Below are 144,179 nucleotides of genomic sequence, written 5' to 3'. Positions count from 1 at the left end.
TTTCCCAGTTTGAACGTTATACATCATATATGGATGCCCTATCATAATCCTGTTATATCCTTATTTTCAGAATACCCAAAGTAACAGGAAAATATATATTTAATTGGTGTGGGGATTATAGTCATATTGAAAATAATAATCAATTTTAAGTTTGCTAAAGTTTTGATGTGGTTCCTTTAGACATCCAACTGCACTAAAGTCTTTAAATATATTTCATTTATGTAAATATAATATGGAATCAAATATTCAAAACACCTGCATTGCATAAAATGAAATTATCTTTACAGAGTAATAATAATAATTTATAGATAATAATAATAACAATGGATAACATCTATTTAAAGCATTGTGCATAAGCCTCTCTTGCAATGTTTTGCAATGCTGGAGGATTCATTGGTTTACTCAAAATACTTTGTTGTTACATTGCCCATTGAGTTTACCTTTTAATGAGGTGAAAGCACATGATACCATGTTGCACTCAGTGGAGGAACACAAATTCTTGCTTAGGTTTCCCTTGCCAGAAGAAAGATCATTGTTAGAAACTATTCAGTCTCTCTGCTTCAGTGAATGAGAGACACTGAAATGGGGGAAAGACACATCTCTTTGGAAGAAGAGGTAATGGAAGAAGTTGGACCATATAAGGCTTCAGAAAGATACTCTGAAATATGGTGTAGCACCAACCTTCAGGTAGTGTGTTCTTCAGTTATAAATGTCATGAGCCCCTAGAGAAGTGACATATACCTCTAGACTGAAATATACACACATACAAGGGGGTAAATAAGTTTAAGGAATACTGGCTGAAATAAATAGATTTATACCGCAGAACTTCTCATAGCTTTTAAGGTAGTATTGTGAATCTTCAAAAAGTTGATAGACAATTAGCTTTTGTTTTATTTTACTTTATTGTTTTTAAAGTTTAATTTTTCTTGGGGTATAGTTGATTTAAAATGTTGTGTTAGTTTCTGCTGTATAGCAAAGCGAAAAAGTTATACATACACATATACACTCTTTTTTAGATTCTTTTCCCATATAGGTCATTACAGAGTATTGAGTAGAGTTCCCTGTGTTATATAGTAGATCTTCATTAGTTATCTATTTTATATATAGTAGTATGTATAGCTTTTGTTTTAAACCAGTCTCTCTCTCCTCTCTCTAGCTCTCTCTCTCTCTCTTTCTCTCTCTCTCTCTTTTTTCTCCTTCTGTCTTTGCAGGGCAGAATGACTAATTTTTTGGAATCTTACTCTGGAAAATAGCATTTTAGAACATTTGAGTGTTATTTACAATTAAACATACAATAGAGCTTATTAAAGACCTGCTGGTTTATTTATTTAGGATGATACTGCACCTTGCTAAAAAATAATAATCAAATAGCTGAAAATAAATGACAGTGTAAAAGAGATTCTTTCTAATGAAATAAGGCACGGGGTCTAGAAAAGCAAAAGAACAATATAAAGCCTACCAACATTTGTTCATAGAAAAAATATCCAACCTATTATCTCAGAGATTGTTATGAAGTTCACATATGATGGATTATATAAAAGAGATTTATCAATTTTTAAACAATAAGAAGATATTACTTATTCTTAGATAGGCAATATCATATTAGCAATACTTGAAGTTGTAAGATCAGAGCTAAAATGCCAGCACTATCAATGATCCTGCAGGTGATCTGGTAAAACAATATTACACATTACACAGGATTGATACAAAAATTAAATGACATGACAGATATGTACTTGATAAACCTTAAAACACCATAACAAAATTTCTCAAATTGAGGTTCATGGACATACACTCAAGGATGCACTCTGAGTTTTGTTTCGTAATTTATTTCAATATATTCTTACAAAATTTACTTCTTATAGAATTTACAGAATTTACTTTTACTTTACAACACTCCTTTACAATGCTAATTTTCTATCAGAAGACAGTTTCAAAGTATAAGTCTTTATTTTGTTAAGTCTGTGTTTTTCATGTTGAAATTCATGGCTGTATTCTTGAAGTGTGTGAAAAATAACTTTCCTTAAAACGGCTCTTGGAACACACAGTTTTGAGACTCTCGGCCCTATAATTAACACATATATAAAGATATCAATTGGATTTTTAAGAGCACCTGATAAAGATGCTTGTAAACAGGGGAAATGGACCAACTTCCTCTATTTCTCTTAAACAACTTCACAAAGACATTACTTAGAAATTTTACTCTAAGAAGTCATGCCTAGGAGTTCACAGGATTGTTAAACCTGCATCAGTAAAGTATTCACTGTTCAGAAGGAAGATGTGTGATAGGTCTGCAACATGGTAAGCTGCGACGCTTAGGATGCTTTTAATTAAAAGTAATTAAATACTTTTAAGCTAGAAAAAGTATTGAAGAAGTTAAGTATATGTTAGGACTTTACATCATCACCAGTGAGACAGCTAACATTTTTTTTTTTACAAATTTTAAATCAACTGCCACATTGTGGCAATGTCATCCTTTGTTGAATGTCTGGGATTTCTCTGCTTTCAAAGCCCTGGCAAACATTTGCAGTTTGCCAGTCCCCAGATGAGACTTCCTCTTCAAAAAGTACACAGGCAGAGTTCCAATTATAGTAGTCACCAAGGTGGTCAGAGTCCCTGGCACTGAGACATTAGTGAAGAAAACTCTCTCCAGGGAAGCTCCTATGTTTCCTCGGCTTTGACATCGCAGGTCTCTCTACAGCAGGTGTGCTCCCTACAGCACACAGGCTAGTCTCAGTAGGAGAGGGAGGATTCGCAGAGGGTCCATGTCAACAACTTGCACAGGTGTGAGTGTCCTTGAGACCAACCAATGGCCTGGAGTATCTTCTAGAAGCTTCCATAATCCTGGCAGTAAAGGTGAGGATTCTGGTACTGTTAATATTTGAAAGTGAAACTATCAGTCACCACTCCTGGTCTGAAGCTTTGGGTATCTTATGAGCAGGCTCTGTGGTTCTGATAGAGAGAGAGATAGATAGATAATCAGAATATATATATATATATTTTCTATCTTTCTTGTTAGCAGTACAGGGCACAGTTCCCCTGAACTGTGTTAGAACAAGTTATGAAAGATTAATAGAGTTAAAGATTTCTAGTTAATGAGAGCTCCTTTCTTTGAAAGTAAAATATATGGGGTTCCTAAGGACAACTTGTACTCAGAGCAGGTAAAACTATCGAATAAATTCAATTATAAACTAGGTTTGGACACTTCTCTTGTTTCCATGCTATTATTGTTATCATTTTTCTGTTACAATTGGTATCATTTTCCTTACAGTTTTTAAAGCCTAATGGGTTTATTTTTTTGTGTGAAGGCATACAGATTAAAGGACCTCAACAGGGGAAGAACAGATGATCCTGTGACTGATTGTAGGCTCAATTTATTTTGAAAAGATCACCTTGAACAAGCATACTACTGCAGGCACAAAACTAATAATTATGGCCAGACATTTATTGAGCACCTTCTACAAGGCTGGTGTTGGTGCAAGTACTTTGAATTTTTCTCATACAATAAGCTTTATTTTTAGATTTAAAAATTCTCATACTGTTAAGTAAGAAGGTGTCAGATCTGGAATTTAAACTCGAGCAATCAGGTTTCCTACAGTTTTAAGGACCAACAGTCTACACATACAAGGATAGATTGAATTTTAAAACCAGCTTATTCCTGCTTTTATTCTAGTATTTTAAAAGGTGGTGGATCAGAGGAGAAGAAGCATTACACTGAGAAACTGAAAGAAAGAGGACATGGATTTGAGTTTTAACATTACCATTAATAACTATATGACCTGGGGAAGTCACTTGACCTTCTGGGCTCCATTTTACTGATTTGAAATGAGATAGTTGGGTTAAATCTGGGATGGCAAATACATAGCAAACAAGATGCTAATCCCCTAGTCTATATTCTTGTTATAAATCATTATCCACCCTTCTACTGACTTTGAGCATAGAATTACAACCTTCTCAGCTCAGCTTTCCACATAATCACTTTTGATTGATTGAGGCTGGTGTGTGAGATAAAACCTAGCTTTCACCCCTAGACAATATGATATATAAGCTCTCTTCTTGTCCTAATATTAAATGGTTCTTTACACTTAATAACATAATTTTACAATGGGGGGAGGATGTATGTGCTTTAAAATGGAGACAAGCAGAGAGCTCTGCTGATGGATTGGGAATACAGGCAAACTAAGCACTGAAAAACATGAAGACACCATCTGAGTCTTGGAAAACATTTTCAAGGCTGACTCATGCCTATGTCTTGAGCAGTAGGAAGCCATCCCCAGTGAGAAAATTTACTCCCCCATCTAGTTCCTACTCACTTTCTCAGCATGAAGCCAGAACAATGAATTTATTACCAGTACAATGAATTATTTCATTTAATCACAGGCTTGGATCTTGCTGTTGCATCTTCTCTCTAATTGTTCCATTTCCTGTGTATGTGAATTGGTCCTTATCCACAATCTCACATTTTCTTTCAGACCACATGCTACCAAAGAGCAGGAATGTTATCCTGTATTATATTTAGACAGCCACATGCATTTGGATTCCTAATAAAGATAATTCAATGATAGTATAAGAAAGAAAGCAAAGGAGTAGGAAGAAGGAGAAGAAAATTTTTGATAGTCACATAATTCAAGACACTTTTTAGTTTAATCCATTGGAGAAAGAATTACATATGATTAGAACTTAATGGCTTTAATTTTTTTTTTCTTTTTTTTGCGGTACACAGGCCTCTCACTGTTGTGGCCTCTCCCGTTGTGGAGCACAGGCTCCGGACATGCAGGCTCAGCGGACATGGCTCACGGGCTCAGCTGCTCCATGGCATGTGGGATCTTCCCGGACCAGGGCATGAACCCATGTCTCCTGCATCAGCAGGCGGACTCTCAACCACTGTGCCACAAGGGAAGCTCTGGCTTTAAAATTTGAAAATGAATTATGTGTGTTCCTACTGTTTTCTCTTTATTAAAACCCTTCTTTCTCGGAATAATCTCTCTATCTAATTTCTTGCAGCTGATTTTTTTTTTAAGTGCCTGTATCTTGTGTAAATCTCTCTCTACTGAAAAAGTCAAGGGATAACCAGGATGAGGCATAGGGAAGAGCAGGGTATGTAAGGCTGCTCAGACATGCCTTGAATCTTATGAAGGCCAGAGGCTTCAGGGGTTTGAAGATAGCTTGTTTCTGAATGTATCATCTTTGAGCTTCCAAGGCAGTAAGCTGGATAAAGATTCAGAAGTTCAAGGTCCTGGCCTAACTCATCATACCAATCAAATAAAAACCAGACAATACATGGTTTCTTTCAGAAAAGCTGAGAAGAGCAAATGTCATTAAAAAGAAAAGATAACACATTTCTATTTTTAGGTATGATGGAGTAGTTTGTATCAGCTAAATCCTTCAGTGGAGATTAAATTTTTTTTAAAAAGCTGGATTGGAAAGACCAGAGAGAGAGGAACATATTGCATTAAGAAAAAAATTCTTCACTGCTTCTTCCATTTGGAGATTTTCCAATGCATAACATGAGACATAAAGGGAAAGCAGGACACAGTAGACAAAGCCTTTTGGAAACAGCATGGGACAGAAAAAAACACACTGTTAAGGATTAGAGCTAACAAATACTTGTGGAGCCAAGAACATGGAGAAAAGGACACTAGAAAGATGTGAGATAAACATTCTGTGTGATTTTTGTTCTCAAAACTTTGCTGTATCCTATGTTACATAGGATAAAGAGAAAACAAAAAAGAAAGTGGTTTCCAAGAAAATAAAACTAAGCAGAGCTTTTGGCAGTGTAATAGAGCAGCGCGATAAAAAAATGTAATTCAGCGTCCTTCAAAGGGAAGATGGTCCCTGGAAATATCTCCAGTTTTTATTTTAGAAGTGTGAAGCATTAGGTCTCAGAATTAAGAGCAAATTAGAAATAAGTACACCATCAAAAGTCTGAAATTCATCACTTTATCATCTCAGTCCCTCGATAAATAAACTTGATGTGCTTCCTCTCAAATTGCTAGTTAGAAGAAAATTAAGTTTTCTCAGGAGGAAGACACATCATCCAAAGACTATACTATTTGCCATACATAATGTTCATTATTCAAATAAAAATTATCAGGAATACTAGGATACAGAACAAGTCACTGAAAAGTGGTAGAAATGAAAAAAATAATATTTGAAGAGAATCATTAGCATTCTATAACACAGGACTTATTTGACACAGTTTAAAATAACTACCTTTAAAATATTCAAATTAATGAAAAGGTATAGAATTTTCCCAGGGAACTATAATCTATAAATGATATAGTGAAATACAAATTAGAAACAAAAATATAATTACTAAAATAATACTTCAATAGATGAATATATTTGTAGGTTAGACAATATAAAAGAGAAGATTGCTAAAGTGGAAGATACATAACTTGAAAATATTCAGACAAAGCATATGAGGTAGAAGAACATTATGAGACACACCAAAAGTTTAACAATGTGTAACTGAAACATCAAAAGGCAATAAAGTTATAATATTTGGAGGTTTCCCTGGTGGCGCATTTGTTGGGAGTCCTCCTGCCGATGCAGGGGACGTGGGTTCGTGCCCTGGTCTGGGAGGGTCCCACATGCCGTGGAGCGGCTGGGCCCGTGTGCCATGGCCACTGGGCCTGCGCGTACGGAGCCTGTGCTCCACAGTGGGAGAGGCCACAACAGTGAGAGACCTGCATACAGCAAATAAATAAATACATAAATAAATATAAAGATACACTATTTGAAGAAATGATTGCTGAGAATTTTCCAAAACTTATAAAAGAAATAAAGACCCATTTTAAGGAGTTCTATAAATTTCATGTATAAAAAGTACAAATAAAAACACACCTAGGCATTTTGTTGTTAGACTGATAAATACCAAAGTCAAATAAAGCATATTGAAAACATTCAGAGAAGAAGACATATATCACCCTCAATATATAATGATAAGACCACAGTTATCATTTAGCCAGAAATAAGTCATAATTATATATTTATAGTATGAAAAATTAATAATGGCTGACCTATAAGTCCACACCCAGGAAGAATATGTTTCAGTAGAAAAGGTGAATTTCTGCTGCTTGATATGATGGAGTAACTGGCATAAAACTGGTTCCCCTGTTGTAAACAATTATAAATTGGACAGAATGCATGAGGACTGTTTAAAATTATTTGACAGAGCAAAGCACTTAATCCTTGAGTAAAAGGAAACTCATGAGTTGAGCTCCATGTTTACAATGACTCTTTAATTGAGCTCCATTTTCCAACTACCGCAAAGTGAGCTGGAATGAATCATGGTGGCCCTTAAGAGTTGAGGAAGAAGAAAACAATATTCATAGCAACTGACAAGTCTGAAATGTCTAACATCTGACTTGTCTGGGATGTTAGCCACCAGGGTGGCCCACTGATGACTAGGGAGCTGTATGAAGAGGAGCTTATTCAAGGAATTAGAGGCATCAAAAATAAATCTATCTAATTCACCACATTAACATAACAAAAATAAAAATTAAATGATCATATCAATAGATACATAAAAGCAACTTGATAAAATTCAACACCTGCACGAACTTTCAGCAAACAAGAATGGAAAAGAACATTCTCAAACTGACAAAGAATTACTCTGATAAACTTTCAGCTAATATTATACATAGCGATGAATGACTAAATGATTTCTAGCTAAGATCTAGCATATAAAACACAAGAATGCCTGCTTCAATACTTCTATTATGTATCATGGTGGAGGTCCTAGATAATGCAATAAAGCAATAAACAAACAAACACCAGAAAAGAAGCAACAATCTAGAATATACAAAACATCTTTGAAAAATAACAAAGTTGGAGCATTTACACTACCTGACTTCAAGACACTATGATACTGGCATATTAGCACAGAATTGAAAGTTCAGAAATAGACCCACACACATATATAATCAATTAATCTTTAAAAAGATGGGAACTTAATTTAGACAAGAAACAGCAGATTTTTCAACAAAAGGTGCTGGAATAATTATATATCCATATGCAAAAATATGAGGTTTGATCCATATCTCACACCATCTATAACAATTAACTCCAAACAGATTATAGACCTAAATGTAAAACGTACATTTTTTAAGCTTCTAGAATAAAAGAAGAAAATCATTATGACTTTAAGGTAGCCAAATAATTCTTATATATAATATAAAAAGCATAATTCATAAAGGAATTTATACATTGGATTTTGTCAAAATTAAGAATTCTCCTCTTTGAGGCACATTGAGAGAGTATGAAAAGAAAAACTACAGATTGGGAGAAAATATTTGCATATCACATAAACAATGAATGCATTGATCCAGATTATGTAAAGAGTTCTTAAAATTCAATAATGAGAAAACAACCCAATACAAATAGCAAAGTATTTGAATGGATACTTTATCAAAGAAGATATATAGATCATAATAGCAAGTGTAAATAATCCCAGTATTCAAGAGAGAAATGTTAATTAAAGCCACAATGACATAACCCTACACATCTGTTAAAGTGTATAAATTTAAAACACTGACCAGGTGTTGGAGAGGAAATGGTGTCACTCTGCCTCTTACACTGCTGATCTAAATGCAAAATGGTACCACCACTTTGGAAAACAGTTTGGTAGTGACTTTAAACAGTTAAACATTCACTTAACATATGATCCAACCATTCAAATCCTAGGTATTTACCCAAGAGAAATAAAATCTTATATCTATGCAAAGACTTGTTGTTCATATCAGCTCTATCTGTAACAGACACAATCTGAATACAAATCAAATATCCAACAAGAAGTGTGTGGGTAAACAAACTGCGGTGTAACCAGGTAATATGTAACTATTCTGCAATAAAACAAATGAACAGGAAGAGTACACAACGTGTAATTTCATTCATGTAAAATAATAGAAAATGTAAACAAATCTGTAGTAGCAGAAAGCAGGTCAGTAATTGGAGATAAGAAGATGAGGAGAAGGGCAGGAGGGAAAGATTGCAATGCGGCTCAAGGAAACTTTGGGGGAGGGTGATGTATATTTCATTACCTTGAAATGATGATGGTTTTGAGGGTGTATGTATATGTTTGTCCCAACTTATCAAATTGTACAGTTTAAGCTCGGGTAATTTTTAATATCAATTATACGTCAACAAAGCTGCTTTAAAAGAAAAAGAAAAACAAAGATGGCAAACATATAGGTTATTAAGATTGCAGGCTGGGAATATTTTGTACCAAGTAAATTCAGGCAACTAAATGAATGTCTCTGAATGATCATAGATTGAAGTATCAGTTTTATGACTTTGATACAAAGGAACAGAAACCATAGCACATCATTTTTATCATTTTTAATGGTCTTTCTAATAACCTTTAATACTAATTTTAAGCCTTTTAGTAAAATTTGGGGGCAGAGTAAAGGGAGGCTGGTGAAAAATGGAACTTTACTTCTAATCTCACATTTTTCTTATTTCTATTGTCAAGCCACCATATTGATTCACAGATCTCATTTTCCAAATTTAATTACACAGAAAATGTGAGAAAATACTCAAGGGATAAAACTTTCCTTCAACTTCAATATCATTTATACATTAGATTAACTTAGTATAAATAAGGAAACTCTAGCTGGTGGATTTGAGAAGAAGACATGAATAAATTTAGGCACTATTGTGAGTGAATCAAAACAAATCAATATTTGACTATGCAGACTTCCTTTGCTCTATGTGCAAATGCACAAATAAAATGATCTTCTGAATTTATAACTCACTGGATTAATGAAACAAAAAGAAACCCTGACAAATTGGAGGGGTGTTGAGGTCTGAGCATACCATGTCAAATGTCTGCTGCATTTGGGGTATATCAACCGGTAACATAATTCTATTAGGAGCAGTTCTCAGCACTCCATGGGGTTGGCTGTTCTAATCCATGGCATTCCTGGATTAGAGAAGGAATAGACTCAGTTGATTTGAAAAACTTCTGGCTCCTCTGGAACATCATCGCTCTTCTAGTTTTCCAGCCCTCAAAGTATCAGCAAAATCTCTACATGTGCAATAGAAATTAATAGGGAGAATGTGTTTTGGTCTCGGTTCATGATAATATGGCCATTTCCAAAGGTGAAGAATTCAGGACACAGGAGATAACTGAGTGCCTTTCTTTTTCTACTGTAGGTTTCATATTAATAAAGAAGCAGGAATACAAGCCACAGAAGAGGAAGCCCCTCCCTGAACCAGGTGTCAGACCTGAAAAGTAATATAAACCTTATTCTGGCCCCTTTCCAATCATTGACCTTTCAGAGTTCTCTCATCCTAAGATGTGGAATATGTCCAACTCTCTCCTAGAGAGAAAAATAATAATCTTCTTTTATTTATTTGTTTTTCGAAGTGTCTTAAGGGAAATGAAAACACATGCAAATGGTTAATCTCCTACTGAGACTAAAATACCACTTCCATAGTTTATTAAGCATGATAATATCACACAGATTTTATTTTCAATTCCCATAAAGACAGATCTTTACCCTTCCCCCCACATTTTCCCTTTATAGTGCACAAATGTCCTTATTATTTCTTTCTTAGGGGAGTAAAATAGCAAAAATATGACTCACAGCCAAGTTAGAGACATATAAAATGCAGAGATAATGAAATTATTATAAGAACAATTTCTTTTAACTGAGATGTCCCCATTTCCTTTTCTACCTCTTACAGAATAGAAGGCTTGTGCAAGTAAATTTAATCTAAACATGTAAAGCTTAAATAAAGTGTTAAACCAACTCTAGCAAGCACATAGGAAACTTGTTTAAAGCCGATATTTCAGTATAACATTTAGGAATGGACTCTAACGGGATAAACTGCCAGTCGAACAAAACCATGATGGTGGATTCTGCTTCACCATATACGAAGCACCATTCAGCTTGGAAGACATCTCCAATCCATACATCACTACCTCTTTACCTTAGAGATGATCTCCGTCTTCTAATATGATTTGTCAGTTAAGTTTAGCAGGTACCAATTTCACTGGTGCTTTCTAAAATATCAAACCATTTTATTTGCTTGTTTTTATTTTGGTTTTGCTTCCCTTGTGCTGAACAAGAAGGCAAATGATCCCCATTTTTGGTACACTATGCTGTTCTAGACTCTGAAGCTTATATTTAAGGTGACCTTCAATTTTTCCAGAAGAAATAATCAAGAGAGCATCCCTGATATTCAACAGGGAGTGTTGAATATGATATAATAACCTCTATATGCCCTCTTCTCCCAAGGGTGGAAAGTGCTTATAGAAGGTCATCATGAGGGTGGTCCCTACATGCCAGCTTATGGGAAGGTTATGTTTGCAAAGTTGGAAGAGTTGTTTTTTCTTTTCTTTCAGGTCCCCTAAGTAATGAGATCATTCATCGCCAGCTGCTCAAGAAACACAGGGGTTATGAAATGTTGGAAATCTAGATACCCAAAGAAGAAACTTATGGAGGGGAAAGAAAAGGAGCCAATTTGCCTGCCTAGGTCTTGATAGTTTATCCCAGCATCAGATGGCCTCTTTTTTATTGCTCCATAGAGAAAGAAAGATACCCGTCCTTGTCCGTGGACCATTGGTTCGGATGCTCCCTAGCTCAGCTGTGCAGCTATAACAGATCACATTGGGACACCAGGTGTTTTCTGCTCAGGGGATTTGGAAGTAGAAGGCAGAGCTCACAGAGGAAGTTGAAACCCAGGGATGCTGTTTTTCAATGAAAGCCCCAAGACAGCGCATCAGCAAAGTGAGGCTGAGAAGGCGTCACATTAAATGCTACAAACCTTCTCTAAAACATAAATGAGGTCCCAACCCTCCAGGTTCTACCATGGAGGTCATACACTTCTTACTCAGAGAAGCCTGATTTCTAAAAAGAAATAAGGTATTGCTCTTAGGGACAACAACTAGTAGCATAAAGTGTTCTTGACTCTAGAGACAGAGATAACTAAATTCCAATTTCACTATGCTTATGCTATATTCCATCTCTGCTCTTGGACTGCTAAATCAATCTCTCTGAGTCTCTCTTTTCTCCTCTGTAACATTGGTAGAGCAATAACTTGGGGGGGGGTAGTAGTTATGAGAAAATGAGGTATTGATAAAAAGGCTCTTCTATAGAGTGTGTCACTTGCAGTAGGGACTCAGTAATTGTTAACTCTACCTTCCTGAATCAGTCACTTTTCCTTTTCTTCTTAAAATTAAAGCTTCTGCTTTAATTATAACTTACAGGCTCTCTGGATTTAAAATTAAGCAAGAGTATAAAACCTTTGTCACCAGTCTCGTTCCCAGAATGCCATGCTCTTCCCAGAGTGCCTAACTATAGCAGAGGTCTGAAGTTAGGACACTCTCCCAAAGAGAGATTAAACACTGCATTCATTATGGCAGCTGGAAGGCTGCACTGTTGCTGTTCCACAAGGGAGAGATTTATGGCCGTACTTAATGAATGCTAATAGTTTTCTTATCAGTGGGTAGCAACACAAACATTTTCGTGTATGGTAAGGTTAAAGTAAACCTTCAGAGTAGCTTTATAAAACTTGAAAGCTAGTGATTAGTTCTTGACAAGCCTGGCTAATAACAGGAGATCCTGGAAGGCTATATAGGTCTAGCTTAGCCAGAATACATTATTCTTCCGTGTTTTACTATTTCACATCTGTCCTCTCAGAACTGGGCTGTCACGTAAATGCATGAGGCTTTTGTGTTTTTCTTAAAACTCAAGGCAGTTGAACTCTAACCAATGTAATCTGGTGGCTGAGTAAAGGAAAGCCATAAAAGTCTTCCTAATCAGTTACAAAAAAAAAATTCACATAACCAAATTTTGCTTTGCACATAGGTCCAATTTCAACTAACAATTACCGGACACCTACTATTTACAGAAATGTTAGACTCTTTCACATATGTATGCCATTTAATCCTTACAGTATTCCTTTAAGGTTTGGGTGCTGAGGAAACTGGGACTTTGAGAGGGTGTATGAGTTGCCCAAGGTCATGTTTTCAAACGTATATCTGACTCCAAGTCCAGTGCACTCAGTCCAGGCTGTACCCAGGATATTTCAAGAGCAGTCAGCCCACTCTTTCAAGCTATCCATGAGCAGGACATGATAAAATGAGGCTGGGGAGCTCAAATTTAAACATTTCCAAGAGGTGATGGTTTATAAGAGCCCATATTCTTTAGGTTTCTCAAGGTGAAAGAGTGTTTTCTCAAAAAGCAAAAACTGAGCGTTTTTATATGGATAAACAATAAAGTCATATCAATTTACACAAATTATATACTGATACAGATTTTAAATACTGTTCTCTAACATGTAGTTAAAATAATAGCAGCTCAACAAACTTACATCTAATAATTAGCCTCGGCCTTGCTCAGTCTCTCTGATGCCTCCTACAGAGGCTATAATTCAACTCAATAAAAGTCAGATATGTCATGTCAAAAAGCCCATTACTCCTAAAATCATCCTGATCCTAATTCACTCCAAATTTTATAGTTTTTTCTTCTCCTCTTTCAAGAAAGAAATTAATAGGGGAAAATTATGTGCTAGTGTGAAAAAGCTTTGGTTTCAAATGGTGTTTCTACCTTCAGGAATGGTCTAACTTTGGGGAAGTTACTCAGTTTTTCTGAACATGGTTCGTGTATTTTTCAAGTCAGAATGAATGATGGCATCTACTTCCTAGGGCTGGATTCTGGAAGAATATTGGTCAAATTTCAGTTTATGAACTGAAAACCCTCTGCCAACACTACACAATTAATGATTGTTCCTTTCTTGTGAAGGGACACATGAAATTAACAAATTGTGACTGTTTTCTATTATATCAAAGTGAGTCACACAGAGAACTGTGTGCAGCTTTCCCAGAAGATAAATTCCACACCATATAACAAATGGACCATGCGGTCCCTACTTAGTGCTTAATGTTGCTACTTACTAACCAGGGAGTCTGCTGACCAACTTCCCTGAGGTAAAGGTAAGGGGGTCAGGTTGGAGCCCTCAAGGCCACCAATCATTTCTGTATCCAGGCAGAGAATATCAGAGGTCAGTCTATCTCAGGGGGAAGCAGTCACCTAGTGTGGACAAAGCTCTGTGTCCCCTTTCCCCGCCCCAAATAGTGGGTGGTCTGGAACTGCTTGGATATTTGAAAAAGAACAAATCTCACAAGCAGAGTGGCTGAAATCAATGTTGGTAAAATCTAAATATTTTTTAATCCTATTTGGTATAGATAAAAAAGGACCCCAAGAAAAACACTTTGGCTTGCCTTGATTCTGAGTCCTGAAATGTCTGCCTTCTTGATTATTTTAACATAGCAAGAATACAAGAACTCTCTCAAATTATGACATAAACTGAGAACAGAAGGTATGTGCAAACCTACTAGCTCAGTGAAAGTCCATAATTGAGCATTAAGTGAAAGGTACATACTTTCTACACCTTGGTTATTACTAAGATGTACTCAGTGACCCTCTCAGCACAGCCAGGTACCATGTAAACAATCAATCATTCTAGTTAAAAGGGGCTGTCACTGTGCCAGCCCTTAGCAGGAAGGGAGTTTACCTTGCACTAACCTAGCCCAGCGGATGATCAGCTAAAGAGCTGGAATCTGTGGGGTCAACTTGCTGTAACTGCATTTACCCTCGTGACCACTAGATGGCTCAGCCATGAACTCAGTAAGTCAAGACATCTAAAAGCACCTTAACCATCTAGGTGGGCAGCACTGGCCCAAAAGGATCTGACAGAACTCTCTGATTTACTTAATTCATTCTCTTCTTGCTATTCTTTCTCATAGATCCAAACATACAGTGGCACATGGCTGTTCATGACCACATGCGACCACATCAGTGTCTATTTACGCAGTAGAACAGAAACCCACAGAGGAAACCTTGCCTTGGGGGATGCCATAGTTATCAACAGCGGCCTCTAACTGACTTTGCCACTTTAAATAGCTCCCTCACCTTTTTAGTGCTGTTGACAAAGGCAGTTTGGTGAAATTCATAGGACTGGTGAGGCTCCCAAGAATATTAGCTGTCCTGCAAACCAGCAGATGTAGAAAAAATGAAATTCTTCGAGTGTATGTCAGAGGCAAGGTGTCAATTCCATCCATTAGAAAAAGTTTCTGTTTTGCAATCCTCCTTTTCTACTTAAATGACATGAAGTCATATCTTGAACTCAACTCCACTCTGTCTTTTCTCTGTTAATGAATCAACCACTGTATTATTCTTGGAGGCGGAGTCACTTTGGAAGGGGAAGAAAATTATTGTTGTGTGTGTCAAAGTTTGTCAAATATCTCTAAGTCTCTGGGAATGAGGAAGGCAGACACCCATTAATTCAAGACAAATATAGAAACTTGAAAATAAAGCCTCTTCAGTTGCAAATCTTTTACCTTCATAATCTGCCAAAGCTCACATTTTGGAATCCTGAAATACTGAGGACATGACAGTGAAAATACACTTCGCTTGCTGCAAAAGAAACTTCAGCTTCACCACCACTGTCTCCTTCCTGTCCTTAACCCCTCTTCTCTTGTCCAACTGAATCCTCAAGAAAACAAAGCAAGGTGAGCAGAATGTACTTGGGGTTAGATTGCCCAATTTGGTGACGCCTCTGAGGTAGAAATTGTGTCCCAATTAAGATCGCCATCCCCGATTCTCCATCTCACTGTCAAGGTGCTTCCTGTCTCTGTCCAGCAGCTCTCACAGAGCCCTTTTGAAGACAGCAGCATTTCCAGGCTGCTGAGAGCAGATAAACGCCTGTTGTTTTACACAGGCTGGGTGGGGGAGCGGGTGTAAACCTCTTTGCTCTGCTCAAAGGCAGCCTGATAATAACAAATTGCCTTGTCAACCACAAGAGATACTTAGTTATTAATGGAAATAATAACAGATTATATCAGCTTTGCACACTATAATCAAAAGGAAGATCAAAGGGAACTAATGTTACAAACAGTTACCAGTGAAGACATGCTAATGAAATAAAATCCACTTTCATCTCCCCCTTCCCGAATGTACCAGTGGAATCATTGCTGATAATAAACAGCATCATTTAAACTTGGACAATATTTTTAATACCCAAAGTCCAGCCACAATAGGGCTGCTTTTTCCTATTAGATAAAATTGTTTTCTATGTTTAAAAAAATACTTAACTGCATTCTGTTTGTGTTATAGGAATACATGATTGTGAACCATCTACCTGATCTCAGCTGGTTCAGGATAAACTCCCATCGCCTTTGGTTGTGACTGCAAACATTTTAGCACAGTGCCATTTCAGTTCTATAATAATCGAGCCAGGATACAGAGCCTGACAAACCCCTCTCTGACTTGTCATTGAAGAGAATATTGCTATCACAGTACTTTTCATATTTACCTTATCTCCCCTACCATTAAGTCAGCCCTTTGTTTCTTTAAAGCACTTTACAAATATTAGTGTGTGTCAAGGCCATTCTCAGAAGGTACACAGATATTTATAGAGAAAATGGCAAAATAGATCATTGACCATGGATCATTTTATTCTTACAAAATCTTGAAGTTTCACATTCAAAGTATTGCAATTGCACCATTCCACTAGCACACAATATTTGGGTGATAATTTATATGTCTTACCAAGGATATTTAATAATTCCTGACTTTCTTAATGAAAAATAAGGGTAAGAATGGCGAACATCAATTGGATTAAATGATGTATTTTTTCTTAGAGAAATAGATTCATGAGTACAAAGACAATGATTGTATATTCATTACTAGAGTCAGGCAATTGGAGCTGGAAGCTTCAGTGATATATTAAAACTGCTTCAGCAGAATGGAAAAAAAATGCCTAACATAGGTGGAAAATAGCCGACTAAGAACTCATTCAGTCATAAAATCTCCTAGTGGGGATTACACACTGAACTTACCTTTCAGCAAATAAAGAAACTGAAGCCCAGAGAGGTCAACATCAAAACCATGTATTTTTGCCCCTGGCTTCATTATTTGCTTATTTTATAATTTGGAAATACAATAAATTCATTTAATATCAAAAATCTTTATTTAAAAAAATTAATGAAAATAATTTTTATCCTTCTCTCATCAGAATATAAAGACAGATTAAAAGATTTCCCCTTGTAAACTGTACAACATGTTATGTACATAAAATGTTATGATGCAATATTGTATACCAATCATAATAAGAGCCATGTTTCAAAAGTAGCTTATTTTTACTTTCAGTAAAAATCGGGATAGAGAACATCCTCAGGAGAAAATCAGAAATATTTTTAAAAGATGGAGGCAAAAAGAGTCTCACTGAGGGACAAAATCAGAGTGGAGGTAAGAAATCTCAGTAGAAAATAAAACAGATGGCTGCAGAGGTGAAAGTTATTCTTCTAGGCAGGGTTCCAGGGATGCTCCAAGATCTACATGGCAGGTTTGGGGAGCATGACTGGGCTCTGGGTCAGAAAAATATTAATTATAAAGATTCCACTATATGAAATATTTGGGCCTCATTTCTTCTCTTCTCCTTCCTCCCCAATTTCTGTTCATGCAATGAGATAAGCAGCAATCTATTGTACTTGCCCCAAAGAATAAAGTAGACATATCAAAAGGATGTGGGAACTTATTCAATAGCCAAATACAGGATAATTTGAGCATCAAAAGAAATAATTAGTGAAACAGATTGTAATCTATTGAATAAAGTAGGAATGCATAAGCACACACTGATACAAATAAATAAATAAATAAGAAAGGAAAAGCCTACTACACTGTAAAATGTCAAGTATTATTAGTTGATAAATAAAAAATTACTAACATTAGGGTAAAAGAACCTTGCAGACACCATCTTGAACGTGTGATTAAACGTAATGTCACCAGTAATGAGATGAGTTGTCATTAAGTATCTTCTGATGAGGGGAACCAGCATCACTGTTGTGATATTTCTACCAAAGTTCCCTAACCAGAAGCTTATCATGAGGAACTTCACACAAATCTTAACTGAGAGACATTCTGCAAAATAACTGCTCTGTAGTTTTCAATGTCAGGGTCATTGAAAACAAGCAAAAGACAAAGTATTTTCCAAATTGAAGGCCATCAAAGACTTTTGACAACTAAATGCTACACAGGATTTCAGATAGAATCATCAATCTATAAAGAATACTTTGGGAACAAATAATAAATTTTGAATGGGTCTTTGAATTAGAAGGTAACGTCTCAGTGTTGATGTTCTGATTTTGAAAGTTATACTGTGGCTTTCTAGAAGTGTATCATTATTTATTCTGTTTTTTATTTTTTATTTTCTATTGGAGAATAGTTGATTAAAATGTGTTAGTTTCAGGTGAACAGCAAAGTGATTCAGTTATACATATATATGTATCTATTATTTCTCAAGTTCTTTTCCCATTTAGGTTATTATAGACTATTGAGCAGAGTTTTAGGAAATAAACACTAAAGTACTGAGGGATAATGAGAACCCACATCTGCAACTTATTCTCAAATGATCAGGAATAAAATAATAGAAATATGTATAAATAGAGTAATAAAATAAATGCTGCATTATATTAACACTGGTGAACATGGGTATTAGGGGCTGAACTGTGCTCCTCTGGAATGGATATGTTGAAGCCCTAACCTCCAGTACCTCAGAATGTGGATGTATTTGGAGATGGGTTCTTTAAAGAAGTGATTAAGATTAAATGAGGTCATATGGGTGGGTTCTTCTCAAATCTGACTGTGTCCTTATAGGAAGAGGAAATTATAATATGTAAAGATACACCAGGGTGGTATTTCATAGAGAAAAGACTATGCGAGGACATCATGGGAAGCTGGCCATCTTCAAGCCAAAGAGAAAAGATTCAGAAGACATTAAACCCGATGACACCTTTATCTTGGACTTGCAGCCTCCAGAACTATGAGAAAATAAATTTCTACTGTTGAAGTCTCTCCTCTTTTTGGTATTTTGTTATAGCAGCACTTTCAGACTAATATAATGTATGCAGAGTATATAGGCATTCTTTGTGCCATTCTTGCAATTTTTATGAGCTTGAAATTAATCTTTTAATTTCAGAATTAAAAAGTAAAGAAAAATGGCACACATCTATCTATTCTAACATAGAAACAAAAATATTGAAAGAGTATTGTTAAATTTTTAAAACCCAAGTCCCAGAAACAATATCCAATTTTTTGTTGAGATATGTGATATGAGTATCTGAATAGAAAATGCCTGAATTGACATATAATACAGTGTAAAACAATGATTACTTCTCTGAAATGAAGTTGATACATGTGAGAGAAAAAGAGGTCATTTAATTTATACCCCATATGATTTTGTGATTTTCAAACATTTTTTAACAAAGAAAATGTATGTTACTTAATGATAATAATAATATTAATAATAATAAATTCAATGAAAAATAATTCCTGCATAAAAGTTAGCATTACAGAATAAAACCCTCCTTATCTTGGTGTTTGAGGCAGAGGTGGGGCAAAACTAGCCTACTTTCCCTCTGTCTACAAACTCTAACACACTAGTGAACATGGCCTGCCCACATTCATGGAGCAATGGAGTTCAGGGAAGAACCTATATTAAGCAAATATGTATATATATACTTCAGAGATATTTTCAAAAATATGGGGTATCCATAAAACAAGAACAGGCTACTATAAAAAAGAAACATTGGAGAAAAATAACAGTGTTGAAAAAGTAAAATATGATTGCTTCAATTAAAAACAGAAAAGAAGGTTTGAAAATGAAAGTAAAGAACAATCTCCAGAATGTAGTCTTTGAGACCCAAAAGTAAAAAGAAGATGGCAATTATGAAATAAAATTTAAGAAATATAGTTGGATCAGTGTAGGATCTTCAAAGTCTAAAAAGAGTTTAAGAAAAAGAGACAATGGGGGGAATAGAGGCAGGGAGGGAAAGAAAGAAAGAGAGAAAAGAATACTGAAAAGTGACTGAAATGCAGGGATGGGATGATGGTAGTCAATGCAAAAATAGAAAACAATTTCCTAGACTAGAGAAAAACATCCATTTTCAATCATTTTTATTACTTTAATTTTTATGCTTAAATATTTTAAAATTAGCTATAGGCATTCTGAAGAACCACCATTGTATATTTCAGTTTTCTTCTCTAAAATAAGAGCATTTTTTAAAGTGGCCAAAAGTCTGTAATAATTTCTTCATGTAATCTAATACCTATCAATATAAAAAGTTTCTGATTGTTCTAACTTGTATGTATCTATATTTATATCTATATCTGTATCTATATCTACATCATCATCTATATCCATATGCAGTGCTCATTTTTCATTGCAGTTTTATTCTATAGAGTCACCACGAACCCTGAATTAACAAATGCTGAACTACTGCTATTTCTGTAGCCTCTGGTCACGACATTTTACCTCAGCTGAAACACGATTTATGTTATGTAGGTTTGTTTGTCAATGCCCTTGTAAAAGAAGCCAGTCTCATTAGCATTAAAAACCTGCTTTTCTACATATCTTTTGTTATTTATAACATTTAGCAGGTATTTTTAAGAATTCTTTTGCAGACTCCTGATCACAGAACCTGCCTCTCCTGCAAGTTTAATATTTTTTATGGTATATTATCTTTTGAAAAGTGCAAGCCAGGCCAAGCTAGTTGAGAAGATTTAACATTTTCCTGACCCAGGGTAACGCGACTGTAAATTACTTTGGCTGCTGGCTTCACCACAATGCATACTACACTTTTTTTTTCAATCTGTCGTCAGCACATGAACACACAAATTTGGCCACTTTTCCATCTTTTCCACAACTTCCTCACACATTACAGATGTTACCTTAGCACTCTTTGGAGCAGCCTCATGTACAGATCTGTGAATTTCCTCTTCCATTTTTGGATGTAGCATATTTTTGATTTATTAACATTGAACTCACAAGAAACAGCATTATAACTTATACCTAAATGAAGCTCATCTAACTTGCATCTTTTTTTTCCTCTGTAAGGCATATCACAGCCTTCTTGCATTTAGGAACATTGGACAGTAAGTACTCTAAGACTGCCCTTGGAAGCCATTTTATGTATGTATGTATGTATTATTGAACTGTAGTTGATTTATAATATTATATTAGCTTAAAGTGCACAACATAGTGATTCAGTACTTTTGCAGATTATACTCCATTAGAGTTTATTACAAGATAATGGCTATAATTCCCTGTATAATGGCTATACAGTATATTCTTATCACTTATCTATTTTATATATAGAAGTTTGTATCCATTAATCCCCAACCCCAAACTTGTCCATCTCCCCTTTAGTAACCACAAATTTGTTTTCTATATGAAAGACATTTAAAACCACAAAATCACTAAAAACCAAAGAGAAAAACAAACAAAAATGTAGCATTAAGTACACAGCAAAAATGATGCTTGTTTACAATAAGAGGGCTTAAACAAGAAGTCAGAGCATTGCCTTGTTTGACTTCAGATAGTAAAATACAAATGCACATAGGGCAACTCAAATTTCTTGTCTCTCTACCTATGTCTATGAATTAATAAAAAAGTTACCTGAGTATTGATTTGGGGGTTACAAATAAATTTGAGCTGAATTTACACATATAGAATCTGCAAATAATGAGGATAAACTCTGTGTGCATGTGAGTGGGGGGATAGAGTAGAGATAGAGATAGTTTTTTTCAAGCTAGTTTGGCTCAAGCTTCAATATAGAATGATATTGAGCATTTGATGAATTATAAGATTTAAGTTATATTGGGCAACATTTACTTTTCTACAGCTCAAATAATGATATTTAATTTTGCAATGAATAACATTTACATAAATATGGTATAAATACTATTTATTGACTTTTAATGTTAAATCATTTTACAGACAAACACAGATACTCTGACTAGAGTATAAATGTTATAGCATATCCAATGTAGGTTCTCTCTCACAGAAATTGGATGATGAGTGAAAGAGGTGAGTTGGAGAAAATGTTAGGGCCTCAACTGTTTTCATTTAGCTTAATTGGGGGTCAAGATAATTTATATCAGTTAAAGATCAAGAAATACAAGATGAATTCCATTACTATTGAGTCTTCCATTTTCATCAAGATCAGTTTAGATAATCTGAGTAATCGTCTATCTGAAACAAACATGTTGATGAAAATATATTTTTAAAAATATTTTTAAATGCATCAATGAATGGACAAGAAAAGAAATATGTGGAGGCCCCAAAATAAGTAAAAGTGAGACTCTAATAGAGGTAATCAGAACACTGAACCTCGCTTTTGCCCTAAGGACACTTGTTAAAAGAGGACTTTTGAGATTTCATATTCAAAACCAGGCAAGCCACAGAAAAAAATATATAGAGATCAGGGCTAAGGAAAGAGAAGAGTAACAAAAAACATTCCCCCAAGGCTGAATCCAGGCAATTCTGGGTTTTACTGAAGCGTGTACAATTTTTAAGGATGTTTTTAAGAAAAATAATACAACATTTCAAACGTGTAATAAGGGCCTCTGAAGCTGTAGCTTTATTAGCTACATAGAAGAGCTTCCTTCAACCATGCTGCAGAATCTGCAGGAATTAATAATGACGTGCTGGGGGACTTCCATGACAAACTGCATTTTCTTGGTAAGTCATAATATCAAATTGGCCTCCTTAAAGCTGTGGTGGTCAAAAAAAAAAAAAGTCAAGCTGAGAATTTAAGAGTCGGATGCTGGCAGTGCTTCTATTCACCTTGCAAAACTACCTTCAGCCAATGTTAGCCACAAGTAGGACATGATATTTAGAGTTCAAAAAAAGTGAAACCAAGATCAGAATATAGAATATATAAATAACTCCTTAAAATGAAAAGAAAAATTTTAAATAGGCAAAAATACTACAGAAAGGACAAATTTCATAGCAAATAAACATAAATCACCATTTTGAACTGTTTGAATTTTTTAATCTATAAAGTGAATGAGTAAAAAATATATTGTTCCAGTCATCTCATTAGCAGAGCTAGTGATTGGCCCAGGAGATTTGATCCGTCTAGCCTGGATAGTGGGAAGGAGCCCTCTGAAGAGCTGTGGGGACTCTGAATTTAGAGAAGTTCATACAGCTGAGATTTGAGGTTTAATCAAAACAGGACAGAGCCAAATTTAAGAGGGCAAAATTATGTGGTGAAAATGAGAATAAGAAAACAGATTATCAGAGGGTTAGGAAAACAAAAAGGGCTTCAATTTGAAAGTAAGTTGGCCTAGTGAGTTGAATTCTGTTTTCTGAGGTTGGTTTCTAGGTGTCAGACTTAAGTTCTAAGAGGGAGGTTTATAGCAATACAATCTTACCTCAAGAAACAAGAAAAATCTCAAATAAACAACCTAAACTTACATCTAAAGCAATTAGAGGAAGAAGAACAAGGAAAACCCAAAGTTAGCTGAAGGAAAGAAATCATTAAGATCAGATCAGAAATAAATAAAAAAGAAATGAAATAAATGATAGCAAAGATCAACAAAACTAAACGCTGGTTCTTTGAGTAGACAAATAAAATTGATAAACCATTAGCCAGACTCATCAAGAAAAATAAGAAGACTCAGATAAACAGAATTAGGAATGAAAAAGAAGTAACAAGAGACACTGCAGAAATACAAAGGATCATGAGAGACTACTACAAGCAACTATATGCCAGTAAAATGGACAACCTGGAAGAAATGGACAAATTCTTAGAAAAGCACAGCCTTCCAAGATTGAACCAGGAAGAAAAGGAAATATAAACAGACCAATCACAATCACTGAAATTGAAACTGTGATTAAAAATCTTCCAACAAACAAAACCCAGAACAAGATGGCTTCACAGGGGAATTCTATCAAACATTTACAGAAGAGGTAACACCTATCCTTCTCAGACTCTTCCAAAATGTAACAGAGGGAGGAACACCACCAAACTCATTCTATGAGGTCACCATCACCCTGATATGAAAGCCAGACAAAGATGTCACAAAAAAAGAAAACTGCAGGCCAGTATCAATGATGAACATAGATGCAAAAATCCACAACAAAATACTAGAAAACAGAATCCAAAAACACATTAAGAGGATCATACACTATGATTAAGTGGGGCTTATCCTAGGAATGCAAGGATTCTTCAATATATGCAAATCAATCATTGTGATAAACCATATTAAATAATTGAAGCAGAAAAACCATATGATCATCTCAATAGATTCAGTAAAAGCTTTTGACAAAATTCAAGACTGATTAATGTTAAAAAACCCTCAAGAAAGTAGGCATAGAGGGAACTTACCTCAATATAATAAATGCCATATATAAAAACCCACAGCCAACATTATTCTCAGTGGTGAAAAACTGAAACCATTTCCACTAAGATCAGGAAAAAGACAAGGTTGCCCACTCTCACCACTATTATTCAACATAGTTTTGGAAGTTTTAGCCACAGCAATCAGAGAAGAAAAAGAAATAAAAGGAATCCAAATTGGAAAATAAGAAGTAAAAGTGTCACTCTTTGCAGATGACATGATACTATACACAGAGAATCCTAAACATGCTACCAGAAACCTACTAGAGTTAATCAATGAATTTGGTAAAGTAGCAGGATACAAAATTAATGCACAAAAATCTCTTGCATTCCTATATACTAATGATGAAAACTCTGAAAGAGAAATTAAGGAAGCACTCCCATTTATGATTGCAACAAGAAGAATAAAATACCTAGGAATAAGCCTACCTAAGGAAACAAAAGACCTGTATGCAGAAAACTATAAGACACTGATGAAGGAAATTAAAGATGATATAAACAGATGGAGAGTTATACCATGTTCTTGGATTGGAAGAATTAACACTGTGAAAATGACTCTACTACCCAAAGAAAACTACAGATTTAGTGCAATCCCTATCAAACTACCAATGACATTTTTCATGGAACTAGAACAAAAAAATTTCACAATTTGTTTGGAAACACAGAAGAGACTGAATAGCCAAAGCAATCTTGAGAAAGAAAAATGCATCTAGAGGAATCATGCTTCCTGACTTCACGATATATGACAAAGCTACAGTAATCAAGACAATATGGTACTGGCACAAAAACAGAAACCTAGATCAATGGAACAGGATAGAAAGCCCAGAGATAAACCCATGCACATATGGTCACCTTACCTTTGATAAAGGAGGCAAGAATACACAATGGAGACAAGACATCCTCTTCAACAAATGGTGCTGGGAAAACTGGACAGCTACATGTAAAAGAATGAAATTAGAACACCCCCTAACACCATACACAGAAATAAACTGTAAAGGCCAGACACTATAAAACTCTTAGAGGAAAACATAGGCAGAACACTCTATGACATAAATCACAGCAAGATGCTTTTTGACCTACCTCCTAGAGAAAGAGAAATAAAAACAAAAATAAACAAATGGGACCTAATGAAACTTAAAAGCTTTTGCACAGCAAAGGAAATCATAAACAAGATGAAAAGACAACCCTCAGAATGGGAGGAAATATTTTCAAATAAAGCAACTGACAAAGGCTTAATCTCCAAAATATACAAGCAGCTCATGCAGTTCAATATCAAAAAAACAATCAACCCAATCCAAAAATGGGCAGAAGAACTAAATAGACATTTCTCCAAAGAATATATACAGATTGCCAACAAACACATGAAAGGATGCTCAACATCACTAATCACTAGAGAAATGCAAATCAAAACTACTATGAGGTATCACCTCACACCAGTCAGAAGGGCCACCATCAAAAAATCTACAAACAATAAAGAGAAGGTGTGGAGAAAAGGAAACCCTCTCACACTATTGGTGGGAATGTAAATTGATACAGCCACTATGGAAAACAGTATGGATCTTCCTTAAGAAACTAAAACTAGAACTACCATACAACTCAGCAATCCTACTACTGGGCATATACCCTGAGAAAACCATAATTCAAAAAGAGTCATGTACCACAATGTTCATTGCAGCACTATTTACAACAGCCAGGACATGGACTCAACCTAAGTGCCCATCGACAGATGAATGGATAAAGAAGATGTGGCACATATGCACAACGGAATACTACTCAGCCATAAAAATTGAGTTATTATTGAAATTGAGTTATTTGTAGTGAGGTGGATGGGCCTCGAACCTGTCATACAGAGTGAAGTAAGTCAGAAAGAGAAAAACAAATACAGTGTGCTAACACATATATATGGAATCTAAAAAAAAAATAATGGTCATGAAGAACCTAAGGGCAAGAGGGGAATAAAGATGCATATGTAGAGAATGGACTTAAGGACACAGGGAGGGTGAAGGGTAAGCTGGGATGAAGTGAGAGAGTGGTATTGACATATACATTCTACCAAATGTAAAATAGATAGCTAGTGGGAAACAGTCACATAGCACAGTGAGGTCAGCTTGGTGCTTTGTGACCATCTAGATGGGTGAGATATGGAGTGTGGGAAGGAGATGTAAGAGGGAGGGGATAAGGGGATATATATATATATATATATATATATATATATATATATATATATATATACCTATAGCTGATTCACTTTGTTATACAGCAGAAACTAACACAACAATGTAAAGCAATTATACTCCAATAAAGATGTTAAAAAATAAATAAATTAAAAATTAAATAGAAGTATGTGTGGAAGAGTCAACTACATTTAGAGGCTCAGAAGTAAGGGCAGACACCAATGATCTTCAAGGTTTTAAACAACCAATGATGATACTTTTATTTTTAAGTTTTTATGAAAAAGAAGACTTAAAAAGCCACATGCAAAAGAATGAAACTGGATCACTATCTTACATGGAAATTAACTCAAAATAGATGAAAGACTTGAATGTAACACCTGAAACCATAAAACTTCCAGAAGAAAATATAGGCTGTATGCTCCTTGACACTGGTCTTAGCAATGACTTTTTTTTTTTTTTTGAGTGAAACTCCCAAAGCAAAGGCAACAAGAAAAAAGAAAAAGACTACATCAAACTAAGAACTTCTGCAGGGCAAAGAAAATCATCCAAATAATGAAAAGGCAACCTGTTAAACTGGAGAAAATATTTGCAAATTATATATCTGATGAGGGGTTGATTTCCAAAGTATGTAAAGAGTGCATACAACTCAATAGAAAGAACAAACAACCAACCTGATTTCAAAATGTTCAGAATATATAAAAAGACATTTAAAAAAAAAAGACATAAAATTGCCAACAGGTACATGAAAAGATGCTCAGCATCACTAACCATCAGAGAAATGCAAATCAAAACCAAAATTAAATACCACTTCACACCTGTAGAATAGCTATTATCAAAAAGACAATAAATAACAAGCGTTGGCAAAGATGTGGAGAAGAGAACACTTGTGTGCTGTTAGTGGTAATGTAAATTCGTGTCCAGCCTTGATGGACAACAATATGTTGTAGTAAAAATAAAACTGCCCCATGATCCAGCAATTCCACTTCTGGGTATTTAGCTGAAGAAAATGAAAACTTTAACTTGAAAAGATATATGCACTCCCATGTTCATTGCAGCACTGTTTATGATAGCCAAGATGTGGAAACAAATTGTGTTCATAGGTGGATGAATGGGGAAAAATGTGGTATGTATATACAATGGAATGCTATTAGTCATAAAAAAGAATGAAATATTGCCATTTGTGACAACATAGGTAAACCTTGAGGGCATTATGCTAAGTAAAATATGTCAGACTAAGAAAGACAAATACTGTATGATTTCACTTATATGTGGAATTTGAAACAGCAAAAGCAAAATACTGAGCTATATACTAGATATAGAAAACAGATTGGTGGTTGCCAGAGGTGGGAGTTGGTGAAATGGATGCAGGGAGCCAAAGGGCACACACTTCCACCAGTTATAAAATAAATAAGCCATGAGAAGCTAATGTACAGCAATAGAGGATATAGTTAATAATACTGAATTGCATATTTGAAGGTTGCTAAGAGAGTAGATATTAAAAGTCTTTGTCATAAAAAAATGTAACTAAAAAAAATATAACTATATAAGGAGAGAGAAGTTAACAAGATTTATTGTTGTGATAATTTTGCAGTGTATACAACTGTTAATCATTATGTTGTACACCTGAAACTAATAGAATATTATATGTCAATTATGCCTCTATTTTAAGAAAATTGAAAAAAAAAAGAATGCTATATTAAGAGGAGGCTAAATTGAATAGTTGTATAATACAAACTGCATGGGATTGAGAGTGGTCACTCAGTACCACAAAAGGCAAAACAAAGGCTGGTGACCCTCCTCATTTCATGTTGACATCTCTGTTTTATGCAGCACCCCAGAGGTGAGCAAAATACTCCGTTAAGGTACAGAAGAAAATATTAGAACTTTCTTTTTATGTTATGACAGCTTTTAAAAAAATTGTATTTTGTCTAAGTTTTGTAATACATGTAATTTGTAACTCAGTTGTACATGTATTCATTCATTTATTCATTCTTCTACTTAACCATATGGAGTAACTTCTACTTCACAGTACTGAGTATCAAACACTAATTTCCTATTGTAGTATTTTACTATTTTAGCACTGAGGATATAGATATGAACAAAAATGGTTGCTCTCATGGAGGTTCCATGGATGAGACAGAAAATAAACAAATGAATATGTAAATATACTTCAAGTGATGATAAATAATATAAAGTAAAAAAAAAAACGGAAACAGTCAATCATACAAATAAACAAACAAAACAGGGCTAGAGCTTGACTGAAGAGGGGGAAGGGAGGTGGGCAATGTCTCTTTGAAGAGGTGGCATTTGGAGAGAATCAGGCAAAGATCTAGGCAGAGAACACAGTGAGTACACAGGCCCTGGGGGAGGACAAGCTTGGGCATTTGCGGAAAAGCAAGGGAACACTTGTCCAGAACAGAGTAATAAGGTGGCAAAGGATAGGAGAAGGGCTCAGAGAGGCAGACAGGAGCCAGATTACATGGAGCCTGGTAGACATCAATAAGGAACTTAAATATATTCTGAATAAAGAGAGGCCATCAGAGGGTTTTGACCACATGATCTGGTTTACAATTTAAAAATGTCCCTCTGGCCTCTGTGTAGAGACTAGTCTGTCAGAGAAAAGAGTAAGGAGATCAGGAAGAAAGGAGTCTATTGAGAGTGTAGGCAAGAGATGGTGGTGGCTTGGACTTCGAATAATAAAGTAATTAAACAAACAAACAGTAAATAACTTGAAGCTGTGTTTGTTGGTTTTGTTTTGTTTTTTCTGGAGAGTTGTACAATCCAAAAGGCTAAGAATCTTCTCTAAAAGAAGATTCTCAGGACAGGAATGTGATTACAACACAGATTGGGGCAATATTTCCTCATATTTTATAGAATGTCTTGGTTCCTCTGGAGCTGTCAATTCATTGTTAGTAGTGATTTTAAGAAAGACATGCCTCTTTCAAAGATATGTAGAAAAATATAAAAATGTGAAGAAAATAATGCAAACATTAGTTGGCAAGTGGAATATATTTTCATCCGAGAAGTTTAGCTTCATTCTGTTTAAATGTATAAGCATTTATTGGGACATTGTCTATGCTCACAAAAGGTTTGTTTGCATTGTATAATATGGAAGGAATAAGATACACATTTTGTTTTTTTAATTAATGGAAATGTGCATGAAAATAATGCACTTTGTCTTTTAAGTATCCATTGCACAAATCAGTTGAAGGTAGCCAGCTGTAAATCCTGGGCTTTGGTCCCAGTCAGATCTGGATTTGTTTCACAGATCAACTACTTACGAGGTATTTGTTCTTGGGCAAGTTATTTAACCTAACTGAGCCTCATGTTTTGTTTTGTTTTACTTTTATTTTAAATACTTTAGTTTTTAGAGCAGTTTTAGATTCACAGCAAAATTGAAGGGGCAGGTACAGAGATTTCTCATACACCCCCTTTTCTCTATTTTCAACATCTGCCACCAGAGTGGGACATTTGTTACACTGATGATCCTACAGTGACATGTCATCATCACCCAAAGTCATTAGTTTACATCATCACCCAAAGTCATTAGTTTACATTAGTTTACATCACCCAAAGTCATTAGTTTACATGAGTGGGACATTTGTTACACTGATGATCCTACAGTGACATGTCATCATCACCCAAAGTCATTAGTTTACATGAGGGTCCACACTTCGTGTTTTACTTTCTATGGGTTTGGACACAGGTATGATGATACATACCCATCATCAAAATAGCATACCACCTATTCATCTCTCCCTCCTCCCTAACCCCACAACCACTGATCATTTTATTTCTCCATACTTTTGCGTTTTTCAGAGTGTTAACAGTTGGAATCACACAGTAGGAAAACTTTTCAGACTGGCTTCTTTATTTTCTTTTTTCTTTATTTTTGAATTTTATTTAATTTATTTTTTTATGCAACAGGTTCTTATTAGTTATCAATTTTGTACACATTAGTGTATATATGTCAATCACAATCTCCCAATTCATCACACCACCAACCACCACCACCCCTACTGCTTTCCCCCTTGGTGTCCATACGTTTGTTCTCTACATCTGTGTCTCAATATCTGCCCTGCAAACTGGTTCATCTGTGCCATTTTCTAGGTTCCACATATATGCGTTAATATACGATATTTGTTTTTCTCTTTCTGACTTACTTCACTCTGTATGACAGTCTCTAGATCCATCGACGTCTCTACAGATGACCCAATTTCGTTCCTTTTTATGGCTGAGTAATATTCCATTGTATATATGTACCACAGCTTCTTTATCCATTCATCTATTGATGGGCATTTAGGTTGCTTCCGTGACTGGGCTATTGTAAATAGTGTCGCAATGAACATTGGGGTGCATGTGTTTTTTGAATTATTGTTTTCTCTGGATATATGCCCAGTAGTGGGATTGCTGGGTCATGTGGTAATTCTATTTTTTGTTTTTTTAAAGAACCTTCATACTGCTCTCCATAGTGGCTGTATCAATTTACATTCCCACCAACAGTGCAAGAGGGTTCCCTTTTCTCCACACACTCTCCAGCATTTGTTGTTTGTAGATTTTCTGATGACACCCATTCTAACTGGTGTGAGGTGATACCTCATTGTAGTTTTGATTTGCATTTCTCTAATAATTAGTGATGTTGAGCAGCTTTTCATGTGCTTTTGGCCACCTGTATGTCTTCTTTGGAGAAATGTCTATCTAGTCTTCTGCGCATTTTTGGATTGGGTGGCTTTTTTTTTTAATATTGAGCTGCATGAGCTGTTTATATATTTTGGAGATTGTCCTTTGTCCATTGATTCATTGGCAAATATGTTCTCCCATTCAGAGCATTCTGTTTTCGTCTTGTTTGTAGTTTCCTTTGCTTTGCAAAAGCTTTTAAGTTCCATTAGGTCCCACTTGTTTATTTTTGTTTTTATTTCCATTACTCTAGGAGGTGGATCAAAAAAGATCTGCTGTGATTTATATCAGAGTGTTCTTCAAATGTTTTCCTCAAAGAGTTTTATAGTGTCCAGTCTTACATATAGGTCTCTAAGCCATTTTGAGTTTATTTTTGTGTATGGTGTTAGGGAGTATTCTAATTTCATTCTTTTACATGTAGCTGTCCAGTTTTCCCAGCACCACTTATTGAAGAGGCTGTCTTTTCTCCATTGTATATTCTTGCCTCCTTTATCAAAGACAAGCTAACCACATATGTGTGGGTTTATCTCTGGACTTTCTATCCTGTTCCATTGATCTATATTTGTTTTTGTGTCAGTACCATATTGTCTTGATTACTGTAGCTCTCTAAAATAGTCTGAAGTCAGGGAGTCTGATTCCGCCAGCTCTGTTTTTCACCCTCAAGACTGCTTCGGCTATATGGGGTCTTTTGTGTCTCCATACAAGTTTTAAAATTTTTTGCTCTAGTTCTGTAAAAAATGCCATTGGTAACTTGATAGGGATTGTATTGAATCTGTAGATCGCTTTGAGTAGTATAGTTATTTTCACAATATTGATTCTACCAATCCAAGAACATGGTATATCTCTCCATCTGTTTATATCATCTTTAGTTTCTTTCATCAGTGTCTTATAGTTTTCTGCACACAGGTCTTTTGTCTCCCTAGGTAGGTTTATTCCTATGTACTTTACTCTTTTTGTTGCAATAGTAAATGGGAGTGTTTCCTTAATTACTCTTTCAGATTTTTCATCATTAGTGTATAGGAATGCAAGAGATTTCTGTGCATTAATTTTGTATCCTGCTACTTTACCAAATTCATTGATTAGCTCTAGTAGTTTTCTGGTGGCATCTTGAGGATTCTCTATGTATAGTATCATGTCATTTGCAAACAGTGACAGTTTTAATTCTTCTTTTCCAATTTGTATTCTTTTTGTTTCTTTTTATTCTCTGATTGCCGTGGCTAAGACTTCCAAAGCTATGTTGAATAATAGTGGCAAGAGTGGACATCCTTGTCTTGTTCCTGATCTTAGAGGAAATGCTTTCAGTTTTTCACCATTAGAAGGATGTTTACTGTGGGTTTGTCATATATGGCCTTTATCATGTTGAGGTAGGTTCCCTCTATGCCCACTTTCTGGAGAGTTTTTATCATAGATGATGTTGAATTTTGTCAAAAGATTTTTCTGCATCTATTGAGATGATTATATGGTATTTATTCTTCAATTTGTTAATATGGGGTATCACAATGATTTATTTGCATATATTGAAGGATCCTTGCATCCCTGGGATAAATCCCACTTGATCCTGGTGTATGATCCTTTTCATGTGTTGTTGGATTCTGCTTGCTAGTATTTTGTTCAGGATTTTTACATCTATATTCATCAGTTACATTAGTCTGTAATTTTCTTTTTTTGTAGTATCTTTGTCTGATTATGGTGTCAGGGTGATGGTGGGCTCATAGAATGAGTTTGTGGGTGTTCCTTCTTCTGAAATGTTTTGGAAGAGTTTGAGAAGGATGGGTGTTATCTCCTCTCTAAATGTTTCATAGAATTCACCTGTGAAGCCATCTGATGCTGGACTTTTGTTTGCCGGAAGATTTTTAATCACAGTTTCAACTTCATTACTTGTAATTGGTCTGTTCATATTTCTCTTTCTTCCTTGTTCAGTCTTGGAAAGTTATACCTTTCTAAGAATTTGTCCATTTCTTCCAGGTTGTCCATTTTATTGGCATAGTGTTTCCTGTAGTAGTCTCTTAGGATGCTTTGCATTTCTGTGGTGTCTGTTGTAACTTCTCTTTTTTCATTTCTAATTTTATTGATTTGAACCCTCTCCCTCTTTTTCTTGATGAGTCTGGCTAATGGTTTATCAATTTTGTTTAACTTCTCAAAGAACCAGCTTTAATTTTATTGATCTTTGCTATTGTTTTCTTTGTTTCTATTTCATTTATTTCTATTTTTTATTGTTAAAAAGGCTATTTTTTCTCCATTGTATTGTCTACACTCCATTGTCAAAGATCAGTTGATTATATTTGTGTGAATTTATTTCTGGGCTCTCTATTCTGTTCCATTGATCAACTTGTTTATTCTGCTACGAATATCACACTGTCTTGATTACTGTAGCTTTATAGTAAGTACTAAAATCAGATAGTGTCAATCTTCCAACTTTGTTTTTCTTATCCTTCAATTTTGTCTTGATTATTCTGGTGTTCTTGTCTCTCTGTAGAAACTTTAGAATCAGTTTGACAAGGTCCACCAAATAACTTACTTGAATTTGGATTGGGCTGGCACTGAATGTATAGATCAAGTTGGGAAGAGCTAATATTTCAACAATATTGAGTTTTCTTGTCCATGAACATGGAGTATCTCTCCACTTATTTAGTTCTTTGATTAATTTCAACAAAATTGTGTAGTTTTTCTATGTCAATATTGTATTCAATTTATACTTAAGTTTTTAATTTTTTAGAGTGTCCATGTAAATATTTTGTTTTTTATTTCAAATTCTACTTATTCATCATTGGCCTCATTTTTTATTATCCATGAAACTGTGTTTTACATAATGCTTTTTAAAGGAATACCATTTTTCTATGAAAATCATGCAAAATAGTGTGTAGCACAAAATAAATTCTCAGTAAGAAATAGTTATATTGTTACCATCATCATGATATTATTATTATTGTTAACATTATGCAGTTTTTGGACTTGTAGTTCTCAGGGAGTTGAAACAAATAAAGAAACCACAGTTTTCTCTGGGTTATACCTGAGAATTTTTAAAAAGTGTAAATATTCTTAGTTCTCTGATTTCTTAAAAAGGGACTTTACCCACTATCTCTTTCATTTGCCCTGGGAAGACATGTTATGGACTAAATATGTCTTGCCCCAAATTCACATGTTACGACCCCAACCCCCAATGTTACTGTATTTAGGGATATGGCCTTTAAGAAGGTAATCAAGGGTAAATGGGATCAGAAGAGTTGGTCCCTAATACAATAAAACTGTTGTCCTTATAGGAAGAGAAATAGATACCAGAAGTGAACACACACAAAGAAAAGGCCTTGTGAGGATAAAGCTGGAAGACAGACATTTGAAAGACAAAGAGGGAAGCTTCACCAGGAAACAACCCTGCTGTCACCTTTATCTGTGAGAAAATAAGAGTTACTTGAGTTTTCTAATTGTACTGGCAGAAATCAGAGAATTTATGTGGAAATGAATATTAAAGGTGTGGGATAATAGTAGAAGGATCTATTGAGTTAGGCTGAACTTATTGATATAGGCCCACAAAGCAGAGATTCTGCATTTAATGCTGCAGCTTGAGGAGTTAGGAAGGACTCTAATGGTTTGGTTGGTTGGCTGAAACAAGGACCAAAATGTGGCCTACAGTAAGTGAGTGAGAAATGCCAGACTGCCTTTGTTCACTGTTGAGGAAGGTATTCAAAGACTTAGGGATGGAATGTGAGAGTGGATTTGCCATTCAGGACCCACTCACCCACCCTGGAAAGGCTCCGAGAAAGACTTTTGCCACCACTATGAGAAGTAAACTTGTGAGGGGAGCCCAGCATATGGCTTTTGACTAGCTAATCATGGTGTTCATATATATATACACACACACACACACACACACACACACACACACACACACAAACATTCTATTCTATTGGTTCTGTTTCTGAACCAAACTTGGGTCTGCTCACCTGCACTCTGTAAAGCCAATCTATTAACACCAGGCTATGGTGAAGGAAAGTACAGCATTTACTGCAGGGCACCAAGCAAGGGGAATGGGCAATTCATGCTCAGAAGACCTAAACTCTCTTGATGGCTCTGAGGGAAGGGGTTTTAAAGACAGTGTAAGGGAGGGGGCTGCACGGTACATGATCAGCTCATGCACAGTTCTCGGACTGGTTGGCATCAAGGTGAAGTTTCACTCATCATCCGCCTCTGGTTTCAAGGGGTCTAGGGTCTATGTACTTGCGGTCAGCAGTTTTCATCTGGTGGGGGTCTGCTTCCTGTAAAAACAACTTAGGAATGTGTGTCAGGCCTTTATCTCTATCTTTCAGGGAACTGGGAGTTCAATGATCCTGTGATGTGACAGATTTATAGTCTAAATTGTTACCAGTTTCCTGGCTCAATAGCTATTCTTTGGGTTTACATCTTTACATTTTCCAATCATTAACTCCTGAGCCACCCTTTTGATTCTTAAGGGAGGCCTAGAAAGCTAAAGCAAAAGCTTTTTACTTCAAAAGACAGGAACATAGGGGCTTGTTTTAATCCCCCATTTTCTTTGATACCCCTCAATCTTGAGTGGAACACGTTCAGGAAAAGAAAGGGAGTAAAGTTTTGGATAGAGAGGTTGATCATAAAGTCAGGAGAGGAGCTCAGTTTCATTTTGCTGGATAATTCTGACTAATACACAATATAATGTATTCCAGGCAAAGGGGCAAACATTTATCTCAGCAAAATTAAATTTCATATATATATATATATATATATATATATAATTTCAAGGTTTTCTTCACACTCTTTAAGATGCTTTTTATGTCTTGAAAGAAAGTAGGATATGAATCCAAATTCTCAATTTTGAAACCCGCTCATTGTTATGTTGGGGAAATCCCTCCACTTCTTTGACTTTTACTTTTTAAAATGAAAATAGTAGTATTTACCTAATAGTGCTCTAGCTCTCTTAAAAGGGCTGAATATACTAGTACTGATATATATATACACACAAATAGTTATATATATATATATATACATATACATCTACATATATATATATACGTATATATAACTATTTGTTGAACCCAATGATATCACTATTTTTATGGTCAGAATGGCTGAACATCAGCAATTTCACATAGTTCAACCTAAATATGTTTAAAATAAACTATTATCCAAACCCCAAATCAAGCAAAACAAATGAGGTATGAAGGTTTTGTTGCTGGCATCAAGTTATGCTCTAATTCTCTCTTATTAATAAGTATGGTTGGAGCATTCATGAGGTGCCATATGCTGAAGCTCACTCTCTCAGTGAATTCCCCGGACAACTGAATACATGGGGGACAATGACACATCTTACATCACAGAAGAGGAAACTGAGGAAGAAAGATATAAAACAGCTTGCCAAAGGACAAAACTTGTAAATGGTCAAGCCAGAATTTTAAAGGTAATCTGACACCACAGTCCAAATTCTTAGTGATTATACCTCACTGCCTCTTCAGCAAGTTGAATTACAAGGACAAAGAGAACTTATTTTTAGATGCTTAGAGTCCAAGTCTTTCATCCAGTTCCCTGCTGCTTTTTCTGAACTGTGCCTAGAATTGAATTAAACCCAACTCATCTCACTTCTGCCTCTCTCAATATACAAAACAGCATCACCTGCCATCCATCTCCACCCCTCCTCCTGTCAGCACTGAAGAAGGGCTTTGGTATTCTTCACACAAATGCAAAACAGCATTTTCGTTCCTTAACTACAATAGAACTGCCTGTCCACTTTAAAATTTCATTAGGAAATACACCCTGAGGCTCAGATGTGATGAACTCAGGTGATGCAAAAATCCGGGGAGGCAGAGAAGTGTGCAGAAGAGGATGGACATTGCTTGCTCTAGAAATGTGAGGAACAGGGTTTAGTGAGAATGGATGTCTGAAAAGCAGCATAAAGAGACACTCATGAAGACCTAAAGCTCCCATTGCTTCAGAAGGCTGTAATTCACAAGTTCAATAACAAAGGCCACAAGGCTGAAGCTTAAAAATAAGAGGAGAAAAAGTAAAGTTCGCTGAGGAAAATTAACTCAAGTTCAAGGATATTGTTTGTCAGGGAGTGGATGGGTGGAGAGTAAGGAAGGAGAAATATATTTTCTCATGTTTCTTGGTAACCTGAATCATTAGTGTAACCAGAGAATGGGAGAGATAATGTATTTGTATTTCACAACTCCCTTCGTGATTGGTACTGAACAGAATTAGAGAGGCTAAATTGAGACTAATTTGTCATCTCTAGTCTAAACCAACTCAAAGTCAATGGTCTACTGCAGACTACCCCATGGGGAAAGCAGAGGCAAGAGAGACTTGTGTGACAAAGTAGGTCATGGGTGTCTGTGCTCCCCAGCCTGCTCCTCTATCCATCAAGCTGATAGGCACACATAAACAAATAGCAGAAGGAACAGCTCTGTGAATGGCTCATGATTACAGCAGAAAGTGTTGTTGAGAAAGGAAATGAGGTCTGAATATGAAAAGATTACATTTTGTCTACCAGATGCACTATAGGGATTTGTATGTTCTGTAGCCACTTTCCTAAGGGTTTCTTTACTTCAGCAAATAGAACAATTCTATTGATGAGCTTATCCATCCTCCTCTACCCTATCCCACAGGTGGTTTTCAAATGTTATTGCACATAAGAAACACCTGGAACAATTATCTAAATACATATTTCCTGGCCTCAGGCTCAGAGATTCTGACTAGGTACATTGCGGGTGGAACATTTATCAAACATTCCAGCTATTTTGATACAAGTCATTTGTGGAGCACACTTGGAAACATTACTAAGGGTAATAGATGTGCATACATATACATGTATAGAATTTATATTATTTATATTTGTTCTCATGAGTTAGTGACTGTTTAGTATTCTGTTTAGTATGTTTAGTATAACATAAATAATATCACAAGAAAGTTTATCTAAGACTCCCTACCACCACCTCCACACCTGATTTCCGCTGTCCCCAGAGATAGGATTGACTATGTCAATCACAAATGATAAATCTACTTTATCAAAGGTAATTTGCTTCTTACTTAAGTAATTGAATTTTAAGTGTTCTATTGAGAAATAATTGACATACAGCACTGTTAATGTGTACAGCATGATGGTTTGATTTATAGAAATTATGAAATTTATATATATATATGTATACTGAATATACATTTATATATATGGAAAACTAAACCACAATAACTTTATTTAACTTCCATCATCTCATATAGATACAGTAAAAAAAAAAGAAAAAATATTCTCCTTGCAATGATTCTTAGGATGCACTCTCTTAACAACCTTCCTACATATCATACAGCAGTGTTAACTATAGTCATTGTATTGTACATTACATCCATTATAGTACTTATTTATCTTATAACTGGAAGTTTGTAATTTTTGAAGTTTGTACCTCCAATTCCTCCTCCCCCCAGATTCTTTGAATGTAATTTATAACTGAAAATTTACCATTCCCTCTAGATTAACTTGTATATTAGCCAATTTCTGAATATTAATTGCTGGTATAATTACTGGCAGTCAAATGTAATACAATTTTTAGCTTGATACAATAGATTTATATAGTTAACTGGCATAATAAGGTGAAAGTTTTGTATGATTACTAGTCACTATTCTCTGTGTATTTTTTAAAAGCAATTAATCTTTCATTGCAGAAATACTTTTAATTAAAATGCTTCCTCACTCCCAACCTCAGAAATATATGAAAAACAAACAAAAGAAATTGAAGATGAAAACCTAAAGTTCTGACAATTCAAGTAGGTATCACTCATGTTCTGTGTTATTTTATGAATCACTGCATGAAAATAAACCTAGATGAGTAATGAATACGGACTAATTTAATAAATTGAACAATCCTATAATCTCCTTAGGAAAGCCAGTTCTCATTTGTTTTGTTTGAAAATTTAGGGGGAAAAAATAGTGTTTCAATTCACACTTAAAATCCATAATAAATGTTTTTAAAACTCCACCAGTGTCCCTCAACATGATGGCAACAATCATGCCTTTTAAAAAATTCTTTATATATCCAATGCCCACCACATGGAAAGTGCACAATAAATACATATGGTTTTTGAAGAAATTTTGAATCTATAAAGAAATTTTTAAGTATGATAATCTTATCTTTTATCGTATTTAGTATCATAAATTAGTAGATACCAAGTACGAGTTCTACTGGTCATGGCCAGTAATATAATTAAAATTAATATAATTAATATAGCTAAAATTTTGATATTTGTAGATTTACATTTATAGAGTCTCCAACCTGCAAGTGTTCTCATTCTTCCTAATATGAAACGACAAGTTCAGGCCCACCTCCATCCCCTATCTGGCTGAAATCTTTGCTCAAGAACAAAAAATATGGTGCCCAGAACTAGACCGAAGGTAGCACTGGGAAAGCTGGGGAACAGTCAGGAATGACCTAGAGAGGCGAGCCCTGTGACATGTGTGGAGCTGGAGTGGGTTTAGCATTATCACCTTAAATGGGCCTTGCTCCAGTTAGACTATAGGAAAGCAATATCTCTAAGGACCTTGGTTCTAAATATTTAGAATTTCTTGCACTTCCTATTACTGTGTTCTGTACAGAGGGAAGAATGATAAATGACTTAGGACAGTGGAGAAAGATCAAACCAAAGTGCCCACAAAGACATATACTAACAACAGCAAGTTGATTTGCCCTAGAACTCTATATGGGATCAAGAATTAGAGGCATCATTTACCAAGGAAAGTGGGAGTGAAACAAAGTAGGGTGGAAAGGGGACTTAAAATTCTACAGAAGGTGCTCCAAAGCTCCCAGGTCCCTGTCTGCACCCAGCAAAGAGACAACTGCTCTTTTATAAATCATATACGAGTTGCAAAGTATTCATGGAGACCAGTTAAAGCAGAATGACTCTGGGTCTAAGGACAGTAAACACAAAACACTGCTGTGGGCTTCTGGGAAGAAAAAAGTCATTGCATTAAGATTATATTCTAAATGGAAATAATGCCAGTCCCCTCCCTAAACCAGCTTCATAATACTAATCACAAGGTATGTATATCCTCCCTCCCTAGGCAAGAGAAGAAAAAATATATTTTCAGGAAAACTGAAAATTTCTAAGAAATGAGCTATAGAGACTGATATGTAGGAGACTTTGATTAAAAAAAAAAAGTGGACACTGAGTTACCATTCCACAATGATACATACAAGTTCACAAGACATGTCCCTATATTTTCTGTTTCTAATTTACATTTTAGTGTCTCATTCTTAAACATATATGTATCTATCTATCCAACCATCCATCCACAAAGAGTCACTCATTAGTTGGCAAAAGCTTCTAAGAAAAAAGAGAAAAATAAGCAATTAGGAAACACATAGAAAAAAAAATAAATTTGAAGGGAAGAGAGATGAGACATGGAGGAGAAGAATGCCACCAAAATATAGGAATATTAATTCTCAGGGAGATAACAGAATAAATTACTTCATTTTTAAAAAAGAATAAAAAAGAAAAATAGAAAAGAAAGTAACAAATACAGAAAAGAGTATAAAAGTCAAATGAAAAAAAAAGTCTTCACGTGTAATGTGGATATGAGAATGAAAAGAAAGAGTAAAAAGAGAGGAGACAATATTTTCAGAGAGTCTGGCCAAAACGTTTTCAAATGTGATTTCTAAAATATCAAGTGACAGATTCGAGAAAATTTATAAAGCCCCAGATGTATAAATACAAAGAATACTGCAGGTAGCCATATTAGAGTAAAACTTTTGAAAACCAAGGAAAAAAGAGAAAATCTTAAAAACAGCCAGAGGAAAAGGATACATGAGCTTCTAAAGAGAAACAGTAAGACTGACAGTTCTTTCTTCAACAGAAAAAATGGAAATCAAAGGACAATGTAATAACATTAAAAATGCTAACTAATATAATTCTCAGTGTGGAATTCTATACCCAGTGAATATAAACTTCAAAAAGAAAGACAAAATAGATTTCTATAAAATTTAAAAATTAGGTATTTAATCACCAGCATATCTACAGAGAAATAAATTCTAATAAGGGGTTTTCATGAAGAAGAAAATATAATCTCGGATAGCATTAATGAAAAAGGGAAAAATTGTTACAATTTAGGTAAAAAAAAATGGTTATTAACTGTTTAAAACCATAACAAGAAACATCCTATGAAGTTTAGCATATGTAAGAATTAAAACACATGAAAACATAGCATAAAAGTCAATAGGGAAATAAAGTATTTGCATTATGAACAGTAAAAAATAAATATTAGACTTTAATATGTAAAGGATGGATGTTATAATCTTTGAAGTAATCAATATAAGAAAAATTTAAAAACTAAAATGAGGTAAATAGAATAACAAAAAGTTTACTTGATAATTCTAAAAGAAAGAAATTATAGAGGGAAAAGACCAGAAGAAAATTTGTTAAATATAAAACAAAAAAATCTACTGTAGGTATAAAATCAACATATCAGAAATGACATTAAATGTCATGGACAAAATACTTTAATATATAAAAATTATTACACTGGATAATGTAATAAAATGCAACTATTTTCTGCAAATGACATGCTAAAGTGTGTAATTTTAATAATTATTTTTAAATTATTAATTTTTAAATTATTTTATTTAATAATACAAACACAAAACTATTTTAAATAAAAGGATGGAAAAATATTTCATGCAAACACTAAAAACAACGATAAAAAAACAGGTATAACTTATTTAGTATCAGAAAATTAGAATGTAAGGAAAGAAGTATTACTAAACAGAGAGACATTTCATAACAAGAAAGGATCCACTCTACCTGAAAACATAACAATTGTAAACTTGTATGTACCTAAGAATGTAGCCTGAAAATGTATAAATTAAAAGTGAATGTACAGAAAGAAGAAATAAACAAATCAAAAGCAATAGTTGGAGATTTTAGCACATTTGTCTTAATACCTAGTAAAAAAACAGATATAAAAATTAGTAAGCATATAAGAGGTTTGCACACATTATTAACAAAATTACTTTAATTGATATGCATAGAATATTGCACCCAACAACTGAAAAATTTGTATTTTTAAAGAGCATATGAGATGTGTTCCAAAATAGATCAGATACTGAGCCATAAAGCACATCTGAAAAAATTTCAAAGGATTGATATCATCCAAAGCATATTGTTATCAGTGTAGAATTAAGCTATAAATTACTAGCAAAAAGTTTGTCAGAAAATTCCCAAATGCTTAGATGTTAAATAATTTATTTCCAAATCATAATGGAAATTAGGATGTATTTTGAACTAAATGATAATGAAAATAAATATAGCAAAACTTTTGGAATGAAGCTAAAGCTGTACTTAGAAATATATAGCCTTAAATGTATTTATTAGAAAATAGAAAATACTGAAAATCAATAATGTAAACATCATGTAAAGAAAATGGAAATCAAAGAGCAAATTAAACCAAATGAAGTAGAAGAAAGTAATAAAGTTAAGAGCAAAAATCTATAAAATAAAAAACAGATATAGAATAAAAATGCTATGAAAATTAAAAGTTAATTCTCTAAAAAGGGCAATAAAAAATAAAAAAATTAGTGAAATTGAACAAGAAAAAGAAATAAAACACATATTACTGACATGAGGTCACTATTGATTTACAGGCATTACAAAGTAAATAAGAAGATAACCTGAATTTGTGTAAATAAATTTGAAAATTTAAAAGAAATAAATTCCTGATAAAGAGCAACTTGCTGAAAGTAATGTAAGAAATAGAAATAGAAAAATTGAATATCCCTTGCTGCACATAGAAATTGATCTCTAATTTAGTAATTTCCTACATAAATTTCAGGCTCAGATGGCTTCACTAGTAAATTTTTCCAAATTTTAATGGAAGAACTAACACTCATCTTTCATAAAGTCTTCCAGAGAACAGATAGAGAACACTTCCTAATACAATTTTTAAAAGTCACTTTAGAGGACATCAAAGGACTTTCAAGGGCACTAAAATTGGCAGAAATATTTTTAAAAGGAAAAAATAGAGGCAATTTATCTTATGAATATAGTTTAAAAATTCTGAACATAATATTAACAAATCAAATTCAAAACTAAAGCATTATATCCAAGTAAAGTTTATTCCAAAGATGCAAAAATTGTTTCAACATTAAAAAAATCAATCAGTGTAACTCATCACATTAATAGAATATAAAAAGAAAACCACAGGATCATCTTAATGAAAGCAAAGAAAGTATTTAATAGAATTCAATGTAAATTAATGATTACAAAAAACTATAATTATTCTCAGCATTCTTAGGAAAATAGGAAGAGAAGTTTCTTTGTATGATAAAGATTATATTTTTAAAAACCCTACAACAAATACTAGACTTAAGAATTATTTTTAAAAATATTTCTCTCCAAGACTGGAAGAAGATAAGGATGCCTGCAATCCCAATTCAATTTACTATTGTAATGATGGTTCTAGCCAGTACAAGGCACAAAAAATAAATAAAATGTCTAAGCATTAGGAAAAAAAGTCCAACAATTGTCATTACAGGCAGATAATATAATTATGCATTGGACATTCACAAATAATCTGAAGATTTCCTTTGGAATTAAAACTTAAATTAAACAAAGTAACAAGATAAAAGGTCAAAATATAAAATACCAATTGTATTTTTTCCATATCAGTGAAAATCAATTAGAACATAAAAGAGAAGCCATTCTATTTAAAGCATGAAAGAAACATCAAAAGGTTAGTAATAAATGTAGTGAAAGGTACTGAAAGCCTCTATACCTAAGAATAAAAACATTACAGAAGGAAATTAAAGATGACCTAAGTGAACACAGGAATAAAGTGCTTATAGATTAGAAGAAACAGTATTGTAAAGATGTCAGTTCTTCCCAAATTCATCTCTATATTCAAAGACATTCTCATTAAAATCCCAGCAACAATTTTTTAAGGAAGAGTAGTAATCTCTTTCTAAAATTTAAGTGGGTGATATATGAAATTTATAGAGATTCTTAAAGAGGAAAAACAAAGTTGAAATTCTGGTACTAACAGATATTGCGATACTATTTTTTAATAGAGCTACAGTATTGGCACAAAACATTTCTCCAAAGAATAAATACAAATGACCATAGGTACATCAGAAAATGTTCAGTGCACTTATTATCAGGGAAAAGCAAATTAAAGCCACAATAAGATATTGTCTAACACCTTTAGTGATGGTTAGTATATATTAAAAAAAAAAAGACAAGAAGTGTTAGTGAGGATGTGGAGAAAAAAGAACACTTGCTCACTGTTGGTGAGAAAGCACAATGGTGTAGCTGCTACAAAAAACAGTATGAATGTTCCTCAAAAAATTAAAAATAGAACTACCATATGATCCAGCAATTCCACTTCCAGTATTTATTCAAAATAGTTAAAAACAGGATCACAAAGAGATATTACCACTCCTATGTTTATCACAGCAGTTATCACAATAACCAATTTGTAGAAACAATCTAAATGTTCATTTACAGATGAATGGATAAAGAAAATATGGTATATACATGCACAATGGAATACTATTCAGCCTTTAAAAAGAAGGAAATTCTGAGTGACTTCCCTGGTGGTCCAGTGGTTAAGACTCTGTGCTTCCACTGCAGGGGGCATGGGTTCAATCCCTGGTCCAGGAACTAGGATCCCACATGCTGTGCAGCACAGCCAAAAAAAAGAAAAGAAAAAGAAAAAAAAAGGAAGGAAGTTCTGGAATATGGGACAACATGGCTGAACCTTGAGGATAATATAATAAATGAAATAAGCCAGTCACAGAAAGAGAAATACTGCATGATTCCACTTAGGTGAGGTATCTAAAATATCCAATTCACAGACTCAGAGAATGGAGTGATGGTTGCCAGCGGTTGGGGGAAGAGGGAAATGGAGAGTTACTAATCAATGGGCATGTTTCACTTAAGCAAGATGAAGAAGCTCTAGAGCTCTGCTGAACAATTAAAAACGGAAGAGAGTAGATGTCATGGTAAGTGTTTTTGCCATAATAAAATTAAATTTAAAAGAAGAAATGTAAATTTCAGTTAAAAAATAGAACTTCACACTACAAAGAATGGGCCTATATGCATGTAAATCAAAAAAAAAAAGATACAACCAGGAGGGTGGAGAATCCCAGGATATAACACACATTATGACAAAATAATCTAATTGGATTACAAAGTTATGATACAATGCCACTGAAGGGAGTTAAAAAGAAGAGCTGCTGATCTAAATAACTGTAGAAATCCCTGGAAACTATAAGACTAAAGACAAAGCATTGTAGTCTAGCTAATATATTTCTCACAGAGGTATAGGTAAGCAGTTCTTAAACCCTGTAAAATTATACTGGAATAAACAAATAAGTAAATGAATGGCAGAAGGTGAGTCTGATTTCTCAATGTTGAAGCTGGAATTTACAGATAAGGAAGGAGAGGAGGAGTCTAGAACAAACCATGCAGTACTGGATAAGAGTTGGAGCTATCAGTGGGGTCACATGTTTAGGTTAAAATGGACACTGATGGACAGACATAGAAATAATTATGTGTGTATACATGGTCAGTATACATACATATACTTCCTAGCTCTGTCCACTGAGAGGACCTAGAAGCCATGACACCTCAGTAGCAAAGAACATAACCAGATCTTGTTTTCTAGTACTATTCTCTGGTAAAAGGGATAAAGGCTTCTTGGAGAAATTGGAGATTCTAGGACAGGAGAAGCAACATACATGATGAGCCTAGAGCATCTTATAGTGCCAGAAAGTAAGGAAGTGCTAAAATTAAAAAAAACACGCAAAAAGCAAACAAACAAAAATATAATGATGGGGTATGTTAAAGCTAACTGAAAGAGCTCCTTTTGCTCAAAGTTGGAATAATTTGAGTAACAAAATAAATAGCATAGAATTTGATAATAACTCAAGTGTAAAATAAATATCCATGTGTCCATAGTGACATAAATAATTGAACACAACAAAATGGGAGACAAGAAACACATCTCTAAAGCAGAATTCTATACAATGTATATAGATACTACTCCCTCAAAGAGGTGAAACATAATTCCCACACTTTGAGTGATGTTTTGCTTAGGGATTTGCTTTCAAAGATTAAAATATGGAAAGAAGAAAAAGTAGCTCTAAAGTAGAGAAATCTTGCAATGTACCTTAGTCAGGTGCTCAAGGTTAACATCATCAGTGATAAGTCATTAATTACATATACCCTTGATATGATGTGTGGGAAACAGTACTTTACCTCTGTGATCCTCCTCTCAAAAACCTAGTTTAACTACGAGATAAAACACCAGACAAACCCAAATGGAGGGATATTCTGCAGAATACCTGAATAGTATCCCTCAAGGTCATTACCAGTGCTTTCAAGGTCATCAAAAACAAAGAAAACCTGAGAAACGGTCACAGCCCAGAAAAGCTTAAAGGCACATGATAATTAAATGTAATATGGTATCCTAGCTAAAATCTTGGCACACAAACATGAGATTATGGCAGAAACTAATGAAATATGAATAAAACATGGGGCTTATTTAATAATAATATCAATATTGGTTCATTACTTATAATAAATATAGCCTACTAATATAAGATGTTAACAATAAAAGCAATTGTATATGGTGCATTCAAGAATTCTCTGTACTATCATTGAATGTTTTTTTCTTGTAAGTCTAAAAATATTCCAAAATAAAAAGTTTATTTCAATTAAAAAAAAAAATCACTAAGGCATTTGATAAGTAACAAAAATCCCCAAGGAAGTATAATTGCTTACACAATAAAAGAAAAAAATAAGAAAACTACAGGGAAAATTCAGATTTCCACCCACTGAAAAAAGAAAATTATGGGAGGAAACTATCAAATAATTCATTCAATGTAAAAATTCCTAGAACTGAAGAACATTACTTGAGATTTAAAGAGACAAGTGAAAAGAAGAATGAAAGGGGAAAAAAGAGAACCCCTCTAGAGAAAAGTCAAAATACACAATGGAACAGAAATAAGAATGGCATCACATTTCTACCACTGGCAGATAGACAGCAGTGAAAGAATATCTTCAAAGTGCTGAGGAGACTAATGTCCAGCCTTGAATTCTATACCCAACCAAACTAAGAATCTAATTTGAGGGCAATAAAAACATTTTCTTGAATATGACTCAGCATATTTACCTCTCAGAACTCTGTTTCTGGGCTCCACTAAAGCCAGGGGGGTGAAACAAGGGATCCAGCATTGGAAGAGAATGAAGAAAATTCTCAAGATAATTGTCAAGATAATTATCTCAAGATAATTGTAGATGGAAGGGCAACCAGTGCAGAAGGAAGCAGTAGACGGAAGGTTCCAGGGGAATGTTTCAAGAGAATATAGGAATGGTAAATGAGCTAACAAGTTTGGATAAGTGGGAAATTTTATCAATTGACATTTTACAAAGCTATTGTTGGGGATGAAAAGTTTAATCAAACATTCAAAGAAAACTAAGAGGGGGAAGAAACAAGAGGTGGGAATTCTCTGGAAGTCCAGTGGTTAGGACTCTACATTTCCACTGCAGGGGGCCCAGGTTCCATCCCTGGTTGGGGAACTAAAATCCCTCAAGTTGCACAGTGCAGCCAAACAAAACAAAACAAAACAAACAAAAAACTCCACAACAACAAGAGGTAACTCCTTTGAAGGTGGGGAGGGTGAGTTGTTGCATAAGAAAGGGATTGTAGCAATAATGTTAAACGAGATTCCATGGTAAATACCATTTTTATGGTCATAAAAACCAATATAATGAATATGGAATTAACCAAAAGTCAAATAATATTATGCTTCCAGCATGGGGGAAATGGAAGAAATATTTAATAGAACTACCACAATAGGTAGTGCATTGACAATGTCTTCATTTGCTGAATAAAGAGTTTGAGTTGTAGACATAATAAACACACATATTAGGGTAAAAACAAGAAAACAGCCTAAAGGGTTGAAATTAGTTTCCTGTAGGGCACAAGAAATGCATGATGAGTGATAAGGACAGACAACTGCTGTTTTATTTTGGTTGCTGTTATTGTTATAAGACTTTTGCAGCTTTTTATTTTTTATAAAACTATGTCCATGTATTTACTTAGACACAAAAATAATTAACATTAAAATTAATTAAAAAACAAAATAATAATACATTTAGTGATTTATCTAGGAAAGGTTTATGTACAAATGTGTCATGGCATATCAGTTGAAAAACAAGTGGAACTGTTTAATTTTTATTCACAATAATCCAGAATGTTTCCTCATGGTTCAGATGGACATAATTTCATATGATCACTCCCGCTAATGAACCAGTATACCTTCAATGATCACATGGAAACCATATTTGTTACTTTATAAATGGCGAGACTGCCAGGTGATATGTAAGTATGAATAATTTTTTGTACTTCTGAACATTCATTTACCTAACCTTTTTAAAAATTAGCCTGAGCATTTCTGCAGAGTAATGGTAAGAAGCCCTTTTCTTGAACACAATACTGTGCATGAAACTTTTTATAAGGATTATAGGCATTTCTATGCCTAATAGGGATGAACTTTTTTTTTTTTTTTTTTGCGGTACGCGGGCCTCTCACTGTTGTGGCCTCTCCCGCTGCAGAGCACAGGCTCTGGACGCGCAGGCTCAGTGGCCATGGCCCACGGGCCCAGCCACTCCACGGCATGTGGGATCTTCCCGGACCGGGGCACGAACCCATGTCCCCTTCATCGGCAGGCGGACTCTCAACCACTGCACCACCAGGGAAGCCCCAGGAATGAACTTTTGATAAAATTTACTTATTCTCTCTGAAACCTGTATTTAATCATGGAGATTCTATTTTGTCCTTAAGAATCAGATAATCGGACTCATTAAATGGTGTATCATAGAAGAACAAGATTTCTAATTATGTTTAAATGAAATATATGAGTTAATAAATAAAATGTGATAGCAGTCTATTAAAATGATTAAGAACTTCTAGAATAGTGTACGCTACATCAGGTATATATTAGAATGCGTTTGTACACATCAACATCTCTACATGTATTGTGTTAAAGCCAGTCTTTGGGATTCAAACCAATAGCCAATGGGCCTAGTGAAATGTAAATGTTAGAATATATGAAAGACAGAAAAGCCCAAAGATTGCTTGATGCTAACTTTCAGATGTAACATATTCTCAACTCTGAGCTTTTGACGTTCATGCAGACCAGACTTTCATGCAATGATTTTTAATACCACATGACACCTTACATATGCAGAGTCACAGTTGAGGGATAATGTATGTGATCTCTTAGTGGAACTGCCTGCCAGGAGAAGGGGTCAGGCCATAGCCAAGGGGGAGAGTTTCTGTTTCCATGTGTGATCAGTGAGGAAGACGCATTGTCCTTTTCCTTCTAAGTTGTTGAAACTTGTTTCAAGGTCACGCTTTTTCCAGAAATATGGTGTCCCAGATTTGGAGGCTTTGGGTTCAATGTGTTTGTAGGTTACATAAATCAGATAAAGTGGTTATCATCTGGGCATGGAGTTTCTTTCTTTATCTATTAGTACTTTACATAACTTACCTGGACAACTTAAAAAAAATCTTAATGACACTGAACTTACTTTATATTTAGCAGTGTCTATTGGCACCATTGAAGATATGTTCTTGTTGAAATACTCTGAATTTCATCTTTAAATGTATTCATACTATGTTATGTTTACACACATATGTTAGAAAAGAGTATGAGAATTACAGTCAGAAGACTTGAGCTTAAAACCCAACTCTACCATTTTTTGACAATATGGTCTTGGGCAAATTGCTTAACTCTTTAAATATCTATAAAAAAGATACATTAGGTTTGCCTAATGGCACAAGAGAGTTTCCAAAGAGAAAATATATTTTAGAACATTTATAAACTATGAAACCCTTTTAAATAGTAGTTATTTTTCATCTTTCACTGGGTAGTTCATTTTCAGCTCCGTTTACCTTCCCTCCTTCTCAGGAGGAATTCATATTCTTTAGAACTATCCCCTAAGGCTCATTACTGTGGGAGGCCATGTCCACACAGTTCCAGCTATGGGACTCCCAACAATGCTTCCTACTTCCCATTTGTCTCTTCTCATATTTTCTTGAGAAAATATGCTTTCTTTTTCTCCTGATGGACTTCTTTTCATCTACTTCTTGTCTCCTATTCACTGCTAAAAATACTCACTATTCCACCTAGATCTGTGACACATTTGTCTTATTTCCCCCTACATTTTCCCAGCAGCACAATGAACAGACACTTTGAAAACCTAACTTGTAAAGGAATGGCTTGTGTTGAGTTAAAAGTTTTGCAGCATGGTACTTGAAAAGAGTTCCACATCTTTCCTGGGGACTCTAAAATGTCTAACCTGCTCTGCTCATGTATCATTGCCCCATTGCTCACTCATGGAGGTCACCCAAGACTGCCCTTAGCTCTTAAGGTGCTCACATTCTGTCTGGGCTTTGTCTGTGTATTCCAGTTCCTCTAATATCTTTTGGACTGGATTAGTTCTATTAGTTACCAGTCAAACATCAATGCTAAAGGTTCTGGAAGTCTCCTTTTCTGGCTCTTCCTGATCTTGATCACCTTTCACAGACTACCCATGCTAACTCCAGCTTATTGGAATTCAAGCTCTGACGGTCATCTTCATTAGTAGAACACCCTGTTCACAGACACACACGCATATATATATATATATATATATATATATATATATATATATAATGGAATTTGTGTTAAATGGCCAAGATATTATCAAATTTAACAAGTAAATAGCCAAAGGGACCTGAAAAGTTCTCTATTCCAGCCTCCTAAATCACATTGCAAATTTGCAAGGACAGTGAGAATTCACCCATGCCTACTGGCCTCCTGAAGGGATTCCGAAGCCACTTCTATAATCTGTTACAATCTTTAACAACTTTCATTCCCTAGACATTTTATTTTTTTAAAGGAAACCTGCAGAGTGTGTGAATAATTCATTTGCTTTTGCTTTTACATACCATCCCATTTGGTTGGATTTCCTGTTTTTGACTTTTCAGCATTTTCAGCTTTGGTTGTTCTTGAATTAATGATAAAATGAATATGGGTACTGATACGCTAAGAAAAAAAGCAGGGGATCCTTACTCCTGCATAAGGTTTTTAATACTGGAAGTTCAGTCAGGGATATTTCTCCCATTATGTAGATAAAATATGCAGTGGTGAGACTTATTAGCTTAGCACTGAGTTGGCCAATAGCCACACAAGAGTACTCATATTTTATTTCTTTTTTCATCCAAATTTTTCACCTTTACAAACCAATTTAAGGTGTGCAATACTGTGTGCAAACTTCTCTCCTTGCAGCAGGGAAAACTTTAACAATGGAAATACAAATACCAATAGGAAACAGGAGAAATTGGTCTCCCAGTTCTGCTTCTTCTCTGCCTTCTAATTTGTATTAGGTGGAACTAAAAAACTAAAAGTTGGTTGGCATGGGCAGAGGGACTCATCTGGTCTGCCATGACAATAATAAAATCCATGTTGTAGAATACCCATTTTATAGAAAGAATCAGACATTAATAATCCTAGATATTCAAGACAAATATCTATCAAGTAAATTTCATCAGGTTTCCTGTTCTTCTTGCCTTGATAGAGGATTCCCTGATGAAAAGAGATATAAACTTTATCCCAGAATATCAGGCACTTTGAAACAAGGGCAGACTCTCCCTTTCAAGGGAAAGGATGGTGTGGAAAATGGTAGAAAACTTGAATGGATAAAATATTCTCTCCTATAAGCCAACCTACCACGTATTTCTGATCTTACTCTTTGCCTATGCTTTCTGAGTCAAGCAGAGTCTATCCAAACTAGAAAGTTCTGAGCACTCACCTACATGGACCTTGGAGAGATAACTGCTGTTTTGTTTTCACCTTCAAGAAAAAAAAACTTCCTAATTCCTTTGAGCAAATCAACAATAGATGGGAAATTTAGGACACAGTTTGTGACATTTACATGCTGAGGTGGCTCTAAATATTGCTATGATAATGACTTAACTGAGTCAAATAATAAACACAGTTTCCACCAAAGGAGCACAAGAATTTTTTCTCCAAATAAAAATCAGTTTAGCTTTATCAGTTTTTGATTATCGTGTGGTAGGTTTTCTATATTGTATATTATCACATAATTTTAATACTGAACTACTTTTCTTCTTGACACCCAAGGAGCATGTCTTCCTGGGAACTCAAATTCATTTTAATATTAGGCTAAGTAAAACCACATGAAAAAGGAGAAGAGAACTGAAAAAGTATCATTGTACTTGAAAGCCAAATATAAATGACGTTGGGATTTATCTGCATCACTACTCCCTTCAGTTAGGGCAGATAATCAAATATTGGCACCAATTTCAGAGGAAAGTTGGAAATGCTATAAAAATGTGTTGCTTTCTTAGAGTTTCCTGGTTGATTAATTGCCACAGAATTAGAAACGGCCATGGTATAAATCCCTCTGGATGAAAATGTCTGACAGTTACTAAGCTAGCAAGAGACTTCCCAATTACCCCTGAGAAAGAACCCAGCATGGAAAAGAGGAAAGATTAGCATGGAAAACCATATTTGGAGTTATGGTGTCATTATAAATTGTCCATTCTTTTTATCATCCTTTTTACTATTACCACATAAGTGACTGATTTAGAAATTGGAACAATAAACAGTGATGCCATTAGATGCCCAATACATCATTATTTTTCAGTGTTATTAGCTTGTCTCTCTGTGTGTCTGTGTGTGCAAGACTGTGTATGTGTGTGAGGTTGTGTGTCGTGTTTTAATACAAATTTGAAAAGTGATTTGGTGTAATGGAGTATTTCTCCTTGTAGTCTGGGGACTTACTGGTTTCCTTGTTGCATTCACATTTCAAATATCAAAATACCCAGATTTTTATCTCTGGCATTAAATTATAAGTAGTGTGGTGTTAAATTTTTTTAAAAGTCATTCTACTTCTAAAATACCCACCTTAAAATAATTCATTATTGCTATGGATCAGTGACTGCTCTGTATGTACTATTCCTTCCTTTAAAAAGGGAATTTTGATTTTATTGTATTAGTCCTGCTCCATCTTTTTATATTAGGAGGTATTTAGGGAACAGATAATATACTTTGGTTGATAAGTTACTAGATCAGAAAAGCCATATATAGACCTAATAGAGAGATCCTGGACTTTGAACAGGAAGTAGAAATTGGGTTTGATTTTGGGTTGTCCCACTTTGTGGATCATATATTCTATATGTGGAAAAAAATGGTACACATGCTTATTTGTTGGTCAAAAGAATGAATTGTGGCAGAGAAAAATAACTGTCAAACAAAGATTCAAGTTTTCAAAAAAAATTGTTGGGAAGAGGCTGCCCATTTAGGGAACATATTTCCCAGCCTCTTTTGCATGATTTGGGGTAACTAGTTCTTGCTGGTGGGATATGAGAAGAAGTGAAGTATGCCACTTATAAGTTGAGGCAACCATGCAGGTTTGACTTCTGTACTCTCTCTTCTCCCATCAGCCACCTGGATAGGGAAGACTCAGCAAGGCTTTAAGAGACATCAAGTCCAAAAGGTCAAAGAAGCCCAGGTCTGTGAATAACGACCACAAGGAAAGCTGCCCATCAATTAGAAACACCTATTTTAGACTCAAAGTCTTATGAGTTTGGCCATATTTAATTTAGGGGTTTTGTTGGTATACCAGCTAATATTACTTTAACTAATGCATCATACTACTTGACTTACAAAAGTCATTCTGATTACTTTCTGTAATTTCTTCTAACACTAAGTAAAACTCTAGATATAGTCTATAAATCTTGTCCAATCAACAATGTTGACTGGCTGCTAAATATGGGCCAGACTACTAATACATCTATTTTTTCTTTAGGAAAAGAGATTTAAAATATCAGATCATATTATAATCCTAAAAATACATATCTATTTTGAAGAGTCAAGAGAAAGTAATTTTGAATCTACAATATAAATTGTTTTCTATTTTTCAAGTTTGACCCTTACCTTTACTTCTCTCTTCCCATCCATCTACCACTGGAATGACATTTTCATGTCTTCTTGAACTAGAAACTAATTTTTCCATTTGATGAAACTGGGAAGGGGCGACATCTGTTCCTTGATACTTACCATTTCTAATCTGCACAAATCCTACTAAATCCTTTCAATGTCAGTGGGATGGGGTTGATCCTCCATGTCATTTTCCATTATTAGCAAATCAAGATACCCTTTGGGATCTGATTTCATCACATAAGTCATTTAAATACTGTATAGAGAACAGGTTTAACCTCAATACTAATCTCTTTGTGTCTGTGTTGAAAATCACCAATGTGTATGCTCAATCTCCTGAAATTCTCTGCAGTCCTGATTTCCAAAAGGAAAAATATGTTTCTTGATAAGGTCATACTCAAATCCAATTAGATAAAGTCTCACCACCTCATGAGGGTAATATCTTTCACTCTCAAATAAAAAAACTCAAGTCAATTTAGGAAACAGAAAATTTAAAAAAAAATGTTTTTATACTCCGTTTCCAGTTTGGGTAATTAGTGACAGACTTGCCGTGCCCCAAGTCTCCTATGCTAGCTATAAAAATAATTTCTAAAGTTTCTAAGACAACAATTTGAAATTAACTGAACTGTTACTAATTCTCTTCATCTTAAGAAGGCTGAAATTAAGACTAAGCCTCCTCATATTTTATTACAATAATGCTATTACTAAGGGTTTGCAATTTCCAAAGCTCTGTTTAAACACATGTTTCCCACAGAATTGCAAAATACCTAACAAATCTATTTTGTCACATTCCTGCCAGATGGAGAATAGTTATCTTCAGAATAAGTCTCTCAGTCAGAGAATTGAATAAAAGACATATAGCCAAGTAAATCTCTTCCATTTTCCTCTCTCCTCTGCCAGTACCTTGCTGTCTCCTTCAACATTGCTGCAGGTGATTTGTGCCTCAGAGGTTCTGGTCCAGTAGAATTGCAAAATGGGTTTTGCCAGGAGCATTTTTCCCCACTCATTTAAAAGGAAATTGCAACCACACATTTCTGAGTCATTTATGCTTAAATCATCAATATTTTGGCTTCTGGGAGCTTTCCGATGTCCAGCTAGACTAGGTTACCTTTTAATGAGCTTTTAAAATACATTTTCCCTAAAAAACAGGAAATCAGAGTGCTTACCATCTCATTTATTATGCAAAGTAAGCAAAGTTCAAATGTGTAGTAATAATTTTAAATCATATTCAAGGTCTATTTTTTTTCCCATAAAATCTATTCCCTCAAATTTATAAAGCATATGCTGTTACGGTTTCCCTCATGATTTTCATCTATCTTCCCCTTCTTTGGGCATTTCTGACAAATATGGAACTCACCCTTTATGATTCATGTCAGATATTTCAGTTGTCTCAATATCAGGTACAACATATCATGGTTCCTTCAAACCATGAGTTCATATTTGAGTAATATTGTCCAGGACCTTCACATGTTTTAGGTCAAGTCACTGGGCTTCATTCAACTCTCCCCTTTTTTTCATTCTTTACCTCATCTGAGGTTCCACACTTGGCCGCTGGCAAGATGGTTGCCCTTTCAGTATCACTGTGTCTGAGCCACCATGTCCTTGATGAGGCAAGTAAGGGATGACAGAAAGGAAATGAGAGAAAATTAAATTGACCCAAAGTCATCACAGACATTTATAGGTGGTAGAATTCCAATTCAATGAACAGTTGCATTCCCTGGTTATCAAAGGGGAACTGTTCACTGTTTTAATCCATCTCAAAAGATAACTGATCAACCCAATGGAAATTTTTTTTCTCATGAAGAAACAGTTTTCCATATCTATTTGAATGAATCTGAACTGGGAATTAGAAGACCTGGATTCCAGTTCAATTCCTGCTATTGATTGTCATTGGGACTTATTAGTAATAGGTAACATTTAATGAGTAATCACTATACTCTAGGCACTGCATAAGGGCTCATACAATTTTACTAAAAGAGATGCTATTATTATACTCAGGTTACAGATTTAAAAGCTGAGGTTCAGAGAGGTTAGGTAAGTGGTGAAGTTGTGATTTTGAATACAAGCATTCTAACTTTAGAGGACTTGAACTAACCATTCTGCTCTAATCTCCCATAATCTCACTTATGTTACAACATTAGCATAATCACAGATAAAATGAGGGCATTAATTAGGTTACATTCATTCTTTCAATCAGCAAGTATTTATTACACACCTACCATGTCAAGGTATAGTTCTGGAAAATGGGAATAAAATAGAGGATTCCCTGGCTGTCCAGTGGTTAGTACTCTGTGCTCTCACTGCCGAGGGCCCGGGTTCGATCCCTGGTCGGGCTACTAAAATCCAACAAGGCATGCGGTGCAGCCAAAAACAAAATAATATGGGAAAAAAATAACAAACACTGTAGACAGAGTTTCTGTGGTTATGGAGCTTACATTTCAGAGGATCATTGAAGATTTTTCCAACTTTAATATCATCTATTTAATGATTCTATATAAATGCCACTTGCCCCTCCATGTATAACTCAAGTCCTACCCCCTTGATGAAAACCTATTCTGAATATGCTCACTCTTCCTGATCTGTTTTGAACAATTATCATCTGTTTTCCATTATATTTCCATTTAACAGTTGTATTTAAACCAGATCACCATAATAACATTTTAAAGTTATCAGAGAATGAACACTTTGGGCAAATAAAAGTGCCCTGCACATGGCAGGTTTCAATAACTACCGTTTTGGATTCATTTGATGAGAAGATTTTCTAGGATATTTAACCTCATCCTTTGATCTCTTTTCCCTGGATCTCCCTCTGTTTCAGTTCGATGTGGTTAGCCATGCCCCTTGATTCCTTTCCAAAACACTGCATACTTCACAAATTCTTAAATTCATTCACTCATTCATTTAGCAAATCCTTTTCAAGTCTATCTTAAGAGAAAGATATCACGCAGGGTGATGCAAAGACAAAAAAAATTCTGCAGCCATTAAGGAAATCACAACTTAGTGGAAGACAGATATGTATATAAATAAATAAATAAATTGCAGTATAATGCAGTACAGACCATATAAAACACAAGTAAAGTTCTAAATTAGAACCTAATAATAACTGGAAAGGGAGGGATGGCTTCACTCAAGAGGTGCTCTTTATCTTCTGAATAATAAATAGAAATTGTCTTGGTAGAGAAATGAGGTCATGAGAATTCTAAGTAGTGAGAATAAAATGTGAAGGAGACTGATATAGCAAGGAAACTGTTTGGCAGGGGTGTAACATTTGTGGGTGGCTGGAGAAGACACTGGGAATTACATGTTGGAGTAGAGTTATCAGATTTTGTGAGATAAATTGAAGGCAGGAAGCAGTGGGAAGCTAACAGAGGTTATTAAAGAGAAAAGTGCCACTGAAAAGGGTGCCAGAATTTTCTGGTTTGGAGCATTATGTAAATGGTAATGTTGCTAATCATCCAAATGGGTCCTTGCCACAAACCACAGCATCATATCCTGCTTTTGTACCTCAACACCAAACACCCTGGCAACGAGGTCCACAGAGAGTGCTGGAGGATCAGAGAAAAGAGCTGAGAACGGTGGGACTCATTCTGGACTAGAGTTAGGAAAGGAAACACTTGACAAAATTCTCATGTCTTCTAACCAAAATTATTTACCCATATATCACATGGGATTTTGAAAGAGTGATGCAAATTTTAAAGATAGATTTTTTTTTAATTTTTAAATTTTATTTATTTTGTATACAGCAGGTTCTTATTAGTTATCCATTTTATACATATTAGTGTATATATGTCAATCCCAATTTCCCAATTCATCCCAGCACCACCACCCCCCGCCACTTTCCCCCCTTGGTATCCATACGTTTGTTCTCTACATCTGTGTAAAGACAGAATTTTAGAGATTATCTTATCTTACTCAGATAAGGAATAGAGTACCTCAAAAGATTCCTTTCTGATTAATCCAAATTCCAGTTTATAGGTACATGTAACAGAGGCAGCTGAATATTTGGTGTAACCAATGTTTTATCTTTATAATCATGTTCTGTGATTTCTGAGCAGGTGTTTGATCTAATCTCTGATCTACAAAGTTAGCTTTTGTGTAGGGATCAGATCCACAATTTGCTTCTCAGATATATATTAGATTCCAGAGAAAGCAGCTTTCTCTGACCTGCCTTTTTTATTCCTTCTTTGAAGATTCATATTTAAAGATATTTATGTGCTCAAGTTTACCAGTGGAGGAATTTGGGACTATAAATAGCTGACAGAGGGAAAAATACTTCTCTTTGGGTTTCTGTAGTTTTCTGCGATGGGTGTGCGTTGAATTTGGCTTTTCTGTGAAACAGAGCGCCAAGATCAGATGCTTATGTTTGATAGTGGGAGATAAGACAGATGAAGTCAGTTTTTATCTGATTATCAGAGAAAACATGGTCCTCCATTTAATACAGTCCAGGTTACTAAAGTTATTGACTGGAGTTGAGTTCGGGGGATGAAATCCCAGACAATAAAACATTATTTGCTCTTCCATTTAAAATTATGTCATTATTTTGACATTGTTCCCCATGTATTTTACTCAGGTGTTATACTAGTCAAAATTCTGTTTTTGTTTTTTAAGTTAAATAAAGAAGTACTTTAGGACAAACAGTGAATTTATCGTACCATATAATTATAAAGTTAAAAACCATTAGGCAGGGGTGGATACAGGAGCTCAAATGATGTCATGATGTTTATTTCTCTTTCTCTTTTGGCTCTGCTTCTTTCTATATGTTGGGTTTATTCTCAGACTGGTTCTTTCCATATGGCAGAAAAGATGGCTGTTAAAAACAACAAGGCTATACCCATATTGCCTGGCAATCTAAATGAATAGAACTTCTCCCTTCAAATGTCTTTATCTTCTCAAGTAAGAACTATGATTGGACCTGTTTCGGATACCTCGCTAGCCCTACCCCTCTCTCCATTCATGGAAAACTGTATGGTACACTTCATCTAGGTACAATGGTTGGTCTAGCTTAGGCTGCATATCTGTGCTTGGGGTGCTGGGAGTTAAGGAGTAGGGCTGAAATAGATGGTCCTGCAGTGAGGGAGTGGTGGTTTCGCTCAGAATAAAGTCTGGCAGACTATAATGGCATCTACATAGAATCTAATTCCAAATAGTTCGTCTTCTAACTATCTCTCATAGCATAAACAACCACCAGCACACAAAAACATTTGCTTCCTTTCCTTTCCAAACAGAAATCAAAGACACAATTATTTTATTCCATTTTGTTTCATATCCAGAATCTCAGGGTGTGGTACATTTTACTTGTGAAGGCTAGCTGTAGTTCCTTAGCATCTAGCTATCTATGGATGGATAAATGAAAACATTATTTACTCCTATACTTTACAATAAATAATTATGGAGGGAAAATAATTACTGTTAAACTATTGTATAGGACAGTGGCTGCAGGTTATAGAATCTATTGCCCCTAACTAGATTGGGAAAACAAGGATCTCTCCCTTGGAAGTGGAGTGGATTCCTTGATAGTTTATCAGGTAGGAAGATTTCAGCAGTAAATGAAAGAAAACCCTAACTGAAATTGGTTTAAACAAGGGAATTTATTATTTAATAAAGCAAGAAATCTATAAGTAGTCATAATATGTTAGGAATCCAGATGCCTTTGCCTTGGCTTTGCCTTCCTCAATGTAATGGTTTGATCCTCAGGTTTGTAGAAAAGTGGTTCCTATAATACCAGGTGTCATATTTAGGTATGTATATGTTGAGATTTTATCTTGCTGGAAGTACAGAGGACCTGTACTCCATAACTCATTTTTAATAAGAGGATTTTTTCCCCCAGAATTTCCTAAACACAACTCCCACCCTTCCCCAACCCCCCCACCCCAAATTCTGAAGTCAGCTTCAGGAATTTAACACCTAAATATATCACATTCAGTGCTATTAATTGCTATGGTTGGTTCAGACTGCTGGAGCTGGAAGGATGTTTGACATCCTCTGAATTATATACTAGAGAAACCAGGACTGCTTGAACAAAACTAAAATTCTGTTAGGAAGAAGACAGGGGAGTGGAAGGGATGCTGTACACACAATCTAGAGTGTCAGCCAGTTAGCGAAGCTGGCTGACTCCAGTTCTACGCTTTAAGAGGCTCCCCAGAGTCTACTGCTCTTCATAACAATACCTGGGGATGAGGTGGTGATTCATGGGTTTTCAGATGACAGTCACAAATCCTTGTTTACCAGACTTAGGAAGAAATCTAGCAATATTCCTGCCTGAAAACTGCAAGCAAAAATACTTCACCAGATTTCTGGTGATGAGGTATTTACCCTGACAGTTTCTACCTTTTGGCTTTGGCCACTGCCTAAACCTTCCATGAATAGTTTCCATCTTGGAATCACCTATAGTGTTTAAGGCTGACATCATTTGTTCTCTGACACCAGATTGGATTACAGTGGAGGATGCTTTGCAAGGGAATATTATCTATGAGACTATAAGCTTGTACACAGAGGTAGTTTGGGGAGGGTACTGCATAATTCGGCCTGTCCTATTTCTTTATCTTCTGGTTCTAAACCTTATCTCCTGGTTTGTTTTCCATCTTCCCACCTTTGCTCGAGTCAACTACAGTACACTACAGAGAATTTGGTGCTTGCCAATTACCATCTGTCCTTTAGTAGTAATATGCCATTAGCTATAAAAGGAAAGGGCCATTCTGATACATATCACTACTTTTTAAACAAGCTAATTGAGACCAACAATTATCTGTTTTTGTTTTTTTTTCTTTTTGCAGCTTACCAAAGCCATAACAGACTCAATATTTTTACCAAATATCTCAGCGATCTAGCTAAAGGAGCACTTAGTATAAGTTAGGGAAAATAGTGAGACGTGTAACCAATTGCTTCACTCCTACATGACAAAGATTCTATTTTCCACTCAACTTCACCTCACCTTAACCTGGTCTAGTTCCTGCTTTAGACTATACCACTTGACCTACCTTATATGGAAGTACCAATTTCTATATTAATGAGACCGCTTTTGACTGTAATTTTTTAAAGTTTTATTAAAACTGGTTTCCCAAAAATCAACATTTATTGTCCAACCTAACCAGAATGTCTAAGGATTATTCAGGCTTTGGGCACAGTTGGATCCATGGATGCAAAAGCTATCACTGGATGCTGATTTCCTCTATCTCTTGGCCCTGCCCCTCTCTCTATGTTGGAGTCATTCTCAGTCAGGTTCTTCCCCTGTGTCAGGAAGGAGGGTTTCTGGCAGCCCCATGTCTACATTTTTATGACTTGCTATCCAACAGGAAGAGAGACCATCTGCCTTCCATATCCATATATCAAATCTATCCAAAACTCCCTTCTAGTGGAATTGCTGGGGTCACATTCTTCCACTTGCATAACTCATGTTATTCAAGGGAAGGACCACTTGTGATTAAATAAGTCCCCCTCCTGTGGCCAGGGTGGCAGGGTGTCTTGGCAGACCCATCAATATCACGTGGAGGTTGAAAGTAGTTTCACAAGGTAGAAGCCGTGGGATGACAAAAGAATGTTCTCACTGCAGGTAGGAAAGAAGGGAAGTTTGGCCAAGGCCAGGTTTGGCTACTGCATTGTCCCCTATTCATAGTATCATTTAAGCAGCTAACCTCATCTTGCTCTCAAATTCTCAACAGCCAATTTATGTTATGTGGGAAGATGCATTTGCCCAGTAAGTGAAAACAATCATATGGATGTATCTTAAAGAGTTTTTCAGATGAATATTGCTTTCCAAGTGTGAAATGTTGTTATGAGAAATCTCTGCAACTTGAAGTTAATTTATGCAAAGGGTAGGTGGGGGTTAAAGCAGCAGTACACAGCTATTTCCCAAGCTGTCTTTTTCACAGCTTACATCAAAAGACCTTCCCTAACTCCCCCAAAAGGGAAAAAAAAACCTCCACCACAGAATAAACCTCACTACTATTTTCTTTCCCAACAATAATGCTTTCCATCTTCCTGATTTTTCTAGTGAACAGATCATGTGAAAGCATTAATGATTACACAATGCATGGGGTTAGTAAGGTAAGTGGAGCTCATAATTACCTCATTTACATTCTTTTATTCGCTGAAACAGAATTCTTAATGACTTTTATGTGAAATGCAGGGTAATCAGCACAAATGAAGCTCTCTGGTGCAGGATGGAGAAGTGAGCCAATTCTCTGGCTCTCAGCAGAAAATGCCTGATGAATGGTCTAACCAAAGAGCCCAGATGGAGGTCTGGGAAGTTATGTTTTAAGAGACCAAACAAAGATGTTCTACTTTAAGAGACCAGCGCAACCAGGTTGAAATCTAAGGAGCAGGGCTTAAAGGCTGAGAGAACCAGTGCATTCTTACTATTCTCTGACTTTCTGAAGGAGAAATAACTAGCTTCCTTTGTTCAAGATATGTGGGATAAAGGAAACTCATCTGTGAATGGAGAGACCTGTGTTCCAGTCCCAGCCTGTACACAAGCTAGTGGTGAAATGTTAATTAAATCACTTCACCTCTCCACATTGAAAATTGTCCACTTATCAGACAAAAGGTATGCACTTCAGAATAACCTAGGAGAACTTCCTTAAAACAGCTTCATTTGGCATTTTGTAGACCTAGTAGTTCAGTATTTCCTGGGAAACAGTTACAATCGCATTTTGAACAAAATCCCCACCTGATCCTTAAATAACCAGTATGCAAAATGAAAACCTTAAAAAAATCAATTCATGTGAGCAAGAAGCTCTTTAGGTGAAACATTCTTGATATTCAGAAAAAAAAAATCTCAAAATATAGGAAGGATATAAAGAGTGACCAATTAACAAGTGTACCTATGACAACATGGGTATTAAAAAACAAAATGAAATATCTCAAATATGCAGCAGTCACACTGAATTATAGTGACAGTATGAGCCAGCCAGTGTGGAAGACAAGATCATTTCCTGTCATTAAGGAACCCTAACACTGGAGGAATCTCCTATAAGAAGCTGTAATCTGGGTGGGCTAAGATGGGTAATCATCTGTATTGACACTTCACCCCAATTTCTGTACCTCTCTTATGGTTCTTAGAGCAATCGGCTTTGTATTCCAGATTTTAATACCACTGAGGGCTTGGATCTCAACCTACCCACCTTCTGCCAATGTTTAGAGACTGTATAAGTAAATTTATGTGATTTCTATATCCTTTCCACCTCTAATATATCATTTTAATGTTGGAACATGTGTTCAGGGCTGACAGATATTCCAGTTGTTCTGGAGATATTCTAGGTGTTTCATGAACGTAATGCCGATTTTTAAATGTTGGGAAGTAACTTAAGATCATTTTAGGACACTCAAACTTGTGGGGCCCCAAACATTGTGAGCCAAATTTTATTCTATGCATCTCTGCAGTAATAATATGCATTAAGAAAACCTATCCTGACATTTTAATAAATAATCTCTGACAGTTAATTTTGTCTACATATCTTTAAGAGCTCTGAGAGGTAGTGTGTGACTAGTGTCTCTTCTTAATACCCCTAGCCTCCATGATTTTATCTGAACTGTTCATGGGCTAAATTATGAGCATTTATTTTCATTGAGGCAAGTGGTATCATCCATGTGCAGAGGAAAATGCACTACTATAGCATAGTAACCCAAGAAGTTAATAGCTCAGTTTTTCTCTAACTACGTAAGTGTCCACATTGCAGTTTGAATACCAAGGTTAGGATCACATTCACCACATGTCAAATCAGTGTGTTCTCCTCCCAGGACACTGTTGGAGAATTTCTACTTTATAATCAAGTTTGTGTGAGTGACTGTTGTATTTCTATCTTTTCCTCTGATCATTATTTCCCTCCTATTTAACATACCCCATTATATCTGCAGGGGTACATAATTTAACTGTACATTGTACATAGCCTGATACTCCCTAACTTCCTATGTCTACGAGGACTACAATGCAATCGCTTTGGTGCCCTAAAGCAGATAGATATGAGACTAGGGTGGTGGGCTTGCCAAAGGTTAGGCAACAGTCAGAGGACCTGCTCAGGGACTGCCTGCAGCACTGACACACCAATCAACCTGTGCCAATTTAGTCTTGCTGGATGCTGAGTCAGACATGCAGAACGTGGCTGGTTCTTGCAGTTGATTATAGGAAGAAAGTCTCTGTCCTTCTTTAATGGTCGCAAGACTTTTTGAAGGCAAATACATGTACTCCCTCTCTGCAGAGAATGCGTGTTCTCCAAGTGGGGCAAACATGAGTAGGAACTTTCTTTGTAGCAGCAACAACTTAAGGTGCCACGTTCAGATGCAAACCACCTCCCCTTACAAATCTGGGGCTTGTTGGCACATGGATTACAGGGGATGGTATAGGTACATAGACTGTGTCTACTCTGCAGTCCAAATACCTCAAGTGTCATGTAGCACAAATTCTCTATGACCTTGCCTAACTGCGTAAGTATTTTGTGAATATCTATAGAAGTTGATAGGTTACTGTTCACATTTGTTTAGATAAAAACCTACTTCCATGGCATCCGTACCACTTTGCCAGGTATTGTTTCTGCTCTGAACTGCAGTTTGGGACACCATAGTTTCCTTGGGCTCTTGTGTCAGAATCACCTGTTTCCACCAGTATTCACCACTACTCCACTAGGCATGGCTGTTGTCAGCTGCTACTGCATCTCCTCCCATTGTCCGTAAAGTCCCTTAGTCTCTATACCTTACCCACCCCCATTCCTAAATCACAGCAGCTTCCTGGAGATTCTAGGTCACCGCATTTCAAGTTGGATTCTATGTCCAATTGAGGAGAATGTTCCTTCCTATTTGTGGTCCACTTTTTTTTAAAAAGGTCCTAAACAACAGTTGTTTTGGCTTCATTGGGTCATAGAATTCAGTGAAACAGATCTTCAAGATTTTAAAATCTTCTTTCCTCCTAGGGCTTAGACATAAACTTAGTGCAATGAGCTGCTGTTGGATTCAAGTAGCAGCTGCTCTTTGGTTATAAGAACCCCTGCTCTCCAACCTATGGGTTTGGGATTTCTATGTCAAGTTCCTTGTGTTTAGCTCTGTATTCCTTTAGGCTTATTTTTTCAAAGGATTTTCTCTCAGACTCTATACAAATAGACATTCCACTTGTCTTGTACATTTCTTTTTTAGCTGAGCATATCGAGGTACATTCTGAACGCAACCTGCAGAACAGCAGAAAGTCTCAGGAATTGGAGGCATTAAGCATCTTCAAAAATGGGAATAAAGTATGGGCTGAATAAAGAAGGATTTGTTTTAAGCCTTTAGAGGAAAGCAGGAGATTCCTAGATGCACTTAATTTCCTAAGCTGCCAGTAACTACTCCTCCCTTGGCAGTAGACAAGAGATTTATCCTCAGTAGAAACAAACAAGAAGGTTCACTGACAGCGGGCATAGCAGAGGAAGTAGTCTCCTTAATAGAAATAAAAGGATTAAGTGAACATCTGTATAACAGGTCATGAGAATCTCCTTCCAGCCTGCCACTGCCTGTCCCTTCCTTTTTAGCCCTGGATAAATAAATGATAACCAGGTACAATATTTACTCCCACCTTCAGCAGCACTTGTAGGATTTTCTAATTAACTTTTTAAGGGCTTACTTTTAAATAAACACCACCTGTAGTTAACACATATTTCAGGAAAACTCTAACAGAAAAAAACAAGCCAAAATACCAGAGGAAAAAATCTTTGAAATCATAGAGACACTACTTGCAGCCAAAGGAAAAAAAAAAATCACAGAAGACATTATTATCATTAGTGCAGTCAGATAATTTATGGCAACTCTGAAGAAAGAATAAGATGCTATAAAAAAAGAAACAGAAAGTAAGCTTTTAAAAAATGATCACAAGAATAAAATATTTAATAGAAGGGTTAGATGATAACTGTGAGGCTATATCAAAAGACAGCAAATAAAGAGACTAAAGAAAATAAATGAGAAAGGACATAGAAATCAGGAATTGATGAAGCAATTCATACATATGCGATTTAAAGGAGTTTCCAATAAAGAGCAAACAAAACAGTAGGGAAGAAATTTATAAAGTAATATTAAAAAATTAAGAATTGAAGAACATGAGTTGAGGTTTGAAATGAACCACTGAATCATTTAATTCAGCACTTTGGGTTTTAATATGTTCTACTCCAAGCCACATCATCCAAAAATTTCAAGGAAAGGGGATAAATGAAAATACTAAAGCTTTTCAGAGAGAGTGGGTAAAAAGGTCATCACATACAAAAAGTGGGGGAAAAAAAAAAGGCAATAGATTTTCAGTAGCAACAATGAAAGTGAAAGAGCAATGGAAAAATGCCTTCAAAATCCAAAACGAAATTCTATCCCAACCAAACTGCCAGTGAAAGGGAAATAAAGATATTTTAGACTTGAAAAATCTTTGAAAATATCCCAAACACCCTTTACTCAAAAATTCCTTGAGTTTGTGTGTGCAGTTAAAACTGAGGAGTAAATCAGGTAGAGGTAGAGATTAGATCAAGAGATGACCTGATTTTGTTCACCTGAAACTAACACAACATTGTAAATAAACTTTACTTCAATTTAAAAAAGAATATTAAAAAAATAGTCTCAGACTGACATTTGATCCAGGCCACGAGTCTGAGTTTGGCAATAACACCAGGAAACAATCAGGTGAAGAGTATGGAGTTTTCAATGAAAATGTCTAAATCTCTTCAACTTTTCTATGAAATTAGTACAATACGCACATATCATTTCTTTCTTGCTTTGTGTTGTTACTGTATTTATAATAAGAATATATGAAATGCTTATAAATAAATGACTGATTAATTTGAGGAAAAAAAGAAATGACCTGTTTAAGGTGATTGGGATGGGAGATCCTAAATTGACAGCTGTGCAGCAACCATCATATGGAGGAAATTGAAAAAGAGGGAAATTTCTTATCATTTGCAGAGTATGATTATTGTAAAACTGAAAAATTTAAGAAAGCCAACTAAATAATTATTAGGAATCTTAAGGAAATACAGGAAGTAACTATAGTGTTATTCTATAAGACACAAAACAGTTGTCTTGAGTTCAAAGAAAAATTGCTTAGGAAATAAATGCAAAATGAGATACCATGAACAAAGTCAGAAAAGACAAACTACTTAGCAAAATAACTGTAAATTTGCATGATTAAAACTACTCTACTGAAGGTAATAAATCAAACTTTGGTAAAGAGGAATATATATCCTCTTACTGCATAGGAAGAATCAATATTCAGAAGATTTTAATTCTAAGTTTCATAATTTTAATGGAATCCATTAAAAATGCTGACTGTTAATATATTTGTGAAAGTTGATTAAAATTAAATAGAAAAATAAACAAGTGAGAATAGCCAAGGAATTTCTTGAAAACAATAATAATCAGAAGAAACTCACAAATTACTAGATATTAAAATTATTATTAAACTGTAATAAGCAAACAGTTGTTACTGAGACATAAATTGATCAATAGAAAAGAGCAGATCCACACAAACATAAAAACATAGGGGATTTAAAGAATTATAAGGGCCATATTTCAGAGAAATAGAGAAAGATGGAATATTATTTTAGTAGGAGTGCATCGGGGTGTTCACATTCCTCACCACTAGTTTCCTCAGTTATTAACATCTTACAGTTGTATGGTACATTTGTCACAATTAATGAACCAATATCAGTACATTATTATTGAAGTCCATATTTTATTCTGATTTCCTTAATTTTTACCTAATGACTCTTCTGTTCTAGGATATCACATTTCAATTAGTCATCAGATCTCTAGCTCCTCTGGGCTGTGACAGTTTCACATACTTTCATTGATTGTAATGTTCTTGACAGCTTTGAAGAGTATTAGTCAGATATTTTCTAGAATATTCCTCAAATTGGGTTTTTCTGATGATTTTCTCATGATTAGACTGGTTTTATGGATTTTAGGGAGGAATACTGCAGAAGTAAAGAGCAGTCTTTACTTCTTTACTTCCCATCACAGCAAATTAAGGACCATACTATGAACATGATTCACACCGTTGATGTGAACATTGAAAAAGTGGTTGGTGTAGTACCAGCCAGGTTCTCCACAGTGAAGTTATTCCTCCCCCCCGTTTTCACTCTGTATTCTTTGAAACAGAATCATTCTGTGCTGCCCATGTTACCCAATCAGGTTCATTTTGCCAACATACTAGCAAGACAAAACACTGAGCTGCCAAGGTTTGTAGCAAAGAGGGTTTATTTGTAAGTCAACCAATAGAGGAGACAGGAGAACTAGTCTCAGATCTGTCTCCCCAAAGGCAAGGGGATTGGGCTATATGGGATAACAAATAAAGAAGCAGGATGGTCCAGAGAGTGGGAAGTGTTGGGAACATGGAGAGCTGTGATTGGAAAAAGGCACACTAATCATTGTTCTGCCAAGGCTTAACTAAGCTACAGGCCTCTGCAGGTGCCCAGTTGAAGGGTTGGTGCTCCTATCTAGTCTTAACCAGCTCAGCTTGAACTAGACACAACTACTCCAAGTTCCTGGAAAATAACTCGGGCAAACATCCTATTGTTTAGGCCACATTCTGCTTGGAGAATATGCAAGTCTTAAAAAGACCTTGATTAGTGATGGCACGTGAAATAGATTTCACCCACAGTTTCTGTTCCCCACTATCTTTTGATCATTCCTCAATCTTGAGGAAAGAGGGATGATGACTGCTCTGGCACATTCCTGCTGATGGAGTGGGGGAATGTAGGCCTAACAAAGGCTTGAGGAATGAAACTGCTTAGCACTCATTTGAAATATTCCCTTGTTCCCATTTAACATTTTGATCCCAACAAACAAATACCATCTATGCATCAGCTGCCAAGACATTCATAAACCCAAGATTGGTAACTAAACTACAGACAAAGGAGGTACCTTGAGTGGGCACACCGAACACCAGACATGTTATTAAACTTTAGGCTCTTATTTTTAAGGATTTTATCTAGAACATGGTCAAGCCAGGGATTAGTGCCTTACCTTTCTACATGTTGGAGTGTCTCAATCGTTAAGTTTGGCTAAAACACTTAGATATTAAATATGGAAGGGACATAAGCTGGGAAACATAAGTATAATTTCTATAATGTCCTGACCAAGTAGAACCTTGACAGAGGTAGACAAGGTCATATTAGGTAAGGTTGAAAAAAAACTGATTACAGGCACAACCAAAGGGTCAACATGATCAAATACAGAAAAATGTTTTGGAAGACATATTTAACAGCTGGAAAGATTACCTGCTTTTGCCAAAGTTTGAGAAATCATAATCACTGAATTGTCCTTCCAAGCCTTAATTTTTTTCTTGCAGGTTCCTCCTGAAAAACAATTTAATATCTGTTAGGATTTCACTTGTCCACTCGGGGAAGTCAGTTTCCCTTCAACTTCACTGAGAGATGGGTCACGATTAGCACCACAAAATGTCCAGTCCAGTGGGGATGGACCTGATCATCTGGATGTTTATTATTCCAAGATTTCAGTCTAGAGGTTTACTGTCTCCTCATTTAGGAGTTTCATAAAAGGGTTTTGCTATGAATCCAAAGTTGGGAATCCAAATGCAGCAGAACCCAGCTATTCCCAGGAATCCCTGCAATTGCCTCTTGGTGTGAACTGCAACCCTGGCTAGAGCTTCCCTTCTGTAAGGGAGCAAGTCTCTGTCCTTGTGAGAGTTCAAAACCCAAGTATTTAACAGAGAGCTGAGAACCTTGTGCCTTTTACTTAGACACTTTACAGCCTTGTTCCACCAAAAAAAGTTCGAAGCCAAAACCGTATTCAGGTCTGAGGTGTCCTTTATTTTACTAGCAATCAGAATATCATCCGCAAACTGGATCAGGGCTCCCTCATTGAGTTGAGTATCCCTCACATGGTTTTCCAGGGTTTCTCCAAACACTGTGGGGGAATTTTTAAATTCCTGAGAAAGAACTGTCCAACAGTACTGTTTAACAGTTGTATCTAACTCTTCCCATTTGAAACCAGACAACACTTGATATTTAAAATTCAAAGATATGCAAGAAAAGGCATTCTTCAATTCCAATACAATAAACCAACAAAAATCTCCAGACAGAGTAGTGAACAGAGTGTATGGGTTAGGGACTACTAGATGAATATCTTCTACAATTTGATTAATTGCTCTTAAGTCATGTATAAACTGATGTTCATTTCTGCCAGGTTTCTGGACTGGTAAAATTGGAGTATTATAAGGTGACCGGTAGGGCCACATTAAATCATATGGATCCAGATCAATTCCGTCAGCTGCCCAGTCTCAGCATTTATACCTCCAATGGGGACTTGCTGTAATGGATATTGCCCCACTTGAGTTTGGGTAGTTCTCTGCCAAATTGAATACTCTGACAGGCATGAGAGAGAGACAATTCCGATTTCTCCATCCTCAGAGACCAGAGCAGGTGGTGGGAGGGCCCAAACCTGAAGCTGTGGCAAGGAAAGAGCGGCAGCACTATCATATGGGGTGAAGGAGGAACAGTCAGAGGGTTTGGATCAACAACAAGTCATCCTCCTTCTCATTAGGATCAAGCAAAACTGGTTTCTTGGCCTTCCCTTCCTGTTGGGCCATAACCTTATCTCTTCCTTGCACAGGTTTATTCTGGTACAATAACATAAAAGACTGTACATAAGGTATTTCATCCCATTTACAAAATAAATCTAGCTGCAGGATATAGTTGTAGTTTAAAGATCCATTTTTCAGGCCATTTTGCTCAGGGGCCTAAATGATATTGTGGCCACACAGTGTTACCAAAAAAATACCATCTTTTTCTTTTTCTGTGGATTCATAACTGAAAGCCACCCAATTTTGAAGAATGCAGCCTAAAGGGCTACAAGAGGGAATTGAATTAACATATCCCATTTTTGAATGGGGTTTTGTTTCCAGGTGTTTGCAACAACAAAATCTGTCTACATGTCCATGCTATGGGCAGCAAGAAGCTCAATCTCCAATAAACAATTCTTATCAATTGAGACAATCAGACATAGAGAAACATAGATAAACAAGATAAAAGCAAACAAGACCAAAATCCAAAGCCCCAGGCCTCTAACCCAAGTATGGAGTACCTTAGCAGCTATAACCTTTTATATTGTCTGCTAAAATCCCACCAGGTGTGTTTCCAAGCCAGGATATGGACAGAATTGACAGACAATTTAGGCACAATTGCATTTCTTTTTCCTTTTTTATTTTAAACATTTACATTAACTTTATTTAAAAATTTTTATTGGAGTATTGTTGATTTACAATGTTGCATTAGTTTCAGCTGTACAGCAAAGTGAATCAGTTATACATATACCCACTCTTTTTAAGATTCTTTTCCCACATAGGCCATTACAGATTATAGAGCAGAGTTCCCTGTGCTATACAGTATGTCCTTATTATTTATCTATTTTATATATAGTAGTGTGTATATGTCAATCCCAATCTCCTAATTTATCCCTCCTCTCCATTAGCCCCTGGTAACCATAAGTTTGTTTTCTACATCTGTGACTCTGTTTCTGTTTTGTAGATACGTTCACTTGTACGCCATTCTTTTTTAATATTTTTATTGGAGTATAATTGCTTTACAATGGTGTGTTAGTTTCTGCTTTATAACAAGGTGAATCAACTATACATATACATATATCCTCATCTCTCCTCCCTCTTGCGTCTTACTCCCACCCTCCCTAACCCAACCCCTCTAGGTGGTCACAAAGCACTGAGCTGATCTCCCTGTGCTATGTAGCTGCTTCCCACTAGCTATCTATTTTACATTTGGTAGTATGTATACATCCATGCCACTCTCTCACTTCATTCCAGCTTACACTTCCCACTCCCCGTGTCCTCAAGTCCATTCTCCACCTCTGCGTCTTTATTCCTGTCCTGCCCCTAGATGCTTCAGAACCATCTTTTTCTTTTCTTTATTTTAGATTCCATATATATGTGTTAGCATATGGTATATGTTTTTCTCTTTCTGACTTATTTCACTCTGTATGACAGACTCTTATGTCCATCCACCTCACTACAAATAATTCAATTTCATTTCTTTTTATGGCTGAGTAATATTCCATTGTATATATGTGCCACATCTTCTTTATCCATTCATCTGTCAATGGATACTTCGGTTGCTTCCATGTCCTGGCTATGGTAAATAGAGCTGCAATGAACATTGTGGTACATGACACTTTTTGAATTATGGTTTTCTCAGGGTATATGCCCAGTAGTGAGATTGCTGGATCATATGGTAGTTCTATTTTTAGTTATTTAAGGAACCTCCATACTGTTTTCCATAGTGGCTGTATCAATTTACATTCCCACCAAGAGTGCAAGAGGGTTACCTTTTCTCCACATCTTCTCCAGCATTTATTGTTTGAAGATTTTTTGATGATGGCCATTCTGACAGATATGAGGTGATACCTCATTGTAGTTTTGATTTACATTTCTCTAATGATTAGTGATGTTGAGCATCCTTTCAGATTGTTGGCAATCTGTCTATCTTCTTTGGAGAAATGTCTATTTAGGTCTTCTGCCCATTTTTGGATTGGGTTGGGTTTTTTTTTTTTTTTGATATTGAGCTGCATGAGCTGCTTGTAAATTTTGGAGATTAATCCTGTGTCAGCTCTTTCATTTGCAAATATTTTCTCCCATTCTGAGCGTTGTCTTTTTGTCTTGTTTATGGTGTCCTTTGTTGTGCAAAAGCTTTTAAGTTTCATTAGGTCCCATCTGTTTATTTTTGCTTTTATTTCCATTTCTCTAGGAGGTAGGTCAAAAAACATCTTGCTATGATTTATGTCATAGAGTGTTCTGCCTATGTTTTCCTCTAAGAGTTTTATAGCACTTGCACACTTTCTTTTTGGATTCCACATATAAGGGATATCACATAATATTTATCTCTGTCTGACTTACTTCACTCAGTATGACAGTCTCTAGGGATGTAAGGATTTTTCAATATTCACAGAACAAGTTCATTTCTTTAATGAGGTTACTCACCCAAAAGACATCTTCCAAACCCAAAACCACCTCTTTGTTGCAAAAGGAAACTAAGCACCCAGGGTCTGTAGCACCTCATCGGGGAAATCCTGGGGACAATCCCTGGAACAAATGAGACAGGCAGCTGATTGGGCTTGTCTACAGTCTCTCAATACTGGCAATGGGCTGATGAGCCACAGGCAAAAGATCCGTCTGGACTTAACTCCTGGCTGGCTGGTCAAATTTGCTACCAAACCAGGTTCCTTCTGCCTGATGCACAGCAAGACAAAAATGCTGAGATAATGAGGTCTGCAGCAAAGAGGAGGTTTATTCAGGAGTAAGCCAAGGAAGAAACAGGAGAACTAGTCTCAGATCCGCATCCCCAAAGGCAAGGAGCTCAAGTTATTTGTGGGATAGCAAAAAAAGAAGCAGGGTGGTCTGAAGCACGGGGAGCATGGGGAGTGTGGGGAAGGGTGACGGGGAAAAGGGCAATAATCATCATTCTTCATAGGTGTAACTAAGCTACAGGCCTCTGCAAATTGCAAAAGTCACCAAGTGGACACTCACGCATGGCCAGTTGGGAGAAGGTTGGTGTTTCTATACAATCTTAACCAGCTCAGCTCAAACTAGATGCAGGTGACTCCAAGTTCCTGGAAAATAACTGGGACAAACATCTTATTGTTTAGGGTGTGAGCCACTTGGAAAACATGCAAGTCTTAAAAGGACCTTGACAAGTGATGGCAGGTGAATGGATTTAAACCACAGTTTGACCCACACTTAAAGTTGAGAATTACATTCCACTGTATTTGAGAATATATACACATATTATTTAGAATTCCACATGGGACCTTTATTTCTTTTCCTCATTTATTTAGTAAATTTTAATTATTTTTGCATTTATTTTTCTTGAGATAAAATTGACATATAACTTTGTGTAACTTTGTTTAAGTGGTATAATATGTTGATTTAATACATTTATATATTTCAACATGATTACTATCAAACTGTTAGCTAACACCTTTATGGTGTCACCTAATTACAGTTTCTTTTTTGTGATGGAAAGGTCTAGTCTCTTAGCAACTCTGAAGTTTATAACACAATATTGTTGCCTATAATCACTGTGCTGGGCCCTAGATCTCCAGAACTTATTGATTTACTAGGTGTAAGTCTGCAACCTTAAAGAACATCTTCCCAATTCCTTCACCCGCTACCCAGTGGTAACCACAATTTTACTTTCTGTTTTTATGGTTTGGATTTTTTAGATTCCACTTATGAGTGATATCATACAGTATTTGTCTTTCTCTGTCTCACTTATCTCACTTATTATAAAACTCTCAAGTTCCATCCGTGTTATCACAAATGACAGGATTTTTTGTTTGTTCGTTTCTTATGGTTAAATAATATTCCACTGTATATATGTGATGTGTATATATGTGTTTATATATACACTATATATCACACTTTTTTTAATCCATTCACACATTGAAAAATGCCTAGGTTGTTTCTATATCTTTTCTATTGTAAATAATGCTGCAATGAACATGGGAGTACATATATCTTTTTGATATCCTGGTTTCATTTTCCTTAGATATATACCCTAGAGTGGAATTCCTGGATCATATGGTAGTTGTATTTAAAATTTTTTTTTAAAACTGCCATATTTTCCATAGTGGCTGTATAGATTTGCATTTCCACCAACAGTGCACAAAGCTTTCCTTTTCACCACATCCTCACCAACTCTAGTTATCTCTTGTCTCTCTGGTGATAATCATTTCTAACAAGTATGAAGTGATATCTTACTGTAGTTTTGATTTGAATTTCTCTGATGATTAGTGATATTGAGCATCTTTTCATGTAACTATTGGTCATTTGGATTTCTTCTTTGAAAAAAGAAGAAATTTAGTTTAGTTCCTTGGCATATTTTTAATCAGATTGTTTGTTTTATTGTCATTGAGTTGTATGAGTATTTTTAAATATATTTTGGGTATTAACTTCTTAACCAATATATGGTTTGCAAATAATTTCCCATTCCATAGGTTGCCTTTTTCTTTTGTTAATTGTTTCTTTTCCTGTGCAGAAGCTTTTTACTTTGATGCAATCCCTCTTGCTGTTTTTTGCTTTTGTTACTTGTGCTTTGGTATCATATCTAAAAAATAATTGCCAAGACTGACATTAAGGAGCTTCTTCGTTATGTTTTCTTCTAGGAGATTTACAATATCGGGTCTTAAGTTTAAGTCTTCAATCCATTTCAAATTAATTTTTGTGAGTATTGTAAGAAAGGGTCTAATTTTATGTTACTGTATATGTTTATCCAGCATCATTTGTTGAAGAGATTATCCTTTCCTCATTGAGTTGTCTCGGCTCCCTTGTCAACTATCATGCATGGGTTTATTTCTGGGCTCTCTATTCTGTTCCAATGGATTATGTGTCTATTTTCATGCCAGTAACATACTGTTTTAATTACTATAACTTTGTAGTGTAGTTTAAAATCAGGAAGTGTGATGCCTCCAGCTTTGTTTTTCTTTCTCATATTCCTTTGTCTCTTTGGGGTCTTTTGTGATTCCACACAAATTTTAGGATTTTTTTCTTCTATTTCTGTGAAAAATGCCATTGGAATTTTGACAGGGATTATGCTGAATCTATAGATAGCTTTAGATAATATGAACATTTTAACAGTATTAACTGTTCTGATCTATGAACATGGGCTATCTTTCCATTTCTTTCTATCTTCTTCAATTTCTTTCATCAAGGTCTTATAGTTTTCACTGTATGGATTTTTTACTCTCTTGGTAACATTTATTTCTAAGTGTTTTATTGTTTGTGATGCTATTGTGAATGGGATAGTTTTCTTTTTCAGATGTTTTCTTATTAGTGTATAGAAATGCAACTGATTTCTGTATGTTGATTTTATATCCTTTAACTTTACTGAATTTTTAAATTATTTCCAACAGTTTTTTGTTTGAGTCTTTAGGATTTTCTATACACATATAAGATTATATTAGCTGCAAGTAACAACAGTTTTTCTTCCTTCATGATTTGAATGTCTTTTATTTCTTTGTTTTGTCTAATTTCTCTAGCTGGGACTTCCAATAGTATGTTGAATAAGAATGGTGAGAGTGGACACCTTTGTCTTGTTTGTGATCTTGGAGGAAAATCTTTCAATATTTTCCCATATGTATAATGTTAGCTGTATATGTCTTGTATATGGCCTTTATTATGTTCAGATAAATTACTTCTATGCCCAATTTGTTAAGGATTTTTATCAAGAATGGATGTTTTATTTTGTGAAATGCTTTTTCTACATCTATTAAGATGATCATATGATTTTTACCTTTTGTTCTGTTTTTGTGGTGTATCACCCTATTGATTTGCATATGTTAAACCATCTTTGAATTCCAGTGATAAATCACACTTGGTCATGGTGTATCATCATTTTAGTATGTTGTTGAATTTGGTTTGCTAATATTTTGTTGAGAATGTCTGCATTATATTCACCAGGGATATTGGTCTATAGTTTTCTTTTCTCAGTGTCCTTATCTGGCTTTTGTATTAGGGTAATACTGACCTTACAAAATTAGTTTGGAAGCATTTCCTTCTCTTCAAATTTTTGTAAGAGATTGAGAAGGATTGATGTTAATTCTTCTTAAGTGGTTAGTAGTATTCATCAGTGCAGCCATCTAATCTTAGGCGTTTTTCTGTTTTGGGAGATTTTTTATTACTGATTCAATCATTTTACTCATTATTGATCTGCTCAGATTCTCTGTTTCTTCCTGATTTAGAGTTGGTAGGTTGTACATAGCTAGGAACTTATCAATTTCTTTAGATTTTCCAATTTGTTGGCATATACTTATTCATAGTAGTGTATTATGATCCTTTGATTTCTATAGTATCAGTTTTAATGTCTCTGCTTTCATTTCTAATTTTATTTATTTACTTTTCTCTTTTTTTATTAGTTTAACTAAACTTTTGCCTATTTTATCTTTATGAAAACCAACTTAGTGTTGTTGATATTTTTTATAATTTCTGGTCCCTATTTTATTTATTTCTATTTTAATTTTTGTCATTTCCTCTTTTTGATAACTTTGGGCTTAGTTTGTTCTTTTTCTTGTTCCTTGAGGTGTAAATTTAAGTTGCTTATTTGAGATCTTTCTCTTTTCTATACGCATTTATTGCCATAAACTTCTCTCTCAGTCCTGCTTTTTCAGCCTCCAGTAAGTTTTGGTATGCTGTGTTTCCATTTTCATTTGTTTTGAGACTTTAAAAAATTTTTCCTTTTGATTTCTTCTTTGAGCCATTGGTTGTTCAGGACTATGTTGTTTAATTTCCACATGTTTAGATTTTCCAACTTTACTCTTTTTTTTTTTTTTCTGTGGTACATGGGCCTCTCACTGTTGTGGTCTCTCCTGTTGCAGAGCACAGGCTCCAGGCACACAGGCTCAGTGGCCATGGCTCACAGGCCTAGCCACTCCACGGCATGTGGGATCTTCCTGGACCAGGGCATGAACCCATGTCCCCTGCATCAGCAGGTGGACTCTCATCCACTGCACCACCAGGGAAGCCCCAACTTTACTCTTGATATTGATTTCTAGTTTCATACCACTGTGGTCAGAAAAGATACTTACTATAATTTTGGCCTTCTTAAATTTGCTAAGAGTTGTTTAGTGCCCTGGTTTATCTAAATATATGGTTTATTCTGGAAAAAGTTTCCTGTGCACTTGAAAAGAATGTGAATTCTACTTCTGTTGGATGGAATGTTCCATAAATGCCTATTAGTTCCATTCGATCTAATGTATGGTTCAAGTACAATATTTCCCTGTGAATTTTCTGTCTGATGAGTTATCCATTGTTAAATGTGGGGTATTGAACTCTCCTAATATTGTGTTGTTGTCTATTTCTCCCTTCAGATATGTTAGTATTTGTTTCATGTATGTAAGTGGTACTCTCATATTTGGTGCATACATATATTTATAATTGTATATTTTCTCAATCTACTGACCTCTTTATCTTTTTTTTTTTGCTTTCTTTTTTTTAATTTGGCTTGAATTCTTTATCATTATATAATAAGCTTCTTTGTCTCTTGTCATCATTTTTTCACTTAAACTCTGTTTTTCTGGTATAAGTATATTTATCCTTGGTTCCCCCCCCCTCAATTTGCATGGCATATCTTTTTCTATCACTTCACCTTGAACCTACTTAAAGCTGAAATGAGTCTCTTGTACACAGAACATAGTTGGGTTTTGTGTTTTTATCCATTTAGCCACTCTGTGCCTTTACAGTGTGAATTCAATCCCTTTGACTTAGAGTTAGTATCAACATGTAAGGCCTTACTAATGTCATCTTATTAATTGCTTTCTGGTTGCTTTGTTCTTTCATTGTTTCTTTTTCCCTGAGCTTCTGCCTTCCTTTATAAATTGGTGATTTTCTATGGTGGTATGCTCTGCTTCTCCTTTCTTTATCTTTGTGCATTTACTCTAACCTTTTGCTTTGTGATTATCATACAGCTAACATAAGACATTGTATAGATAAAACAGTCCTTTATTTTTTTGTTTAGCCAAGCCCTACCTCCTCTATGAAGACTTCTTCAGTTGCTTTAACCCATTCAGCTCATTCTCCTCTCTAAATTCTTATTCTACTCACCATAACTAGCAATTAATTTTCTAAATCTTCTTAAAGGAGATTTTAGAATGTTAGTCTCCAACTAAAAATTCCTCAAATAGCACAATGTTTTCAATAATGAATATATTCTGAGCATCCCACCTAGATGCTGGGGATACACAGATGAATAAAACACAGCCCCTGTCCCACAGGCATTATAGACTGATGGATTATTCACACCTGGGGCTCACTAGGATTCTCAAGTTGTCTACAGAGTAAATTGCTGCTTTGCATTTAAAGTAGTGACACCTCCTTAAATATTTTCTGTTTAACTATTGGGCATTCTACTTGTTGATACTTTTATTATCTGGGGTTTTCTCCACCTTTATATGGGTACAACTGCTCCACTCTTCTTTAACCCTCTTGTGGTAGAATTCTTAAGGTTTCATGTCATCTCTGATTCTTACAATACACCAGGCTGGCTACTGGAAACCTTGTTTTTATTTTCCAGAAGGTGGCACTATAGCTAAAGTTTGTGGTTTCCCCTCTGCCCACAGAACCTGTCTTGTTTTCTAAGCTCACTCCCTGTCGACTGGAGCTCACACTCACCTCCATACTCAGGAGCAGGCACAAGGCGTCAGCTGCAGATTGGAGGTGGTGTTGTTTTATCGTTTAGGGCATTAGGGGTGCCCATAGACCTCATAAGGAGATCCCCAGGTGTGGGACTCCCAGAGGCTCATGGGTGGAACCATGTCCCTTTAATACCCTTTGATACTCTTATCTGCTGTTTTCCTGATCTCCTCCCTTCTCCCAGCCAAAGAGATCCTCTCTATTACTCCATGTGCTGCTAGAGAGAAATGTGTTTCTCCAGCTGCATCCACACCACTGGGGTATTTGGGTACACAGCCACACTTTCCCTTGTGGGAGAAGTCACCCAGCCTGACAGTGCAGCCCAGTGCAGTGTTGCCTTCAGGAGAGGGGGTGGATAGTGCTGGTAAATTTCTTCTTACCATTTCTGCTGCATCCAAATGCACTTGTTTGCCTGCTTGGTTTATTTGTTGTTGTTGTTCCAAAGTTGTTCTGGGATCTCCCCTGGGGAAGGCTGGACATCTACAATTTTTCTCTTATCTGTGGGTATCTGCCCAGGTCAGTACCACAAGTTTTTTTCCAACCACAATAAAAGGAGTTGGGGCAGGTTTGCTGCCTCATTGATTCCAGAGTCTGTACTGAGGTCTGTCTGTCTATTATCAGTGGCACACATGGGTGAGACTCCTTCTGGGGTTCTTCATGTATGGTGCTGGATTCCACGACTACTGCAAAGGTGGTTTTGTTCCTGGATGAATGTCTAATTCTTAAGTGATAAGGGAGGACAAAATGGAGAAATAGCTTAGATCACCATGTTGCTGTTGTTACTCTTTCTTTTCCCATGTATTTTTTTATTCAATTATTTATATTACTATGGATTCACGGACAATTATTTTATGCTTAAGTTATAATACAATCATATATTATTTATTTTGTTACTCAACTTGTTCCAGCATTGGCCTTTGAGAACTCTTTTATTTGGCTTTTGTGTCCCTGTGACATTCCCCTATTACTGTGTTATTTTTGTTTTTGTTGTTTGCTTATTTGTTTTGAGCACTTCCTTACTGAAACTGCAACATGCACCAGGCTAACCTTGCATGTTTCCTGCCCAGTTCTAGAATCAGCCATTTATCCAAAAGCTCTGTCCCTTTTAGTGGAAAATGGTATTAGAAAAAAAGATTTAGGCACTGAGTTTACTCTTTGTTACTGGGACACCATTATTTTTAGACCAAGTCAGCTGCCAAAGAAGGGAGAAGTATGTATGTATATTAAGCCCTCCATATATACATATTTATAAATATTTCCATATGCGTTTTCATATGTATCCATCTCTATCTATGTTAAGTTAGACATTAGTTGACATGAATGTCTTCAACAGTAATCCATAAAAACATGGATTATTCTAGTAGCCTTCTCTCTTTACATATCTGTAACCTCCAACTCCAACAGTAAGAAATCTGGATTCCATCAACCTGTATCCACATACTTAATTGTTCAATTATAGTATATTTTTTCAGAATTGTTAACCTGTACCCTCATGAGGAAAACAAACAAACAAACAAAAAACAAAAAACAAAAATCCCAAACCTTTACCAACATTGCTGTAAACAGTCCTTTTAGTCATGTGTATTACAGGCTCCACTTGTGTCCAGTCACTTCGGTCAGCCCCTTTCCCCACCACTCCCTTCAGTATGGTTGCTTCATACCTTTGTAATACAGTTAGTTTTTTTTTTTTTTTAAATCACAGTCTGCATTACATCCTGGGATTCTCTAATCTTCTAAGTGATTTTTTAAAAAAAATTTTGTACATTAAGGTTCATTCTTTGTAGAATAAAGTTCAATAGTTTGAATAAACACAAAGTGTCATGTATCCACCATTAGAGTATCAGGCAGAGCGGTTTCCCCACCCTACAAAAATCTCCTATGCTTCACTTAATTAACTCTAACATTACCCTAAACTCTTAGCAACCACTATTTTGTTTACCATTTCAATATTTTTGCCTATTCCAGATTGTCGTATAAATGGAGCCATACAGTATGTACACTTCTTAAACTGACATTTTACATAGTAACATGCACCTAAGATTTATTTTTGTCTTTACATTCTTTACATGGCTTGATAGTTCTTTCTTTTATCACTGAATAATATTTCATTATAAAGTGTATCGCAGTGTGTTTATCCATTCACCTATTCAAGGACATCTTGGTTGCTTCCAGTTTGCAGAAATTATGGGGAAAAAATGCTATAAACATTAATATGCAGGTTTTTATATGGATACATGTTTTCAAATCAGTTGGATAAATACCTGGCAGAGCAAATGCTGGGTTGTGTAGTAACATTATGTTTAGGTTTGTAAGAAACTTCTAGTCTTTCATGGTGCTGTACCAATTTGTATTTCCTTCAGCAATGAATGAGCATTCCTATTGCTTTATATCCTTTGCAGCAATTGGTATTTTCAGTTTTTTGTGTTATGGTATCTCGCTGTGGTTTTAATTTGCACTTCTCTAGTGACAAATGATGTTGGTCACCTTTTCATTCATATACTTGTTTGCTTTCTGTATATCTTATTTGATGAGGTGTCTATTCAGATTCTCTGCCCATTTTTTAAATTGGATTGTTTGACTTCTTACTGAGTGTTAAACCCAATGGCGTGAAGTTTGGTTTTATGTTTTCTTCTAAGAGTTTTGTTGTTTTAGATATTACATTAAGTCCTTGTTTGATTCTGAGTTACTTTTTATACGTGGTATTATGTAAGGGTCCACTTCATTCTTTTGCATGTATATATTAAGTTTTCCCTCATAATCTGTTGAAAAGATTCTTCTTTCCCCCATTGAATGGCATTGACACCTTTGTCAAAAATCATTGGATTGCATATACAAGGATTTATTTCTGGTCTCTCCATTCTATTCCATTGGTTTGTATGTCTATCTTTATGCCAAAATCACATGTTTTGATTACTGTAGCATTGTAGTAGATTTTGAAATCTGGAAGTGAGAGTCCTCTAGGTTTGTTCTTTTTCAAGATTGTTTTGGCTATTCAGGGTCCCTTGAGGTTCCATATGAATTTTAGGATAATTTTTTTTTTATATCTGCAAAACATATCATTGGGATTTTCATGGGACTGGATTGAATCTGTAGGCTGTTTGGGATAGTATTGGCTTTTTAACAATATTCATTCTTCCAATCCATGAGTATATCTTTTCATTTATTTGTATCTTCAATGTCTTTCATCAGTGTCTTATGGTTTTATTGTACAAGTCTTTCACCTTCTTAAGTTAATTCTGAAGTATTTTATTCTTTTTGGTGTTATTGTAAAAGGAATTGTTTTTGTAATTTCCCTTTCAGATTGTTTATTGTGTACATAAATGCAACTTATTTTTTTTATGTTGGTGTGTATCCTGCTACTTTGCTGAATTCATTTATTATTTCTAACAGTCCTTTTGTGGAATCTTTATGATTTTCTACTTACAGGATTATACCATGTGCAAAGAGAGGTAGTTTTACTTCTTCTTTTTAAATTTAGATAAGTTTTTAAAATTTGGATAATTTTAATTCCTTTTTCTTGAATAATTGTTCTGGCTAGAACTTTTGGTACTGTATTGAATAGGAGAGGTGAGAGCAGACATCTTTACTTTTGTACTGCCCTTAGAGGAAAGCTTTCAATCTTTCACCACTGAGTATGATGTTCACTGTGGGTTTTTCATATATGGCTTTTATGTTGAAGCAGCTTCCTTCTACCTCTAGGTCGAGTGCTTTTATCATGAAAGGGTGTTGAATTTTGTCAAATGTTTTCCTGCATTAATTGAGGTGATCATGTGTTTTTTTTTTCTTCTTTTGCTGTGGTGTATTACATTAATCAATGTTCATATGTTGAACTCTTCTTGCATTCCAGAAGTAAATCCCACTTGATCATGGTGCTTAACACTTTTAATATCTGGCTGAATTCTCCTTGTAAGTATTTTGTTGAGAATTTTTGCATCAGTGTTCATAAGGGATATTTGTCTGTAGTTTTCTTTTCTTGTAGTGTCTTAGGACTTGGTATCAGAATAAAACTGGTCTCAGAGAATAAGTTAGGAAGTGATCCCTCCTTTTCAATGTTTTGGAAAAGTTTAAGAAGGATTTGGTATTAATTCTTCTTTAAATGTTTGATATATTTGTCAGTGAAGCCATCAGGTTCAGGGCTTCATTTTGTTGGGAGATTTTGATTACTGATTCAACCCCCTTATTAGTTATAGGTTATGATATTGTGATTTATAATAAGAAGTATGTGTTTAGTTTTGTTCATGTTCCTGGCACAGAACTCCTAAAACCCTCAGCATTTACTAAGTGTTAAAAGCAATAAATGTATCTTGTCATGTTAGTGAGGTGACTTTTGGAAAAGCTGTTAGATGTCCAAAGGATGGGGGCTGGTTGTCAAGGGAAACAACCATGTGATTAGAGGGTTGGAACTTTCCATCCCACCTCTCAACCTCTGGGTTGTAGGGTGGGGCTGGAGATTGAGTTCAGTCACGAATGACCAATTATTTAATCAATCATGCTTATGTATGGAGCCTCCATAGCCACTCCACGCCCCTCCAGAAGATAGGGTTCTAAAAGCTTGCAGGTTGGTGAACATGTGGAGATTCAGGGAGAATGGTGTGCTTAAAGAGCATGGAAGCTCCATAAACATTCCCACACATTTCTTTCATCTAGATGTTTATCTGTATCATTTATCATATCCTTTTATAATAAATTGGAAACAGTAATTAAACTGTTTTCCTGAGCTCTGTGAGCAACTCTAGTAAATTAATCCATCCCAAAGTGGGGGTGGTGGTGGTCATTGGAACCTCTGGTCTACAGCCAGAAGCACAGGGGATGAGACTAACATCCAAAGTCAGGGGGGCAGTCTTGTAGCACTGAGACTGTGGGATCTGATGTTGTCTCCAGGTAGATAGTGTCAGAATTGAGTTAATTGCTTGATGGTGTAGAAACACACATGCACACACACACACACACACTGGATAGGTCAATTCAGATTTTCTATTTCTTCATGACTTAGTCTTGGTAGGTTTTGTGTTTCTTGGAATTTGTCTATTTCATCTACGTTATCCAATTTATTGGCTTATAATTATTCATAGTGCTCTCTTATAATCATTTTCAGTTCTGTAGAATTGGTAGTAATGCCCCTACTTCCATTTCTGACTTTAGTAATTTGAGCCTTTTCTCTTTCTTTCTTAGTTCATCTAACTAAAGGTTTATGTTTTTGAAAACCAACTTTTGTTTCCAGCTGTCTTTTAGATCAATAAAGATTAAGAAAATCAAAAGATTTTATTTTGCCTTCATTTATTATTTTTCTGGCAACATTTTCTATCTTTAGCTCTATGTCTCTGACTTATATCATTTATCTTATGCCTAAATAATTCTTTTCATCATTTCTTGCAGGGAAGTTCTGCTAGTATTGAATTTCCCTCATTTTTTGTTTGATTAATTATTTCTCTTTCACTTTTGAAGGATAATTTTATTGTATACAGAATAATTTAACATTGGTGGTTTATTCTTTTAATATTTTAAAAGTTTCACTACACTCTATATATATTTTGCCTGCATGGTTTGTTGATAAGTACACGATAATTCATGGCCTTTTTCTTCCATAAGTAAAGTATTTTTTAACTCAGGCAGCTTTCAAGATTTTCTCTTTATTTGATTTTCTGAAATTCATATATGATATGCTTAGGGATATAAGTGTATATGTGTTTACATGTTTATATTTATTCTATGTAATTTTCTCTGAACTTCCTGAGTCTATGGTTTTGTGTCTGTCATTACTTTTGGAAGTTTCTCTGCTATATATATATATATATATATATATATATATATATATATATATATTTCTGCTCTGTCCTCTCTTCTCCTTCTCGAATTCTTATTATTTACATTTTTTATATTGTTTCACAGTTCTTAGATGTTCTGTTTTGCTTTGTTTGTTTGTTGTTGTTGTTTTTATTATATTTTTCTCCTTGCATTTCAGTTTGGGTAGCTTCTATTGACCTATATTCAATATTACTGATTATTTTCCTAAATATATCATCTACCAATGAGCCCATCATTGTTCATTTCTACTATATTATTTCTGATTACAAGAATTTCCTCTTGGTTATTTCTTAGATTTTTCTTTCTCTTTGTTTATATTGCCTGACTCTTCTTGCATGCTGTGTACTTTTTCCTTTAGAAACCTTAGAATACAAATTATAGTATATGTGATCATTCCAACATCTGTGTCATAACCTTAGTATGGTTCTGCTGATTACTTTGCCTCTTCAGAATTGTATTTTCTTGATTTTCGACATGCCTTGTAAATTTTTGCTGAAATCTGAACATACCGTATGGGGTAGTAGGAACAGAGGTAACTAGGCCTTTAGTTCTACTGTAAATAGTTACCATTTTATTAAAATGATATTTCTAATTGGTTGCTTTCAATGAATAGGAATGTTATCAGCTTTTGAGATTAATATAGCAGTCTTAATAAATTCTCTTACTTTAAATATTTTATGAATTATCTTGGATACTTAGGGATTAGAATACTATCCATTAAAAATGATAATTCAGTTTCTTCCCTTCTTTACACAGTTTGCTTTCATCTTATTGAATTGTATATGATTTCCAGCATAATGTTGGAGAGAAGTGAATAGATGATAGTAGTAGGTATCTCTGACTTTTCCTGACTTTGGCAGAAATGCTTCTACTTTTTGAAAATGTAATATGGTGCTTGTGGTAAGTCTTAGTGTAGTCACTTTTTTAAGTAAAATATATTTTCCTCTTTTCCTAATTTTTAGAAACCATTTTTATGAATAGGTATTATATTTTATCAAATTATTTTTCTGTTTAATATAATCATATGATTTTTTTCTCCTTTAATCTTTAGTGTGATGCATTAAAAAGGGTATTGTAGAAGTTATATGCACTATAGACATAAGGAAATGACAATATATGAAAATCAACAACTTCCTGTCTGTAAGTAGTCATACTTAAGCTCCATTAGCTGATATCATCACAGAATGTTTTCTATGTAATGAAACTACCAGGGGAAGCCTAGTTTTAAGGTCATTGTCCAGATCAGGTGACCTGAGTGTAGTGGATTCTATAATGAGTGGACTCTGTAACTCCTTCCTGTAGTTCCAAGAAAAAAACATGCTGTTTTTTTTGACCTTCCTCTTTCAAGTATAAGTTGAATTGAGGAATAATTTTCCTGAGTCATGGGATCAAACAAAGCAATTTAGAACAAATAGCATTCACTTCATACTTTTACATTAAACTTTTGAACAATGGACGGCTATGAACCGAGCTGTGTGGTTGCATCCCAGGAACCTACATCCATTTCTATGCAAGCTCAGACCTCCTGTTAACCTAACCTGTTGGGTTCCATTTGTAGATGACCATCCTCATTCCTCATACTCACTCACTTATGTCAACTTCTTTATCAGCCTTGAGATAAGTTTATGGAGCATTCTCTTGAAGACTGAAGCCTAAACTTAAGGTGACCAGGCAGATGCAAGAACTGTCCTGTGAAAGCTTACTTGCTCTGCAGGTCCGGTTTACTCACAGGGAGAGAAACAGGGCTGAATTCTACCCCACTGTGGGGAGTCTGCAGGCTCTTGGCAGATACAATTATGCCTTTACAACAAAAATAAATCCAACAAAGAGGAGGGTATGATGAGTAGCTTGGTGCACAGCTTTCTTGGCAGCCTTCATCAAAATGCAGCTGACTTTCATATGGTTTTCATTGTGCCTACAAACAGGACGGGCAGGACTCACAGCCTGCCAAAGAGTCACACCACCCTTTTGAAGCAACCTTATCAGAGTTGCACAATCGCTGGTCCCTTTCAAATTAGCCTATGAAAGGAAAAGAAGAGGCAGTGCTTAATCTGCCTCAGCCTTACATCGGTCCCCCAAGCCACCACCCACACCACGAACATGCCACTAAACACTACTTTGCATGTAACCTGTGTCTCTGGTCTATTGAAAGAGGATCGCACATGTTTTAAATTTTGTTTAGTTTTTGTCAAAAGGATATAAGTTTAATGTCAGTGGGATTTTTTGGTGCTGTTTTGTTACCAGCTTTATCCTTAGAACCTAGAATAGTGTGTGGCATATAGTAAGTGCTCCATGGATATTTGTTGAATGAAGACTGAATAAAATAATGTTTCTTCCACAGTATCCAGTGTTAGTCAAATACTTTCTCAAGAGAATTATGTAAATAAGGGCTAATTCATGAAAGTTGATTGTCTCCTAGCCTATGTCTGTGCTAGAGACTTATCTAATAGTGTAATAATTTAAGCTAGAGAATTTGGTGGCTGGCAGTACTTCAAATTTGTAATACTGAAGTGGGATGAAGTCATTCCTGGATAGGTGTGAGGGACAGAGCATTTATGTTCTACTTAACTCTCTTTCTTTTCCACACTATTTCCCTATGGTCTTATATCCAGAAATACCTCTAAATCCAGAATTGTGAGGACAGGTGAGTTTTGTGTCTGGTTGACCTGAGGCTCTTGGAAAACAAGGTTGGAGACTTGCTAGAGATCATCCTTTAGCTAAGAAAAACCTAACAGGATCAAATGTATCCCAGACCTAATTTCTCAGAGAGGTTCTTGGGCCATAATAATTTTCTCAAGATTTAGGATTGTTAAATAATAACTAGTGCAAACATTTAGGGGATTAAGTTAAAGTTTCCTAAATAAATGGATCCATCAACCTGACAATTGATCAGATTCATAATTTTGTGAGAAAGAAAAAGGAACTGGCATTATTTTGTCCCCTTGCTGGTATCTTTCAGAAAAGCAAAGTATACACAGTGAGTGGTAAGCATGACATATAAAAATGTTTGTTCCCCAAATCTCAAAAAATGATTTTGTCTCCATGTTAACTATGTGTGCCTATCTTTGTATGTCTGTGCAGTGAATGTGTATGATTGTGTCTGCATACATGGGACGTGAGTGTGTGCGCAATGTGTGTGTATGTGCAAATATTCACTCATTTATACATTCAACAATTAACTTCCTATTATCTGCCTCACATCTTTTCAATGGACCACTGAGTATGTGTGGACCCAGTATCTCTTGTTCACTTAAATTGGTTTTATTGTCATCATAATGAGCTGTAGTTACTGCTCTTGTTTTCCTCTAAATATCTTAAGGCAGTCAAGCTTGACTCAAACCAAAATGTTACTGCAGACAATAAAATTATAGAAAAGCATTTAGAATATAATCTGTGGTTCTGAGTTTCAAATTTGGTTTCTCGTGGCTTTGGGAAAGCATGACATTTTGCAGCCTCCTAATGACTTATTGCTACGGGTAAAAGAAATGGCTATGCCATCAAGACAAACAGGACCCACACAACGTGAGCTGAGGGGCACTGGGAAAAGGGTCAATTCTAAAAGTATTTCAACTCATAAGCTTTCACTTCATACTAAGATTTCTTCTGCCAGAGTTTTAGTTTTTAAGTTATCAGTTCTCCTGTTAAAACATGTAATCTGGAAAGAGTAAGATTTTAAGCTGCTGTAAATTAATATCTTAATGTGATTTATTTATCAAAATATTTCCAAGAGACAGCTCACTGTGTGCTGAGCTTGGCAGGGAAGAGAAGGGAGCATTCTACAGGGCAACGTGCTGTGCTGGGGTCTGTTTGGCCAAAAGGCTGACCCAGGAAGGAGAGGTGGCAGGGAGAGGGGAGAGAGGGAATGGAATGAGGGAAATGTGGAATTTGCTGTGATGCAAAACAAGGCTCATTAGCTATATAAGGAACAAATTTCTTGTTTTTACAATCATGAGCCCACAAACAGCATGGTAAACATGATAATTAAATCATGTACATTTGTAATTATCATATTATACTAACAGAATCAGAAGGTACCATATGTTAAGTAACAGATGAAGAAAATTCACAGTCCTTTAAGTCTTCATATTAAAGTGATTACAGAATGCTAGGTGAGAATTTATATTTTTTGGAGTGTTTTAAGGTTATGGTACGTATGAAAGTCAAGCATAAAAGTCCCTTCTGTGTGTCAAACGAAAGGGACTCTGGAGGAAAGAACTGGGTTAATTAGAAATTAAATTTTATTTTAAAATCAGAATGCCAGTCTGTTGATTGACAAGGTTAAAAGCAACTTCCAGGATACAAGGTACATGGATACCAGGCTGTCTGCTCACTGTAAGGTAGTCACAAGAAGCAGAACGATCTGGACATGAAAGAATGGGCTTTCCAGTACTTTCTTACTCCAGGAAATAAATTTCTGTCTGAGATAATATGTATGTATATATATTTGAAATATATATATACATCATTATATTGCATGTATAATTTATATCCTGTTTTCTTAAAAAGGCTACATCGATAGTGTTTTTCCATTTAAAATTCTTCAAAACATTTATTTTAATGATTATATTTAATTATTTGGATATACTATAATGTACCTAACTATTCATCAACGATTATGTATTAGGTTGTGGCCCATAGTTAATTCCACCACTCAACTGATTTTTTTGAAGCTACTACTTAGTGTAAAGCCCTATTCTTGGCAATAAGAATTATGACTACGATAGGTAGGATTTCTCCTTTAATGTGTTTTCTTAAATAAGGTTGTAATTGATACTTTATGTATATATCTTTGTTTACATTTAATTACTTTTGGGATAAATTCCAGAAAGCAGCATTATTAGGTTAAAGATATGAATATTGTCCTGTTCTATATATATGCTGCTCAATCATATTCTTAAAGGGCTGTATTAACTTATGTATGTGTATGTGAATTAAACTGTTTATTTATCTCACTGGACCTTTTCAAACATTGTATACCTAATTTTTAAAAGTAACTTCTTTCTTTGATTTCATATTTTTGATTAATAGTTTAACAGATTTTCACATATTGATATTCCTCCTTTATTATCTCTTCTTAACTGTTTTAATGATTTCTCATTGATTGATATGGGCTTTTCATATACTAAGGGTGTTAAGCTTTTTCTGCCATACATGTTCCAAATGTTTTCTACTATTATTACTGGTTGTTTAAGGTTTTGACATAAAGAGGTTTAAAATGTTATCTAGTCAAATATATTGATTGCTTCCTTTGAGGTCTCTCTCAAAGTTTAAGTGCTCAAAGTTTAAGTACTTAGTTTTAAGTATGGAAATGTTGCCTTAACAAGGATTGGGCAATTATTCATTTATATTTTCTTCCAATTTATTTCTTTTTTTAATGGGAGTCTTTAATTCATCTAGATTTTATTTTGATATTTAGTTTTATAGGAAGATCTAAACTGATTTCCTTTTTACTCATAAGCCTAGCCTATTTTCCCAGTACCATTTATTGAATAATTGACCCCTTCATCTTTGATTTGTGATGCTCTCTCTGTCACATACTCACTATGAACATACATACAAGGATCTGCCTGAGGACTCTGTTTTTTGGTGGATTTTAGCTCTTATTGGATATTCGGTGGCAGTACAGAATTGCTGCATATAGTTTACTTTCAGAATGCAGAGTCATATATATATATATGTATATATATATATATATATATATATGTCTTCTGGGTTTAAAACAAAAAATCGGGGCTTACAGCCTGGTTCAAACTTAGATCCATTCAAACTTTCTGAACCTCAGTTTCCCCATCCATAATATAGTGACAATAATATCCTGTTGATGTGTTGTTGTGTGAAGTAAGTAAGATAATACATGTGCAAGAAGTTTGTGAAATGTAAAAGGAATTGCCGATGTCGGTTTTTACAATTAGTATATAGACATAACCTGGGCTGTGACTTTATATGAAGCCCTATTGGACATGGTTGGTTTTGTGCTCATATAAATTCAGAAAAACAAATGTGAAGAAAGTAAATTACCAGCCAGAACCCTGATCCATTGTGCAATAGAGTCCTATGTCATCTTTTGACGAGCATTTCCCTTTTTTGTTCTATGTAACTGGAAATCATTGTTGTAAATACCAAGCAGTATGGGTATTAATTAATGGGTCATGTGTAAATGCCATTAGATATGGCAGAGAGACAGTAAAGAAATTAATAGAAACTGAATAAAAAAATGGCTTAAATAATAGCACAGGAGACTGTAAATACACAAATCTAGTTAGAGAAAATATTTCACTACAAAGAAAGAAGAAAGTTGGCAAAGCAACTTCCCCTTCAAACCTGTGAACTCAGTTTTAGCTAGATACACAAGGATACCCAGCAAAATACTGCTTCACGACAAAAACACTTACTCAAAAACTTAAACCAGAGCTAATGACTTCAGGGAGTCAAATAAAAATAAGGTTCATTTACATTTCCTTGCAGATCCAGCTTGAGAAAGAAAGAAGTGTCTTCTGGTGTCCAGAATTCTCTCTAAGGTCTAAACTTAAAAAAAAAACTTGGGGCTTCCCTGGTGGCGCAGTGGTTGAGAGTCCGCCTGCCGGCCGATGCAGGGGACACGGGTTCGTGCCCTGGTACGGGAAGATCCCATATGCCGCGGAGTGGCTGGGCCCGTGAGCCATGGCTGCTGAGCCTGTGCGTCCGGAGCCTGTGCTCTACAAGGGGAGAGGCCACGATAGTGAGAGGCCCGCATACTGCAAAAAAAACAAAAACAAAAAAACTCAGTGATCTGCTTGATGGAGACACCACTGCTCCCACAATTCCCCCAGAGTCCTCTCAGGTTCCCTGATGGTTTAGCCCCTGAGTCAAGTCAGAAGGAGCAATCACATCCACAAGCTCAAGGTTGAATCTGTTTAATGATCAATAAAAAAATGAATATTTACTCACTACAGCAGGCTTAGAGTAAATATTCAACTCATGAGCATTGAATTAAATAAATTATGTAATTCTAGATTCATTTACATGATTATGTGGTGAGACTTTACTCTGTGTGATGACTCTTCTAAGGATGGTAAGAATATAGGGGTAAGTCAGACTTACATTTTTGCCCCAAGGCTCTAAAGCTTAGTGAAGGAGATGATGCATATATCCATAAGTATAATAGAATGTAAAAAGTTATAGATGACATGAACATGATGTAGACAGGGTATGGTGTGAACTCAGTGGAAAGAAACATATCTGGGTATGAGGAAAGCATGGAAGAGTTTATGGAGGAACACATTTTTCATGAAATGAGAGAGAGGGAGAGAATGTGTGATAGCAAATACGTCATAAGCAATGTGATACAAAGAAGGGGATGTAAAGAGAAAACCAAGTAGATAAAATAAAATGTTAGTTGGTGATGACCAGTGAGTATCATGACTGGCAAGTAATGGAGTACAGCTGGGAGCTGAAACCACTCCCAGGAGAAATTGCAGAAATAGGAGAAATTGCAAAGTCTAGAAACCGTGGGCATCAAGTAGAGTCTGAGCCATCTCTCCCTTAGATTTGTTTGCTCTTTGAGTGTGCATACTGTGTCTTACGTCTTTGTGCCTAGCACAGTGCTTGGTAAAATGTAGAGACTCAATAAATGTGTTGAATTTAGCTCCCACCCCAGAGGAAGGCTGACACACAATGTATATCCAATGTTCACCTCTGAGCAAGGAAGAACGGGTAGAATAGTGGATAGAGTGCTAGATTTCAGTCCCAGACTTCCCACTATCTAGCTGAGTGACCTTTGGTGAGTCAAGTAACCTCTTTAATTTTCAATGAACTGATTTATGAAAAAAAAAGAGGTTGAATAAACCTCCTTTCCTGTGGGGATAGTTGATGATTCATGAGATCAGTGTTTATAGCCTGGGGATCACATGAGTTCTTACATGCAACAAAATTTGTGTGATTTTTTTTTTTCCAAATGTGATGTATTGTCATCAAAGGGTCTTAAATTTTAAATATATTAGGACCCATCAGAAGAGACAGCAGAGACTTATTCCCCGGAAAGGATTCCCTCTGCAGATCACGTCAGTGCCTTAGTGCCAGCTGTAGAGGTTGCTTCAGTTATGGAGATATTTATTCCATTGACCCCTATTCCTGATCCCACCAGTGAATCTTCAGCACCCGTTTAATAGCATCTGCTAACCATATGGTCTTTCTAGATGCTTTCTATTTTAAGTCCAAATATAACTAGTAAAAAATATTTAATGATACTCCTCCTTTCTTTCTTCCCGCTTTTTTGCTTTTAGCCTGATTGTTGAGTGATTTGTGATTGTACCATAGCATGATAAGTTAAAATTGAGTATTAATCACAATAAGAGCTAGTATTTATAAAATGTTTTCCTACAGTTTATTTCCTTTTACTGTCAAGCCTACTGTGTTTAGCCAACTAAGGTCAAGGGTACTGTCTCGTTTGCTCATGTTCATTACTGACTTATACTAAAACAGAGAATTTCAGGGATTCCAAAATGTACCTAGTTGGGATTTCAAAATATAAGTAAGTTAGAAATATAGTTTAGCTAGCAGCTTTTTATAGTTTAGTAAGTCTGGATGTTGCACTCATAGGCCTGGATTTCAGCCCTGAGACTGACCTTTTTCTTCTGTGTAACATTGGGTAAATCATAGAGTCACCCTGGACTTCATTTCCCTTATCGGCAAGAAAGGAGAATAAAAATAACAATCTACCTATCACATCATTAATATGATTAAATAAACAATGTGGTTATATTGTTTCATAGTCTGAAAAGCATCAGACATATGGAAGAGATCACAAATGGCAATAATACCAAACATTCCAAAACACACTGTTTCTATTTCCTTTCAATTATTTTTTCCAGTTTTATTGAGACATAATTGACACACAACATTAAACTTAAGGAATACAACATAAAGCTTTGATATAGGTACATATTGGGACGTGATCACCACAATAAGTCTAGTTAACATCCATCACCTTACAAAGTTACAATTTTTTTTCTTGAGATGAAACCTTTTCAGATCTTCCCTTAGCAACTATGTTTCAGCAATTCCACTTCTGAGTATATATCTGAAGGAAATGAACAATCCCAAAGAGATATCTACACCCTTATCTTCATTGAAGCAGCATTATTTGCAATAGTCAAGACATGGAAACAACCTAATTGTCCATCAATGAATGAATGGAAAAAGAAAATATGAGATACACACACACACACACACACACACTCAGGAATACTATTTAGCCATAAAAAGAAGGAAAGTCTGCCATTTGCAACAATATTGATGATGGATCTTGAGGACATTATGCTAAATAAAATGTCAGAGAAAGACAAATACTGTATGAACTCAGTTATAGCTAAGGAAATCAAATTCACAGAAGAGATGAGATTAGTGATTGCCAGAAGGTGAGGGGTAAGGGATGGGGAAATTGGATGAAGGGGGTCAAAAGGTACAAACTTTCAGTTATACAATAAATAGGTTCTGGGAATGAAATGTACAACTTAACAACTGTAGTTAACAATACTGTATTGCATATTTAAAAGTTCCTTCAATTATTTCTGCTATTTATGTTTGGATAATTTCTATCTATCCTGCCTTACATCCATTTTCCTGTCCTGGGCTAAAACCACATCTTTAGACTTCATTTTAGAATCTCGGAAATAAAATGTTATTTTTAATTGGGAATCAAAGAATATCTCTTCTGGCTTTTGGCTGAAACTGTAGTAAATATTGGCAGCATTCTTGCCAGTTTAACGGTGTACTGTTTGTCCTTCGCTTCCCCACATGCCATCCTTTGCCATACACTCCGTTAAGGTATGTATATTCCTAAGCCATTGTATATTCGGATCAGTGGATGATGGTCTTTCTGCCCAAATTTGTGCTCACTTGTGTCTATTCACTTTCAGGTTTCTACACAAACCTCTGTTCTCTCTAAGCTCACCACCCTGTCTACCCACTGCTCCCTGAAGCCTGATCATCATTTCCTTATAAGGATAGCATCACACAGGATACATAATAATATTAATATCCATAATTACAATTCACATGGATTAAGCATACTTCACAAGCCTGGGTTTTATACATTATTATATTAGCCAATACATTTTTAGTTAGTATTCATTGGGAGCTTACTATGTATCAGTAACTGTGACCAGTCTTGTTTCATTTGTTATTCACAACTTTGAAAACCAGGTATTATTAACACTATTTGATAGATGAGAAATTTGAAACAAAGTGAAGTGACGTGACACGTTTAATATGAGAAAATGCTATATGAAAAAGCTGGGATTTGAACTCTCCTCTGATTCCAAAGCCTAAACCCTCCCTATGGCACCATAGTGCATTAGGCAAAGGCTTTGTGGGTTTGAGAAGATACTACATTTCCCACCCATGATACACTGGATGGGCTAATTATTTTTGAGGGGTTGCTACTGTGCCATTTGGGGCCAGAAGGAATAGAAATGGAAATGGGCAGATGCTAATCATCCTCTCCTAAGAGCAAGGAGAAGAAACTTAGCAGCTTAGGACGAAGCAATCCTGAACAAGGAATGGAGTCAAGGCCCATTGGGCTTATCCACACAACTGTCACACATCCAGCCATAGCTTCCAGGGTCTGTGGCTTCTGGAAGGGAAGGTTTCTTACACAGCTCAGCACTTAAGCGTCAAGTGTCATCCAGTGCTCAGAAATTAACCAGCTGTGGTGTCAAGGGCTCACCTTAATCAAGGCCTACTTACACTGATTAGTGCCCTAATGGGGGCCAGCTGTTTCCTGGATAACTCAGGCAGGGCTCTGCTAGGTCACATGCAAAGCAGACCCTACTTTCTGTCAGGAAAGGCCCACTTCCACACCCACAAAGAACACAGGCTAGAATGGAGCACCTGTGGTGCTCCTTGCAGGGGGTGAAGAGAGATAGCTCAGAAGCAGACTCACTTTGTCACCTCTCCATCCTTTTGAGCTCTCCAGTGACTGTCCACATCCTGAGGACATTTGTTGTCATCACACTGCCTGGATAAAAGGGAAACATGATTAGAAAGGTTGTAACAGAACAAAATAAACAGGCAAATCCAATCTCAATAAATAGCAGTTAGAAAACAAGTGACCTTAGTCAACAAGGGCAAGGGCAAAACTGTAAGCATCTGAGTTTGCTGGGTGTCTGGGGTAGCTCATATTTGCTGTAAACCTATTGAGCAGCTGTGGGATAAAGTCTTACTGCCATCCAGATAATTTCATTCTGCTAATTCTCTGGTGATAAATGAAAGAGCCCTTGGATTATAAACTTTTTGGAAATGATTCTCTTGTAAGCCTAGGTCAATAAGAGCAATGATACACATCAAAGTGGTCTGCATGTGATGTTTATCCTTCTCATCTTGCACAAAATTTGCCATCAAATGAACATGGCAGACTTCCCAGAACTTCTGCTGCCAGTGTCATTGTCCCTGCAGTAAGCCCCAGCTCTGCCCAACTCTGCAGGAGCCCTCCAATACTAGCAGATAAGAAAGAGAAAACCAAGAGAAACTGTGTGGTTGACAGGATCTTGGTGCTCCAGCTAGGTGTCAGGCCTGAGCTTCTGAGGTGGGACTGCTGAGTTCAAGACATTGGTCCACCAGAGACTTCCCAGTCCCATGTAATATCAAATGGTAAAAGCTCTCCCAGAGATCTTCACCTCAACACTAAACCCAGCTCCACTCAATGACCAACAAGCTACAGTGCTAGAGACTCTATGCCGAACAACTAGAAAGACAGGAACTCAACCCCACTCATTAGCAGAGAGGCTGCCTAAAATCATAATAAGTCCACAGACACCCCAAAACACACCACCAGACGTGGACCTGCCCACCAGAAAGACAAAATCCAGCCTCATCCACCAGAACACAGGCACCAGTCACCTACACCAAGAAGCCTACACAAACCACTGCAACAACCTTACCTACTAGGGCAGACACAGAAATCAACGGGAACTATGAACCTGCAGCCTGCAAAAAGGAGATCCCAAACACAGTAAGTTAAGCAAAGTGAGAAGACAGAGAAATATGCAGCAGATGATGGAGCAAGGTAAAAGCCCACCACACCAAACAAATGAAGAGGAAATAGGCAGTCTACCTGAAAAAGAATTCAGAGTAATGATAGTAAAGATGATCCAAATCTTGGAAATAGAGTGGAGAAAATACAAGAAACTTTAACAAGGACCTAGAAGAACTAAAGAACAAACAAACAATGATAAGAAACAGAATAAATAAAATTAAAAATTATCTAGAAGGAATCAGTAGCAGAATAACTGAGGCAGAAGAACAGACAAGTGACCTGAAAGATAAAATAGTGGAAATAAATGCCACAGAGCAGAATAAAGAAAATAGAATGAGAAGAATTGAGGACAGCCTGAGAGACCTCTGGGACAATATTAAATGCACCAATATTCGAATTATATGGGTCCCAGAAGGAGAAGAGAGAAAAAAAAAAAGGGACTGAGAAAATATTTGAAGAGATTATAGTTGAAAACTACCCTAATATGGGGAAGAAAATAGTCAATCAAGTCCAGGAGCGCAGAGACTCCCATGCAGGATAAATCCAATGAGAAACACTCCAAGACACATGTTAAATAAGCTATCAAAAATTAAATACAAAGAAAAAATATTAGAAGCAGCAAGGGAAAAGCAACAAAAAACATACAAGGGAATCCCCATAAGGTTAACAGCTGATCTTCCAGCAGAAACTCTCCAAGCCAGAGAGGGGTGGTAGGACATATTTAAAGTGATGAAACGGAAAAACCTACAACCAAGATTGCTCTACCCAGAAAGGATCTCATTCAAATTCAACAGAGAAATTAAAAACTTTACAGACAAGCAAAAGCTAAGAGAATTCAGCACCACCAAACCAGATTTACAACAAATGTAAAGGAACTTCTCTAGGCAGGAAACACAAGAGAAGGAAAAACCTACAATAACAAAGCCCCAAAATTAAGAAAATTGTAATAGGAATATACATATCAAAAACTACCTTAAATGTAAATGGATTAAATACTACAACCAAAAGACATAGACTGGCAGAAAGGATACAGAAACAAGACCCATATATATGCTGTATACAAGAGAACCACTTCAGACCTAGGGACACATACAGACTGAAAGTGAGCAGACGGAAAAAGATATTCCATGCAAATGGAAATCAAAAGAAAGCTGGAATAGCAATTGTCATATCAGACAAAATAGACATTAAAATAAACCCTACTACAAGAGACAAAGAAGGACACTACATTATGATCAAAGGATCAATCCAAGAAGAAGATATAACAATCGTAAATATTTATCCACCAAACATAGGAGTACCTCAATATATAAGACAAATCCTAACAGCCATAAAAGGGGAAATCAACAGTAACACAATCATAGTAGGGGAATTTAACACCCCACTTTCACCAATGGACAGATCATCCAAAAAGAAAATAAATAAGGAAACACAAGCTTTAAATGATACATTAAACAAGATGGACTTAATAGGTATTTATAGCACATAACATTTAAAACAACAGAATACACTTTCTTCTCAAGTCCACATGGAACATTCTCCAGGATAGATCATATCTGGGGTCACAAATCAAGCCTTATTAAATTTAAGAAAATTGAAATCATATCAAGTATCTTTTCCAACCACAATGCTATAAGACTACATATCAATTACAGGAAAAAAAAACTGTAAAAAATACAAACACAGTGAGGCTAAACAATACACTACTAAATAACCAAGTGATCACTGAAAAAAATCAAAGAGGAAATAAAAAAAATACCTAGAAACAAATAACAGTGAAAACATGATGACCAAAAACCTATGGGATGCAGCAAAAGCAGTTTTAAGAGGGAAGTTTATAGCAATACAATCCTACCTCAAGAAACAAGAAAAATCTCAAAGAAAAAACCTAAACTTACACCTAGAGAAGAACAAAACAAACACCAAATTTAGCAGAAGGAAATAAATCATAAAGATCAGATCAGAAGAGTCTGTAATACAGAGTGAAGTAAGTCAGAAAGAGAGAGACAAATACCATATGCTAACACATATATATGGAATTTAAGGAAAAAAAATGTCATGAAGAACCTAGGGGTAAGACAGGAATAAAGACACAGACCTACTAGAGAATGGACTTGAGGATATGGGGAGGGGGAAGGGTAAGCTGTGACAAAGCAAGAAAGAGGCATGGACATATATACACTACCAAACGTAAGGTAGATAGCTAGTGGGAAGCAGCCGCATAGCATAGGGAGATCAGGTCGGTGCTTTGTGACCACCTGGAGGGGTGGGATAGGGAGGGTGGGAGGGAGGGAGATGCAAGAGGAAAGAGATATGGGAACATATGTATATATATAACTGATTCATTTTGTTGTAAAGCAGAAACTAACATACCATTGTAAAGCAATTATACTCAAAAAAAAATTCAGATCAGAAATAAATGAAAAAGAAATGAAGGAAACAATAGCAAAGATCAATAAAACTAAAAGGTGGTTCTTTGAGAAGATAAACAAAATTGATAAACCATTAGCCAAACTCATCAAGAAGAAAAGGGAGAAGATTCAAATCAACAGAATTAGAAATGAAAAAGAAGTAACAACACTGCAGAAATACAAAGGATCAAGAGGGATTACTACAAGTAACTATATGCCAATAAAATGGACACCCTGGAAGAAATGGACAAACTCTTAGAAAAGCTCAATCTTCTGAGACTGAACCAGGAAGAAATAGAAAATATGAACACACCAACCACAAGCACTGAAATTGAAACTGTGATTAAAAATCTTCAAACAAACAAAACCCCAGGAGCACATAGCTTCACAGTCAAATTTTATTAAACATTTAGAGAAGAGCTAACACCTATCTTTCTCAAACTCTTCCAAAATATAGCAGAGGGAAGAAAACTCCCAAACTCATTATACAAGGCCACAATCACCCTGATACCAAAACCAGACAAAGATGGCACAAATAAAGAAAACTACAGGCCAATATCACTGATGAACATAAATGCAGAAATCCTCAACAAAATACTAGCAAACAGAATGCAACAGCACATTAAAAGGGTCATACACTATGATAAAGTGGGGTTTATCCCAGGGATACAAGGATTCTTCAATATACGCAAATCAACCAATGTGACACACCACATTAACAAACTGAAGGATAAAAATCATATGATAATTTCAACAGATGCAGAAAAACCTTTTGACAAAATTCAACACCAATTTATGATAAAAATTCTCCAGAAAGTAGGCATAGAGGGAACTTACCTTAACATAATAAAGGCCATATATGACGAACCCACAGCCAACACCAATCTCAGTGGTGAAAATTGAAACGATTTCCACTAAGATCAGGAACAAGACAAGGTTTCCCACTCTCACCACTATTATCCAACATAGTTTTGGAAGCTTTAGCCACAGCAATCAGAGAAGAAAAAGAAACAAAAGGAATTCAAATAAGAAAAGAAGAAGTAAGACTGTCACTGTTTGCAAATGACATGATACTATACATACAGAATCCTAAAGATGCTACCAGTAAACTACTAGAGCTAATCAATGAATTTGGTAAAGTAGCAGGACACAAAATTAATGCACAGAAATCTCTTGAATTTCTATACACTAATGATGAAAAATCTGAAAGAGAAATTAAGGAAACACTCCCATTTACCATTGCAACAAAAAGAATAAAATAGCTAGGAATAAACCTACCTAAGGATACAAAAGACCTGTATGCAGAAAACTATAAGACACTGATGAAAGAAATAAAAGATGATATAAACAGATGGAGAGATATACCATGTTCTTGGATTGGACAAATCAACATTGTGAAAATGACTATATACTACCCAAAGTAATCTACAGGTTCAATGCAATCCCTATCAAACTACCAATGGCATTTTTCACAGAAGTAGAACAAAAATTTCACAATTTGCATGGAAACACAAAAGACCCCGAATAGCCAAAGCAATCTTGAGAAAGAAAAATGGAGCTGGAGGAACCTGGCTCCCTGACTTTAGACTATACTACAAAGCTATAGTAATCAAGACAGTATGATACTGGCACAAGAATAGAAACATAGATCAGTGGAACAGGATAGAAAGCCCAGAGATAAATCCATGCACAGATGGTCACCTTATTTTTGATAAAGGAGGCAAGAATATATAATGGATAAAAGACAGCCTCTTCAGTAAGTGATGCTGGGAAAACTGGACAGCTACATGTAAAAGAATGAAATTAGAACACTCCCTAACACTATACACAGAAATAAACTCAAAATGGATTAAAGACCTAAATGTAAGGCCAGACACTATAAAACTCTAGAGGAGGGCTCCCCTGGTGGCACAGTGGTTGAGAGTCCACCTGCCGATGCAGGGAACACAGGTTCATGCCCTGGACCGGGAAGATCCCACATGCCGTGGAGCGGCTGGGCCCGTGAGCCATGGCCGCTGAGCCTGCACGTCCTGAGCCTGTGCTCTGCAACAAGAGAAGCCACAACAGTGAGAGGCCCACGAACAGCAAAACAAACAAACAAAAAAACCCAAACCAAAACAAACAAAAAAACCCAAAACAAAACAAACAAACAAAAAACCCAAAACGAAACAAACAATAACAAACCAAAATGAAACAAACAAAAAAACCAAAATGAAACAAAGAAAAAAAACCCAAAACCAAACAAACAATAACAAACCAAAATGAAACAAACAAAAAAACCAAAATGAAACAAAGAAAAAAACCCCAAAGCGAAACAAAGAAAAAAAACCAAAACGAAATGAACAATAAAAAACCCAAAATGAAACAAACAAAAAAAAAAGGAAACAAAAAAACCCAAAATGAAACCAACAAAAAAAAACCAAACCAAAACAAACAAAAACCAAACTAAACAAAACAAACAAAAACCAAACCAAACAAAACCAAACAAAACAAACAAAAACACAACAAAACAAAACAAAACAAACAAAAACAAAACAAAACAATCAAAAAAAATCCAAAACGAAACAAAGAAACAAAAAAACCAAAACGAAACAAATAAAACAAAAATACCAAAACAAAACAAAGAAAAAAAAACCAAAAAGAAACAAAGAAAAAAAACAAAACAAAACGAACAATAAAGAAACCAAAAGGAAACAAATAAAAAAAGCAAAATGAAACAAAAAAATCCAAAATGAAACAAAGAAAAAAAAACCAAAACAAACCAAACAAAACAAAACAAACAAAAACACAACAAAACAAAACACAAAAAAACCTAAACATAACAAACAAAAAGAACGCAAAACAAAACAAACAGAAAAAACCCAAAACGAAACAAAGAAACAGAAAAAAGCAAAATGAAACAAAAAAAGAAAAACAAACAAAACAAAACAAAACAAAATAAAACAAATTTAAAAAACAAAATAAACAAAACAAAGAAACAAAAACAAAATGAAAAACGAAAGCAAAACAAAACAAAGAAACAAACAAAACAAAACAAAAGTCAAACAAACAAAACAAAACAAACAAAAACAAAGCAAAACAAACATAAAAAAACAAACCAAAACAAAAAAAACCCCAAAACAAAACAAACAAAAAAAACCCCAAAATGAAACAAAAAAAATACCCAAAATGAGACAAACAAAATAAAAACCAAAATGAAACAAAAAACCAAAACGAAAGAAACAAAAAAAAACAAAACGAAACAAACAAAAACAAACCAAACTGAAACAAAACAAAAAAACCCAAAACAAACCAAACCAAAACAAAACAAACAAAAAAACTAAACAAAACAAAACAAAAAACAGAACAAACAAAAACAAAGCAAAATAAAACCAAACAAAGAAACAAAACAAACAAAAAAACTCAAAACAAACAAAAACAAAACAAAACAAAGCAAACAAAAAACAAGACAAACAAACAAAACAAACAAACAAAAGCAAAACAAAACAAACAACAAAACAAAACAAAAAACGAAACGAAAGAAAACAAGCAAACAAAAAACCCAATATAAAACAAAAAAAAACCCAAAACGAAACAAAAAACACCTTAAATGAAACAAAGAAAACAACCAAAACGAAACAAACAAAAAAAAGCCAAAACAAACAACAAGCAAAACAAAACAAACAAAAACAAAACACAACAAATTAAAACAAACAAAACAATACAAAACAAAACAAATAAAAAACAAAACAAAACAAAAAACAAAACAAAACAAACAACAAAACCAAACAAAAAAACAAAATCAAAACAAAGAAAACAAAACAGAAAAAAATACAAAACGAAACAAAACAAACAAACATAACAAAACAAAGAAACAAAAAAACAAACCAATACAATTAACAAAACAAAAAAAGAAAACAAAACAAACAATAGCAAAACAAAAGAAACAAACAATATAACCCAAAACAAACAAACAAAACAAAACAAAACAAAGCAAACAAACAAAACAATACAAAACAAAACAAACAAAACAAAACAAAACAAAACAAAAAATAACAAAACAAACAGAAAAAGCTCTTAGAGGAAAACATAGGCAGAACACTCTATGACATAAATCACAGCAAGATCCTTTTTGGCCCACGTCATAGAGAAAGGGAAATAAAACAAAAATAAACAAATGGGACCTCATGAAACTTAAAATTTTTTGTACAACAAAGCAAACCATAAAAAAGATGAAAAGACCACCCTTAGGAAGGGAGAAAATATTTGTAAATGAAGCAACTGACAAAGGATTAATCTACAAAATATACAGGCAGCTCATGCAGCTCAGTATCAAATAAACAAACAATCCAATCCAAAAATGGGCAGTAGACTTAAATAGACATTTCTCCAAAAGAGATATACAGATTGCCAACAAACACATGAAACGATGCTCAACATCTTTTATCATTAGAACAATGCAAATCAAAAGTATAATGAGGTATCTCCTCACACTTGTCAGAATTTCTATCATCAAAAAATCTACAAAAATAAATGCTGGGGAGGGTGTGGAGAAAAGGGAGCCCTCTTGCACTGTTAGGGGGAATGTAAATTGATACAGCCACTATGGAGAACAGTGTGGATGTTCCTTAAAAATCTAAAAATAGAACTACCATACGACCCATTAATCCCACTACTGGGCATATACCGTGAGAAAACCAGAATTTAAAAAGAGTCATGTACCACAATGTTCATTACAGCTCTATTTTCAATAGCTAGGACATGGAAGCAACCTAAGTGTCCATCGACAGATGAATGCATAGAGAAGATGTGGCACATATATACAATGGAATATTACTCAGCCATAAAAAGAAATGAAATTGAGTTATTTGTAGTGAGGTGGATGGATCTAGAGTCTGTCATACAGAGTGAAGTAAGTCAGAAAGAGAAAAACAAATACTGTATGCTAACACCTATATATGGAATCTAAAAAAAAAAAATGGTTCTGACGAACCTAAGGGCAGGACAGGGATCAAGACGCAGACATAGTGAATGGACATTAGGACACGGGGAGGGGGAAGGTTAAGCTGGGACGAAGTGAGAGAGTGGCATGGACATATATACACTACCAAATGTAAAATAGATAGCTATTGGGAAGCAGCCACATAGCACAGGAAGATCAGCTCCTTACTCTGTGTCCACCTAGAGGGGTGGGTAGGGAGCGAAGGAGGGAGACGCAAGAGAGAGGAGATATGGGGATATATGTGTATGTATCGCTGATTCACTTTTGTATACAGCAGGAACTAACACACCATATTAAAGCAATTATACTCCAATAAAGATGTTAAAAAAGAAAGAAAATTAACATGGCAAACTTGTAGGAGTGAATGATGATGCCTGGCTTTTCCTCCCATATAATGCACCACTTATTTCTTCTAATTAGAATTAGACTAACTGAAGCCTTTGCTTTCCAAATTTTTAGGAGTATATGATGCACTTCTATATATGGCAAACAGAGCTAAAAATGTATAGATTTCTTATCAAATTAATGAAATTTAGGTGTGACATTATGCTAACATGTGTGATCAATGACTCAAAGGTGCACTTATTTGCAAAGTGAATCAACCATAAATGCCTTGTTTGAAAAGAAAAAGATGTGTGTGTGTGTGTATATTTATATGTATATACACATATAGAGAGAAAGATAGAAATTGAAACCTTATCTTAATTTCTATAGAATTAATATGTTTTCATTTGTATAGAGTCAATATGTACAGTTTTTGACATATTCCAAACAGAAATTTATTAGAAAATTGTCATTTGGTCTGAAGTCATTTTATTCTTTGCCATATGTTCTGCATGTGTTACATAGAGGAGATTAGAGGTAGAACATGATAAAGGGGGACCGCTAAAGCACCCTTCAAAATGTTTATGAAATAATATTAATTTTTACAACGGCAGAGCAAAAGCCACAGGGAGACTATAATTGTAAATATATGAAATAGTTATGGATGTATAAAACATGAAATAATTAACATAGCTGTTTTCAGATGATGGGATTACGAGAGTCTCACTATGAATATTACCTTTAACGTTTTTATGCTTTTCATTTAATAAAAATAAAGCACAAAGATCATTCAGAGTTGTTCCTCTGATCGCTTTCCAAATTAGGTATTGATTCTAAAGCTTGCTCCCATGACCGGTATTCTGCTGTCCACTCTTCTCCCTCTGTTGGTTCTAAACCTTGGGAGCTTCCCAGGTGAAATCTGAAATCAGTCCCCCTACAGGCAGAGCAAGGAGAGACCGGAGGGAGAGACTGGAGAAAGAGACAGCTACTCCAGATTCGTTGGTGGCAATTTTAACAAGAAGGGATCTTACTACGAGGTTTGTCTTGGGTGGCCTCAGGACAAGTGATGTCTGCACCTGCCTACCAGAGTCTTAAAAGTTCATAAAGAAGCCTTAACTGGGCTCAGTCATGTACACTGTCCAGATGGTTTCAATTACACCTTGCTCTCTCCAGGCTGCGTCCTTGAAACAGGCTCCCACTCTGGGAAGAGTGGGCAGATCATACATCCCAAGGACGGGGAGGGGTGTGGAGCCTCCTATTGCCTGGGTCCAGCTCACGGGTCAACTGGTGGTCAAGTCCTCTCCATGCTCTCCTGCAACACCCTCAGATCAGAGGGTTCTGCAGGAGACGAGATGGCACAGGCCATACACTGGGGAGTGGGCAGCAGGGTACTGACAAAGCAGAATTAGAAGTGGCTGAACGTGGGAGTCAAAGAAAGTTGTGCTCCTTCTCTGATTCTGCAGCATGCTGGCTTGAAGACACTGGCCACTTATCTATCTCTGACCTATTTCTTCATCTTATATTGGGAGTGAGACTTTTTTTTACCCCATAGTTAGGGATTAAAGGATATCACATAGATGCAGTGCTCAACCTGGTGCTCAGCACCCTATAAGCCCTTGCCAAATTTTACCTTCCCCCACCTCCTCTTATTAACTTCTACGTGTATCATTATCCTCACTGTGCAGGGCCAACCATAAATAAAGCATTGAACTGTAAAGTGGTAGAACAAACTTAGATGACATCTATAAAGTCCATCCCTCTTATTTTAAGAAAGGAAACAGAGAGCCAGAAATGTCAAGGGCACACAGAGAGAATGTGGCATAACCCAGGAGCCTGGAACTATGAGAAAATCACCCTCAGCTTCCTTCTGAGGATTCAGGCCAGTGATGAGTTTTTCCAGCATGACAATACCCTTCTATAAGTAAATCAGGTATGCCAGGGACACAGAAGGCATCAAGAAAAGAGCGGGCTCACTCTTTCATTTTTCCTCTCACTCCAACCCGTCAATTTGAAGAGCAAAAATTGAGTTTGAGTTTACTGAGGTCTAAGCCACCAAGGCAAAAGGTGAGTTAAATCCACAGTGCTTTCCCTGTAACATCAGCTGCATGATAAACCTAGATCTCTCCCCTTCCGAGAGCCATATCCTAAGAAAAAAAACCCAAGCATGGCAGAAGAGTAGAAAAGAGGTAGAAAGGGTGTCTTCTTTGTACCCCTTGAACAGATGGAGAGCATGCACACACAGAATGCATGTGTGTTTGCTATGTTACTATGCCAGGTAGCAGTGCCCCTTCACAAAGACAGGATATTTCAGAAGCTGCATGGCTCAGACAGCTGCAGAAAATGCAGACACTTTTTTGCAAGGTCAAGGCAAGGACGATGTCTGACTAGGGCAGGGATGGGTGGGCTCTGCCACAAAAGCCTTCAGCTGTGCAGGACAAAATCTGCACTTTCCCCTCCAATGCAGTGTGAGTGGCATGTCCCTTCTTTCCCAGACCAAGAGGGCACTCTTTTGCAAATATACGAACTCACTTAGCTAACCACCTTTACCACATATTCTTGCGAAAAAGAACAGATTCCTCCAGACACCACTATCCTTTACATCTTCCTTTCCCACACTTGAAAGATCTCCAGTTCCTTAAATTGCTTTCAGTAATTTGTGTGGTTTTCATCCTAGCCTCTCTAAAGATGTCTTGTCAGACAATAGCACTTGGCAACTCTGTTGTCTTCTTCCCTCACAGGGTTACATTATTTTTTTTTTATTTCTTACCTCCTACAGGGTGTCATTGGAGCCTGACAGAAGCCTGGAATGATTTGATGGGATTGCCTAGGCAGTAAATGTCTCTTCAAACTACTGCAGAGTGATACTAGAGTTATCGCTTTCCAAAACTGAATTTTTTTAATGTTTGAAATGTAATCTTAAGAGAGAGAGAAAACAAACAAATGCAAAGTAGTATGTAAACTACAATCGATAAGATGTGTATACATGTAGACAGATGCTGGAAAATTATAGACACAAACAAAAACAGTGTTTTGGGGGTGGTAGGACGAAGGTTGTTTTTTCTTTTCCCCTGTGCTATTGTTAACTAATTTTCTCCTTATAAAATTCCCAGTTGCTAGGATTGGCTGTCTTTAGATTAACTCAACTAATGGTATGAGTAGTAGCTTGGTCATATTGCCAAATGGTTATATTCAGAATTGTAAACACAATATGGTCTGGGTTTTTTTGTTTTTGTTTTGTTTTATTTTTTTTAACTAAACAAATTTCCATCCAAAGTCAATGGAGGAAGAAGAACAGAGAAAGTGGGGACCAACAATTAAATCATATAAATCCAGCTGAATCTGCCAATAATTATGAGTCATTTAAAAGTAGGACTTACTCCTAGGTTTATTTCAAACTTTGGAAGCTACACCAATTACCACTGGCTACCTAGAATGAAGGTTTGAGAGAGCCAATACAACTTAGAAGCATATCCAACTTGAAAAGGATGAAAATGGGATCACTGAATACTTTCCATAAACTAAGTGTAGAATTAGGAGACGGTATAGTGCAGTTGCATTCAGAAAACAAAACAGAAGCAACAACCAAAAACAACTTCCTTTTATTCTTTCATGTTTCCTTCTTTTCAGGATCAGCCTCTTTTTTATATAAAACAGGTTTGAGGGCCCAAAGCCTCACTTATTTTTCTGGAGAATAGATTTTCCTTGCTCATTACACTTGATCCTCCTAGATCTGGGCATTGCTTCTGATCATCTTATAATCCTAGAGAACAGTCCATGCTTAAAGAAACATCTTTAAACTAGCTAATTGCATGGTCGACGGCTGGTGAATAGCTTAAATCATCCCAATTTCTCCTCTTACCACTTTAAGCTGAACATTCACTCCCCTTAGCAATTAAAACTAAATATTTAGGCTACCATTAGTATTGTCTTTAAACAAAAAGTGACATGGTCTAGGGAACTTTATTTGTAGGAGAAACAATAGAGCCTGTTTCTGTAAGCAATATTTGTACCTGCTATCATTTATCACACCCAATTCAGAAAAAAAAGTCAAATGAATGGTTTCCCAGAATGAGACTCCAAACTTATACTGTCTTCCTTCCTAGTAATGAGACAGGATGGAAGTTTGATCCTTTCCAGAGCTTAAGACAAGAGATATACCAGGGGCACTACCCTTCTTTTCTTCTCTAACTTTTTATTCTGCCTGTCCAGAATCCCCTTTGGTCAAAATGTGCTTTGTTAGATCAAAATAAAAAGATTTTGATTGCTTATATGAAGTAACAGAACAGATATGAAACTCAGGTATTAATAATTTACTATTTTTTTTCAGCAAATATCTACTGTGGAAACACATGACCCCGAGATGTTCAAACCAAAGAGGAAGGTAACAGCATTGTCCAATAGAACTTTCTGCAATGGTGAAAAGGTTTTACAATTCTGATGTTTAATTTGGTGACCCCTAATCACACATTCTATTAAGCATTTAAAATGGCACTAGTGTGACTGAGAAACAAAATCTGTATTTAACTTTGATTATTGCAATTTAGTTTTCAGGTTTATTGAGATGTAATTGACAAAAATATTGTAAGATATTTAAAGTATACAACGTGATGATTTAACATACATATATACTGTGAAAGGTTTCCCTCCATTGAGTTAATTACCACATCCATCACCTCCCATATTTACTTTTTCTTTTTTGATGAGAACGTTTAAGTTCTACTCTCTTAGCAAATTTCAATTATATGTACAGTATTATCAACTATAGTCATCATGTTATACGTTAGATCCTCAGACCTTAATCATCTTATAACTGAATGTTCGTATCCTTTTACCATCTTCTCCCTATTTTCCCCAAACCCCTTTCCCTGACAACTACTTTTCTACTCTCCATTTCTATAAATTTGACTTGTTTTTAATGATTTTACATATAAGTGATACCATGTAGTATTTGTCTTTCTCTGTCTGGCTTATGTCACTTAGTATAATGCCCTGCAGGTTTATCCATGTTGTTGCAAATGACAGGGTTTTCTTCTTTTATAAGGTTGAACAATATTCCATTATATATATTTCATCTGTTGGCTGACACTGAGGTTGTTTCCAAACCTTGACTGTTGTGAGCGATACTGAAGTACAGATATTTCTTTGAGGTAATAACTTTGTATCTTTGGGATGTGTACCCAGAAGTAGGATTTCTGGGGCTTCCCTGGTGGCGCAGTGGTTGGGAGTCCGTGCCGCGGTCTGGGAGGATCCCACCTGCTGCGGAGCGGCTGGGCCCATGAGCCATGGCTGCTGAGCCTGCGTGTCTGGAGCCTGCGCTCCACAGCGGGAGGGGCTGCAGCAGTGAGAGGCTCACGTACCGCAAAAAAAAAAAAAAAGAAGTAGGATTTCTGGATCATATGATAGTTCTATTTTTAGTTTCTTGAGGAACCTCCATACTGTTTTCCATAGTAGCTGTGCCAGTTTACATCGTAAATTTAAATATCCACACACGGCTAGCGGCATCAATTTGATGGTGTGAGATAAGTCTATGAGGGAGAAACATGCCAGGTGCAATGAGAATGCATAAGACAGACAGATATCTCACTGGTACTGGGGCAGTAAGAATGATTTCCTAAAGAAACTGAAGCTAGACCTGAGTATTTAAGAATAAGTAAGGGTTAACAAGGTAGAGGTTGAAGGCTGAGAAAAGTACTTCAGGTGGATGAGACAGTCAATGTAAAGGCACTGGAGTGTGGGAGAGTGTGATCTGCTCTAGCAACTGTTCACAGTCGCTACGGCTAGAGGGTGTTTTGTTTGTTTGGTACGCCGGCCTCTCACTGTTGTGGCCTCTCCCGTTGAGGGCCACAGGCTCTGGACGCGCAGGCTCAGCGGCCGTGGCTCACGGGCCCAGCCGCTCCACGGCATGTGGGATCTTCCCGGACCGGGCCACGAACCCGTGTCCCCTTCATCGGCAGGCGGACTCTCAACCAGGGAAGCCCTTGAGGGTGTTTTGAACTGACTGGGAGGACAAGGTAGGGGAAAGAGGCTGATCATGAAGGGCTTGTGTTGTGGCTTAAGAAACAATATCATCATCAAATGTGCCATCATCAGATTTGCTTTTCAGGGAGTTATAACCCCAGTAGCAGCATGGAGAGTGGATTCACTAGGGAAGAGACAGGAGTTAGGGAGACCACCTGGAGTCTAGGAGCTCATCCTGGAGGGAGGTCAGGGGCCTAAAGGAGAGTGAAGGTAGACCTGGTGTCTATAGGAACACCAGCAAACTTCCAGCCTCTTTCTGAAACCAATGCTACCAAAATGCCACTAACTGGGAACTTCATATTCCACTTTGAAGAGGAGATGGGTGACTTCCGCCTATTCTCCTTTGGATGGGAGTGAACAGAGGCAGAGCTGGGGAAAAATCTAAACATACCTTCCACTATAATATATGGTGAACGCTTACTTTGCTTCCAATAACTATTATCAATTTTTAGCCAAAATCATATTGCATCCAGCTTGACTTTAAAAATATTAATTTTGAGGGTAGGCATAAAAGAGACTTCAGATTCCTGGAATTTTCTTACTTTGATCAACATATGATAAAGAATAAGCCAACCTCAAGCATCTATCCAAGTGTCAGCCCAAATATCACTTCCTCAAGGAAGACTTCTCTATCAGACACCATTAGGTCCTTCTATTAAACACTCTCATAACCACCTGGACTTCTGTGTAATTTGTATAATTCTGTGTACACATGGCCTGCAATTATAGAAGCTCTGTGAGGCCAGAATCTGGTCAGTCTTTCATACCACAGTCCCAACACATAGTGCAGTGGCACATGCTCGATAAATAACCCTTGGCTGATAAATGCAGCATGCAAAAATTCAGGGAAGTAGCTTCAACCCGAATTATTTGCTTCTTTTTTCATTTTCCTCTCTAGAAGGTATCAGAAATTTCTAAAATCTCTGCAGATGAGTATGATGAGTAGCCAGGGTTGAGAATCTTACGCCTGGTCCTACACAATTTCCCTAGAAGATTTCTTTGTTAGGAGAGACTGCATTGCATACCACTGTGACTGCCATCTTTGTCTCTGCAGTCTTAGTGCCTAGGTTTGAATCCTAGAGCCACCACTAGCCAACTGTGTGAACTCAAGCAGATTACTTAAACTCTCTGTTTTAGTTTCTGTTGGATGACGTCTTCAAGAGGACATGACTTCCTCTGGTTGACCCACAAGCTGGACCCAAGCAATTGGAGGCTCCTCACCCCTCCTGTTTTTGGAATGTATGCTCTGCCTACCATTCACACAGGGGAAGTTTGTTCCAAGGAGGCAGACTTGAGAGAGCAAGGGGTTACTGAGAGCATTTGGACTGAATACATGACTGAACCCAGTTAAGGTCTCTACAGGAACATTTAAGATTCTGGAGGGCAAATATGGTGATCTACCCATCTTGTGGGGACTCAAAACAAGTCTCATAAGTAAGTTCTCTTGCTTATTAAAAACTGCTACCTCCCCTCCCACCTCTAAATTTCCTTTCTAGAAAGGAGTAATGATCATTGTACATTCAAAGATTTCCTGTGACTTCCTTGTTTTCAGTCCCACATACAGTTTTGTTCTTTGCATCACAATGGCTGAAACTTGACTCAGAATTTCTCCAAAAGATACTCAGGCCTCAAAATCTAGAGAGCCAACCTTCTCCCTTCAATGTACCTGGAATTGAGGTAAGTTTTTAAAAGAACTGCATACACCCCATATTTAGCACTATGACTATTATTCATGTACCTGTACAAGACATGGTCTTTTTTGTCAAAAAAGCCAGGAATGGCAGTAATACAGCTACAAGATTCCCATATGCCACATTAAGTGGACTGTAGGGACATGCTTTGATACACTACTGATCCAGGAAAGTGTACAGATAAATCAAAAACTCAATAAGAGAAAACCCAGCTCTACCTTCCCATTTGCCTTCAGGCTATAAAGGATTTAAGTCCAGGAAAAGAACATATTTTGGGCAGATTTTTTCTTTTTTCTTTGAAGGCATAGTAGCAAATGCTGATGCTTTCAGCAAGGACTCAAGAAGGATCTTCATTTTTGCAAGAAAATTTCACCTGCTGGTAAGATCAGAAGATATGGCAAAGCACTGGGACCATGACTATGAGGTCAATAATATTAGAGGCATTTGGTACTGAGCCAATCCACTTTTCTTTATGTAGAAACATGATTTGGTTAAAGAGAAGGAGGTAACTTCTGCAAGAGCACAGATCTGGGTTCTGAATAAACACCTATAGCATTCCAAGCCTTTGCATTCAGGTATGTGAATTCAAAATGGCTAATAACCCAACTCCCAGGACTCCACACAGCAAGCCAAGCTTTCCCCTACAGTAAAGCTGGCACATTTTAATTTATATGGATCATTCCTCATCAACTCTATAAGACTGAGATTTGTCCTGTCTATTATAATGTATTGAGTATAAACTTGGAATAAAAAGCTATGAGGTCAAGTGCAAAGTCCATATTCTTTCTCAATGCCTGACACCCAAGGATTCAAATTTTAAATTTATTTAGAGCTGGTACTGAGAGAGATCTAGAGGTCATGGCGGTAATAAGCCAAACAGAAGGCAATAGCGCAGCACTGTCTGCTCAGTTCAACCGCTGTGGACTCTGGGAATATGAAGCTGGAAATGGAGAAAGTCCCTAACTAAGCTCAATGGGTCCAAATGCGATGGGCTGATTCTTGGGATTCAGCCAGTGATAAGCAAAACAATAGTGAGCATCTGAATATAAAATATATGTATGTTACTGGAAAACTGTTCCATCCAGAAATTTGTGAATACTTACTAGACTACCACTACTTATTAATCTAAACTTAGCCTAGGAATTGTTTAACAATGAATGACTAATACTGATTTTCTTTTCCAAAGAATATAAGCCCCATGACAGCCAACATTTTTGTTTGTTTTGTTCACTACTCTATCTGTGCTGCCTATAAGAAGGCCTGAAATGTAGTGGGCCATCAAAAACACTTATTGCATGAATGAACAAATTAAGGAATAAGAAAACACAGCCCACAATTTATTTGTACAATCATTTGTCACACTTGTATTTTTAAAAGCAATTTTCCAACAGGTTTATAATAATCCACCAAACTCTCAAATTCTTTTTTTTTTTTTATTCCTAGGCCTAACTACCCTGTATCAAGATTATAGCAAAACACTTGAAATTCAATAGGATTAATACTCTTAATCGTGTATTTCATTCATATGCCTTACCTGGCACCTCTGTTTTCTTTGAAGAGAAGCCTAATGTTTTTCAAGTCCTACAGAGTGGATCCATAGTAATAAATCCCATCAATATTCACATCCAATCATTTTGCTTGGGTATACACACACACACACACACACACACACACACACACATACACACACACACACACATGTACAAAGAGTGCAGAAACGACATTAGTAATTGCAACCCCGATTAATTCTTACTTGCAAGGCCACTGTGGAGGCAAGGCTAGTATACAAATCCAGACATGCCTATTTGTTCCCAGCAGACAGTGAATGCCACCTCTCCTCCCCAATAAACGATTCACATTTTGTGGTAAATAAAAGAAGACACAATCTCCCACAGTTTCACCCCAATTCTTAGTATTCTTGATAGAAATAGAAGTCACAGAGGTTAAGGTATCACAGGGAAAAGTAGAAGATAACTTCTTTCCAGTCATTTCCATTGTGTCCCCGTGACTAAGGCACAAATATATTCAAATGTCAGGTTCAGCTGGATCTTGTAAGACTTTCCCTGGACTGGAGTGTGGAAAAGGGCGTAAAAAAAGAGAAGCAAGACAAAGAAATCATTCCTTAATGAAATTCTGCAGTTAACATAAATAATGTGAACTGTCCCTTCCTTTACCCACTAATTTCAGTAAGGTATTATCTTCACACCTACAGAGGTCATCTAAATAGGAATGTGATTAAGTAGTTAAAATAATTTTACCTTTTTTCAACGGATATTAAACCCTGGAAATTTATTTTAACACCAATGTACATTGGCAAATTAAAACACACAATTTAGTAAATGTGACAAGGTCTGTGAAATAGTCAGGGTCATAAATAAGTCTATTAAACTCACAGTGTTTTGAATCTTAAATGTTGCATGTTTTGACACGAGCTTGTTCTGATTTGTAATGCATCATAACAATAGGGAGGTTGTTTTGCATTTGAGATGTAGGAAGACAAATACAAACTGATACAAAATATTATAATGTATCAGGACCATGAATAATGTAATTACCAAAGGCCTCAATACAGCATATGCTTCATTTTTTCAATATGATAAATACAAGTAACTGAGGTTTGTTAAATATACGTGAGTACATAATTATATCAATGATGTTAATTAAAACACATCTCAAGTTAGCCCAAGAAAATGTTAATGTGAGCCCCAAAATTTCAACTTACCATTTTTAGCATTATATATATATATATATATATATATATATATATATATATACACTTAATATATGATCACCCTCCTTTTTCTTAGGTTTGTATTAATCATTTTCCATTTCAAATACAAAATTACCTCAAGCTGTTTGGTTGTGGAAATGTAATTGCTATTATTCTGATTGTTATTGATAACAAATGACTAATCATGAAACTTCTTCCCAGGGAGTTAGGATACTTGGTTTCTAGGAACAGCTCTGTCACCAGCTAGAGTTGTTACCTGGGGCAAATAATTTAACCTGTGTATATTTCTTCATTTGTAAAACAAAGGAGTTAGCTCAGCTGTCTCTAAGGCCCCTGCCAGACCGAATATTCCAAATACCTAAGATCTATGACTTTCACTAGTTATTCTAATTTAAAAAGGCAATGCCAATTTATGACCTGTTCTCTTCTCTACTCTTGCAATTATCATTGATCTTTCAGAAATACTCTCTGTCCAAAGCCTCTGGGGTTATTTGTAAAATGGAAATTCAAGTGTTATGAGAAAACAAAATGGACAGAAGTTTCTAATAAATATTTCATGCCATTCTCTGGCCAAAGCATTGAAATTGCATTCCCCTCATCTCAGGAGAGTCAAGGTTAGGGCCTCACCCACAGACTTGGGGTGCTCCAACCCTACAAGATTCAGAAGTTAAATCTTCACACTCAAGCATTATAAATTGCAGGTTGCTTCCCAGTGACAAAGCTCAGCTCTGTGAAGGAATGGTGTGGGAAGAAATGCTGTATTTTTGAACTGGTCTGAGAGGTTCCCTGTGCTGACCTCATTTTCTGATCTGCTGTTCAGCTTTGCCTCCATTTTCCCTGGCATGAAAGTGAGACCTGCTTGAACTGGCCATGGGAGTAGGAAGGATGTGGCTTAGAGAGATTTTGGCTCTCACTACCTTATAGCTCTTCTCAGCTTGATTGGCAAAGCTCTAGATAGCAACACCACCCACTTCTTTCTCTTTTTGCCTCCTGTTCCTATCAACCCTCCTTCAGTTTCCCTTGCTGAGATACAGAGAGGTAACATCTGACACCATGGCCAGCAATTCTGAACACATGCAAATGGAAGTCCCAGCCATGTTTGGCTTCTTTGAGGCAGCTCATGCAGTGTCCTTTTTACAATGATCAGAGGCCCCTCTTTAACAAGGAATGGCACACCCTCTCCACCTCCGCTCATAAAAGGATGACAAAGTGATTCAGCCTCTAATTGTTCCTCATGAGTTCTAAGGGACCCATGAGGTGTTACAGCTGACTGTTTAACTGATCATTATAGAGTGACTAAATGTGACATTTCCAAAGAATTAGGTGAAAAACCTACCAGACTCTGGTAGGGTCAAAAGACTAGGCACCTTTATGGATTTCAATATGACAACACTCACCTGGTTTGGGGAATGAGGCATGTTAGAAAATATTCCCAAATTTTAAGATAGATTTTATGCTAATGGACTCTTAAACATTTAATGCTCCGTTAACAAATGGTTATTCCTCCATTAAGCACCATCATGACCTATGCATAGTTTATGAACATTCCTGTTGTCCTTGAGAGAAATCACACACTGTAAGGGCTAAAAATAGCAACCACGTGAGCAGCGGAGTATAATTTGCGTCTCAAGTTCAGCTGACATCATCTAACTCAGAAGCTTATTTCCAGGGATCAGACTCAGGAAAAGGCTCCAGTAGCCTTTCAGCAAACATGAATATTCTGGAAGTGACTAAGTCCCATGCCTTAGAGAGAGCTGGTTTTGAATGGTGTAACTTTTCCTTTTAATGGTGAAATACACAGAATGACTCTTCCAGTCTTTCATATGCAGCCCAATCAACTTTGTCTACACTCGCATGGTTCCACGGCACATTTCTTTCTCCATCCAGCAAGAACCAACCTCCCCACACTCCTTTCACCTTAAGAGCCACATAAACCAGCCATAGTTATCTAACTTGACTCTCTACCTCTATCTTCCAGTGGTATTGAAGTTCTTGCTCATCTCCCTGCTCATTTCCTGAAGTTGTTGCAGTCCTCCCTGTCTTTGTTCATCCTATTCTCTTAATCTCATCACACACTCCATCTTTCTTTCCCACGTTAACTCTTATGTATCCTTCAGACTCCGCAGACACATCTTCAATCTCTGGAATCTTTCCCTTAATCTCCAGGTTGAGCCGCCCCACTGTCCTTCCAAATGTCCCCCAAACATCCTTCTCTTTGGACAGACCACCCCGATCATGAGTTCCTCAAAAACAAGGGCTGCCTCTTTGTCATCTCCTAGCCTACCACTAAATGCACATTAGCTATCCTGTGAAGGTTGTTGGCTGGGAGGCCCATCCTGGGTGAATTGATTTTTCCGTATATCAACTGTGTAGCAATAACTGAATCAGTAGATGTGATGGTATGAAATTTATCTCAAAAAGCTTGTGTTTAGGTTGCTCACGGTGAATCAGAGGATGGGGAGATTTTCCCATTATGTTTTCTATCCAACCCTCACAGACCATTGCGATTTCGTAATAATCCCAATTCCATATGCTTTATAAACTATAGATTGTTATATAGTTTACAATATGTTTACTCTCATTATAAATGTTAAAAGTTTAATCTAGAAATCAAGACTAAATTTTAAATGATAAGCAACTAGGTGACAACATCTAATGTAATATTACAGCAAAGAATTGAAATAAGAGGGTTTCTCTTCAGAGTCCTAGTGTAGACAATTTTCCCAGTGTGGATAAGCACAATGCTTTTCACTAATTTATCAAGCTTCTCCATGTCAGACTGTTTATAATTTGTAATTAATAAATCTCTTGGCAAGTTGAAAAGTCTTCATTTGTCTTGGATATCAAGATGTTATCGGGACTTTCAATATTTGTTGATTTTCCTCTTCAGCATGTGAAGACTCTGAATAATTTTCTCCATGTCACAACTGCTCCTCCCCAGCACTACTTTGTGTCCCATTTCTGACACTTGGAGTTACTCCAGGCTAGTATTAAACAGAGCAAAGTTCTTCACCTTCTTGGTTTGTTGGTCCCTTTTCTGGACAGGATTCTAAACACTTATACCCATCTTGATTTTATCTTTTGAGAGAAACATATTTATTTATCATATCCTCTGTGTCAGATGCTGTGCCAAGCATTTCACTGTATCATCTGAGCCACCACATAATTCTTCACAATACTATTTATTGCATTCAGAAGTGCATATTAAGTACAGTCTGTTCTCTCTATCTTATTTTTGTAATGCAAATTAGCTCACTCACATAAGGGAATGCCATCAATAAAATGCAGAAATCCCGTGGGTTAATAAGTGATTTTTTTCCCAGCCCATTAAATTTTGTGCCACCAAGGAGCAACATCTGAACACAAAGTATGTCAATGCGGCTGAATGCAGCAAGCTGGAAAAAAAATTGCAATGTTGTACATAATGTCCATTTATCCCATTTTCTTTCTTTTGGCTCATTCTAACCAAATGCTCTCTTTTGGAAATGCATATTGGTGGCTTTCCTGATCTTTATGCATTTGACCTGGCCTCCATGCTCAGTGTTGCCATCCTTCCTTATGCTCCCTTGGGTCAAGCTACCTGAATCTTTTTGTTTGTTTGTTTGATATTTACCTTTTATTTATTAGGACTTTTACCTTTTTTGTTTAATTGCTAGTTTAGGGGTTTTCCTTTTTGTTTTGTTTTTTTATTTTTTACAATTTTTATTAGTGCTTGGTTACCAAACTGTATATATTTTTAATAGAGTGTGCTTAACTCTATTTTTCCTTTATCTTGTTATATGTAAAGAAGGATTTTTCAGAATGTCAGAAATATATCTAACATATTATAGCAGAAATACTTATACTCACTAAGTGTTAGACACAAAGATGGGTATTATTTTCAAACCTGTACTAATAGATAGGTTCACAAGGGTCAGATTAAGTAACTTGACTCTGGTCACTTAACTACAAAGTGGCACAGCTGGAATATGAATCCAGGCCTGTCTCATTCTAAGTGGCTTGCTTTTTCCATCATATTACGTTGCTTCCCAACTCTCCTTTCTTTCCACCACCTCCTGATTCCCAAAGCTAACAATAGTGCATAGAGAAGAATATGGACACCCTGTGTGCATGTGAGCATGCATCTACATGTGTGACTAAGTGTGCACATGTATGCATATGCATGTGTTTATTCCACATCCCACCTCCAGGCAATCAGAAGGTATCAGCACTTAGGTGAATGCACAGATCTCACTGAACACTGTGCCTTGTGGGAGAGGGAACACCTGGCTGAAATCACAATGCTGCACTTGGCTCTCAGAACAGCCTTGTGATCAGTTACAGCAATTACCATGACCCGTAGGGATGACTCGAGCCTAGCCAGCGTGAATGGACTAAAGGAGGACAGAATCCAGGCGGGAGTAAAACATCTCCATCATAAACTGAAACGTTTTGCTGTTTGAACTGATTTCCATCTTAAGCTGGCTCAATACATATTTAATGAATTCTTCTATAAAACCTTTAACAGCCCTCAATTCATTTCAAGTGGCAAATGACTCAGCAATCTGAAATGATGAGCTGAATGCTGCCTCTATATTCATTACCTAAGAAGAAAAAGTGATTTTTAAAAAAAAATGTTCTTTCCTCCCTGTGCTCACATTCATCTGATGTGAAAACACTTATGTGTGCCAGTCCTCTCTGGCTCAAAGATGTGATCTTACAAGAGACATGTTGTAATATTTTTTACCATGAAGAGTTGTGATATATATTAGGATTACACATTAGGTAACATTTTTGTTATTATATATCATCACACCCTCATGACCTCTAATTACACATTTCACTTGTGCATTCAACAAGTGTTTTTGGCTATTTACTTTTCGGAAAGTTTCTTTAGGTCCTGTGGAAAATACAAAGGTAAATCAGGCAAGGACACTCGTCTCAAGATGCTTTGACACACAGGCAGTCCTATAAGGTATTAAACAGGTGCATGAGATCAAAGAAATGCCTTTTGACTTATGCCTGGTGCAGTGTGCATCATGCTGTACCAGATAAACCTCTGCAAACTTGGAAAACTTAAAATACTAGGATATACACTGACATTTGGCCTGAAGTATCTCTGATCTTGAGGTCCCTTTGCAACTGCAAATGCCTTACATCAGCAATCCTAAATGGGTATAGGGCAGTGCCCCCCCGCCTCACCCATACATACTAAACATGCCCAAGCCCATCTCCAAAGCCTTTTGCTACCTCTCCAGTTTCATCCTGTACTATGTTTCTCTTTCCTTGATTGCCTTCTGCCAGTGGGTCTAGGATGCTTTTCCTTCGGGGCCCGTTCACTGGCTGTTCCTTCTACCTGGAATGTCCCCCCTTAAATAGTTGGTGACTCAGGATTTTATCAGCTTTTTGGTTCAAAAGTTAACTTATCAGTAACTGCTCTATTAAAATAGCCCTCCTAACATTCCCTTTTTTCTTTCATTGCTCCATTTTTTCTACCTAGAACTTACCACATTCTGTCTTACTGTATATTTTACTTGTAATTTGATACTTCTGCTCTTATATAAATAATACCTAAAATCCATAAAGCAGGAATTGCTGCTGTATTTCCAGGGCCTAGGAACAGTACCTACCATACGGCAGGCTCTCCCTAACAATTTGCTATATGACTGCAAGAATGAATGAGTGAATGAATGAATGAATGAATGTGTCTATACACCTACAGGCATAGGGGTTTTGCTTACTACCCAAAACCATACGTACCACAAGTTTACCACCACTTGTGCAGAGAAGTAGAGGGAATTCTTAGTGTGGGAGTGATAGTTAAACAATTGTGAAACAAAGTAAGCCCTGGAATCCACCTTATATTCCACTTTAGGAATCATAGTCACCCTTGGAGCCCATCCTTTCCAACCTGCCTAAGACTAGGTAAAATGAAGTTTTTCTACAAAAATCCAGACAGTATTTTCACAGCATATTTTATAAACATGGCTTCCAGTTTATATATATTTGCATATTATATCCAGAAAGTCCCTAAATTTCAATGACTTTATGTAAAATAAATGAACTCAAAGAGGTCAATCGATGGCAATTATACAATATACTCTAATCAAGCCCTCCTGGAGTTGAAACATCTTCCTAAGGGGTAAAGGAATTACTTTATTCCTTTACAGCTCATCCTCCAAACTCATGGCACCATTGCTTGCTTTGGGAAGTGACTCAGAGGTGCCATTCACAGGTCATCATAAAAGTTTAATAACCACCTTTGGCTTGTTCCACTTAATGACACCATGTCCTCTTATGTCATATATATTCCTAAGTTTTATAGATTGAGAAACAAAGGTACCCCTGTTAACTCAGGTTACAAAAGAGAAAATGAAAAACTTAATCCTAACCTAGCAAGTAATAGCCTCTCTTTCTGCACTACGTATTGTTATTATCTTAATTAGTGGAGAAAAGACCCTAACCAATAATGTCAAGTGGTACTCTGCATTCTTTGAGGAGATTTACACTGGCGTGGTCTTCTTAATGAGTCCCCTTCAAAAAGAAATTTTCTGAAATTATTTTCTCATCAATCTGGAACCACACCTCTACTAGTTAATGTGTGGCTCACCCAACGAAGAGGACATAGTATCCAGTAAGTTATATTCCACTTGTGTCATAGCTGCCCAAGACAATGTCTGATAGGAAATTAGGTATTCAAGTACTACGGATGGTTTCTTGTTTTCCAGGGAAAGCGATTGTAATTTTTTTTTAATTCTCTCTTCTCCAGTGCAGTGGCCAGGGTGTCCTGTGTCCCTGAACACCTGCTGGATTGCCACTTTCATTTATCAAAAACAAAGTTGGTTTTGTAATGAACTATCAGATCTTTTACTGGAATCAGAACTTCCGAATCACCCTTGTGATGTGCTCCTTTATAAACTTCACAAGGCTTGCAAAGTATTTCTGCTTCAAGGCTCACAGAAATACCTGGACCCATGCCAGAGATGAAGCAGACATTTCTGAGCACAGTTGGTTCAACGAAGGAGTGAGTGCACAACATTCAAACTAAGACCAACTGCGGTGGGTGTTTATTTGAGACCTTTTCCAGAATCACACCCACAGATCTCTCCTGCCTAATCAGAATGACATAAGTCATGGGCTGTTGCCTTGCTTGTGATTGAAATCGGGGGAAGGAAGAGAAGGTGAAAGGGACTTGGTTCCTACCTAGGATTCTGCTTCCTTGTCACTGGCCTCGCCCCACAGACTAAAGCTGATGAATGGTCAGCCCCTTGCACTTGTTCACACCTTCTCTTCTGGGAAGGTACCAGTTACATGTCCTCCAGGTCATCAAGGAAAAGAAATGACCTCTGCTGAGGCACTAGTGTGCTCTTTTATAGAGGCTTTCCCTTCCACATCATGCCCTGTGCCTTTGATCACGCTGCCCTCTCAGCTTATAAACTGGGAAACATTGATCCTCAGGGTCCACTCCAAGCCCTTTCTCCTATAGTAAGCGTTCCCTGCTTCCCTCCCCAATGAAACATTGGTGTTTCTTTTCCTGTGCTTCTACTATAAATTTATGCAGACCTCCAAGATAGAGGCAGATTTCTTTTATTTTCCTTTCTGTATCTATCTCCTTTCCTAAATGATGGGCTTCTCAAGAAGAGAATTATGCTTTTTAAATTTTGATTTCCTAATGCTCACAGAAGTGACAGAGTACACACACTCGAGAAACTTCACTGAATGGATGTTAGAATAAGTAAATAATTCTTTGGATTTTCTGGAACTCCTGGAATGATTATTGTTTTGTTTATGTCTAACCTTTCTTCCCTCCAGTGTCCAAGGAGTTATTGATGAGCATTCTAAATTAGAATGAGTAGAGACACTAGAATTTAAGACCATGGTAGCAGTACAGCAACAAGCAGGGGTAGAGACCCATTTAGAAGAAGCACAGCTTCTGGTCTCTTCAAACCTAGAAACTGCATTCTTTGGCTCCAGAGATGAATAAGGCTAAAGTTGTAGAGCTCTGTGTGGTTTCAATCTCTAGTTAGTCTCACTTCTCCTTATGCCACCTGTAAATGAGTAAAGGAATCAACAGATGGCTGAGCTCTATATTTGTAGACTAGAATTAGAGAGTGAAAAAATAAATTCTTGTAGCCAGCTCCTAAACTTAGAGAAACTATATTTTTGCCTGCTTATAGATACGACCTTGAGAGAGAACTGGGGTCAGTGGCAATCAACCTTGAAGAAAAGGTGAACTAATTGTCTCAAGAGGTGAAGTGAGCTGTGTTCCATCTATGGCTCCCTGACATGGTTTAGCAGTATTTGTAGGACCATGACCAATCAGTGGCCATTGGTGAGGCAAAGGGGACCATGCTTGTGATATCATGAATGCTAACAATAGAAGACATCATCATTTATGGACCACATAGAATTGTTTTGGGTAGTGTTCTGAATGCGCAGGCCATACCGGTTACATGGGGATTCTGCACAGGAGGTCATGTTATCATGAAGCACTTTGCCATTCAAGGATGATTAGGTTTTAGAATTCATTTCAGAATGTTTAAAATAGTACCTCTAAATAGTGTCTTAAAAATAACTGTAAACTACTACTCTTAGCCTTCTAGGCAATATATATTTCAATATATATTTGCTTAGTCCAATATGGGTAACTTCTATAAGGTGAGATGAAAGTAAGTGATTCCTAAATGGAGAAAAACATTTCAGTTTATAGGTATCATATACATTTTCTCTCTTGATGGCAGATCATATTTTATTGATTAGGAGCCACTGATTTGATACACGTAAGGTTGAATAATGCCACAGACAATACCACTAAGGAAGGAGTTCATACTGTATTTTTAGGTATTACCTTTAAAGAAATTCAAAATGAGAAGTAAGAGAAGTTTCTTTGGCTTCCTTAAAAACTTCCTCCTAGTCATTACGAACTGAACTGAATACAGAAGAGCAATTAAGAGAATTGGATTTTCAGCTCATTGAAACCACAGCTTTATAAAGACAAGATAGGTCTCTTATATATCCTTAATTTTCCACCAAACAAGTGAAGTTGAAGTCAGTTGACTTCCAAACTTTTGTGCTTATTTTTCATGGGGAATGGGGTCAAGACGTGGAGAAATTAGCCATGTTGAATTAGGCCATGTCACATTCAAGAGGCTGTGGGAGAAGCAAAACACATTTAGCTGAGCAAACACCAGTGTAAGTTGTCATAGTATATATATTTCTCTTGGGTTGTATGGCACTTAAAGAGCTAATGAATGACTGGGAGCAATGTAAAAGAAAAGTTCATTACAACTCGTTAAAAATGAATACAATTCTAAATCAATTCCCATTAGTTACAGTGTAGATATCTCACATGTCTTGGAAAAGTTTATTATAAATTCATGCTAACCCTGTAAGTAATAGTGGTTAGTCCGTATTTCCTTCCCTAATAAAAAAGGAACAGGAGAGACTGCATCCAGTACTCTCTTATTAAATGAAATATTTAAAAGACATCATCTTGCTTCTCATGGCCGTGTTCCGATTACGTCAAGTCAAATTAGCTAAGTATATAAATTACAGTAAACATAAGTGACATATAAATGAAATGCATGGCGACACCCTCATGAAAACCAACTATGGACTCCATACTAGGTGCCAATTTCACATGCCGCCATCTGGGGATCCAAAAGGAGAAGAAGCCAATCTTCAAAAGGTATTACGTCAGTGCCAACTTTGTGCTTTTCTCTCTCCCCTCTCCTGTGTGTTTGATTTTTTTCGCCCACAGCTCTATGACTTGTTCTTTGAAGATAAATGGAAGAGTAAAAGAGCTCTTCCATTTGTCCTTTTTGCCTTAATCAATCTATTCTAGTCCTACACTCTTATTTTTAACTAAAGCTACTTCATGGAATGTATGGAATACTATACTGGTAATAAATGTTCTCAGATTTCAACATGTGGATTGCCTTTCCTTCACTTACAAACACCTACCAAAATACAGACAATTGTCAACCATTTAGAAGCCTGACTCACAGTTTCTGGGAGCTTACTATGTTCTAAATATTGTGTTAGGCATTAGCAGTAAGACTATGAGCAGTACAGAGGAGGACTCTTCCCTCAATAACTTATGAGTGAAAGAGAAAGGCACCTATACATACAATGACAATAAAGAATGATAAATTCCATGACAAGGGAATTCAAGGTGCTCTGGAAACATACAAAGAGGTTTTTTAACTGCTTTAGGGGTCCAGAGAATGTCCCCAGGGAAGGAACTGATAATTAATTAAGAATTAAGGGATAACTAGAAGTTACCTATGTAAATATAGGGCTTTCTTCAATCAGCAGGAACAGGTGAGCAGAAAGGGCAGATGCAAAAGGCCACACAATACTAAAAAAAAAAAAAAAGATATGACTAGAGCATTGGCAAGAAATTGGTCCTGATGACTCTGAGGAGGGGGCAAAGGTGAGATGAAGAAAGGCCTTGTAGGCAAGATCAAGATCGCATATTCTACGTGAAGCAAGGGAACAGTATTGTACATTTACATATTAGAAAGAGTACTCCGGCAGCAGTGTGGAGAATGGATTATAAGGGAGCAAGCCTAGGGGCAGGGAGGTGAGTTACAATGGTGGATGTAGCCATAATAGGAGAATAACTCAAATATACTGAGAGCTTATAATGTGTCAGACACTATTTTAACATGTGTGTTAATTCTTTAATTCTAACTACAACCCCATAAGGTCATATAACTATTATTCCTATTTTCTGAATGAGGAAGTTAAGACAGAAAAGACTGAGTAGTTTGCCCAAGCTTACATAGCTAGTGAATAACATAGCCAAAGTTTTAATCCAGAGAGTCTTAGCCCAGAGTCTTAGCTCCTTAAAAATCACTGCCTTATTAATACTTAGAACAGGGTAATGTCAGTGAAAACAGAAGTTAGATCCTAAGGACTGAGAAATAAGCCATTTCCAGGTCAGAGTGAAGTTTCTGATGTTCAAGGCTGAACAGAGCAGCGAATCAGGTAAGCAATTCTTAGTGGAAATGCACCCAAAATAAAGAGGTCGAGAAAAGGGTGCAGGTCAAAATGAGGGGTCACAACACAGATCATTAGAGAAGGTCGGAACAGCCCAAAGTAGAGACCGAATATTTCAAAAGAGAAAAGGAAACAAAAAGTGGAGCAAAGAAGGTCGTCTAAAGACAAAAATATTCAGGAACCGAGTATTCACAGCAACTAAAGGTAGAGACACAAGACGCAGGAAAACAGATGTGAAGTAACAAAACAAGACAGAGTAGGTTATGTGAGACAGGTTTTTGCCTCAGGCCTGGAGCTTTGTTATAGTTCTTGTTGAGTCTAAACCAAAGCCTTTGTGGCTTCTGGACTATGCCCTGCTGGGGTCAAGGGAAGGGAGTAAGTGATTGAGAACATGTGATTGAATTGACGTCTGTTGGGTGATAAGGAGTAGCAACTGATAGAAGATTCTTCTTGAGCAGAACATGGATGATCTACTATAAATACCTGGTATTAAAAGATTAGTGGGTTCCTCTGCATTGCAGAAACTCAGTAAAGATTTGTTGTATGGCTAAGTAAATGAATAAGTGAAGTTCCTGTTTCTTACGTTAAATTATCAATGGCTAAAATAAAGGGGTGGCTGTACACCTAAATTATCTAATATTGAAAAATAATGGGCATTCTTTTCAATAAGACCATTATTAAAGATTAACCTCAGATTCCTGATCCCTTTGTCAATTTTATGAAAGTATAAAATAACAGTTTTCTATATTGTGGAGTCTTTAAAAAAAAAAAAAAGAGTGTGGCTATTAGAGAGAGGAATACTTAAATTTGGGAGCTTGTTCTATCACTGACCAGCCTCTGCTTCATCATCTGGAAAACTGGGATAGTAATACTTAAATCTCTAGCTAATTATAAACAGAATTGGGAGTACAGAAATACACCCTTATATTTATAGTCAACTGATTGTTTTACCAAGGTGCCAAGACAGTTAGTGAAAGTATAGTCTTCATCAAATGCATATCCATACACAGAATGATGAACTTAGACTCAACTCACACCATACACAAAAATCACCTCATGATTTTAGCTGTAAATGTAAAAGCTGAAACAATTTTTATGACACCATAACATAAAATCTTAGAGACATTTTCTTAAACAAAGATTTCCTAGATAGGACTCCCAAAAAGAAAAAATATATAAATAAATAAATTGGCCCTCATCAAAGTTCAAAACTTTTGCACTTCATGACATTATAAAGAAAACGAAAAGACAAACAACAGAATGGGAGAAACATATCTGCAAAGCACAAATGTGGTAAAGTCCCAGCATCCAGAATTTACAAAGAATACTTCTAACTCAAATATTGCAAATCAATTAAAAAAAAAAGGGGGTGGGAGTGTAAAGAGTATGAACAGATATTGTCCCAAGAGGATACGGTTGGCAAATAAGTATATGAAAAGATGTTCAACGCATTATTCATTAGGAAAATGCAAATTAAAATCACGACAAAATGTCATATTTCACTCACGAGAATGGCTAAAATAAATGACAGACAATAACAAACGTTGGTGAGGCTATGAAGAAACAGGAAACCTCATACATTGCTGGTGAAAATGTAACAAGTTGCAGCCACTTTGGAAAACAGTTTGGGAGTTTCTCAAATGGTTAAACATAAAAATACCATATGACCCAGAAATTCCACTCCCAGGTATATATGCAAAAGAATTGAAAACATATTTCCCCACAAAACATGCACATGGATGTTCATAGTAATATTATTTATAATAGCCCAAGGCTAAAAATAACCTATATGTTCATCAGCTGGTGAATGGATAGATAAAATAAGGTATATCCTGTGTGGAATAATGTTCAGCAGTAAAAATGAAGGAATTACAGGCACATGCTAAGGCATGGAAGAACCTCAAATGTTACATTAAATGACAGACACCACATATTTTATAGTTTCTTTACAGGAGATGTCTCAAAAAGCAAATTTAAAGAGATAGAAAGTAGACAGGGTCTGCCAGGGGCTAGTGGGTCTGAGTGGATTAGGATTAGCTGTAAATGGGCAAAAGGCATCTTACTGGAGGGATGAAAGTGTTCTAAAATGAGTTTACTGTATTAATTGCCCTACTTGGTAAAGTAAGTGAAAATTAGTGCATTTTACATTGGAAATAGGTGAATTTTATGACATGTTAAAGATTTTTCAATAACGTTGATTATAAAAAAAAAACTGAAGAAAAATCTAAATGATCAGTCAGTTTTTACTCTTAGAAAACTGTTTTTGCTACATATTTGAGAGAGAGAGCTCTGAATAAGCAAATCTGAAAAACGACTGCTGCCTAAACAGCCCTTCTTCCCACCTCCCCTCCTGGGCTCACGACAGCACAGATGCTCAGCACAGGGCCCAGCTGGTAGAGTCCAATGTCGCTGGCTTTGCTGCTTGCCTGGGTGAGGACGCTGGCCTCAGCATGTTAGCAATCCATATTTGCTGGCTCTAATAGATACATTTTGCCTCCAGCAAAAAGTCTGCAAATAGTTAATAAGAATAATGAGCAGTAGCAGAGAATTAATGGCCACTTTATTATGAGAGATGGAGTCCAGTGTTCAGTGTTCTTGAACAGGAAAACCGTTTTATAGGCAAAATTAACTGGAGAGACCTTATTTAGCCAATTTTAAGGTAATAGGTTTTGGATCCTAAATGTTAGTAAATGCAGAAGGGAAGAGTCCAAGTAAGGTCTGAGCCACTTACCTGGGATTTCCTCAGTTATGAAAGGAAGATGAGGTTTGACTCCTCTGTAGCAGGTGGAAGGGTGACTACCTGCAACTCCTGCAAGAGGAAAACAAAGGAGAACAGTCTCTTGGGTGCACGTGAGCTTTATCTTGGGTAACCTTCGGCTTGTGCATTATGTCTATTTTTTTCCAGGGATGCCAAAACCAACAGGATGTCTATGTTATCACCATCTGGGGCCACACTATACTCATTTGGGTGAGAGGCTCTTGCCTATCTCACTGTCAACATGACTTGTGTTCATTAATGTATGTATCAGACTGGGCCAGACCCCAGCTGGCCAGGTCTTGGGTGAATCAGATCTGGGACTCCTTGTGGATGGTAGCTCTGGACACCTGGCTACCAGGGATCATCAATAGAGATGGAATAGTCCAATTGACAGGTATATTGGGTTGCACTATAAGAAAGCAGCCTTTTGTCTGTCATATATTTATTTAAGCTGTTTAAAAACAAGCAAACAAACAACCAAAATTAAAAACAACACAATGACAAAGCTCAGAGCAAAAGTTGTTGACATAATTGTAAGCAATGTCAGAGTACTAGTGTCAGATTGCTAAAGCTGGCCAGGCAGGGTTGGGACCAATATACATAGAAAGAAGGGCCACCAAGACAAAGGGACCTATGATAGACCATCCTCACTCTACCCTTCAAAATTGTCATTATTCAGGCAGTATTCACATCCATGTCATAGGACAAGTCTTGTTGAAGAACTAAGGCAAGTTTTAACAACTGCACTACTTTAAAAACTTAAAAAACTTTTTTTTATACCATCAACTTACTTTTTTTACTTCTTCAAAAATAAAATGATAAGGTGCCAGGCACTGTGATGGGTTTGGTAAGGATGAGAAGGTGCTATCACAGCCCTCTCAGGTCTTAGAGTGTCAAGGGTAAAGGAGAGATGTGCAGAGGGTTTCAAGGGAGAATATGCAAAGGGCCTTCTGAATGGTTAAAGGGGTGGGAGTGTCAGGTAAACGGGACATATCAATTCATAAAACAGGTGCAGAAAGACTGCACAGAGGAGGTACTAACTGAGATGTGCTTTAAAAAAATGATTAGAGGCATGAGAGGAAGTATTTTTCAGGGATTATTCCAGAGAAAGAACACAACACAAGCAAGCCCCAAAGACAGGAAAGCCAGAGGGCTTTAGGGACGAATCAGAAGTCCAGATTGATTGGCATGCAATATACTTTTACGGGGGAGCAGAACAACTAGGGACAAAGGCACTGTGGAGAGTCTGTGATGGTAGACAGAGTAGTCAATCATGATAGTCCTTTGGTTAAAGACCTTAGTATGGATAACATGAATGCACAATAGTATGGTTAATCTGGTGATCATGTATGGAATGGGTTTCAATGAAGAGAGTTGAAAGGCAGGGAGTTCAGTTGGAAAGTTATTGGTTCCTCAAAGGTCCTGCTGAAGGTATACCTGAACTGAAGGTATTCTGGAATGAGCCTGGAATCCAGGAGATCTCTTTAGAAGCTACTGCAATCCAGGTAAAAGATAATAGCTTGACTTATGTTGGTTGTGCTAGAAAAGAGAGAACGGGAATGAAAATTTGGGAGGTAGGATACGCTTCCAACTAATGATGTCGATACTATTAACAGACACAGATCTGTGGCACAGAACAGGGGCCCTTCCTCACTTCTCCATGTCGATCTGCTTTCCTCATTCCCCCCTTAAATGTCCCTTAGCTTCTAATGTATTCTTTTCTGAGCAAAATTGATAGCAAGCTTCCAGCCTCTTCTTCTCCTTGCCAAAGACTAGGAAATGCAGAAGAAATCCTTTGGAACAAGCTTTAGGCAAACTGCCTATAACCTGAGGGGTAACCATCCTTAGCATCCTCAGTGTTTAGCACCGGGCCTGAGACCCAGTAAAGTTTCAATAAACATTTCTTGAATGAATGAATGAAGACACGGTTTCTTTATACCTCAGTTCAACTCAAGGTCAATTAATTCTAGTGGTTCTATCTTCTTTAAAGGGTTCTATTAGTATTGAAATACCTCCCATCTCCCCATCACTGTCCTCCTCCAAACACCACCACCACCTACTAAATTTGCTAGACATTTTCTGTGTTCTAGTCAATGCAATCAGCAGATGCATTCATCCCAAGGAACTATGTTTTCCTCTACTTCCACAGCTGTCTTTAATATGACAGAGCTCAACACAGCCAGGGCAACTCACCTGGATAGTCTTCTCAGTGAAATTTTCAAGAAGGAAGGGAATTCATTATCTTGAGCTCCCTCTCACAAAGCTTTCTTCCCTCAACAAAACTCAGCAATTAAGCATATTTATCTCACCCTCAAGACAGCTCCCACTGCATTCCTTGAACTGCTTTTCTTTGGAGAGATGAGAATAATGGAACAAAGTGGCAAAGGATTCTGGGATGAAAACAGCATACTGGAATCAAGCCCCAGTGTTTTATAGAACCAAGTGGAAGGTGCCACAGAGGTGAGTGGCTTTTAAGGAAACTCACAGAGATCATCAATTTGATCACACAGGCAGACACTGAGGTATTTGTCAAAATGTCAAGGTTATGGATAGTGCCAATATATTTGCTTTTCAATGCATTAGTCTTTTTAAAAGCCTGTATCTAATGCGACATTGGACACAGCTCTGTTTTTTTTTCTTTTTTCTCCTTCCATCACAATGTTCTGTTAGGAAATACAATATGCTAGTTTTCTTTTGGGTCTGAATTTTATACATGGAGATTTCCTGCCATACAGAGGAAGAATAGAAAGTTATTTGTGTGTGTGTTTGTTTATTTTTGGAAGGTTTGAGAAATATATAACAATAAGTGACTATCAGGTCCATTCTTTCTCTGTGTTAAACCTAAAAGCCAGCTGGGAGGGGGATCTTTAAGGAGAATAGAAGACTTGGCACACGGCAGAGGCTTGGACCACAGCCCTAACACATGCCAAGCTACATCCCACACCTCCCGTTGATGTTAACAAAGACAGCCTGCTCCTTGCTCTCCTGATGCCCACAGAAAATGACTGAAGTCCATATTAGCCAACTGGCTCCCGTGACATGCCTGGTTGCCCCACAGAAGAGCTTGACCCTGTGTTACCAGGAGTGGCTTATTTAATGCCAAAAGATCTGCATCGTTGGTCACCCTAACTCAGAGGTTATTTAATTTTAAATGGTAAAAGTAAAAATAATCTACTCCTACTGAAATGACAGAGTATGCATAAACTACTGTAGCATTAAAATGATATTTTTTCATATAAGAAATAGTAAAAAGGAACAATCTGTTGCTCCTCGAGTGAATTATTGGGACAGCGAGATAAATTTTTTTTTTAAATACTATGTAGGAAACATCTTAAAACACATGGGTCAGCTGTAAAAAATGCTACATGAAAGACTCTCACATATACTGGGCCATTAATAATTTTAGTTTCTGTAGATTTCAAGGAAGATGTCTTATTTTCTTAGGAGGAGGAGTGGTACTAGGTAGGTTATCTCTCTCCCAGCTTTCTGCTCTTTCATTAATTTACTTTATTTCTGGCCAATAATAAAGAATCCTCCCTCAACCTCCCTCCTTCTCTACCCACATGTAGCTGGATCTGCCTATTCTGCCTTGGAATATTTGTCTTGTGTAAGGATTTAAGGTCTTTTCAGCTAATAACATAAAAATAGTTCATATATGTCACTAGGGTTTTTCCACAATGACTTGGACCTGAGTTTCTGTCCTAGTTTCTAATCAGCTGAGAACTTGGCTGGATGTATTTAAAATTCTGTCGCATTTTCTTTGTACGTAGGTAATTGTAACAATTACAACTGCAAATATTTAATACATGCTGGGTACTTTTAAAAATGCTTTATGTGCATCAAACCATGTTGTCCACTCTGGAGCTCCAAGGTAGGTATCATAGCTCTACTTTACAGATGAGAAAATTGAGGCCCAGTGAGGTCAAATGATCTTCCTAAAGTGAGGATGAATTGAGATAAATGGAAAAGATTATCAGCGCTGATCGTGGGGACAGTGCTCAAGAAATGTCTTCCCTCCCTCCTTCCTTCATACTTCTCTTCTTCCCTAACATTCAAATCCTTAAAAAAACTTCTTTACAAGTCTTAAAATCCACCATAGATATGAAGAATGAAGCACAATGCACTACATTCAAAATTCTGTCACTTTTGCTAAAGACACAAAATATGCAATGAGTGTTAAAGACTGGTCATTTTACAACTGTGCAATGATTGTTTCGTTCGTACTCTGAGAGTCTAGCCAAGTGTCCTATCTGCATTGAAAAATTTGTATGTATGTTTGGTATAGCACGTATGCTCTGATATAAGAGCATTGGCTGGGGTCAAGAAGCTGGAGCTCTGCAACTCTGTAGCTCTGATTTTGACAAACAGATCCCTGTTTGTTCCTTGGGCAAAGTGCAATCATTTGGCCTCAGTTTACCTATCTATATAGTGGGATTTACAATAACTTTCATCTGACTCATGGTAAGGATAAAATTATACAATGGATATGAAAGTAAATTCCAACTAGAAGCACCTTTTAACATAAAGCAACTGACCTCACAATCCTGAAGGAAGGATGTGTTCTCAAGCTGCACAGCTGCATCCGTATCTGCTGGGGATGGGAAAATGCAGTGATAAAACTCTTTCACCATTAGCAACTTCGTTCTGAGCGCCAGCCACTCAGAGTGTCCAAGCCAACTGAGATTTCTGGCCACACTTCTGGGGAATATTTATATATCTCAGCTCAGTTTGCAATCTCTACTGAGCCCGCTGGATAAACTGTGTTAGAGAGCCATTGGCTATTATTGGATTTAGCCCAAAAGGTAGGAACAGGAGACTACCTGGGATTTCTATGGACACTAGTCTTGCAGAGTAGTTTTGCTAAAAGGTACACAACAGGGTAGTGACAGCTATACCATACCCATCTTAAACCACAGGATCTTTTTCTCTCTCTCTTTAGATGGTCTGTCTATGAGAGAGAGAGGAGAGAGGGGGAGAGAGAGAGAGAGAGAATAACTAAAGGCATAAACCAGAGTACATGCTGGAGAGCCAAGGCAAACTTTCTCACCACACTGAGCACAAGAATATTGAGCTAGCTGAGGACAGAGATCAGATGAGATTCCAGTCTCAAGTTATCATGGCAGAAATAAAAAGAAAATAGCCATTAGTCTTCCAGAAGACAAAGTGCAGAGATTTGTGCAATTACAAAAGGTACAATTGATTGACTATTACTTCCTTCTTCCCTCCCTCTGATATTCACAGAGCAAAAGTCTAATGAATCAGAAGCCCTCCAATGGCAAATATATATATTTTTTCACATCTTTATTGAAGCATAATGGTTTACAATGTTGTGTTAGTTTCTGCTGTATAACAAAGTGAATCAGCTATACATATACATATATCTCCATAACACCTCCCTCTTGCACCTCCCTCCCACCCTCCCTATCATACCCCTCCAGGTCGTCACAAAGCACTGAGCTGATCTCCCTGTGCTATGTGGCTGCTTCCCACTAGCTATCTATTTTACATTTGGTAGCGTATTTATGTCAATGCCACTCTCTCACTTCGACCCAGCTTACCCTTCCCCCTCCCTGTGTCCTCAAGCCCATTCTTTATGTCTGCGTCTTTATTCCTGTCCTACTCCTAGGTTCTTTAGAACATTTTTTTTTTAGATTGCATACATATGTGTTAGCACACGGTATTTGTTTTTTCTCTTTCTGACATACTTCACTCTGTATGACAGTCTCTAGGTCCCTCCGCCTCACTACAAATAACTCAATTTCATTTCTTTTCATGGCTGAGTAATATTCCATTGTATAAATGTGCCACATCTTCTTTATCCATTCATCTGTTGATGGACACTTAGCTTGATTCCATGTCCTGGATATTGTAAATAGTGCTGCAATGAACATTGTGGTACATGACTCTTTTTGAATTATGGTTTTCTCAGGTTATATGCCCAGTAGTGGGGTTGCTGGGATATATGGTAATTCTATTCTTAGTTTTTTAAGGAACCTCCATAATGTTTTCCATAGTTGCTGTATCAATTTACATTCCCAACAATAATGCAAGAGGGTTCCCTTTTCTCCACACTTTCTCCAAAACGTATTGTTTGTAGATTTTTTGATGATGGCCATTCTGACAGGTGTGAGGTGATACCTCACTGTAGTTTTGATTTGCATTTCTCTAATGGTTAGTGATGTTGAGCACCTTTCATGTGTTCGTGGGCAATCTGTATATCTACTTTGGAGAAATGTCTATTTAGGTCTTCTGCCCATTTTTGGATTGGGTTGATTGTTTTCTTGATATTGAGCTGCATGAGCTGCTTGTATATTTTGGAGATTAATCCTTTGTCTGTTGATTCATTTGCAAATATTGTCTCCCATTCTGAGGGTTGTCTTTTCGTCTTGTTTATGGTTTCCTTTGCTGTGTAAAAGCTTTTAAGTTTCATTAGGTCCCATTTGTTTATCTTTGTTTTAATTTTCTTTACTCTAGGAGGTGGGTCAAAAACGATATTGCTGTGGTTTATGTCAGAGAGTGTTCTGCCTATGTTTTCCTCTAAGAGTTTTATAGTGTCTGGCCTTACATTTAGGTCATTAATCCATTTTGAGTTTATTTTTGTGTATGGTGTTAGGGAGTGTTCTAATTTCATTTTTTTACATGTAGCTGTCCAGTTTTCCCAGCACCACTTATTGCAGAGGCTGTCTTTTCTCCATTGTATATTCTCGCCTCCTTTATCAAAGACAAGCTAACCACATGTGCGTGGGTTTACCTCTTGGCTTTCTATCCTGTTCCATTGATCTATATTTCTGTTTTTGTGCCAGTACCATACTGTCTTGATTACTGTAACTTTGTAGTCTAGTGCGAAGTCTGGGAGCCTGATTCCTCCAGCTCCGTTTTTCTTTCTCAAGATTGCTTTGGGTATACAGAGTCTTTTCTGTTTCCATACAAATTGCGAAATATTTTGTTCTAGTTCTGTGAGAAATGCCATTGGTAGTTTGATAGGGATTGCACTGAATCTGTAGATTGCTTGGGTAATATAGTATTTTTATAATGTTGATTCTTCCAATCCAAGAACATGGTATATCTCTCCAACTGTTTGTATCAACTTTAAATTCTTTTATCAGTGTCTTATTGTTTTCTGCATACAGGTCTTTTGTCTCCTTAAGTAGGTTTATTCCTAGGTATTATATTGTTTTTGTTGTAATGGTAGATGGGAGTGTGTCTTTAATTACTCTTTCAGATTTTTCATCATTAGTATATAGGAATGCAAGAGATTTTTGTGCATAAATTTTGTGTCCTGTTACTTTACCAAATTCATTGATTAGCTCTAGTAGTTTTCTGGTAGCATCTTTAGGATTCTCTATGTATAGTATCATGTCATCTGCAAACAGTGACAGCTTTACTTCTTCTTCTCCAATTTGGATTCCTTTTATTTCTTTTTCTTCTGATTGCTGTGGCTAAAAATTCCAAAACTATGTTGAATAATAGTGGTGAGAGTGGGCAACCTTGTCTTGTTCCTGATCTTAGTGGAAATGGTTTCAGTTTTTCATCATTGGGAATGATGTTGGCTGTGGGTTTGTCATATATGGCCTTTATTATGTTGAGATAAGCTCCCTCTATGCCTAGTTTCTGGAGAACTGTTATTACAAATGGTGTTGAATTTTGTCCAAATCTTTTTCTGCATCTATTGAGATTATCATATGGTTTTTATGCTTCAGTTTGTTAATATGGTGTATCACATTGATTGATTTGCATATATTGAAGAATCCTTGCATTCCTGGGATAAACTCCACTTGATCATGGTGTACGATCCTTTTAATGTGCTGTTGGATTCTGTTTGCTAGTATTTTGTTGAGGATTTCTGCATCTATGTTCATCAGTGATATTGGCCTGTAGTTTTCTTTTTCTGTGACATCTTTGTCTGGTTTTGGTATCAGGGTGATGGTGGCCTTTAGAATGAGTTTGGGAGTGTTCCTCTATCTGCTATATTTTGGAAGAGTTTGAGAAGGATAGGTGTTAGCTCTTCTCTAAATGTTTGATAGAATTCACCTGTGAAGCCATCTGGTCCTGAGCATTTCTTTGTTGCAAGATTTTTAATCACAGTTTCAATTTCAGTGCTTGTGATTGGTCTGTTCATATTTTCTATTTCTTCCTGGTTCAGTTTCGACAGGTTGTGCTTTTCTAAGAATTTGTCCATTTCTCTCAGGTTGTTCATTTTATTGGCATATAGTTACTTGTATTAATCTCTCATGATCCTTTGTATTGCTGCAGTGTCTGTTCTTACTTCTCCTTTTTCATTTCTAATTCTGTTGATTTGAATCTTCTCCCTTTTCTTCTTGGTGAGTCTGGCTAATGGTTTATCAATTTTGCTTATCTTCTCAAAGAACCAGCTTTTAGTTTTATTGATCTTTGCGATTGTTTTCTTCATTTCTTTTTCATTTATTTCTGATCTGATTTTTATGATTTCTTTCCTTCCACTAACTTGGGTTTTTTTGTTCTTCTTTCTCTAAATGCTTTATGTGTAAGGTTAGGTTGTTTATTTGAGATGTTTCTTGTGTCTTGAGGTAAGATTGCTTTGTTATAATCTTCCCTCTTAAAACTGCTTTTGCTGCATCCCAGAGGCTTTGGGTCATTGTGTTTTCATTGTCATTTTTTTTCTAGGTATTTTTTGATTTCCTCTTTGATTTCTTCAGAGATCTCTTGGATATTTAGTAGTGTATTGCTTAGCCTCCATGTGTTTGTATTTTTTACAGTTTTTTTTTCCTGTAATTGATATATAGTCTCATAGCATTGTGGTTGGAGAAAAATACTTGATACAATTGCAATTTTCTTAAATTTACCAAGGCTTGGTTTGTGACCCAAGATATGATCTATTCTGGAGAATGTTCCATGAGTACTTGAGAAGAAAGTGTATTATGTTGCTTTTGGATGGCATGTCCTATAAACATCAATTAAGTCCCTCTTGTTTAATGTAACATTTAAAACTTGTGTTTCCTTATTTATTTTCATTTTGGATGATCTGTCCATTGGTGAAAGTGGGCTGTTAAAGTCCCCTACTATGATTGTGTTACTGTTGATTTCCCCTTTTATGGCTGTTAGGCTTTGTCTTATGTATTGTGATGCTCCTATGTTGGGAGCATAAATATTTATAGTTATATCTTCTTCTTGGATTGATCCCTTGATCATTATGTAGTGTCCTTCTTTGTCTCTTGTAATAGTCTTTACTCTAAAGTGTATTTTGTCTGATATGAGAATTGCTACTCTGGCTTTTTTTGATTTCCATTTGCATGGAATATCTTTTTCCATCCCCTCACTTTCAGTCTGTATGTGTCTCTAGGTCTGAAGTGGGTTTCTTGTAGACAGCCTATATATGGGTCTTATTTTTGTATCTATTCAGCCAATCTATGTCTTTTGGGTGTAGTATTTAATCCATTTACATTTAAGGTAGTTATTGATACGTATGTTCCTGTTACCATTTTCCTCATTGTTTCGGGTTTGTTATTGTAGGTCTTTTCCTTCTCTGGTGTTTCCTGCCTAGAGAAGTTCCTTTACATTTGTTGTAAATTGGTTTGGTGCTGCTGAATTCTCTTAGCCTTTGCTTGTCTGTAAAGGTGTTAATTACTCATTCAAATTTGAATGAGATCCTTGCTTGGTAGCGTAATCTTGGTTGTATGTTTGTCCTTTTCATCACTTTAAATATGTCCTGCCACTCCCTTCTGGCTTGCACAGTTTCTGCTGAAGATCAGCTCTTAACCTTATGGGGATTCCTTTGTATGATATTTGTTGCTTTTCCCTTGCTGCTTTTAATATTTTCCTTTGTATTTAATTTTTGAGAGTTTGATTAATATATGTTTTGACATGTTCTCCCTTGGATTTATCCTGTATGGGACTTTCTGTGCTTCCTGAACTTGACTATTTCCTTTCCCATATTAGGGAAGTTTTCAACTATAATCTCTTCAAATATTTTCACAGTCCTTTTCTTTTTCTCTTCTTCTTCTGGGACCCCTATAATTTGAATGTTACTGTGTTTAATGATGTCCCAGAAGTCTCTCAGGCTGTCCTCAATTGTGTTTATTCTTTTTTCTTTATTCTGCTCTGTGGTAGTTATTTCCACTATGTTATCTCCCAGGTCACTTATATGTTCTTCTGCCTCAGTTATTCTTCTATTGATTCCTTCTAGAGAATTTTTAATTTCATTTATTGTGTTGTTCATCATTGTTTGTTTGCTCTTTAGTTCTTCTAGGTCCTTGTTAAAAGTTTCTTGTTTTCTCCATTCTATTTCCAAGATTTTTGGTCATCTTTATTATCTTTACCCTGAATTCTCTTTCAGGTAGACTGCCTATTTCCTCTTCATTTGTTTGGTCTGGTGGGTTTTTACTTTGCTCCTTCATCTGCTATGTATTTCTCTGTCTTCTCACTTTGCTTAACTTACTGTGCTTGGGGTCTCCTTTTCACAGGCTGCAGGTTCATAGTTCCCATTGTTTTTGGTGTCTGCCCCCAGCGGGTAAGGTTCTTTCAGTGGTTTGTGTAGGCTTCCTGGTGGAGGGGACTTTTTCTTGTGTTCTGGTGGATGAGGCTGGATCTTGTCTTTCTGATGGGCATTACCACGTCTGGTGGTGTGTTTTCATGTGTCTGTGAACTTATTACTATTTTAGGCAGCCTCTCTGCTAGTGGGTGGGGTTGTGTTCCTGGCTTGCTAGTTGTTTGGAATGGGGTGACCATCACTGGAGCTTGCTTGTCATTTAGTGGAGCTGGGTCTTAGCCTTGAGATGGAGATCTCTAGGAGATCTCTCACCAATTGATATCATGTGGGTCCAGGAGGTTTCTGGTTGTCCAATGTCTTGAACTCAGCTCTCCCACCTCAGAGGCTCAGACCTGACACTTGGCCTGAGCACCAAGACCCTGTCATATGGCTCAGAAGAGAAGGGAGAAGAAAAAAGAAATAAAATAAAATAAGGTTAGTAAAGTAAAAAAAAATTAAAATAAAATAATTTAAAGAGTAATAAAAAAAGGAAGAGAGAAACCAAATTAATAAACAAATCCACCAATGATAACAAGTGCTAAAAACTATACTAAGATAAACATAAAAATGAGAAACTAGTCAGTCACAGACTGCAAACCCCAAATCTACTTTTGCTCCCAGAGTTCACCATAATAGCAAATATTTTGAAAGGTAGTCTCATTCAGGTCAGACAAACCCAGCTTCCTATGATCACCATGTTGTTTTTTGTAATATTAACATGGAATTGCATCAATCCACTCAAACCGTCTCCCAGGTCTCCCACCAGAACCTAAGTGCCAGTTTGTAGGACAGTCAGCTGACAGGGTTTACTTGCAGGCTGAGACCAATGAACAAAGCAAAGCCCCCCATAGGCTCCTCATCATCATTCTTCTCTAGGAATCTAGGAACTATTCATAATAGACTTGTCTGGTCCCTGTTATAACCTTAAGGTAGTTATGCAAATTAGTAACAGATTGAAAACAACCTCGGTACTGGTCAGTAGAATTTTTTAAGGTAATATATATCATTTAGCCATTGTTCTGGCTATTTTGTATGTGCCATAAAAGAAGCATCTACCACATGCCCAGAATTCATGGATTGAATTCTAAATAGTTTGCTTTAACTCCTCTAGATGCCACTGTCACATTCACTCTACTTTTCACTCTAGTTTTCCTGAATCTTGTGGCTGCCAACCTCCCTCTCTATCTGACATTTACTTTCCATGCTGATCCTTCCAACTACTCCTTTACCTGTTCTCCTTTGATCTTGCTCACTGTTAATCATCTTTCAGTAATATTCTTTCCTGCTTGGTCTTGTTCTCCAGATGTCCTTGTCCAGAGGTAGCCCCTGTGTATCACACTCAAACCCACATGCCCCCATTTAATTGGACTGGATAATGTGAGAAAGGATCTGAACAAAGCTTATCATTAAGTAACAAACTTATTGTGCATCTATCACATCCAAAGCACTAGATCCCTGATACTTTTAAAGAGTTGCCCAAATCTATCTGGCAAGGAAATGTCATCCCCAACATTTCTTTCATCAGTATTTTTTTCCTTTATAACACCTGTAACATATAACATGATGCCTTCCTTCAATCCACCATCTAGATTTTGAGAGAAAAGGAGTATTGGAAAACAATCCAGTACTAAACAACAACAAAGACCACAAGGTAGGAGATGTCCCAGGAGAGGATGTGACTAATTGCTAACTGAGAAAATCATTGAAGTTGGTGAGGTTAGGAGTGGGGAGGTCACTGTGTACGTGAAGCCTTCATGGCAGGGAGACAAGGGGAGTAGCCTTTCTAGCAGAACTGCACTAGGAGTCAAAGGTGGAATTCTATCAAAAAGAGAACAAAAAACCTGAGAGAGGGGGTCAGCTTAGTCGATACCTGGGAAGTCAATATCTGGGTACCAGTTCTGTAGAGGAAATTTAAGATATTAAGACTGAAGTAAAATTGAATTGACTTATATCTTTGCTTTTTTTCATTAAAAAAAATAAAGTGAAAGCAAACAAACAAAAATCCCCAGAAAACCTTTAGAGTCTCGGAACTTAAGTCTTATTTTAAGCTCTTCAAACCAGGGCATAAGAAATCACTGTTTGAGCCAAAGCCCTTTGGAATGACTTAAGTTTTGGTTTCATATTACCAAGTAAGACTTCACAGATGAAGAGCAGCAAAGTTCCATCCCTGGAAACAGGGACGCTCTATTCAAGCACAACTGAACTGCAGCCAGAATGATGCTTAGTCTATTGAAGATTTCCTTCTCTCCTGCAGCCCATAACTCTGATCTCACTGACTGGATGCCTTTGGAGCCTAACTCTGCCTTTGATCCACTCTGACTCATTATTAGCTCAAGTTATTTGATCTCTTACAGGTCATAAATATTCTCATATTGAGATTTCCCAAAGAGCCACTTACCTAACATGAGCCGGAAACAGCCCTTCCTAGAAGATGCTTTTGCCCCTGGTCATCTGAGACCCATCCTCTACTGACTTTGTGTATAAGGCCTTGTTAAGATGACCTTGGGCCTTCTGTCTACTGGTGTTAATAAAATGGCAGCAAGTTCAGGCTGGAAGTGGTGATGCTTTTAGTAGTCGAGCACAATTATGTTCTGCTCTCCTGCTTTTAAAGGCAGAATGTGTGTTGCTGATAGATCTGGGAGATGCTCTACCAATTAGCCCATGGTTTAAAAGCAGTGGGGTTTAACAATATAGGCAGCACAACATGTAAGGCAAATAAGACTAAGCATGGCTGTGATAAATGTGTCTTATCCAGGGTAGTGCCAGCAACATGATCTGAACTCACAAATCCTGATATTGGGTAGCAACAGAAATCCACAGGGGTGTGTTATCAGTAGCAAAAGGCAGGGGGAACCTGTAAAGGAGGAGTTTTTCTCTAAATCATGGCAGAGGTAAATAAATCTCCTCAGAAACTAGATGATCATCTTTTCATAAGGTGGCCCATGGGGACAAATTTATTCACCCTGCACTGAAAGCCACCAGAACTAGAGGAACCCCAATCTGTGACCATTTTTCACAAGGCAGGCCAAGGGTAAGATAATGGGATCCCTTAGATTTCCAAGAGGACATCGTTTTGTTTTCTTTTATTCCTTCATATAAAGTTGAGACATTATACTTATATCTTAAAGCACTGTAATTATTATAGATTTTCATTAAAATAAAGTCGTAAGTCAGTGGGAGAAAAAGCCTTTGTCAGATCTTGTGTCCCAATTTTTGGTGTAGGAAATTTATGGTCACTATAATCTAGAAAGCTCATGCAGTAACAAGGTCTGCCTGGGTGAATTAAGAGTTCCTACCTACGGCTTTTTTGCTTTCTGGCAAGAAACAAGGAATAAAAGAAAAAGACAATGGAATTTTATGTTAACTGACTTCTGCTCTTCTTGTTCTGCCATAATATTCATAACAAAAATAATTATAATAATGTGACTTTAATTTTATATTCCACTTCATAATTTACAAATTGTTTTGTGTGTATTAGTATGACACTCCTAATAGGAGGATGGTCTTTATTTTTTCCATATCACAGATAAGGAAATTATGGATAGAGAAGAACAGAATTGTGCAAGGGTGAGTAAATAATTGACCTGAGTGAGCTGCCAGGTCATGTATCTTCCCAAGAGATATTCTGCTCTGTTTACTCTCCCCTATTGTTATAGGTGCCTCAGAGTCTCCCTGATATCCAAGGAGCACTGGAGAAATAATGGGATAACAAGGAAAAAAATGTAGCTACTGTGCAAACTTCCAAAGCTCCAAGGAACAATTTGCTTTGAATAGTGAAAATAATGACAAGACTGAGTTTTAGGAATAAAGAGACCTCAAACCTAACAAAAGGAAAATCACACTTACCTAGATTAAGACACTGTGTACTTTTTTGATGCACTTCTCACTGTTGAAAATTTAGATTTAATTGTGTGTGATCATTTAATTAAGTCTTCTCTCACTAGCCTGAAACTTCCATTAAAACAGAGATTTTATTTGCTCTTCTGCTCACCATTTTATCTCATGTCGAGCACAGTGTGTGGCACTCAATACGTATTAATTGAATGGTTGAATAAATGGACTAATGAGAGGACAAAGACCTTAAAGAAGGATAGAAAAAGATGACTTTCAATTTGAAATGAGGACTCTCATATTAAATATGAGAAGACTTAGAAGGGGCAGTCTGATCAACACAACACACCTTTTTGATTCTATGTTTTGGGATATCAAGTTAGCCTTAATTTCAGCTGCTGGTACCTTATTATGGGAGAGCAAAAAAAATGTCAACTCTGTTTCGAGTAAAAGAGAAAGAAAGATTGGGAGAAATAGTTGCCTGATTGAGCAAAAATAAAATTATCAGCGTACTGGGATAGCCACAGTTAGGAGAATATTTCTTCCCAGAATGGGCAGTTGGAAATAGCCATTGTAATCATTGCATCTAAGAGAGATAACTCTTAAGTCCAGTGCTAGCATTGTGTGCAGAGTATATGATGTGCCTTGGGTGGAAGTTCCTTTGCTTTCTGACTATATCCACTTAAAGATGGATAGCCAGCTTTGGTGGAAGAACTGTCTATAGAATGTACAGAGATAGGCAAATCTGAGTCATTGGATTGGGGCTTAAACCTCAATCCTGGCATTCTTAATGGTAAATGTAAAAAAGTTGAACCAAATGGCTTTGGTTCCAAGTTCAGCTTCTGTATTTTTTTCTTCCCTGTTTCTTGTGTCTTACCTGCAGTTTCAGAAAAGTCATTGTGAGGTCAAGTTGACATATGCAGCATCTTAAAACACTAAAT

The sequence above is a fragment of the Delphinapterus leucas genome, chromosome 7 (genome assembly GCF_059928025.1).
Source record: "Delphinapterus leucas isolate spDelLeu-1000000601 "Yukka" chromosome 7, BTC_Dleu_Yukka2, whole genome shotgun sequence".
NCBI lineage: Eukaryota > Metazoa > Chordata > Mammalia > Artiodactyla > Monodontidae > Delphinapterus > Delphinapterus leucas.
Note: the sequence above shows the minus strand (reverse complement) of the source record.